Source organism: Globicephala melas, chromosome 5 (genome assembly GCF_963455315.2).
Source record: "Globicephala melas chromosome 5, mGloMel1.2, whole genome shotgun sequence".
Classification (NCBI taxonomy): Eukaryota; Metazoa; Chordata; class Mammalia; order Artiodactyla; family Delphinidae; genus Globicephala; species Globicephala melas.
In genome coordinates this window covers 6,487,788-6,631,966 of record NC_083318.1, presented here as the reverse complement: position 1 = coordinate 6,631,966, position 144,179 = coordinate 6,487,788, and positions in this window count along the sequence as shown.

The window sequence follows — 144,179 nt, the reverse complement described above, 5'->3', positions numbered from 1 at the left end:
AAAAAAGTCAAGTACCACTAGGCATACAAGAGCTAGGAAACTAAATAAAATATTCAATTTACATCTAATAAAAGCTAACAATGACCTAGAACAAGTCATTAATTCATTGTTAACTGCCTCTGCATATGAAAATGAGTTTGACTCTGGCCTCTAATATCCCTTCAAAATGTTACAACACAAATTATATCATTAAATTTCAGTATCATATTGATATATTGGCAGTTTCCTGAAATGGTTTTCTTTCCTTTGGTTGAAAATTCATAGTAGGCCAGAATTTTATCACACATCCTAATATTTAATAATGGTCAGTCCCTAGTATGAGAAAAAAACATGGCATATAGAACTAGAATTCAATCTTCAAATCAGACAGATGCTTAACTCAGTGTGCAATCCTTTCTCATTTCTCAGTCTGATTTGAAGGCTTCCCTTTCTGCAGCTGATGTCATTTGGGAATTATCTGAAGAAGTGAAGAGGAAGATAAAGAAGCAAATTTGGTGTTTATTAGTTTACAACACTATGTGCTGCTAGGTGAAAATTCCCACATTATCCCTGCCTCCACCACTACTACCATTTCCCAGATATGTGGTTGAGTTTGAGTACAATAAAAGAAGTGCTTTGACTCCTTTCTTTCTTATTTAATTCTTATGAAAAAATCAGTAGTTTTTTTCTGACACTTAAGGGAAATAGGAATGCAGATTATGATAAAAATATTTCCAACACAGGGCTTTTCTGAAGGTCACAATCTTCTCTTATGTTACGTGAATATACATGAGAATTTATTTTTATATTTGTCACATGAGACTACTTTTATAGTGCTAATATATGCTACATGTATATTCAAAACATGTATCTTCAAAACTAGTTATGTAGTGATAGACTGTTAAGTAATATTTATATTTTAACCCTCATGGATACATATTTTATGTTACTTCTTAAAGTGATAAGAAAGTACTAAAAATGACTTCCATTGTTAGGATCAAAAATAAAAATTCTTATATAATTATGTTTGAATAAGTAAATGGCATGTTGTTGGAAATGGAGCATGGTGGGGAAAAGTGTGTTCCAGAAACTTTTTTAAGAAGGAGGAAGATTAAGTGTCTGAAGTCATATATGTGAGTTTTTTACAAATTTCCTATTAAGTATATACATAGTTATAAAAAATATATATTTATCCACTATAAATACTCCTTCAACGTAATTTTTTCACATATATGCACATTGGAGGGCAAGAAATATTCATTTAAATTTCTACAAAGGACTTTAAAAAAACTTAGACTGAGCTTCCCTGGTGGGGCAGTGGTTGAGAGTCTGCCTGCCGATGCAGGGGACACGGGTTCGTGCCCCGATCCGGGAAGATCCCACATGCCGCGGAACGGCTGGGCCCGTGAGCCATGGCCGTTGAGCCTGCGCGTCCGGAGCCTGTGCTCCACAACGGGAGAGGCCACAACAGTGAGAGGCCCGCCTACCGCAAAAAAAAAAAAAAAAAAAAAAAAAAAAAACTTAGACTATTCTAATGATGTAAGCTTATACCAACCTGAAAATGCAAACATTTGTAAATTTTTTAAATGGTGCTAAAGATTAAAAAGAAGTTTTGTAACTAGCAAAGTGAAATATCTAGGCTTTACAAGATCATATATAGCATTGTAACCCATCTATACTTTTAATTTTCCTTTTTTAAAATGGTGTGTAACAAATAATTTACATTATATATAACCATTATAAATAACCTTCTATACAGAGTCATGCTAAATGATGTCGTAAAAGTATAACTTGATATATTTGCTACATTTTTCTCTCCTTTGTTTTTGAAAAGATTTACAGTTATTTCTCTATTTAGCCAGCAGATGTGAAGTGATTTCAGGATGATCTGTATCCATCAGAAAGTGCCACATGTTTCTTATTTAACTCCATTTCCGTGGGAACCTGAAGATGCCTCATGCATCGTCTCTTCAGTTTCCTGAAGAAAAATAACTTTCATTATTTTGGCACAAGGCACCCTTAGAATGTCCTATATCAAGAATAATTCGAATTTTACTTTTCAGCATCTCTCCTGCAGTATATTGACTGTCTAAAGGAGCCCTGCTGTCTGGTGTCTGATAAATGTGTTCTTGAGTGTATGAACTGAAGCGAGTCTGGATCAAACCAGTTAGAGCCGTCCACGTGAAAGTATAAAGATGCACAAATGTACATATTGAGACATTCATTAATTTACTTCATGAGTATTCTACTTATTAAAATAGAGGTTACTTTGACAGACTAGCTCAAATGCTATGTCTATAGAGAATAAGAAAATATATCTAACTACATGGTTACCGTGGTGTTTGCAAATTGAGTTTTAACAGCGACTATCATTTCATGAAAAATAAAGCATCAGATTACTATTGGTTCTAAAAACTTCTGCAGACTGTAAGGGTAACAAAGGAAAGTTCATATGAAATACTGGAAGAAACAAAGACAGTAAGGGGGAGAGAGCAAATACTTTATACAAAGTGATACTCAACACACCTGACCTCACATTGCTTTTCCACAAGTACCTGCCATTTTACAAGTGATCCCTCTGCCTAAAAGGTTTGTGCCGTTTCTCCTTTCAGACAATCCCATCTTCTCTTTTCCCCTTATAGCATTTCAAAACTTCTGAAGGTTATTCTTTCATAGCATTTCCACCATACCTTAATTGTGATACTTATCAGCACTGCATGTTAATTTTATATTTATTTTCTTGCCCCATTACACTTAAGCATTTTGAATACAGTGACATCTTGTTTTTTATATACATTTAAAAGGGTTTGATATAGAGATCACCCTCAAAAAACTGCTTGATTAATGAGTGAATGACTGAAAAATGACTGAATGAAGAAAAATACAACCAACAGCACCTTTACAACACTGGATAACATGAAAGCTCTGCATTCAGTGCTAGTGTCAGAATGGATAAAGAGATTCCACTGATTCTTAAGTCAGATATGGATGGCAAATTCTTAAGAAACTCATCCCAGCTATTATTTTAACATTAGACCATATTTCTGTATAAAAACTGTTCCCCATTTTTATTATTTAATTTGTAAAATTACAGCACTTACAGATATGGCAAACAAAATGATGCTGGACTTGGCTCAGCAATATAACATAAGGATTGTGGAGCATATAAGATACAATTGATAAATCAAACTAAGGAGCCATTGGTGAGAAAAATGAATTTAATAACTGAATCTCTAAGTAAGTATTGAAAAGTGAAGGGCTTTTAAATTAAAGAGTTTAGAACTTAGAAGTAACAGGACGGAATGGAGGAAGAACATATGGAAAGCAAAGTTTGTTTAAGGAATTCTAAGATGTAGCTGTATTACAATAAGGTGAGAATAGAAAACAAAAAAGATTAGCTTTTATCAATTAGCCCAATGTAAATTATGATGACTGATGAAAACAGTACCTGCTTAAGTAGAAAAGGAAGAAGAAATTAAGATCCTTATCTGAAAAAGAAAAAGTGGAGGTTGAAACTGGTATGAACACAGCAGAAGAAAAAGAAGGTAAGTCAAAATAGCTCCAGGGTTGCTTTCAACCCATGCCACTCTGAGTAGAGACTGGAATTATGGTAGGATAATCCCAAATCAAGAATTTTCATATGATATATTTCTTAGAGAAGCTAAAAAAGTCAGTCTTGACTTGCTAATTTTGAGGAAGAATTTACAGATAAAGGTGGAGAAACCCTGATGCATTTGAAAGCTCCATCGTAAAGAGAGGGTAAGAATATTTGACACTTTTTAAATTTATGAAGTTAAACCATTATGGATTTAACCATCATTAAGAGCTGAAAGTTGCAGGCTAAAATACGTCGGGCCAGAGCCGAGGTCTAGGTGACTTCCGAAGTGCTCTATTTTTGTAAAACATGCTCTTGCTGCTAAACACCACACACACACACACACACACACACACACACACACACACACACACATTCAAATGTGAAAAAAAATACGTTGCAAGCAATGCTCCATATGGATTGAAAAAGTTCTCAAGATCATTTCTAAATGGATCTGATGCATTTTTAAGTAGCAGGTTCATTTAGAAACAAACCCCCAAAATGGTTAATTAAAACCTTGCCTTGCAAAACAGAAAAATCTGCAATAAGATCAGTAGTTCTTTAAAATGAAAAATGATGTCAGTTTTGAGAAATGATGTCCAGATTGGCAATGTGTTTCATGGTGGGCCTTCCGTGGGGACAGTTCCAGGGATGGTCTATCTCCCCCATGTGGGTGATGAGCTTCTTCATCTCACTTGTGTTAACAGCTTAAAGTACATACTTGAATATATGAATGTTATAAAGGAAAGAACTGGAAAGAATAGGAAGAAAAACAAACATAGACTCGAATTAAATATGAGGCCAATTAGTAAGGCAACAAACAGAAAAACAAGCCAGAAAAACACAAGAGGCAGAGAAAGAAGATCTAAGAATCATGAAAGTATAAACACATGTTTCCAAAGAAATATCCAAGTAGAGGAGTTAGACAACTTTCAAATGAGAAGAGGAGCTAATCCTAATAAGAACTGAGTGAGCATAGTAGGTATGTCTACGGTATCACTGATAATTAGTGCTAGAATAGACAAAATTAAACATAAAGAAAAAAAAAGAAGAGAGGAAATTGAAATTTGGTATGTGCTCAAAAGGGGCTTACTCAATATATATACTTCTTTAATTCTCACAACTTTATGGGGTAAGCATTGGTTAAGACTGAAGGCCACAATTACCCACACAATGGATCCTCTTATGTTGCTGGACATATAGAAATCAACAGGGGAAGATAGGCTCTCTGTGGCTTATCAAAATTCAATTATGAAGGATAAGAGAACTTAAGATATAAACTATCCAAAACTATCACAAGCCCAAGTGCAGTTTTTGTTCTGGACTTTTTAATTTAAGATAAAGCCAAAGTTGGTGAATACCTGAAGGCAAGTAGACATTTGGTAATACAATTCTGGGACAAGAGGGAATAACAATTTATTGTTCTCACAAAAATAGTTCTTGAAAACCTATAGTTACAGAATAAACTTTGAAAAGAAAGCTAAATGCAAAGGCTTTGCAATTTAGACAGAGAAAAATGTTTTATAGCAAGACTTTCAAAATGCTACCTCATATCTAAGCATGAGCAAGTCATATTGCTGAGGTATGTAAGAAAGCCAGCTCCAAAAAAAGGCTTCTGTTTTTATAAAAAACAAAACTGAAAACAACATAAAAATGAACAAGCAATTCCTGGTTTTTCGTGATAAAGTAGATGATTCTGAAAGTTGTTCAAAACAATACCAGCTAAGGTTAATAGGTTCACTGGAAGGTTGGAAGTTAGGAAGTTGGCCAGTTTTATAGAGGTATACCATTAATGATATACCAGCAAATTCTCCACAGTTATTTATGGGTTTTTGTTGTCAACAGAATGTGTACATCAGATGCCAGCTTCCTTCATATCACTGAGAACCTTCCTAGAATATTTCTTTTATAGTTTACTTTCTGATGGATAATCAAAACGATTAAACCAAATTTATTATACTGAAGTAGATGATGAGTGATAGTATTAATTATTTGCATTTTGGAGCTTTAAACATTTTGAAGAGTTAACAAACTTTTACTAAGGGTACAGGCATTAGAAATAATTTAATCATGACTTTGCCACTTAGCATCTTGAAAATTTAGTTCATTACGTGTAAAATGAACATAGTAATACCTACAGCATTAAGTGGCTCTTAGAATTGAAAGGACCTGTAAATCTACTTGAATAGAACCTGTTACACAGCAAAATTTGAAAAACAATGACACTAAGCGCTTGAAAGACAAACTGAAATGATATGTATGTCAGTAACATAAAAGCATAATCTTGAAAAAGGTAAAACCATGACTCTCATCTAAATATAATATGAACAAATTTCAAATATATAGTTTAATTCATTAATTAATGAGAGAGCTTGAAAGATGTTACATCTGGTCATGGATTATCCTAAAAGCAGATACATATATTGTATAAGCAAACAGGAATACTGAAATTAATGGTTAATAGATAAAAGAATTTGACTCGTCCACAGGGTTTGTAGAAATCAACTGCACCTCCACTCATCAAAATGCATCTGTATGTATATGAACAAGAATTATTTGCACCACTAGCAGTTATCTACAATTTACAAGGTTGTAAAAATAGCTCAAAGATAATAAAAGACAGAGGTAAGTAGGATCTGTGCACTAAACAAGACATCCAGTAACAATTTCTGCCCATTTCCACTTGTCCACTCACACTGATTTTTCTGACAGTCTTCCCACCTTATGTTCATCATAATATCAAATAAATTTTATTATTGGTCACAGACAAATAGACTGGTCTTGTTAGGTTTGATCTGGTTGTTTATGTAGATCCAGTAAGAGTTCTTATTAACCCTGTAGGCTTCCTTTAGAGTTCTTTTGCAAATCAAGTGCCATAGAATATTGAATAAACCCACAAGAACACAAAATTCATTTCCATGAAAAAGTTTGCATAAAAAAAACTCAGATCATACTTTTAAATACCTCTATTTATTTGCTATCCAGAGGATAGGAAAACAAACCCAAGAAACTGTCTCCAGCAAAGTTCAACTACAGTGCCTCTACATTTAAGTGAATTCTTCTCTTCCAGAGATGTCAAAATTTCCTAAGGCTCCTGGCCTATCAGGAATTTATCTTCCTTACCACCTAGAAGACTCAGCCCTGTAACCCAGGTATAAGGCCAGTTTTCCTAACCCAGGTATTAGCTCTGTCAATAAAGCAAGCATTGTTATTAAAAACCAGCTTGTCACACCCAATTCAATGAGCTTCACTGAATCATATGACATTCCAGGTGTGGCTGTAATTACACAATTTGTCAATTACACACCGGTAAAAAGGAGAAGAGATTCTTAAAAAACCAATGCAAGCTATTTTTATTTTTCCATAAAAAGTAGAGACTCAGATTTTAAGAATTCTGCAAGGTCAGTGAGAATCAGATATCATTTTAAATGTATTATTTCAATTATAAATGCAGAGTTACTGTATTGTTTTGAGTTGCAAATAGCTTAAGAAAAAAGAAAAAGGACTTCCATACATATCTGGAAATGGCACATTCAAACAACACCAACAATATTGAAAATAAATAGACACAATGTAATTTCTCTCCTTGGTTCACTCAATCCTATGTAATTAGTTGAGTTTTTTTAACTTGTTTGTTTGTTTTTCTGCTGGAGCCTAGGTTACCCATACGCTTGCAGGTGGCTGACTTTTTGTGGATTAAAATGAGCCTTGGAAATTCCGAGTCAGGTCACTGGTATGGTCTGACAGTTATCTGAGTGATGTCTGCTCAGAGGCTCCACCTGCGAGTCTACGCTTTCGTGTCAATAGTTTGAAGTGCCTGATGGAGTACTTTTCCACAAAGCTCTGAGACTTTCTTTCTTGAAAGCACATTTTCTGGGGACTGCCCTGGTGGCCCAGTGGTTAAGAATCCGCCTGCCAATGCAGGGGACACGGGTTCAGGCCCTGATCCGGGAAGATCCCACATGCCACGGAGCAACTAAGCCCACAAGCCACAACTACTGAGCCTGCGCTCTAGAGCCCACAAGCCAAAACTACTGAAGCCCGCATGCCTAGAGCCCGTGCTCTGCAACAAGATAAGCCACTGCAACAAGAAGCCCGCACACCGCAACAAAGAGTAGTCCCCACTCCCCGCAACTAGAGGAAGCCCGCGCAGCAAACAAGACCTAAAGAAAATTTAAAAAAAAAAAAAGAAAACACATTCTCTGGCTTATAGCTTGTAGGAGAGTCTTCAAGAAAGCCTAATAGTAAAATAAAAACTAACTGTAGATGATATTGGATTAATTTTTAGTTGTGGTTAGTTTATTTCTATAAGTAATACTATTAGGATAGGAGACTAAAATTCTCTATGGCAGCATAGTACAAAACTATCTTATAAGAACTGATCAGTACTTTCCCTGAGGGTAAATACATATTATGGAAAGCAGCTTATTGACAAATCTCCAGAATCTTCCCAAAATGCATACAGTTTCTAAAATAGTTATATTAATAATACTTTACCTCTATAAACTTAGGGAAGACTGAGCATATCTTCCGACCTGACAATTTTCTCTGCAATTCTTACAACAGCACAGCACATCAAACAAACCTAATGATTTCTAGCTTCTCCCTTTACATAAAGAGGAAAAGGAAGTATGCATGATTTTCCAGGAGCTGACTGGAAAATCTCAAGGAAAACTTTAAGTGGACTTTTTACAAGTTTTAGTGTAGATTTTGGAAAGCTGAAATCAAAATAGTTGTCAGAAATTTGGGCACTTGATTAGGATAGAACTGTGGTTGCCTGAGAAGCAGTAGTTGGTTTTATATTTAATCAAAGTGACAAGAAAACATTTTAAGGACAAATGGAAAATAACGCAGTTGTAAAGAACTACAGCTTTTCCAAAAGTGAAGAAACTTTGGTCTTTTTTCTCATTTCTTTAAGTAGTAAAGAAGATTATAAATTCAGCATAAGACACAGAAAATTAATCTGATACAACACAGAATCTCTACTACCTAGGCAGACTGCATCAAATTGAAAAATAACCTCTCTTATTGTAGCTAAAGGTGCTAATTAGAAACTTCGGAAGTTAAGTTCACCCCCAAATTGAGTGAATCCAAATGTTATCATTCATTATGCCCTTTTATGCTCTGGAACCAATGGACACTTTAGGACAGTGGTTCTCTCATGGGGTCTGCAAGGTCAAAACAATTTTGATAACAATACCAAGATGCTATTTACATTAAAATGTAATGTGCTCATTATCACTATCTTAAAATTAAATTAATCAAGTGTTAAAAATGTCAGTTTCTATTTCTAATACAGTAAATATAGAGAGTTAACACATAAACAAAAGCTCTTTGAGGTCCACAAATGTATAAAAGGTTCAGAGACTAAGATGCCTGAAAACTGCGGCATTAAGAAAACACTATACTTTTTCTTAAATTGATAAACAAAAACAGACACATAATTGTATTTCTTTCTCACCACTGCTCCTAGTATAGTTTCATAACTTTTAACAAAAGTAACTACTATTTCATAGAAAAAGCAAGGGATTGGATAAATGAGAACTGTCTTACTAGCAGCTCCATGAATGTACACAGTAAAACTTTCTAATGTCACACGTATCTCTTTTATACATTCATTACCCAAAGCTATAGCCTCTCTATAGAATATTAAAGTAAAAGGGCAAAATGATGCTTAGTAACTAGGCTTTGGTAACCTTATTTAAAAATTATTTAGTTATACAATGAATATCCATTAAGTAACTTAGGGTAATATGAGACTACAGTTTTAAATTAAAGATCTCAGAAATTTCCTTTGAACTGATGTACTACAAAACATAATTACTGTAGGAATAAAAAGTTTGACAAAATATTCAATTTAGTTGAACAAATTTAAATTTTTCTTAATGTTAAACATTAACCCATGAGTAATCATGGCCTATTGGATCAGTAAGATTATAAAAGTTTGGGAAAACAAACCCAAGTAGAATAAAATATATGTTTTTATTAAACTTAACGATAATAAATCAGCGAAAAGATCAATGAAACCAAGAACTAGTTTTTTGAAAAGATAAACAAAATTGATAAACCTCTAGCCAAGAAGGCTCACCAAAAAGAAGAGAGGACCAAATAAAAACTAAAAGAGGAGAAATAACCACCAATACCACAAAGATACAAAAAAATCATAAAAGAATACTACAAACAGTTACATACCAAAAGATTTACATATATAGAAAACAAAGTAGTGGTTACCAGTGAAGAAAGGGAAAGGGTGAGGGGCAAGATAGGGGTATAGAATTAAGAGATATAAACTACTATGTATAAAACAAACAAGCAACAAGGCCATATTATATAGTACAGGGAATAATAGCGAATATCTTACTTTTAATGGTGTATAATCAGTAAAAATACTGAATCACTATGCTGTGTACCTGAAACTAATACTATAAATCAACTATACTTCAATTAAACAATGAAAAGTAAATATGGATAAACTATAAAAAAGAATAAAATCATAACCCTCATACAGAAAATGAACACATGTCAACATTTTTATTTAACTCATTAATTAGTGACAGAACCAGTAATGTATTGCAAAACAGTTCAAGGAAGAATTAAGAGACACATATTAAGTAATCAGGAATGCTGAAATGAATTTGATCGATAGATGGAAAACTGCCTTCTTTGGGAGAGAGGAGAAGGAAATCAAATGGTACCTCTATAGAAGAAAATTTACTTTACCTGCCTATGAGAAAATTATATCCATTGCTATCAATTATCTACAACTTAGAGTGATTACACAGATCAAAGGTAGTGAAGGATGAGCCAGACAGAACACCCAATGATTTTTGTGCATTTCAAAGCCATTCACAATTATTCTTGAATTTATCATTAAGAACAATTTGCAAAATTGTTCTTATTAAATGAACTGATCTCTAATTTTAGATACAGATGAATTTAATCAACAAAATTCCTAACAGAACCAATTATAACTCAATGAAGAACTTAATGAAATTTACAAAATTAATACACTCAGTTCATTGAAAAATTGGATGTGGTAGAATGCAATCAGGGAGAAACTTTATTCTTCCTCATAACTTCCCCTTCCAGTGCATTCTGTAGATTGATTGTCTTTCCTAATTTTAAATGAAACCTCAGGAAAATCTTATAGATTTCTGGTTCCTTTCAGATAATATACATCCCTGTCTAATATCAAATCTTTAACTTCTCTTCAAATCTACAATTTCCCTCTCTTCAGCTGATAAGCAATCAAAGGAAAGGAAACGCATATTTGCTTTGTCTTGATCTCCTGCCCCAAACTTTAAGGAACCCTCCAAGTTGAAACAAGAGAAGTGGGGATAGATAAGGGTAAGAAGTCTCTGTTGCCTGGAAAGGTTGTAAATCAGCACTAGTACCATTTGGATTGCCAAAAGCTCGTTCTCTTGTGAGACCTTCTTCATAGTTGCATAGCTTCCTGGAGTCCCTAAAGTGGTTGACGGTGTTCCTTCTGCCATGTGGTTGTTTATGTCCCCATCACTCATGTCCCATCTCTCATAGGCCACACTAGACTTCCAGTCTTTCCTGTGGAGGTTACCTCACTCCTGGTTGGCAGTCCTCTTGGAAAGGGTCTTTTAGGGATGACTCACTATTGTTCAGTATTCTCTAGCACATGAAAAGACCAATATATCTGCTTTGCAGCCAGTGGAAACTCTCTCTCAAAGCAGTACTTTTGACCTGTTCCAAGGAAACTAGCTCTGGTTTCTTGCATTTAGACTTTCAGACTTGCTTGACTTGAAGTCCACTCTCACTTGGCTTGAGACAAGGAGGAGATACTGCCTCATCATAGGAGGTTAGAGGAAACCCACAGTATACCAGCAGTTCCTTCTCTCTAAAGAAGACCTCCATTACAAATTATAAATTCAGCTTTATATTGCATGTTCTCCCCTGCTCTTTTATAGCCCACAGGTATAATATACAGGCTTATACTGGCCGATGTTTTTTCACAGTATCTTAGAATTTGCATAAATAGAAACTCCATTGATAATTTCCTACTATACCATTTGCCTTCATAACTTTCTGCTAAAACTTAGAAAAAACCATTCAAGATCACATTTAACATGTTACATGTATTTAATTTTCACATGTCATGATTTATATTGAATTAATTTTTTGTAAAGTCCTTGAGTTATTTACCTTGTTTATAAAAAAATTCAGGCAGCTTGAATTATTTAAGCAAATTTCTTTGGAATAACACACATTACAAACATTTATTCATATGTCACCTTTTCAGTGTGGCCTACATTCAAATTCTTATTTGAAACTGGAGCCACATCCACTTCTAGAACATACCTACTGCCCTTCCTTAATTTTTCCCCACAGCACTTGTCATGACATAACAAATCTAACTATGCTATATATTGTACTTATTCCTCTTATTTATCCTATAGCTACATAGAAAACAGTAAGATTGTATCCCAGTGGAGATAATGATTGTAGAAGTGGAGAAAAGTCATCAGACTTAGTATATACTTCAAACATAGAGGTGACAGGACTTATTGATGTACTGATGTAAAAGTGAGGGAAAGAAATCAAATATGTGTTCTATATACTTTTGAGCCAGAACAATCGGGTGTTTTTGTTGTAGCTGGGTTTTTGTTACTGTTGCACAAAAATTTACTGAAAAATTGAAAGAATTAAAAATCTGTGAACTTTGGTGAGGACATCAAGAGTTCCCGAGAAACTAGAACATTTGAAAAAAGCTTTGAAGGATGAGGCAAGGAGACTAAGAAGGACCAGTCAGAAGGCTAGGGGGAAACAAAGAAAGTTGGGACACTGATGTCATTGGTGAGATATCGAAAATAGAGGAAGTAGCCAATTCTGTCAAATGCCACTAAAGTAGCACAAGAAAAAGCTGGGAAAATATCCATTGTATTTACAGATATGAAGATTATGGAATTCTCACATGGATTTGAAGGGAAAGATTAGGGCCAAATCCAGAATGAAGAAGTGAGTGTGAGGTGGGGCATAAGGAAATCAAGCACAGTAATTCTTTCGAGAACCTGAGATGGTGCCAGTCCAGAGAGGTAGAAGGCGACAATTGGAGGGCAATGCAGGTTAGGAGAAGGGATCTATATTTGAGGAGTATTGTATTGTTATCATTAAAGAAATCTGGTCATGTTTATACACACATGGAAATGGATCAGTGTAATTGTAGAATATACAAGACAGAAATAACACTTTTAAGCGTCAGTATTCTGAGCAGAAATACAATCTATGTGCTTTATAGGATAGAGCTACTGTCTATAAACAGGGAAAAGGTGTATCTTTATTACAAATCATACATGTATGATGATGACGATAATCATAATAATAGAAATCATACTGAGTACTAACTCTGTGTAGGAAGGAACAGTAAACATTTTACCTTTCTTATCTTAATTACTCATATCATTAAAATGTGTTAATCAATTATGGTTATTATTTCCATTTATAGTTGGAGAAACTGACATTTAGAGTTTAAAAGATTTGGCTAATCCTGTCACCCAGGAAATGCTTCGATGGAGGATTTAAATATAAGTTCTTGACTGCAAAACACAAACTCTTAAATCCTTGAAGTATAACATTAAGAAAAGCTAAGGGAAAAAAAGGAAGGGAGACTTTTCATCTTCATAACCAAGTCTAGCTGATAATGATATTTGACATGTGGGGAGAATTATTGGGGATTATGAAGTTTTATTTTCTTTTATAATTATATTAGAAAGCTAAGTATCACTTGGTGGATCATAATTACTCTAATTCAGATAATTTCTGGAACTTTATGAAAATGTGTGCCTTCATTTTATAACAATTACTCTTCCAAAATGACTCTCTTGCTTCAATAAAGTTATTGAGTTTCCATAAATAGAAACAACATTTACATTGACAAATGTATTATGCATGCATATATATGATAATGCATCTTACCTCTTGTTTTTTGATCATGTATAGGAATATAAGAACAGAGCGACAATCACTGAGCATATTTCTACAATCTAGTTTACTAGTTTAATAAAAACAAGCCCATGGAAAGCATACATTGAAACATTTCACCTATGAAAGTGCACAGAACTGAAGCAGTGTCTAAAGGCCATTCTACAAGCAACAAAAATTATCATACATACATGTTAATATGCATGGCATTGATAAAGTGAGCCAGATTTGCAGTCCATACATAAAACTGTTAACTCACATTTCCATGATAAATTATGAAAAGAATAAAGGGGTATTCAGGCACAGGTGCACTGCATATTTTCTGGGCTGGCAAAGACTTTATCTCGGTGTGTCTGATTCATTTGTTGGGCTAATTTTCAGAATACCTGACATTTTACCAGAAAGTTAATATGACAGGTATACTTTGAAACTGTCATTGTGAAAAATATGGCATGTTTTCACAAATTACAGAATATAGGCAACAAAGTGTAAATTTTTTTAAATTCTTATTTCCTAACACATTACAGAATTGGTAAAATCTTTATCAAAGAATCAGAAATTAAAGAAAAATATTTACTCTAGCTCTCAAAGTATTAACTTGACTACCTTAGGACAGAACACAAACTTCTCTTATTATCTAATAATACCATTATATGAAGTAAGAAGAAAACATAATGCTGTTTTTATTTTTGTATAGCTAGTTCCTACATAATAAAGAACTAGGTGTAAACAACACTTAGCAAAAGAATGTGCACCTACTCACATATTTATAGAATGTCTAATAAACATCAACATCTCCTAAACTAAATTCCTTAGAGTCTCCTCCAAATCTGTCCATTGCAAATTTCCCTGGAATATCTCCACTTACTACTTTTACAGATACTCTGTGATCTGAGATAATGTCATCCCTCTTCTGCAAAATCCTCTTAGTCTCCCTGCTCTATCCCTGGCACTGCTAATATCTATTCTCACCACAATAATTACACTGAGATCCTTTTTTCCACATTTTTACTGGAGTATAAATGCTTTACAATGTTGTGTTAGTTTCTACTGTACAAAAACGTTAATCAGCTATATGTATACATATACCCCCATATCCCCTCCCTCTTGAGCCTCCTTCCCACCCTCCCTATCCCATCCCTCTAGGTCATCACAAAGCACCAAGCTGATCTCCCTGTGCTATGCAGAAGCTTCCCACTAGACATCCATTTTACATTTGGTAGTGTATATATATCAATGCTACTCTCTCACTTAATCCCAGCTTCCCCTTCCCCCCGTGCCCTCAAGTCTGTTCTCTAGGTCTGCATCTTTATTCTTGCCCTGCCACTAGGTTCATCAGTACCGCTTTTTAAAATTCCATATATATGCATTAGCATACGGTATGTGTTTTTCTCTTTCTGACTTACTTCATTCTGCATGACAGATTCCAGGTCCATCCACGTCACTGCAAATAACTCAATTTCGTTCCTTTTTATGGCTGAGTAATATTCCATTGTATATATATATGCCACATCTTCTTTATCCATTCATCTGTCGATGGGCATTTAGGTTGCTTCCATGTCCTGGCTATTGTAAATAGTGCTGCAATGAACATTGTGGTATATGACTCTTTTTGAATTATGCTTTTCTCAGGGTATAGGTCCAGTAGTGGGATTGCTGGGTCATATGGTAGTTCTGTTTTTGTTTTTTAAGGAACCTCCTTACTGTTCTCCATAGTGGCTGTATCAATTTACATTCCCACCAACAGTGCATGAGGGTTCCCTTTTCTCCATACCCTCTCCAGCATTTATTGTTTGCAGATTTTTGATGATGGCCATTCTGACCAGTGTGAGGTGATACCTCATTGTAGTTTCGATTTGCATTTCTCTAATGATTAGTGATGTTGAGCATCTTTTCATGTATTTGTTGGCCATCTGTACATCTTCTTTGGAGAACTGTCTATTTAGGTCTTCTGACCATTTTTGGATTGGGTTGTTCGTTTTTGTGACATTGAGCTGCATGAGCTGCTTGTAAATTTTGGAGATTAATCCTTTGTCAGTCGCTTCATTTGCAAATATTTTCTCCCATTCTGAGGGTTGTCTTTTCATCTTGTTTATGGTTTCCTTTGCTGTGCAAAAGCTTTTAATTTTCATTAGGCCCTATTTGTTTATTTTTGTTTTTATTTCCCTTACTCTAGGAGGTGGTTCAAAAAGAATCTTGCTGTGATTTATGTCATAGACTCTCCTGCCTATGTTTTCCTCTAAGAGTTTTACAGTGTCTGGCCTTACATTTAGGTCTTTAATCCATTTTGACTTTCTTTTTGGGTATGGTGTTAGGGTGTGTTCTAATTTCATTCTTTTACATGAAGCTGTCCATTTTTCCCAGCACCACTTATTGAAGAGGCTGTCTTTTCTCTATTGTATATTCTTGCCTCCTTTATCAAAGATAAATGTGACCACATGTGCATGGGTTTATCTCTGGCCTTCTATCCTGTTCAACTGGTCTGTATTTCTGTTTTTGTGCCAGTACCATACTGTCTTGAGTACTGTAGCTTTGTAGTATACTCTAAAGTCAGGGAGCCTGATTCCTCCATCTCTGTTTTTCTTTCTCAAGACTGCTTTGTTATTTGGGGTTTTTGTGTTTCCATACAAATTGTAAAATTCCTTGTTCTAGTTCTGTGAAAAAAGGCCATTGGTAATGTGATAGGGATTGTATTGAACCTGTAGATTGCTTTGGGTAGTAGAGTCATTTTCACAATACTGATTCTCCCAAACCAGGAGTATGGTATATCTCTCCATCTGTTTATGTTATCTTTGATTTCTTTCATCAGTGTTTTATATTTTTCTCAGTACAGGTCTTTTGCCTCCTTAGGTAGGTTTATTCCTAGGTATTTTATACTTTTTGTTGCAATGGTGAATGGGATTGTTTCCTTAATTTCTCTTCCTGATTTTCGTTGTTAGTGTATAGGAATGCAAGAGATTTCTGTGCATTAATTTTGTATCCTGCAACCTTACCAAATTCATTAATTAGTTCTAGTAATTTTCTGGTGGCGTCTTTAGGATTTTCTATGTATAGTATCATGTCATCTGCAAATACTGACAATTTTACTTCTTCTCTTTTCCAATTTTCTTTCTTTTTCTTCTCTGATTGCTGTGGCTAGGCCTTCCAATACTAAGTTAAATAACAGTGGCGAGAGTGGATGTCCTTGTCTTGTTCCTGATCTTAGAGGAAGCGCTTTCAGTTTTTCACCATTGAGAATGAGGTTTGCTGTGGGTTTGTCATATATGGCTTTTATTATGTTGAGGTAGGTTCCTTCTGTGCCCACTTTCTGGAGAGTTTTTACCATAAATGGGTGTTGAATTTTGTCAAAAGCTTTTTCTGCATCTGTTGAGATTATCATATGGTTTTTATTCTTTAACTTGTTAATATGGTGTATCACATTGATTGTTTTGTGTATACTGAAGAATCCTTGCATTCCTGGGATAAACCCCACTTGATCATAGTGTATGATCCTTTTAATGTGTTGTTGGATTCTGTTTGCTAGTATTTTGTTGAGGATTTTTGCATCTATATTCATCAGTGATACTGGTCTATATGGTTCTTTTCTGTGATATCTTTGTCTGGTTTGGGTATCAGGGTGATGGTGGCCTCAAAGAACGAGTTTGGGAGTGTTCTTCCCTCTGCAAGTTTTTGTAAGAGTTTGAGGATAGGTGCCAGCTCTTCTCTAAATGTTTGATAGAATTTGTCTGTGAAGCCATCTAGTCCTGGGCTTTTGTTTGTTGGAAGATTTTGTTTTGTTTTGTTTTGTTTTGTTTTTTGCGGTACGCGGGTCTCTCACTGTTGTGGCCTCTCCTGTTGTGGAGCACAGGCTCCGGACGCTCAGGCTCAGCAGCCATGGCTCACGGGCCCAGCTGCCCCGCGGCATGTGGGATCTTCCCGGACCGGGGCATGAACCCATGTCCCCTGCATCGGCAGGAGGACTCTCAACCACTGCGCCACCAGGGAAACCCTGTTGGAAGATTTTTAATCATAGTTTCAATTTCAGTGCTTGTGATTAGTCTGTTTATATTTTCTAATTCTTCCTGGTTCAATCTTGGAAGGTTGTACTTTTCCAAGAATTTGTCCATTTCTTCCAGGTTGTCCATTTTACTGGCATATAGTTGCTTGTAGTAGTCTCTTATGATCTTTTGCATTTCTGCGGTGTCAGCTGTAATCTCGTTTTTCATTTCTAATTTGATTGATTTGAGTCCTCTCCCTTTTTTTCTTGATGAATCTGGCTAAATGTTTATCAACTTTGTTTATCTTCTCAAAGAACCAGCTTTTAGTTTTATTGATCTTTGTTATTGTTTTCTTTGTTTCTATTTCATTTATTTCTGCTCTGATCTTTATGATTTCTTTCCTTCTACTAACTTTGGGTTTTCTTTGTTCTTCTTTTTCTAGTTGCTTTAGGTGTCAGGTTAGATTGTTTATTTGAGATTTTCCTTGTTTCTTGAGATGAGCTTGAATTGCTATGAACTTCCCTCTTAGAACTGCTGTTGCTGTATCCCATAGGTTTTGGATCATCGTGTTTTCATTGTCATTTGTTTCTAGGTATTTTTTGATTTGCTCTTTGATTTCCTCATTGATCTCTTGATTATTTAGCAGCACACTGTTGTGCCACCATGTATTTGTGTTTTTTACTGTTTTTTTCCTGTAACTGATTTCTAACCTCATAGCGTTATGGTCAGAAAAGATGCTTGATATGATTTCAATTTTCTTAAATTTTCCAAGACTTGATTTGTGACCTAAGATGTGATCTTTTCTGGAGAACATTCCATGTGCACTTGAGAAGAAAGTGTATTCTTTTGCTTTAGGAGATCCTTTCAAAGCAGTCAGATCATGTCACTCATCGGCTAAAATTCCTGCAATGTCTGCATATTTCACCTAAGTAAAAGGCAAAATCTTTTAAAGGGCTTATAAAGTCCCTAACAATCTAGCCCCTCATTATCATCCTGACATTACTTCCTACCTCACCCCAATCTTCCAAACAGGTCCCCTTCCAGTTATACTGGCCTCTATAATTCAGATTTGTCTTCCATGATCCTGCATTAGGACCTTTGTACTGGCTGTTTCCCCTGCCTGGAGCACTCCAAGTTCCCCCAACCCCAGGGAAGGATATGGCTAACTCCCTAATCACCAATCTAGTCTTCACAAAAATGTCATCTTCTCAGTGTGGCCTACCCCGATCACCTTATTTTACTTTGCAACACCAACTTCCTGTTGCTTCCATTTCTCTTATATTGTTTTACTTTTGCTTATTCCAATCATATTTATTTTCTAACATTCTGTTTAATTAGTGTATTTATTATATTTGCCTGCATCAATTAGAATATAATTTCCACCCAGCAAAGCATCTTGCCTCTTTTCGTCAAGGATGCAATTCGAAAACCTAAAATAGGACCCTAGAAGGTATTCAACAGATATTTTGAAGAGAATAAATTATTTTAATTTAATTCTAGTGATAAAGCATACACATACAAATTTAATTCTAAGAAGAGAAAGATAAGCAAGACAAGAAACATATAAAATATTGTTGGTCTGAAAGGAAAAAGAATATATTGACTTGGATGGAAAGAAAAAATAAGTGATTTACAAAACATTGTATTTGAGATAAGCCTTTAAAGCTTGGCATAATTTTGCTAAGTAGATAATCAAGGTGTGGGAACTATAAGAATTAATTAAAAGAGGAATTAAGAATAAAATTAAGTATCATTTGCTTTGTATGTTTTATCACTCTACTTAACAATGGGAAAACAAATATGAATAACCTGATCACTGACTTCAAATCACTTGCTGCTAGTGAACTTTGTGTGTGTTTTAATTCTAATAATCAATCAATAGTAAAATAATGTGCTAAAATAAAGAACATTTAGATGACACCTCTGAGAAGAAGTCTTCTCAGAGGAAGCTGCAAAAGAACAAAATCAAAAAATCAATTTTTCTCCATAGTCAATGAATAGACTTTATTTATATGGAATATTTATTTGATAATACTGCCAAGGAAATAAAATGGCATAGTGTCTAGAAAGGATCTCAGTTCATGCTCAGATGGATGCTCAGTGGCAGCTGATTTTATAAAGCTTATTTACCTAATGTTCAGTTTGGACATAATGTTGACACCATTGCAGATTCCAAATCTATTTTTAACCCAAACAATAAGGACTGGCATCCAGGAAGATGAATAAAAGGGAAGCTTCAAACAACTCCATGACTTTGATTCCTGGACATAAAATTTCTCCTATCTTCTCTCCATTTGTCCTAGTCTAATAAAAGTGGTTGAGCAACTTAGAAAAAGACAAAAGAACCCCTAGCATTACTCACAGCTAAATTCCAGGCCAATCCTAAGCTTTCCCTCTTCTAAGTAAGTCTCATTTCATCAGAATCTTCTAATATTCTAAAACAAATTACTTCCCAAAGATTTTCCAAAGATGAAAGAAAAAAAATGGAGAAATGAGAATGACTTACATAATGCCTCAAGACCCCACAAACAGCAAACCCACTGTATCACACACTCAAAATTCTGCAATCAATCCCCAAAACTGCATAGAAAAAAACATTCTGCCTCTTTTGCCTGCAGTAGTTCTGAGTTTCATTTTGATTCATTTGTTCTTTCTACCAAAGCTAGATCTTTATATGTGTTTTCAACTCCCAGAAGTATTAAAGGAAATGAAAATAGAGCAACAGCTTCCCTTTCATTTTTTGTTGTCGTTAACCTATTTTCTCTCAATATGCATTCAATAAATTCTGAAAGAATAAATAAAATCACTGTAAAAGAAAGAAGATGCTTCCCTTCAACTTGCATACTCAAAGTGACCAAATTCTCTTTTAAAGAGCAGCCACTACATTTTATCTGTACAAGTTTTATTATTGATAACATGGATATAATGAACTTATAGGTTTTTTTAAGTTGAAGTATTTATAAATACCTTAAATAAATAATTATGATCCTTGTAATAATTCTATAATATGAATGAGTTGGTACATAATTACTAAGGTGAATATCAACAAAATATTTCAGTGAGGGCATTTTCCCTTGGCTTCCCTCCCTTTTGGTATCAACTGAAAGAAACCATTTTCTTCTGATAGCCATCTGTTCTACTACCTTTGGGCTATTTTTTGCAGAACAAAAACTAAAATATACATGCAAACTGGCCAAGTATTTTTAAACCATGTTTAAACTTAGATGAATTAACTAATATTGGAGACAGAAGGAAAATAAAACTCTTGTTTTACCATCTTATTTTCCACTGAAGAAGCTGAAGACTAGAACTACTAAATTACATCCAAAAGAATCAGGATTAGAACCTTTGTTTCCTACACTTGTTCTGTATACTCTTTCCATTCTATCACATTCCACAGTGCCTCCCTATATTTTATGAATTAAAAAAAATCATCAAAATAGAATACTCCATAAAATTATAACTGCTCTTAAATTTTTACACATCAATATAATCTTTTAAAAAATTTTTTGTTTAATCTGTAGCCCACCCTTTTAGCTATTTTAGACAGTGGAGGTACTATGTAAGATCTTTAATTATGCAATACTGAACATTTTACATAGAAGAATAACATATTTCCGGAGCTTTCAGGGGAAAAAAAAAGAAAAATTCATTTAAGACAGAACTGAAAAATTAAATAGAAAAGCTCTCTTCAAGAGGAACATAATATTTTAGACTACAACTCTAAGTATCATAAGGCCCAAAATTTCATGCACTGCTGCCTTGACATTTTGAACGGTACAAGGCCCCTTGCTCTCACCAGGTATGCTTCCACACAGGGAGAAAAGTTCCCACCTGGCCAGATCGTCTATCAGCTGGACCAGCTGGACCCCACCTGATCTTCCTCAACCTAATGAGTTTCACTTGCTTGTAAGTCCTTGAAACTGTTCAAATAAGCCAATCATACCCTCCCACAGGTACCCCACCCTCCTTTTACTATAAACCGTACCTCCTAAGGCCCCTTTTTATTCACTGTATTCTTGAGTACAACCCTGTATCCTTGTGTGGCATGCCAAGTCCTCCTCTGGGATGAGTATATTTGATTAATAAGACTTCTGTTGGATTGTTGGGTGGCATGTATTTGGCCATGAAACTGTGGGTGAAATCCAGTTCACCTGACTTCACTAATCAACGTCATTTTTAAGAATTCCTTGTCCTCCAAGCGGCAAACAGCCTAAACAATGAGATGTTTGCTCAAGCTATTTTCCAGGAACTTGGAGTCAACTGCATCTAATTCAAACTGAGCTGGTTAAGACAGACAGGACCACCAACCATTCAACTGGGCATTTACAAGTGTCCTCAGTGACTTTTGACATCAGAGGGCAGAAAACCACCCTCAGAACATGCAGAGGCCTGCAGTCCAGTTATGTCTGCAATAGGATGATTACCACACTTTCACCAATCACTTTTCCCCACACTCTCCATGCCTCAGACTACCACGTTTCTTTATTCTTTATCCCATAAGTTCCCAGTGCCCCTTGCCTTTAGGGAGGTGAAGCTGAGATTTGTTATCCTGTCTCCTCGCTTGGCTGCCTTGCGAATAAACCCTCTTTTTGCAGCAAACCTCAGTGTCTCAGCATTTTGGCATGTGTACATAGGGCAAACAAACCTGATTCAGTATCAGCCATTTCATACTATTTAGAGCAGAGAATCCCTTACTCACCAGCAGCGTTAATAGGAGGTGATCAAAACACCCTATAATATGATACAAAGAAATGACAAAACAAAATAATTTCTCTAAATCTACTTTGGGGCAACAACTGCTATACTTTAAGCTCCAAGTATCAGATTTTAATACCTTTTTCATCATCTAAGTTTGCATTACCTAAACTTAAAAATGATTCCAACTACAAAAAAAAAAAAAAAAAGAAACCTGAATTGCATAGAATAGGGGAGTAATAGACAAGAACAACAGAAAATTCAGACCTTTCCAGATCTGCCCTAAACTCCTACAACAGATACACAAGTCCAGCTTGAAGATTTCCATATTCATCTAATGCCTTGTAAACACTGGTGCTCCATACAAATGATATTATAAAAATTAAGAAAACACAAAAGAGCAAAAGAAATTTGGTTTCTGTCCATTTTAGTTGTTCCCTGATTCACTGTATTATAATAAAAAAAAGTTAGCTTGATTTAGATTAAGGAGCTGAATTTATGATAACAATGAAATACATGTTACAGAAGTGTGGCCAAAAAAAAAAAATGCAACTCGTTATGACAGAGAGCATGAAAATGCCTGATTTTGATATGAATAAATTTTTCATATAATACTAGTTATTTAGAAGAATATAAACCAAGTTAAATTGAAGCTAATGATTTAAAAACTTTTAAAAGTCAATAGACAACATTTTATATTATAAACTTCACATTCATTTTAAAAATATTCAACAACTCAAGATCCTAAAACGTTTGTGGAAGAGTCATTTGTTTTATTCATTTAATTTATACTGTTCAATTGCATTGTAAGTTTTCACTGTGTTTAATAGCACAATCTCACTTCACAAAGCATACATTTTAAACTTGAAATTATGGAGTAAGCCTTTTTATTTAAAAAATGAAAAGTTTTTCACAATTCTTAAAATATTATTCATTTTATATCAAACTGTATAATTTATCAAAAGCAAATGGCTTATATCTATAAATTTCCTTTCTCAGTAAGCACAACCAAGAGCATACAGATTTGTTTCTTCTCACAAACTACACATCTTTATGAGGGATGTCTCCACATGTTATCATACCTCCTTAAATTTTTTTTCTTACTTCATCCTTGTAGATTAACTTTATGAGTTTTATTTTGACCTATCACATTTATAATATATGATACTTTGAGAAAGGATGCAAATGCATTTCCATCTTGACCCTGCACCTGGACAAGCATATTTTCTTGACACTGCAGCCTCTGTTAGGACTGAACTGGTAGAGATGTCTTAGAAAATCTATTCAGAATTTCAGATGTTACCAATGTACATTACTTCAGTTCTAATTTGGGATGCATTACAATCTAGCTTAGTGAACTTAACCAAGGCATTAAGCCTTCTAAACCTCAACATTATTTTTTTCTCCAGTGAAGTGAGGAGTCTGAAACTATTTCAGCAGCAAAAAAACGTTATGAATATATAATTTTGACTCACTGACTTTTAAATATTTATTTCTTCACACATTTACACAGTTCAAAAATCCAAAAGACAAAATTGTAAACAATGAGAAGTCTGACTCACCCAATCAAGATCAACCTAAGTTACCTCACCTCATTCCATCAGAGGCAACCACTGTTGTTACTTTTGGGTACACCACTCTGGGGGTGCTTTGTGCAAATACAAATATATACTTATTTTCCCTTTTTATTAAAAAAAAGGTAAACTTGATACAGACAATAACCTGAAAATTGCTTTTTTACTTGGTGATGTAGCTTGAGTTCTGTAATATCAGTATATTGAAAGTTTCCTTATTTTCTTTTCCTGCTTTACCAGAGTGGTATATTACTAGTTCCCTAATGATGAACACTGGGTTGTTTCCACTCTTCTGGTGTTACAGACAATATTTTAGTGAATTACTTTATAGCTATGTCATCCCATCTATGCAGAAATGTATATCAGATAAATTCTGGGAAGTGAGATTAGTTGGTCATAAGATAAAGGTAAATATTTTGATATATTATTATAACTCTTTTTATTGGCATTATACCACTTGTCGTCCCACCAGCAATGTATGAAAATAACTGTGTCCCCTTAGCCTGGCTAACAGAATATTTTCTTATTTTCTCATCCTTTGGATTATTGCTAATCTGAGAAGTGAAAAATGTTATCTTGGTATTTTTTTAATTTGCATTTCTCTTTTGAGTGAGGTTGATATTTTTTTAAATTACTCTTTAAAGTATATTTAAATTTGTTCTCTTGTGTTCCGTTCCTTCTTTCATCTTTTCATATATATCTGTGAGATATTTACATAATTAATAAGATTAGACCTGCTTCTGATAGATGAGTTGAAAATAATTTTTCCTAGTTCGTCACTTGTTTCTACAGTTCACTTAGAGTGTTTTTTTCCTTTATTTTGCCATGCAGAAGTATTTGACCTTGGCATAGTCAAATTTATCAATATTTCCCTTTATGGATTCTGAATATTGAATCGTATTTGAAAAAAGCTTCCATACTCTAAGCTTGTAAAAGAATTTGCACATATTTTATCCTAGTATACTTACTATTTTATTTTTTATACTGAATTCTTGCTCTCTTCTAGTACATTTACTATTGCATTAGCTAGTACTTCTAGTACAATTTTGAAAAGGAATCGTGAGAGAAAACATCCTTGCTTTATAACTGATCTTAGTGAAAAAGATCAGAAAAGATTTTGCCAGGTTATTATTTATTGATTCAGTTTAATAGATATACACATATTCAGATTGTCTATTCTTATATAAGTTTTGGCAAATTATGTCTTTCGATGAATTGGTCCATTTCATCTAAGTTATCAAATTTGTAGGCACAGACTTATTCATAGTAAATCCTTTATTATACTTTCCATGTCTTTGGGATCTGTAGTGCTGTCACCTCTTTCTCACTTCTCAGATTAGTAATTTGCGTCTTTTTTTTTTCCATAGTTAGCCTGGCTAGAGCTTATCAATGTTACTGATTGGAGTTGGATATTTCTTTCCCCCCCAGATCACTTAGGCTCTGATAATACACCAGCAAGTTAGGCTCAGGTTACTAGCTTCCCCTGAAGGTAGGCATTGGTAACAAGAACAGAGTACTCTGGACTATTTTTAAATGGGTTCCTCTTCCCCTTTCTCCGTGCCAAAAGCTTGAGGATATTTTTCTCTGAGAAGTAATGTGGGAGGCTGGTAGAGCTCCTGGAGGTAAATCCCAAAATACTGGAGGGGCCTCCGTATGAGAAAGAAACTCCCTGGCTTTCTCTGGAGTTGTTAATTCTCAGATTTGTCCATACTGGGTCTCCAACAATTTGTCATTCACAGTTCAGGTCTTCCTTCCCCACCACTGGATCCTATAGTGGATTCTGCTTGTATGCCTCTGCTCTGGTAAGCCATTACTCCCTGTATTCACCTGTCTTTTCTCTCCAACCGTGGGGACAGCAATTTGATCTGTGATCTCCCCTCTCTTTTGGATACAAAAAGAGCTGTTGATTTTTCAGTCCGTTTAGATTTTTACTTTTTCTTAGAACAGAGTGGTGACTTCCAAACTCCTTACTTACTCCTTACAGAAACTGCTCCAATCCTTACTCAGATTTTTTACTATCCGCTTCACTTGCTGCTCTTGGCCAACAGTACTGATGTCAGAGCTCCTAACAGTTTAATATTTTGATAACTATCTTAAATAACTTTCTTTCCAATATAGTAATTTTTTTTGTTAAAAATTTTTTTCCATATAACTTTACCTTCTACATACATTATACCTACAAAATGAAGAAATAAAAGTAGTTGGGAGGGAGGGGACAGTGGTTGGGCACCAACATCCATATCCTTGCCAAATGCTTTCACTTCCTAAGAAAGTTTGGTAAAAACCATGGTTAGAAAAACACCTCAAGAGGATGAGAAAAGAAAAAAAGTTATTTTCCCAAGGACCTTGGGATTGGAGAAGCTGGGCATATTTCCAGACTCTCCCACTTATCTCTTTTGGCTCCAGTGCAGCAAAATATCTTCCCCTAAACACAACCATGCTTGAAGGACAGAAGTTATTTAACTCTTTGATCACCATATATTTAGACCAATTTAGTACTACACATCATTTAGTATACATCATGAATCACTCTGGTAATAGTGAAACTGCTTTAACATGTTAGGCAAATAGACACTCTCAGAATCTCCCTAACTGGCCATGTAGCATGCATTCACTTATATCATTCAAAGAGAAAGGTGGGGGTAAAATATAATATATTATATAATGTATACATTATATAATATATATTATATACATTTTAGCAATGAAAATGCTATGTCACCTAAGTACTTCTAACTCTGCACTGGAAGAGACATGGTCCAAATACGAAATCATTTCTGACATCCTGTATTCTGAAGATAATTTTTAAAAAGTAAAAAACGTGTAGTGTGTATGCATGTGTGCATCTATGTCTGTAGTAATTAGCTTCTTAAGTCATAAAGCTCCATATGTGCACGTCATTCCAAAACAGCCTGTAACAGCAGGTTAACTACTCAGCCCATACTTGAAATTTTCTTTTCCTGACTCTGTAGTCTGGTTCTCTCTTTGTTTTCCCTTTTTCAGAGAGCTTCAACTTGGTTAAAGTCAAAGAACTTCTCAGCTCTTGTATGTTTTTACTTATGATAAACTTCTATTTCAGAGAGGATGGGGTTGAAGGAGTCCTCTGAACACCAACATTTCTAACATTAACACCCCAAATATTTAGTCACAAAAACATAAGGATCCACAGTTTTAGTTCTTGTTTTACATACCTATAGATTTCTGATTTAGGGCTTCTTAGTTTCAGTCTCTGTTGGAAATTCTCAGGCATCTCTACTCCTTTGGTTAAAGCCAATGAACCGCAGAATCTAAAGGAATAATATACACTTTATCATTCTGAACTATAATTTATTTTTAATCCAGCATGATAAACTTTCTCAAATCTTGGGATATAATGGTCATATCCTACTGAAACAATCCTTTATCACTGATAAATATATATAGGGTATTTGCTCAGAATGGTCTGGGTGCAACCCTAGCCTTCTAGTATCATTTTCTTGCCCAAAGATTTTTTTGTTGTTTTTCCTAATTCCTCCAAATCAACCTAATATTTAGGTTCTAGGTCTTTGTGCTAATCCATATTCGGACACCAACCTTTGAGGGTGATGAAAAGATCGATGGAAAAATGTCAACTGACAAAGATAAACTTTCTTAAATGAAAAAATAAGTGAAAAACTACTAAGACAACCATACAAATTGGGAAATCCAGCATCTTCAGGCTTTCTAAGTCCCCAGTTCCCAAGAGAGTCTATTATTTCGGCAGAAGACTCTTCCAGTTGTAAAAAACCTGCTTTACCATTATGAAGAGGAATTTGTTCTGGTGACTCTTCTGGAAAACTTGGCTGCGATGATGGTATAAATAACTAATGTAAATAATCTCAATCCATTTAAAAAGTTTTCTTGGACACTGAATGAATCTGAATAATCAGTCTTCAAGACAGTCCAAGGCTTTATACTTGCTTGAAATAAATAACTTGGCTGGGGATCCACAGATGAAGCCAAACCTGGATTCAAAACTAGGTCACTATCCTTTACACACTCTGCTTTCCTGCCTGTGCACTGTATTGTCACTAACTTTTACAGAACTGATTTCACCTCATTAAGCTTTGAAATTTCACCTCAAATTATACTGACAGAAGAATAGGCACAGATGTAGAGCTTGCTATGCATTTATTAAAAGTCCATGAAAGAAATTCCTTTAAAATATAGGTATTTAAAATTTTTGTCTCTACTTAGCACATATCATTTTCTCATGGACACAGAAAATTATGTTAATAGTCATACTTTCTTATTTTGTTTTGGCTATCGAGAGAGTCAGATTTGGGAACACATTTTGCAATGCATAGGAGATTCTGGCCTCAATCCAGTTATACTTTCCTTGAAGTTGCCAATTTAACAATTTTTTTTAACAATGTTTCATAAGACCAAAAACATCCATAACTTTTATGTGCATAATAATAATTTAATAACTAACAATAACTGGTTTTATTCTGTTACACATAAATTATCTTATTTAATTCTCACATTATCCTTAGGAGGTATAGACCATTAATTTTCCAGTCAGTAGAAATAAAGAGACTCAAGGGCAACCTTCTTTAAGGCTGCCTGCATGCAACTGGACTCAATGTATCCTTATAAGGATAGACTAGGGATGCAGATTGCAGACCAGTGGCAATCTATTTGTATAACTAAAAGTAAAGAAGAAATAATGGACTATGAGGGATGGAAGAATCCATCAGACCTTTTTATAACAAATGAGAATAAATAAAAAAGCACCTAAATTGATATTTATTTAAATATGAAGTAATCTGGCCTGAATTACCCAGTTAGACTATTTACATTGCCCACATAAACCAGTAAATTTTTCCATTTCCCTCAAGTTATTTCTATATATAAGATTAAATTATGCCCTATCAATCTTTATTCTAAAATATGCAATAATATAACAACAATGATTTAAAATTGCTTGAACATACTACAAGTTGTTTGAAGAATATCCTATACTTAATTTGAAAATGCCCACATCTCCACCCAGGCTTTTACTACAATTTTAGCTTCCTTTCCTATAAAAAATGCAGACATGCCATTTACTGATTAATATTTTATACTGAATATGATTTATAACATTCTCTTTTATTGGGGGCATGTCAAGCACATCAGATTTTAATGCAATGGCTATCTTGCACCATGGCACATAATTTATTTTTACTCCACCAGTCATAAATTTGACTATAAATTTGTGTCATGAAGCTGTTTTTAATAACTACACTGAAATTAATTTGTATTGACCTCAATATATAAGAGGATTTCTGAAATATGTTATAACTGTAGATCAATAACTAATAAAATTCAAAATCACTCTGTTTGTACAAGTTTTTCCTTACTGGTAGATCCTATCAAATCAAATATTTATTGGGTACTGGGGGTGATATCTTTTTTATGTCTTAGTATTCTCTTAACTTCTAGGTGGTTATAAAAACAGCAGGAACCATGGCCTCCTTCCAGAGATACTTAGAGACTGAAGGCTCCTAGGAAGTTAGACCAACTTAACCAGAGATGTCCTGGCCAGTTTGACCGTGTCTCAGTATGGGGATGGGGTACTTTTCAAAAGGAAAACAGGAAGACCTTCAAGATGGGGGAGGAGTAAGATGTGGAGATCACCTTCCACCCCACAACTACATCAGAAATACACCTACATGTGGAACAACTCCTACTGAACGCTGGCAGAAGACCTCAGACCTCCCAAAAGGCAAGAAACTCCCCACGTACCTGGGTAGGGCAAAAGAAAAAAAGAGTAAACAGAGACAAAAGAATAGGGACGGGACCTGCACCAGTGGGAGGGAGCTGTGAAGGGGGAGAGGTTTCCACACACTAGGAAGCCCCTTCACGGGCGGAGACTGCAGGTGGCGGAAGGGGGGAAGCTTTGGGGCCACAGAGGAGAGCACAGCAACAGGGGTGCGGAGGGCAAAGCGGAGAGATTCCCGCACAGAAGATCAGTGCCGACCGGCACTCACCAGCCCGAGAGGCTTGTCTGCTCACCCGCCGGGGCGGGCGGGGACTGGCAGGTGAGGCTCGGGCTTTGGTCGGACCGCAGGGAGAGGACTGGGGTTGGCGGCGTGAACACAGCCTGCAGGGTGTTAGTGTGCCACGGCTAGCAGGGAGGGAGTCTGGGGAAAAGTCTGGACCTGACTAAGAGGCAAGAAACCATTGTTTCAGGGCGTGCGAGGAGAGGGGATCCAGAGCACCGCTTAAAGGAGCTCCAGAGACGGGCGCGAGCCGCGGCTAAGAGCGCAGACGCCAGAGACAGTCATGAGACACTAAGGCTGTTGCTGCCGCCAACAAGAAGCCTGTGTGCGAGCACAGGTCACTCTCCACACCTTCCCTCCTGGGAGCCTGTGCAGCCCGCCACTGCCAGGGTCCCGTAATCCAGGGACAACTTCCCCAGGAGAACACACGGTGCGCCTCAGGTTGTTGCAGTGTCACGCTGGCCTCTGGTGCCGCAGGCTCAACCCGCATTCCATACCCCTCCCTCCCCCCAGCGTGAGTGAGCCAGAGCCCCCTAATCAGCTGCTACTATATCCCCGTCCTGTCTGAGTGAAGAACAGATACCCTAAGGCAACCGACATGAAGAGGCAGGGCCAAATCCAAAGCTGAGCCCCAGGAGCTGTGCGAACAAAGAAGAGAAAGGGAAATCTCTCCCAGCAGCCTCAGGAGCAGCGGATTAAATCTCCACAATCAACTTGATGTACCCTGCATCTGTGGAATACCTGAATAGACAATGAATTATCCCAAACTTGAAGTGGTGGACTTTGTGTGATTTTTGTCTGTATAGCTTTGATTTTACCATTTATCCTAGGGTTCGGTCTGTCCGTTTTTTGGGGGGTGTTTTTAGTATAGTTTTTAGCACTTGTTATCATTGGTCGATTTGTTTTATGGTTTGGTTCCTCTCTTCTTTCTTTTTTTTATTACATTTTAATTTTTTTTTTACTTTTAATAACTTTTTTTATTTTAATAACTTTATTCTTTCTTTTTTTTTTTTTCTCCCTTTTCTTCTGAGCCGTGTGGCTGACAGGGTCTTGGTGCTCCAGCCGGGGGTCAGGCCAGTGCCTCTAGAGGTGGGAGGGCTGGGTTCAGGACATTGGTCCACCAGAGACCTCCCGGCTCCAGGTAATATCAAAGAGCGAAGGCTCTCCCAGAGATCTCCATCTCAACGCTAAAACCCAGCTCCACTCAATGAACAGCAAGCTACAGTGCTGGACACCCTAACAAACAACTAGCAAGACAGGAGTTGCAACCCCACCCATTAGCAGAGAGGCTGCCTAAAACCATAAGGTCACAGACACCCCAAAACACACCACCGGAACAGTCCCGCCCACCAGAAAGACAAGATCCAGCCTCATCCACCAGAACACAGGCACCAGTCGCCTCCACCAGGAAGCCTACACAAACCACTGAACCAACCTTAGCAACTGGGGGCAGACACCAAAAACAACGGGGAATACAAACTTCCAGCCTGCGAAAAGGAGACTCCAAACACAGTAAGTTAAGCAAAATGTGAAGACAGGGAAACACAAAGCAGATGAAGAAGCAAGGTAAAAACCCACCAGACGAAACAAATGAAGAGGAAATAGGCAGTCTACATGAAAAAGAACTCAGAGTAATGATAGTAAAGATGATTAAAAATCTTGGAAATAGAATGGAGAAAACACAAGAAACGTTTAAAAAGGACATAGAAGAACTAAACAGCAAACAATGATGAACAATAAAGTTAATGAAATTAAAAATTCTCTACAAGGAATCAATAGCAGACTAACTGAGGCAGAAGAACAAATAAGTGACCTGGAAGATAAAATAGTGGAAAAAACTACTGTAGAGCAGAATAAAGAAAAAAGAATGAGAAGAATTGAGGACAGTCTCAGGGACCTCTGGGACAACATTAAATGCACTGACATTTGACTTATAGAGGTCCCAGAAGAAGAAGAGAAAAAGAAAGAGACTGAGAAAATATTTGAAGAGATTATAGTTGAAAAATTCCCTAATATGCTAAAGGAAATAGTCAATCAAGTCCAGGAAGCCCAGAGGGTCCCATACAGGATAAATCTAAGGAGAAACACACCAAGACACATATTAGTCAAACTATCAAAAATTAAACACAAAGAAAAAATATTAAAAGCAGCAAGGAAAAAACAACAATTAATATATAAGGGAATCCCCTTAAGTTTCACAGCTGATCTTTCAACAGAAACTCTGCAAGACAGAAGGGAGCGGCAGGACATATTTAAAGTGATGAAAGGGAAAAAACTACAACCAGTATTACTCTACACAGCAAGTATTTCATGCAGATATGAAGGAGAAATTAAAATCTTTACACACAAGCAAAAGCTAAGAGAATTCAGCACCACCAAACCAGCTTTACTACAAATGCTAAAGGAAATTCTCTAGGCAGGAAACACAGGAGAAGGAAAAGACCTACCATAACAAACCCAAAACAATTAAGAAAACGGTAATAGGAACATACAAATAGATAACTACTTTAAATGCAAATGGATTAAACGCTCCAACCAAAAGACATAGACTGGCTGAAAGGATACAAAAACAAGAACCGTATATGTGCTGTCTACAAGAGAGCCACTTCAGACCTAGAGACACATACAGACTGAAAGTAAGGGGATGGAAAAAGATATTCCATGCAAATGGAAACCAAAAGAAAGCTGGAGTAGCAATTCTCATATCAGACAAAATAGACTTTAAAATAAAGACTATTACAAGAGACAAAGAAAGACACTACATAACGATCAAGGGATCAATCCAAGAAGAAGATATAACAATTGTAAATATTTATGCACCCAACAAAAGAGCACCTCAATACATAAGGCAAATGGTAACAACCATAAAAGGGGAAATTGACAGCAAAATAATCATAGTAGGGGACTTTAACACCTCACTTTCGCCAATGGACAGATCACCCAAAATGAAAATAAATAAGGAAACACAAGCTTTAAATGATACATTAAACAAGATGGACTTAATTGATATTCATAGGACATTCCATCCAAAAACAACAGAATATACTTTCTTTTCAAGTGCTCATGGAACATTCTCCAGGATAGATCATATCTTGGGTCACAAATCAAGCCTTGGTAAATTTAAGAAAATTGAAATCGTATCACGTATCTTTTCTGACCACAACGCCATGAGACTAGATATCAATTCCAGGAAAAGATCTGTAAAAAATACAAACACATGGAGGCTAAACAATACACTACTTAATAATGAAGTGATCACTGAAGAAATTAAAGAGGAAATCAAAAAATACCTAGAAACAAATGATAATGGAGACACAACGACCCAAAACCTGTGGGATGCAGCAAAAGCAGTTCTAAGGGGGAAGTTTATAGCAATACAAGCCCACCTTAAGAAGCAGAAAACATCTCGAATAAACAACCTAACCTTGCACATCAAGCAATTAGAGAAAGAAGAACAAAAAAACCCCAAAGTTAGCAGAAGGAAAGAAATCATAAAGATCAGATCAGAAATAAATGAAAAATAAATGAAGGAAACAATAGCAAAGATCAATAAAACTAAAAGCTGGTTCTTTGAGAAGATAAACAAAATTGATAAACCATTAGCCAGACTCATCAAGAAAAAAAGGGAGAAGACTGAAATCAATAGAATTAGAAAGGAAAAAGGAGAAGTAACAACTGACACTGAAGAAATACAAAGGATCATGAGAGATTACTCCAAGCAACTATATGCCAGTAAAAAGGACAACCTGGAAGAAATGGACAAATTCTTAGAAAACACAACCCTCTGAGACTGAACCAGTAAGAAATAGAAAATATAAACAGACCAATCACAAGCACTGAACTTGAGACTGTGATTAAAAATCTTCCAACAAACAAAAGCCCAGGACCAGATGGCTTCACAGGCAAATTCCATCAAACATTTAGAGAAGAGCTAACACCTATCCTTCTCAAACTCTTCCAAAATATAGCAGAGGGAGGAGCACTCCCAAACTCATTCAACAAGGCCACCATCACCCTGATACCAAAACCAGACAAAGATGTCACAAAGAAAGAAAACTAAAGGCCAATATCACTGATGAACATAGAGGCAAAAATCCTCAACAAAATACTAGCAAACAGAATCCAACAGCACATTAAAAGGATCATACACCATGATCAAGTGGGGTTTATTCCAGGAATGCAAGGATTCTTCAATATATGCAAATCAATCAATGTGATAAACCATATTAACAAATTGAAAGAGAAAAACCATATGATCAACTCAAAAGATGCAGAAAAACCTTTTGACAAAATTCAATACCCATTTATGATAAAAACCCTCCAGAAAGTAGGCATAGAGGGAAATTACCTCAACACAATAAAGGCCATATATGACAAACCCACAGCCAACATCGTTCTCAATGGTGCAAAACTGAAACCATTTCCTCTAAGACCAGGAATAAGACAAGGTTGTCCACTATCACCACTATTATTCAACATAGATTTGGAAGTTCTAGCCATAGCAATCAGAAAAGAAAAAGAAATAAAAGGAAGCCAAATTGGAAAAGAAGAAGTAAAGCTGTCACTGTTTGCAGATGACATAACTATACATAGAGAATCCTAAAGATACTACGAGAAAACTACTAGAGCTAATCAATAAATTTGGTAAAGTAGCAGGATACAAAATTAAGGCACAGAAATCTCTTGCATTGCACCAGCGGGAGGGAGCTGTGAAGGAGGAAAAGTGTCCACACACTAGGAAGCCCCTTTACGGGCGGAGACTGCGGGTGGCAGAGGCGGGGAGCTTCAGAGCCGCGGAGGAGAGCTCAGCAACAGGGGTGCGGAGGGTAAAGCCGAGAGATTCTAACACAGAGGATCAGGGCCGACGGCCACTCACCAGCCGAGAGGCTTGTCTGCTCACCCGCAGGGGCGGGCGGGGCTGGGAGCTGAGGCTCCGGCTTCAGTAGGAGCTCCGGGAGAGGACTGGGTTTGGCGGCGTGAACACAGCCTGCAGGGCGTTAGTGCACCACGGCTAGCCGGGAGGGAGTCCAGGGAAAAGTCTGGACCTGCCAAAGAGGCAAGAGACTTTTTCTTCCCTCTTTATTTCCTGGTGCTCGAGGAGAGGGGATTAAGAACGCTGCTTAAAGGAGCTCCAGAGACGGGCACGAGCCGCGGCTAAAAGTGCGGACCCCAGAGACAGACATGAGACGCTAAGGCCGCTGCTGCCACCACCAAGAAGCCTGTGTGCGAACACAGGTCACTATCCACACCCCCCTTCCAGGGAGCCTGTGCAGCCCGCCACTGCCAGGGTCCCGGGATCCAGGGACAACTCCCCCGGGAGAACGCATGACGCACCTCAGGCTGGCGCAACGTCACTCCGGCCTCTGCCGCCGCAGGCCCACCCCGCACGCAGTGCCCCTCCCTCCCCAGGCCTGAGTGAGCCAGAGCCCCCGAATCAGCTGCTCCTTTAACCCCGTCCTGTCTGAGCAAAGAACAGACGCCCTCCAGCGACCTACACGCACAGGCGGGGCCAAATCCAAAGCTAAGCCCCTGGGAGCTGTGAGAACAAAGAAGAGAAAGGGAAATCTCTCCCAGCAGCCTCAGAAGCAGCTGATTAAAGCTCCACAATCAACTTGATGTACCCTGCATCTGTGGAATACCTGAATAGGCAACGAATCATCCCAAATTAAGGAGCCATGTGGATGAAAGGCTCTTGGTGCTGCAGCCAGGAGTTAGTGCTGTGCCTCTGAGGTGGGAGAGCCAACTTCAGGACACTGGTCCACAAGAGGCCTCCCAGCTGCACATAATAGCAAACGGCGAAAATCTCCCAGAGATCTCCATCTCAACGCCAGTACCCAGCTTCACTCAACGACCAGCAAGCTACAGTGCTGGACAACCTATGCCAAACAACTAGCAAGACAGGAACACAACCCCACCCATTAGCAGAGAGGCTGCCCAAAATCATAATAAGTCTACAGACACCCCAAAACACACCACCAGACGTGGACCTGCCCACCAGAAAGACAAGATCCAGCCTCACCCACCAGAACACAGGCACTAATATCCTCCACCAGGAAGCGTACACAACCCACTGAACCAACCTTAGCCACTGGGGACAGACACTAAAAACAACAGGAACTACAAACCTGCAGCCTGCAAAAAGGAGACCGCAAACACAGTAAGATAAGCAAAACGAAAAGACAGAAAAACACACAGCAGATGAAGGAGCAAGATAAAAACCCACCAGACCTAACAAATGAAGAGGAAATAAGCAGTCTACCTGAAAAAGAATTCAGAATAATGATAGTAAAGATGATCCAAAATCTTGGAAATAGAATGGACAAAATGCAAGAAACATTTCACAAGGACCTAGAAGAACTAAAGATGAAACAATCAATGATGAACAACACAATAAATGAAATGAAAAATACCCTAGATGGGAGCAATAGCAGAATAACTGAGGCAGAAGAATGGATACGTGACCTGGAAGATAAAATAGTGGAAATAACTAATGCAGAGCAGAATAAAGAAAAAAGAATGAAAAGAACTGAGGACAGTCTCAGAGACTTCTGGGACAACATTAAACACACCAACATTCGAATTATACGGGTTCCAGAAGAAGAAGAGAAAAAGAAAGGGACTGAGAAAATATTTGAAGAGATTATAGTTGAAAACTTCCCTAATATGGGAAAGGAAATAGTTAATCAAGTCCAGGAAGCACAGAGAGTCCCATACAGGATAAATACAAGGAGAAATACGCCAAGACACATATTAATCAAACTGTCAAAAATTAAATACAAAGAAAGCATATTAAAAGCAGCAAGGGAAAAACAACAAATAACACACAAGGGAATCCCCATAAGGTTAACAGCTGATCTTTCAGCAGAAACTCTGCAAGCCAGAAGGGAGTGGCAGGACATACTGAAAGTGATGAAGGAGAAAAACCTGCAACCAAGATTACTCTACCCAGCAAGGATCTCATTCAGATTTTATGGAGAAATTAAAACCTTTACAGACAGGCAAAAGCTGAGGGAGTTCAGCACCACCAAACTAGCTCTACGACAACTGCTAAATGAACTTCTCTAGGCAAGAAACACAAGAAAAGGAAAAGACCTACAATAACGAACCCAAAACAATTAAGAAAATGGGAATGGGAACATACATATCAATAATTACCTTAAATGTAAATGGACTAAATGCTCCCACCAAAAGACACATATTGGCTGAATGGATACAAAAACAAGACGCATATATTTGCTGTCTACAAGAGATCCACTTCAGACCTAGAGACACATACAGACTGAAAGTAAGGGGATGGAAAAAGATATTCCATGCAAATGGAAACCAAAAGAAAGCTGGAGTAGCAATTCTCATATCAGACAAAATAGACTTTAAAATAAAGACTATTACAAGAGACAAAGAAGGACACTACATAATGATCAAGGGATCAATCCAAGAAGAAGATATAACAATTGTAAATATTTATGCACCCAACATAGGAGCACCTCAATACATAAGGCAAATACTAACAGCCATAAAAGGGGAAATCAACAGTAACACATTCATAGTAGGGGACTTTAACACCCCACTTTCACCAATGGACCGATCATCCAAAATGAAAATAAATAAGGAAACACAAGCTTTAAATGATACATTAAACAAGATGGACTTAATTGATATTTATAGGACATTCCATCCAAAAACAACAGAATACACATTTTTCTCAAGTGCTCATGGAACATTCTCCAGGATAGATCATATCTTGGGTCACAAATCAAGCCTTGGTAAATTTAAGAAAATTGAAATCGTATCACGTATCTTTTCTGACCACAACGCCATGAGACTAGATATCAATTACAGGAAAAGATCTCTAAAAAATACAAACACATGGAGGCTAAACAATACACTACTTAATAATGAAGTGATCACTGAAGAAATCAAAGAGGAAATCAAAAAATACCTAGAAAAAAATGACAATGGAGACACGACGACTCAAAAGCTATGGGATGCAGCAAAAGCAGTTCTAAGAGGGAAGTTTATAGCAATACAATCCTACCATAAGAAACAGGAAACATCTCGAATAAACAACCTAACCTTGCACCTAAAGCAACTAGAGAAAGAAGAACAAAAAAACCCCAAAGTTAGCAGAAGGAAAGAAATCATAAAAATCAGATCAGAAATAAATGAAAAAGAAATGAAGGAAACGATAGCAAAGATCAATAAAACTAAAAGCTGGTTCTTTGACAGGATAAACAAAATTGATAAACCATTAGCCAGACTCATCAAGAAAAAAAGGGAGAAGACTGAAATCAATAGAATTAGAAATGAAAAAGGAGAAGTAACAACTGACACTGCAGAAATACAAAAAATCATGAGAGATTACTACAAGCAACTCTATGCCAATAAAATGGACAACTTGGAAGAAATGGACAAATTCTTAGAAAGGCACAACCTGCCAAGACTGAACCAGTAAGAAATAGAAAATATGAACAGACCAATCACAAGCACTGAACTTGAGACTGTGATTAAAAATCTTCCAACAAACTAAAGCCCAGGACCAGATGGCTTCACAGGCAAATTCCATCAAACATTTAGAGAAGAGCTAACACCTATCCTTCTCAAACTCTTCCAAAATATAGCAGAGGGAGGAGCACTCCCAAACTCATTCAACAAGGCCACCATCACCCTGATACCAAAACCAGACAAAGATGTCACAAAGAAAGAAAACTAAAGGCCAATATCACTGATGAACATAGAGGCAAAAATCCTCAACAAAATACTAGCAAACAGAATCCAACAGCACATTAAACGGATCATACACCATGATTAAGTGGGGTTTATTCCAGGAATGTAAGGATTCTTCAATATACGCAAATCAATCAACGTGATACACCATATTAACAAATTGAAGGAGAAAAAACATATGATCATCTCAATAGATGCAGAGAAAGCTTTTGACAAAATTCAACATCCATTTATGATAAAAACCCTGCAGAAAGTAGGTATAGAGGGAACCTTCCTCAACATAATAAAGGCCATATATGACAAACCCACAGCCAACATCGTCCTCAATGGTGAAAAACTGAAAGCATTTCCACTAAGATCAGGAACAAGACAAGGTTGCCCACTCTCACCACTCTTATTCAACATAGTTTTGGAAGTTTTAGCCACAGCAATCAGAGAAGAAAAGGAAATAAAAGGAATCCAAATCAGAAAAGAAGAAGTAAAGCTGTCACTATTTGCAGATGACATGATACTATATATAGAGAATCCTAAAGATGCTACGAGAAAACTACTAGAGCTAATCAATGAATTTGGTAAAGTAACAGGATACAAAATTAATGCACAGAAATCTCTGGCATTCCTATACACTAAGGATGAAAAATCTGAAAGTGAAATCAAGAAAACACTCCCATTTACCATTGCAACAAAAAGAATAAAATATCTAGGAATAAACCTACCTAAGGAGACAAAAGACCTGTATGCAGAAAATTATAAGACAATGATGAAAGAAATTAAAGATGATACAAATAGATGGAGAGATATACCATGTTCTTTGATTGGGAGAATCAACATTGTGAAAATGACTCTACTACCCAAAGCAATCTACAGATTCAATGCAATCCCTATCAAACTACCACTGGCATTTTTCAGAGAACTACAACAAAAAATTTCACAATTTGTATGGAAACACAAAAGACCCCGAATAGCCAAAGCAGTCTTGAGAACGAAAAACGGAGCTGGAGGAATCAGGCTTCCTGACTTCAGACTATACTACAAAGCTACAGTAATCAAGACAGTATGGTACTGGCACAAAAAGATAAATATAGATCAATGGAACAGGATACAAAGCCCAGAGATAAACCCACGCATACATGGTCACCTTATCTTGATAAAGGAGGCAGGAATGTACAGTGGAGAAAGGACAGCCTCTTCAATAAGTGGTGCTGGGAAAACTGGACAGCTACATGTAAAAGTATGAGATTAGATCACTCCCTAACACCAAACACAAAAATAAGCTCAAAATGGATTAAAGACCTAAATGTAAGGCTAGAAACTATCAAACTCTTAGAGGAAAACATAGGCAGGAAACTCTGTGACATAAATCACAGCAAGGTCCTTTTTGACCCACCTCCTAGAGAAATGGAAATAAAAACAAAAATAAACAAATGGGACCTCATGAAAATTAAAAGCTTTTGCACAGCAAAGGAAACCATAAACAACACCAAAAGACAACCCTCAGAATGGGAGAAAATATTTGCAAATGAAGCAACTGACAAAGGATTAATCTCCAAAATTTATAAGCAGCTCATGCAGCTTAATAACAAAAAAACAAAGAACCCAATCCAAAAATGGGCAGAAGACCTAAAGAGACATTTCTCCAAAGAAGATATACAGACTGCCAACAAACACATGAAAGAATGCTCAACATCACTAATCATTAGAGATATGCAAATCAAAACCACAATGAGGTATCACCTCACACCAGTCAGAATGGCCATCATCAAAAAATCTAGAAACAATAAATGCTGGAGAGGGTGCGGAGAAAAGGGAACCCTTATGCACTGTTGGTGGGAATGTAAATTGATACAGCCACTGTGGAGAACAGTATGGAGGTTCCTTAAAAAACTACAAATAGAACTACCATATGACCCAGCAATCCCACTACTGGGCATATACCCTGAGAAAACCATAATTCAAAAAGAGTCATGTACCACAATGTTCATTGCAGCTCTATTTACAATAGCCGGGACATGGAAGCAACCTAAATGCCCATCGACAGAGGTATGGATAAAGAAGATGTGGCACATATATACAATGGAATATTACTCAGCCATAAAAAGGAATGAAATTGAGTTATCTGTAGTGAGGTGGATGGACCTAGAGACTATCATACAGAGTGAAATAAGTCAGAAAGAGAAAAACAATAGTATGCTAACACATATATATGGAATCTAAAAACAAAACCAAAAAAAACGGTTCTGAAGAACCTAGGGGCAGGACAGGAGTAAAGACGCAGACATAAAGAATGGACTTGAGGACTCGGGGAGTGAGAAGGGTAAGCTGGGATGAATTGAGAGAGTGGCATGGACTTATATACACTACCCAATATAAAATAGATAGCTAGTGGGAAGCAGCCGCATAGCACAGGGAGATCAGCTTGGTGCTTTGTGATCACCTAGAGGGGTGGGATAGGGAGCGTGGGAGGGAGACGCAAAAGGGAGGAAATATGGGGATACATGTATACATATAGCTGATTCACTTTGTTATACAGCAGAAACTAACACAACATTGTAAAGCAATTATACTCCAATAAAGATGTTTTAAAAATAATAATAAAAATAAAAGAGATTTTTAAAGATAAAAAAAAACAAAAGGAAAACAAATTGCTTAGCCTTGTTTATGGAATTATATGGATGTTGTATACTTTACAGAAAAAAAATACTGATGGTTTTTCTTTTCTAATGTAATAGTGCATTTGAAAATGAAATCATCTGTTTATATCTTTGTCTCATCCCCTCTCTGTAGCTGGAAATCTAGAGTCTTGTGAAAAGAACTATGTCAGGAATGACTGAGGACCTCCAGGTTTGCTGCTTATGCTGGACTTTTGCTGAGCACTCTAAATTAAAAATGCTGAATAGTTGCTGAGTTGCCAAAAGGAAAGAATAATGCTGAGAACTGAAGTTTTCCTGCACTAAAGAAAACATACTTTTCCGTAGCAACGAATGAGATGCAGTCCATAACCCAATCATAGGTACAGAACAATTTTACCCTCCAATCCGAATTCTTGGTAAACAACTTAGGTAAGCCTGCATTAACTTCCCACTTTTTCCCATAAAAACCCCTACCTGTTTTCCTCTGGTAGGACACTACTATGGGTTCCTCCTGAATCTTAGCTCCCCGAATTGCAATTCAAAGACTCCCAATAAACTGCCTTTTTGCCTCCTTATAGTTCGTGGTCCTTTCCGTTGACAGTCTTAGCACCGATTGAACTCAATTTTCTATTTTGTAAATGAGTAAACAAAACTTCAAGAATATTGAATTACTGAATTGGAAATTGCAATAATTAATGAAGAATATGTCTGTGTATTAATGTAACAGTATTTACTGAATACCACTATACCAGATCCTCGAGCAAGTGTGGAGATAATGTGTGAAACGGAGCAGATACGTTCCCTGCCCTTGTGAAGCTGCGGGATGTAGTGAGGAAGAGGGACGCGTCAAGGAAATACCTTGCCATGTGATTACAAAGTATTATTAGTGCTCTGGAAAAAAGAAACAGGGAGAACTACAGGACATAAAGAGGTGACTTCATCAATCTCATAAAACCACGCAAAGAGTCTGTGAGACAATGGCCTTTTACCTAAGATACGAAGGAGGAAGAGATGTTTAGTCACTTTTGATTCTATGCTGCACTTTTTTCCTCTCAGGTTTTAAAATTTCTGAATTTAGGATATAACTTACAGTCAATGGCGCATCTTTAATTGACAGTCTCTCTCTCTGTCTCTCTCTCTCTCTCTCTCTCTCTGGCACGCCGTCTCCCGCCAGCACATTCACGCTTTCTCACGAAAGTGCGACCTCCTCACTGGTTCTCGCCGGCGCAGGCGCGTTTTCTCGCGAGAAAACGTCGGGCTCTCGTGACGTCGGGCTCTCTCGCTCTCACCACACTCTCTTGCGCGCGCTTATTTCTCGCAGTCCTTGGATCTTCGCTTCTCAGCGGCACAAAAAGTTTTATTATAAAACAGAAATAAAATATCACTATGCATCTATCACAATGGCTTAAAATGCTGGCAAGGATACAGAGGAACCTGTACGTTGCTGGTGGGAGTGGAATGTAAAATGGTAAGACACTGTAGAAAATGTTTAGCCGGCTTCTTATAAAACAGAACATGCACTAACCCTGTGACGCAAGAATTGCACTTTGGGGCATTTAATCCAGAGAAAATGAATGTTCCCTAGCAACTTTATAAGTAGCCAGAAACTGGAAACAGCCCAGATGTCCTTCAGCCCCTGAATGATTAAACAATGATAGGTCTATACTATGAAATACTACTCGTTAATGAAATGGAACAAACTACTATTGAAACGTGTATATGCTGAGGACACCTAGCACTCAGATATTTGTTTTTAATGCCATTATCTGATATGAGGAGCCAGGGATGCTTCGATAAATGGCTGATTCTAGAGCTGATGAAGTAAATGTAAAAGATGAGCCTGGAACCTCTTGTGTTGTCAGCAAGTGAGGGACTTAACAACAGTAAGGAAGCGAACAAAACAGTGAGAGGGGTGTATGTGAAAGGGACCCAAGAGCCAATTAGATGAGCGCCCAAAGCTGGAACAATTTAAACAACGAAATAAATAGTATTGGAAGAGAATCGAAAGTACAGAATAAGTACCCGTGAGTCTATAATGATTAAGTAAATGATCGAATAAATAAATGTGGGAGAAGAAACAAATCTCCTGCAGAAGAATTCCATGTAATTTATGCAGACACCTCACCCTCAAGGAAGTGGTGCATAACTCCCACTTCATAAGTATGGACTATGGCTTAGTGACTTCCTTCCTAAAATTACCATTTTGGAAAGGGAGAAATAAGACTTTGCACTGGAGAAACCTGACAAATACTACCTCAGGTGATCAAGGTTAATATCAACAGTGATAAGTCGTATCGATAACCTGTGCTATCCCTGATAATGAAAATGAAAATGACACTTTACCTCTGTGGTCTCCTTCCCAAAACCCATAACCCCACCCTGGTCATGAGAAAAAAAACATGAGACAAATCCAGTTGAAGGACATTCATCAAAATACCTTAACAGCACTCCTCAAAACTGTCAAGGTTATCAAAAACAGAAAAATTCTGAGAAACTGTCACAGTCACGGGAAACCAAAGGAGATATGATAACTAAACGTAATGTGGTATTCTGGATGGGGTGGTGGTATAGAAAAGATGACATTTAGGTAAGTACTAAGAAATATGAATAAAGGATCTACTTTAATGATAATGTATCGTATTTTTCATTAATTGTAACAATTATCCTGTATCAATGTAAGGTGTTAATAGTGGGAAATTGGGTGTGGGGCATGTCAGAACTCTCTGAACCATCTTCATAATCTTCCTGTTAAGCTAAAGGTGTCCAAAAATTGTAAAATATATTACCAAAAAAAGTAAAAAAGAGAAAAAATTTAAAAGCTTACATGCATTCCATTTGTACAATATTCTTGAAATTACAGTACTGTAGAGATGGAGAGCGATTAGTAGTTGCCAGGAGGAAGGGAGGTGGCTGTGGCTATGAAAGAGTATAGCAAGGGATCATTGTGATGGAATTGTTCTGTATGTTGACTATGACAGTAGTCACATGACTCTACACATGATAAAATTGTGTGAAAATACACACACACAAGTGAGTGCATATAAAACTGGTGAAAATGGAATAATGGTGGGTATAATAAACACTGAATAATATTTGTATAAATGTTAATTTCCTGGTTGTGTTACTGTACTGTAATCCTGCACAGTGTTAATTGGCAGGAACTAGGTGAAAGGTTTACAGGAATATCTCTGTATTATTTCTTAGAACTGTATGGAATCTACAGTTATCAATAAAGAGTTTAATTAAAATATTATTGTGCCTTACAATCATGGCAATAGATTTCATGGTGTACAATATGAAAAGTAGGATAGGGACACAAGGTTGTGAAGATCTTTCCGGAGAGAAAGAATATCACATGCAAAAAGAAGTGACCTAGAAGAGATTATGTTGCATTTATTGAACAAACATGAAAAAGAGCCCATGTTTGAGTCTAGGAGATACCGGTTCAGTATGAGATTGATGGGAAATGAATGGTGACCATCTTGTTGAGCCTTTTAGGGCACATCAAAATTTTGTTCTTAGTTTTAAGTGCCTTTGTCAGCCAGGAAAGTGGAAAAGGTTGTTTAGCATTAACTTTTCAGTCAATGCAGCCAGGGATAAATTTATATTTTAGAAATGCTCTGATACTTAGAAATTCTTATTCTCGTAAATTGATTATATGTGCTTCTTGGCCAGGTTTTTCTATATTTGTACGACAGATCCATATCCTTATTGGATATTTGACCTTGAGCTAATTACTCAACCCTTTTAAACCTCAGCTTTTCACATTATATTTACACAGACTTGCCTACCTAGTGATCACCAAACCCTCATGAGTACGTGACCAGGACCAAACAAAATAACCCATATGCAGCACTTAGCATAGTGTTTGGCACCTATTAAGCTTTACATGATAGCCATTAATTTCTGTTTCTCATAGACTTTGAAGGATTATACAACTATTATAGATTAATTATATAAAATGTCAGAAAATAAGGATGAAATCAAATGAAATACTTGTTCTGACACCTGCATCCGTATCACCCTTAAATGGCCATGTACTAAACTCAATTATAATGAAAAAGGAGGATCGTGGGGGACATCTAGGAGTCTGCCACATCAGTCTTCCTCACTAACTGGAAGGGCCCAAAACAACACTTTTTACTGCTATATATCCAAAATGGAGAGGCGTACAAAAAATATTTGCTAAATGGATGGGTAAATTAAAGTTGATATATAATGGCCTTCATTTTCCCTGTGAAGTAAGGTAAGGTTTTCAACAAAGAAAGGAGTGAGGGAGAGAGAGGATTTGAGTGGTGAATCTTTGAGATAACAGCTACAGAAACGTAAAATATAGCAGACACAAAAAAAGATTAATGCTAAAAAGTGCTGAAGTTCCAGCTGAACGTGAAGCCCATACACGTGCAGTATTGCATATTAACTAGTTTTCTGTAATATTCTCTCCAGTTAGAGCCTAGGATTAAAATCAGAGAAATGTGTAGTCAAATTGAGCCAGTAGTAAGAGCAGGCAGAACAAGAATGGTGAGAGTAGAAGAAACCAGACATATGGGTATTGATTAAGGAGTGTATTCCACATAAAAAGAGGGTGGAGTTGAGGTGGGGTAGACTGTAGATGCTTAAAAGAAAATATAGGAACAGTATTGATGTATACACAGAGTCATTATAATAGGACTAAGTGAAAGAATAGAACGTCAGAATGCTGAAAATGGTATATTCAAATTGTTCTATGCCTCATCTTTCAAGAGGACGATGATAAGGTTCAGGTAAGGTCTCAGATGCATTTTGTTCACTTTATTATCTCCATTTATTGTCGATTATGTGCCTTGTCTCACATTATTAATAATAATAATATTAATAATATTATTATTATTAAATAAATTATTCGTATCTTGGCCAAGTTATAAATTAGAAACAACTGGTATGAGCAGAATAATTATTTAGATGTGCATTTTTATGTTTACTTAATCAATTAAAATTTTGAGAGCATGCTTCATAATGTATAAATGTATTTGTATAGTACTATTTTATCAAATATATAAATAAGTCAATATAAGTATAATGGGAATACGAATCATGATATGTTTAAGAATTGGTTGCACGATCAAAACAGATTTGAGATTAATATCCAAGAGGATGAAAGAGCAGATGTCGGCATGTTTAATTAGGGTAAAAAAATTAAACAGAAACCTCAATTGAATAGAGTTGAGCGACCAGAAGGGGGAGCTCTCACACCCTGAGATGAAAGCAGAGTCCAACAGGAAAAAGATTCCTCTTCTTTCCTGGCAAGTACCCAGCCAGTGAAAATCCATGGACTTTTTGTTTACTACCTCTCCCAACTTTCTTTTCTTCCCTATAAAAATTATCTCTTTCCTTTGCTATGAGAGGACTTGAACGTGTCTCACCATGGTTGCATATCCCTATCTGCAATTCTTTGCTGATCCCAAATAAATCCATCTTTGCTGGAGAAATATCTAGCAGTCTTTTTGTTTCAGGTATACATTAGACATTAATAAGAAAATAAGTATTAGAGAAGAATTGGAGATATAGAATAGTTACTGGATATTAACCCTTATTTTAAATGTAACCTGTTATATTTGTTTAGGAAACACTTATGCTTTCTTTAATGATTAGAGAACATCTTTTAGAAGAATCATGAAAAGAAAAACAATTAATTTAAAAAGAGGGCCAGCCTGGGCAATATAAACAAATATAAACAAACAAATAAAAACAAAAACGCACACACCCCTAAAGAAATCATTTACCCTCTCTGAGTTTTACTTTTCTCATCTGGAAATGAAAATAATTGGTTTCTATTTCTAGTCAGAATTTTTTTTTCCAAAAGTTCTTTAAGAAAACATAGGAAATATATATGTTAAAATGTTTTTTTTTTTTTTAATTTAAGAAAAATCTGTATAAAGGGGCAAAAGAAGGAAGGCATTTAGATGAAGCCGGAAGAAATAACCCTACCTATGAGGAATATGTAGCCAAAATGAGCCTATGAGTAGGATTATTAGTATATATATATATATATTTTTTTTAATGTGAAATTTTTTGTAAGTCATTGTCTATACAAATGCAAAGAATTATTTTTGTTACCAAACATGTGAAAGAAGAAAGATCAGATGCTTTGGTATGCAGAGAACTGATGTTTCTTACATCAGCCCTAAAGTATCAGCATGACTTAAGCTTCTATTAATGCAAGAAAGAAGTGAAGGTTTTAGGAAGATGCCTTTAGTCCTTTATGTTCTCACACAGAAAAATGACACAATTCTTTAAAATGAAGTAAAGGTTACTGATGTAGCAGATCAGCTCTAGAGGAAAGGGATAGAAAGAGCAATGAGGCAATAGTGCCAAGGAGAAAGACTTAGATGGAATGGCCAGGTAAGTCACAAGTTTGAACCAAAAGAAATTTGATAGAAGAGACTGAGTCAGTCTTTTATCTTTTACGCAGCTGGTCAAAGGAATAAACCACTTCTAAAAATATAATCACTGGCTATTTTTATAGAACTCGTAAAAAGAGGAAGACTTTTCAAGTGGCTAAGATCCTTTTCAGACTTTCAATCCCATATTATCAGACATTGCTTTTTTATTCATTTACTTTAACTTTTTATTGAGATTGAACTTTGTCTCTGTATGTATTTTTTCATAGTAATGTATACATAAAACATTGTGTAGCACACAAATATAATTAAATTATATGCACTTCTTGGTGTCTTTGGAAAAGGTGCCTGTAGCCAAAAAAAGTGTAATTCTCATTACTAGCAGTTTTGGTATCATTTATTCATGTAGTTGAACAGTAAAAAAAGGAGAGCTCTTAAGACAGAGTCTATAAAGATGTGACAGTTTTAAAATTTTAAATCCAAAAATAACATTTAATAAAATGTTATTTGCATTCTTTCTTTCCCTTTTTGACTTGTAATAAATAATTTTATCCAGCTAAATACTATATTAGTTTTATAATCATTTATTTACCATTACTTTATAGTTATATTTTATATGACTTTACTATCCATTTATTATTACTTAAAAGGACATTATCAATGAGCACCACTAAAGCATTTTTCTATAGTACATATACATACCTATTTGTCTTTTTGTGAACTTGTAGTTATAATCTAATTATGAGCATTATTTGAATGAGCTAAACTCTGGAAATAATCTGATATTTTCCTGCATTTTTTTTTCTTTCTCCTGATTGTACATTGAAAAATAGGACTGACAATTCTGAAAAAATTTCCCAGAGTAGCTATTCAAATGTAGCCAGCAGATGTCTTAGACTCATCCAATCAATACATTGTGTTCCTTTCTCCTCCTTGAGTTGGCACACACCATACAATGCAACTTTGTTTGGGACATTTAGATATAATATTTCTTACCTGCTACTTGGTCCTTGAGGTACTGTCAGTATAATTTGAACAGACCTCTAAGTGTTGACATGACCTAATTTACAAAGCAAGGGGGAAAATAATAGTTCTTTTATCTTTAGAGAGGTAGCTGTGCCTGGTTCAAGAATAAAACTATTAGACATAGTAAGGCTGAATGGTTAAAAGTAATGGCAACTAAAGCAATAAAGATATAATTCACATCTGTGAAGAAATAAACAATAGGTTTATTAAGGAAAAAATATAGCAGGTGCCAACAATATATGCAGCATTGTGCAATATTTGGGTACATACAGATCTGGTATGCTCTGAATTTACTAAATTCTGATTTATCAAATAATGAAAACAATTGCAAGGATTAAAATTATATCTGTATTCAATTGTATGTACGTATAATATGGTGATTAGAATTTAAAGGCATGTTCAACTTTTTTCTATTTGTAGGTAGTTTATTTATTTTTCAATTTTTTAAATTTTTATACAATTTTTAAAGGTTACTTTCCACTTAACAATTATTACAAAATATTGACTCTGTGCCCCCGTGTTGTACAGTACATCCTTGAGCCTATCTTATACCCAATAGTTTATACTTCACCCCCCCCATATTGCCCCCCCACCCTCCCCACTGATAACTACTAGTTTGTTCTCTGTATCTGTGTGTCTGCTTCTTTTTTTTTATTATTCACTAGTTTGTTGTATTTTTTAGATTCCACATGTAAGTGATATACAGTATTTGTCTTTCTCTGTCTGACTTATTTCACTTAGCATAATACCATCCAAGTCCACAAGTCCATCCATGTTGCTGCAAATGGCAAAAGTTCATTTTTTATGGCTGAGTAGTGTTCCATTGTGTGTGTGTGTGTGTGTGTGTGTGTATGATATATATATATATATATATATCTTCTTTATCCATTCATCTATTGATGGACACTTAGGGTGCTTCCATACCTTGGCAATTGTAAATAATGCTGCTATGAACATTGGGGTGTATGTATCTTTTCAAATTACTGTTTTTATTTTTTTCAGATATACACCCAGGAGTGGAATTGCTGAGTCATATGGTAATTCTATTTTTAGTTTTTGAGAAGCCTCCATACTGTTTTCCACAGTGGCTGCACCAATTTACATTCCCACCAACAGTGTACAAGTAAGTGTTCCCTTTCCTACACATCCTCGCCAACATTTGTTATTTGTGTTCTTTTTGATGAAAGCCATTCTGACAGGTGTGGGGTGATACCTCATTGGGTTTTGATATGCATTTCCCTGATGATTAGCAATGGTGAGCATCTTCTTATGTGCCTGTTGGCCATCTGCATTTCCTCTAGAAAAATGTCTATTCAGTTCTTCTGCCCATTTTTGAATTGGGTTGTTTTTGGTTTTTGATGTTGAGTTGTATGAGCTGTTTATGTATATTGGATATTAATCCCTTATTGGTCATATCATTTGCAAGTATTTTCTCCCATTCAGTAGGTTCTCTTTTCATTTTGTCAGTGGTTTCCTTTGCTGTGCAAAAGCTTTTAAGTTTAATTAGGTCCCATTTGTTTATTTTTCTTTTTAGTTCCATTATTCTAGGAGACAGATCCAAAAAATATTGCTGCAATTTATGTCAAAGAACATTCTGCGCATGTTTTCCTCTAGGAGTTTTATAGTATCTGGTCTTACATGTAGGTCTTTAATCCATTTTGAGTTTATTTTTGTATATGGTGTTAGAGAATGTTCTAATTTAATTCTTTTTCATGTAGCTGTCCAGTTTCCCCAGCACTACTTATTGAAGAGACTGTCTTTTCTCCATTGTATATTCTTAAAGGCATGTTCAATTCTTGATGTTCAATTTCTTCCCTCTGTAGATGTCTCCACTACTTTATTATAAGCAAAGTAATTTAGTCCATATGCTCCCTTTGCACTTATATCATGTTATGAACTGTAATCAAAATTAATAAATGAGGATTCATATTTATAAAATTATTGAAACTATAAGAGTCAGTTGTTGAAGTTTCACAACCTTCTATGTATCATTTTTTTAAGGTTTATCCATTTTTTTGTTTTTATTATTGGTTATAAATCCCTCCAATTAGCTTTTGAAAAACCTGACAGCCAGATATGCATGTACTTTTCCAGAAGTGGAAAATAGCAGCTTTTTTTTTTTTTTTTACAAATACTATAGTTATGTTAAAATTGGCACTGATCTTTAGATCTGAGTTGGCTCATTCTATATGTTCGTTTTAGCAGTCATTTTTAATCATTTTCACAAACAGAGCTTATTGTCTCCTATAACTCCTGTGCTTGTCATTAAAATTTTGTTTGTTTTACAGCTAAAATTTATTTCATCCAGCCCTGTCATTTTACAATCAAAATATTTATAAATATACTTGTAATATGATGCTATATAAGTCCAATAGGTACTATATACTTACGGAAAATGTTAAATAACATTGGCTTATTTATTGATTGGCTTCCCTCCCATTGCTATCTGCCATTTCTCCAGTTTCTTTATCCATAGGCAGGGTTTGTTATTTTTTGCTTTATGAAGGTATTGGATACATTTTAAGCATATTTAACCTTTTGAATAAAAATGATGGAATACCACATTGTAGGAAAATTAAAACTAACAATCACACAAAGACCTGGTTAAATCCAAATCTTCACTTTTTCTACGCATACAGCTGAGCACCTGGAACATGGCTGGGGAGAAACATACAATCATACTCATTGCTCTCACTTTACCAAACTCAACCGAGCCCTTAATTGTACTTGGCAGACATACATCTCTCCTTAGTCCAGTCACTTTCTCAATCCCCAAGGTGACTATTTCATCCTTGCTTCTGCTCCATAAATTTCCAAAATCATCTCCTTCACTCTCAGCTGATGACTTTGTTTTCTGTTTCACTGAAAAAACAGAAATAACGAGAAGAGAATTTTCCACCTTTAACAGCCACATCTACACCTGCCTCAGGTACTCTGTCTTCTTTACTATTATTCTAGATGAGTTCCCTGCACTCCTAGCAAATATTTATTACACATTTGTGTAGTACATAGCATCCGCTCTTGTCTACATGTCTACATGATGTCTACATGGACTAGAATCTGGTAAATCTTCTCTTTTTCTACTATGTTACTAATTGTTCCCTTTCTTTTGGATTATTTTCATGATATTATTTCTGTTATTTAAAATGATTATATAAGCAACCAACCTCTCTTGATCCAGGTTCCTGTTTAACCGTTGCCTCATTTGTCTCCTTCACTTACAATGAAGTTATTTGTCACCAAGTTTATCCTCCTCTTCTGTCTTGAATCTAATTATATATGGTAAATATAATTATATTTCTTATATATTATTAACTAATATATGTTTAGATTCAGTGGAGATTGGAAAAGAAGATATTTCTAGCATCAGGTTGATTTGCTATGTTAATCATGTTATTTAGGTATTTTATATCCCTAATTATTATTTTGTGTTTATTTGATATTTCTGTAGTAAAGAGGTAAAATGATGCCTATTATTATTCTTCTTGTATTTTCTGAAGGCTTTGCTTCATGGTGTTTGATGCTGGGTTCTTTTCTCAGAGTTATTATAAATGATGCTCATAATTATCTGTCATACTGTATTAGTTGCTAGCATCACCATAATAAAGTAGCACAAATGGTGAGTTAAACAGAAGAAATTTATTTTCCCACAGTTCTGGAGGCTAGAACTTTGAGATTAGGTGCCAACAGAGTTCATTTCTTCTGAGGCCTCTCTCCTTGGTTTGCAGAAGGCCACCTTCTCCTTCTGTCTTCATATGGTCTTCCTTTTTACCTGTCTGTGTCCTTATCTCCTCTTCTTAAAAGGAAACCAGTCATATTGGATTAGGGCCCACTCTGCTGACCTCAATTAACCTGAAATACCTCTTTAAAAGTTGTATCTAAGGGATAGTTTGGGATTAACATATACACACTACTATATATAAAATAGATAACCAACAAGGACCTACTGTATAGCACAGGGAACTATATTCAATATTTTGTAATAAGCTATAAGGGAAAAGAATCTTTAAAATATATATATATATACATGTATGTATGTATATATATATATAACTGAATCACTTTGCTATACACCTGAAACTAACACAATGTTGTAAATCAACTATTCTTCAATAAAAAAATTTTTTTTTAATTCAAAAAAAGCCCTATCTACAAATAACAGTCACATTCTGAGGTACTGGGTGGTGGGGGTTAGGATATCAATATATGAATCTGGGGGGAACATGATTCAGTCCATTACATATACTTTTCATAATTAAAATCTTCCCTCTTTGCCTATTTAATTTAATCATAAAATTCACTTTGTTCATGTTAAGATTTCATATTCTTCTGCATTCTAGAGGCTTTTTTTAAGCTATTTTTAAGCTAAATGTTGGCTGTTATTATTTTTCCTGATTATAAGATCTATAAGGCCATATTATAGAGAACTGGGAAATATAGAAAATTAAAATTATGATGACAATATTATCCATAATTCCAGAAGCATGTTAGTGTTAATCAGACACTTTCTTTCACATAAACTCACATGTGCATGTATAGGGCTTCCGTGGTGGCGCAGTGGTTGAGAGTCCGCCTGCTGATGCAGGGGACACGGGTTCGTGACCCAGTCTGGGAAGATCCCACATGCCGCCGAGCGGCTGGGCCCGTGAGCCATGGCCGCTGAGCCTGCGCGTCCGGAGCCTGTGCTCCGCAACGGGAGACGCTACAACAGTGAGAGGCCCACGTACCGCAAAAAAAAAAAAAAAAAAAAAGTGAATGTATACACACAGATACAAATTGAAATCATAGTGAAAATTCAGTCTTGTTTCATACTCTTGTTCAGTTAGATGCTAGCAATCAGCCCTATGATTGCTTTTTTTAAAAAAATCACAGTGTTAATACATGAATACTATTCTTCTATATGACTGTAATTTTGCTGATAAGTTAGATTTTCTATTTGTACATTGAATAAACGTGACTTGTGGAATATATCTTTACATTTGTTTTCCTGTCACTGAATACATATTGAGCAGGATTTTGGCTCTTCTCGAACTCTCAGTAAAAAAAATACCCACAGTAATGTATCCTTGTAAAATACTGCCCTGTCTTGATAATTATTATGTCCAGTGCCATGTAATATCAAAACTCTGAAATGGTTTAAATATTAACTGAGGGGCTTCCTCAGGAAGTAGTAGAAATATAACCATTTTTTTTCCTTCTACCTTTTCCAACCTAAACATCTACCTCTCATTTTTCATTATGATAATCGTGGTTTCTGACCAGCTCGTGGGAGAGTGAGTGGAATGGGACTCCTTACCACGGCTGGCCTCTCCCTGTGGTTTCCTTTGGTTAGGTGAATGCATTCTATTAAGTCACCTACTCCCTCCTCAGATGCTAGGAATCCAGCATTTCACTTCCAGTTCCTCCTTGGCTGAAGCCTGTTGCTCCTCTTGATGGTTTATAGGACAAAATCAGAAAGGCAGTAACCTCCCGCAAATTTTCTTTCGATGTAGTTCATGGATAACTTTGAGATTCTTTGTGTGGACACACTGTGAGAGTGGAGGCTGATCCCAAAGCGTCACTGAATCTGACCCCAAAGTATCTGGCCAGTATGTCATCTTTTGCTCTGGATTTCCACAAGTGCAAAAAGACCCACAAATCAAACTGCCACCTCCAAATAATCTTGAGGAAGCTCTGCTCTTTTGAGTTAAGATTAGAGGAAGTCACAACCCACCCTTCCTGGTAGGTGGGCTGGAATTTCAGAATACCAGCATCTCTCTCAAAAAACCCCAAAAAACCCAAAAACGTTCTTCTCATGAGTTAAATCCTGTCTCATCTATGTTTATGATCTTTTTGATTAGTGTGGTAGCAGTGATTGTTGGCATAGTGATAGATAGGAAAAAATGATAGGGAATAAAATAAACTTTAGCTGTGTATGTAATATTTAAGTATTTAATGAAAACACAGAAATTAAATGCGATAAAATGTTAACAGCTGTTAATATTGGAGGATGGATGATATGCATTCATGATTTAGTCTTTGTTCTTGAGTGCATTTTAAAATTTTCTCGATAAGATAGAAATAAAAGGTTGTTAGTTCAGGTCAGCATTTCTCTTGCCAACCTCTATATTACTTAAAAATAGTTTAAGAAAACTGTCTTTATCCCCACCCTAAGCTCACTATCTTAGTAACATAAAGTAGAGTTTGCAATGGTAAATATTGTTATTAAAAATTTATAGAGGATTTTTTAATGTTTTCTTTATTATTTCTCTTCTTCTCAAAACTTCAACTGAAAGAAGAGAGGACAACATGGGCCCTACACCTTCTACTCCTTACCCTGTACAGTATTCCAAGGCACTGAAGATGCCATGTAAACTCTTTTGACATGTCATTCTTTATCACTTTAATTCATAAGACTGAAATTAAATCAGCACCTTTCTAAAATACTGGCAAGTTTTTCAACACACCCTGGGATAAACTGTCCTATTCTATGTTATATTACACCACACTATTCTAATATTTCATTTATCAATCAAAAATTATAATTGAGCACCAAACTGTACCTAATACGATTCTATGTATGAGAATACAGCAGTAAAACCAATATAAATTAAATTAACTACAGTTAGAAATCGTACAGTCTAACAGGTAATATGAGGTACTCCTTACAGCTGGGTCATCAGATCCAGAGATACTTGACATTAATATTAAGACTTAGCTGCAATAATTGTATTTCAGGGGCACTGTTTCAATTCCTGGGAGAAGTGACCCTTGACAGAACCTTATTTCTGGATAAAATAATGCACTTAAAGACGATAAGAACTCAGGTATCAGGAACACCCCTGGGCTGTGTTATAGATATAACTTGTGAGAGAGAATGAGAAAGAGAAACAGAGAGAGAGAGAGAGAGAGAGACAGAGTGTGTGTGTGTGTGTGTGTGTGCGCGCGCGCGCACATGCTGGATGGGTTCCAAGGAATGGAATGCAAGGACTCATGAAGCAGGACTAACAACCTTATTGATTCAATGCTGGGAAGATGACCTGTTTTCCCATTTCAGTGATGCAAAATTTATTTCTTAATATGGCTTTGTCAAGCACACACAAGATAAAACCAGTCCAAGTCCAGTCCAAGTCCTGGCTGATTTTATTAGTAAAGCTACAAGGAGTCGCTTTTAGATTCAGAGACTTTATAGAGAAACAAAAATTAGCAAAAGGTGCCAGCTTCCCATGGTCTTTGTCCCAACACCAAAAAGGATGACACTGAAACAAAAGGGGCCAAATGACTCCAGCATGAGTAGTGGGATATTATATTGCTGAGGAGCTGATTCTTGACCGCTGCTGAGCAGTTTTATGTTTTGAAGCTTTATTCTGAGTGTGGAGTTCCAGAAGCCTCCTATCTCATCAGTACCCAGGAGGTGACGAGAAACTGTCTCATGATAACCTCCCAGGGGAGATGGAGGGGAGTGAGAGATGGCCTTGTCAAAGCTCTTTCTTTATATGTCTTCTATCCTCTTGTGTTCTGGGAGTATCACCAGGCAGCTTCCAAGACTCAGATTAGCTGTGGATATGTGCAAATTTGCCAAGGTGCCATGTGGCATGACCAAAAATTTTGGAAGACATCGAAAATGCATAATGTGTTGCTTTTTCATTTTTGTCCCTATAGATAGTTCTAACATGCTATATAAGAGAAATTGGATCAACCATCACATCACGTGTGCTGTCAGTTTTTGTTTTTGTTTTTGTTTTGCGGTACACGGGCCTCTCACTGTCGTGGCCTCTCCCATCGCAGAGCACACGCTCTGGACGCGCAGGCTCAGCGGTCATGGCTCACGGGCCCAGCCACTCGGCGGCATGTGGGATCTTCCCAGACCGGGGCACGAACCCGTGTCCCCTGCATCGGCAGGCGGACTCTCAACCACTGCGCCACCAAGGAAGCCCTATGTCAGTTTTAAACATCTTTCAGATAATCTAAAAGGTCATGTATAAAATAACATTATTACTAGGACTCCACTTTAGTAAATGTCATTGGTTATAGACCACACTCACCCACTATTCAGAGGATCTGTTTTACCTAAATGTAACTGAATATTAAGCTCCACTTCAGGATCACCTTTTCAGCTTTTCCAACTGAGTAACAGATATCTCTTGCCCACCATGTTATTTGTGTTGCCATTACTATGCCTCAAACATAAGTCCTAAAAATGGCTAGTGCAACCCCCAACAAGTAGTTTTTCTCTGTATGAATGATGTTTAGCTAGTCTAATTAGCCAATACTTTATTTTTTGCCTCCTTTTAAAGAATAAATAGCTTCACAGTGTTTAAAGTGTAATGCAAAACTGGTTATTCATCATAGATTTTAGTGCCTAGTAGTCTAGTATTTACCGCTACACTTTTTAAAAAGCTTTAAGCTTAAATAAAATTGAATCACGCAATTATGCACAATGCATACTGTAAGGACAGTTAATGGACTCTATCATTTCGGTGCTAACAACTGTTTTCTCCTCATAAATTCTATTCTTAGACTCCATCCACACTACCAACCAAAATAAAAGCAGGAAGTTAGAGGAGAGAAATAGAGCAATATAAACATTTTCTTAGTCTTTCAAAATCAAGACCACTGTCTACTGACCAATGAAAAACAACCAAATAATTCAGGTATATTTGAAAAAACGTCTCTTTTCCTGTAGAGAGAGAGAAAGAGAGAGAGAAGAAGGAGAAAGAGGAGGAGGAAAAGGAGAAAGAGAAGGAGGAGAAGTGGGGGGGGGAGGGGGAATATGCCTGGTACATTAGGAATAAGAACTCATATGTAATGAAGTAGACATTTTGCCATATGCAATTCCAATATTTGTTAAAGTACTTAGATATTATAAGAGAAGCTGAAGTCTCTTAAGTATCTTTACAATCCCATTTCTCAACTTTACTCCACTAAAGTGAACATTTTTTGTTTTGTGATGTTCCTACTCCTGCTAGAATAAGTTTACCATGTAAGTATCAATAAATTTTCTTTTGTGTACTACTAATATTTATGTTTTTGTAATCTTACAAATACCTTCATTACAATAAGTGTTGATAGCTTTGTGACCGCCTGGAGGGGTGGGATAGGGAAAGTGGGAGGGAGGGAGATGCAAGCGGGAAGAGATATGGGAACATATGTATATGTATAACTGAGTCACTTTGTTATACAGCAGAAACTAACACACCATTGTAAAGCAATTATACTCCAATAAAGATGTTTAAATATATATATATAAGTGTTGATAAAGCTCCCCTTTACTTTTCTTCTTTACCAATGTTTTTGCTAATCTTGGCTTTTTTTTCATTTTTGCATACATTTTAGTAAGCGTTTGATCAAATTCTATGAAATACAATGGATGAATAGAATTGCTTGGCCAGAACTGGCATGTTGGCAATGCTGAGGTGTGCCACCCACAAACACAATATATATCTTCAATTATTTAGCATTCTTTTTTTTTCAAAAGCTTTATAAGCGTTTTCCATAAATATATTACACTTCCTGTGTTAGATTTATTCCTTTATAAGTAGTATTCTTACTACAGTTATTGACTTTTTTTATTAAATATCTTCTCTTTTAATTTTTGCTTTATTTTCTCACAATTTTACATATAGTAAACTTGAGTATTTTAAAATAATCCCCAAACTCCTTCTAAAAACCAAATAAGTCAACACGACAGGAAAAAGAAAAAGAGACACTCATTACGCCTTTTAAAAATGAGGCAATGAGAATGCCCACAAATCTCAAAATAAGAATGAGGTTGACTGAACCACCAAAGCAGCAGCAATAGAACAGCAGCTGGTGGTAGGAATGGCAGAGTGAAAATAAAATACAAAAATAACCTTAAATCATGTAAACAACTCTCCCCCTCCAAAAAAGTAGCCAAAAAATTATTACCACTTAGTGCGGTGTATTCCAGCCTGCGTGGAAACATGAAGAGATGCAATGAGAATGACCAGTGAAACTGGGAAAATTCCTCACAGAGGTTGAATAATTGCAATGCGAAAGTATGTGAGCAGATACAGAAGATTAAATATTGCTATTACAGCATATCCTACTGAGAATTCAGATATATCAAGCTAATACTCTCTTACAAAGGAAAATGGCTCACACAGAAATCAAATACTAATTACAGAATTGAAACTGAGCAGGACAAAACCACTGGAGCTTCAGGTAGCAAATGCTTGAAAAAGCCATAAGTTTGAAAATGGGCCCCAGCTATTTTCCCTGGAAAACCCTCATCATTTAAACATAGGATACTACAAAAATCAGTAAATAAAACAAAATCTAACCCCATGCAAGTGTATTCCAAGAAAAAAATAAACCAGATGTTTCAATAAATAATGGGAAAACACCAGAAATAAACAGCAACAAAGATAAAAACAATAATATATATAGGTGGGGAAAAAGAATTTTTTAAAAATTGTGCAGGCATTGGAAGATCAGCTAAAATTAGATATATAATAGCTCAGAAATATATATCTAGGAATCCAGAAGGTATAAAACAAGAACTCTCAGATATCAGGAAAAAGATACAGGGTAGGGATTAGTGGGAAGAAACAAAGCAGAAGAAATAGAGAAAAAAAGAGTAAGGGAGAAACCAAAGATGGAAAAGAGAAATATATAACAATATTAGAGTAATGAGAAAAACAGAGAGCAGAGAGGAGAGACACATTTTATAACAATCAAACAAAAATGAAAAGTAAATATATTTGAAAATGATAGCTAATAAAACACAAGCTCTGGCCAAAATATAATAACAGGTAACAGATCTGTAATCCCATTTGTAACAACCGAAGAGCACAGACCAAAAAAAAAAGAAACAATGGTGGAATTTTTGCATATTTAAAAATGTATTTTCCAAGTTTCTTTGCAGAAACATTTGTGTTAAATTATATTTTTTACCAGTAGTATGTGAGAAAGTCCCTGCCCATTTTAAAGTCTTATCTGATGGGAAAAACTTATTGTTTTAATTTGCACTTCTTGATTAATAAAGTTGAAAATCATTTATGTAGTTATCATTCATTTTCCTCCTTTTGTCTTTTTTACTTACCTTTCAGATAGTGTGTCTTTTTTAATTAAGATTTTATTTTTTAGAGCATTTTTATATTCACGACAAAATTGAGAGGAAGGTACAGAGATTTCTTATATATCCCTTGACTCCACAGATGAATAGCCTCCCCTGTTATTCACATCCCCCACCAGAGTGATATATTAGTTACAATTGATGAACTTACATTGACACATCTTAAGCACCTAAAGTGCATAGTTCACATTAGGATTCACTCTTTGTGTTGTTCATTCTATGGGTTTGGACAAATGTTTTTGCTATCATGCAGAGTGTTCTCACTGCCCTAAAAAATAATTTTCAAGACACTGAACACCAGACAACAAAAAGCAAAGGAAAGATGGAAAGCAAGCCAGAAGAGCCTTGCATTTATCCCAGTTTATTGCCTTGAGGAAGGTTCTAAGCATGGTGCAGAATCCTGGACACTCCCTGAGTTTAGGAAGCTGAGAAGAGCCCCTAGGGAGAGCTAAGTGGCTATAATTTACAAAAGAAAGTACTGGAGAGGAGAAAAATGCATAGGGAGAAAATTCTGGATATCTGCAGAGTCTCCTCTGAGTATTCAATAAAGTACAGGGCAGCACGTGCCTGTAAGGGGAATACCTGAGGATGTGGGGGAAGAACATTCGACAAGATTAGAGAGGACAGTGCCTGGTTCTTACACGGGGCAGTGAATAGTACCTGTTCCCATCAGCCAGACTGAAAAATCTCAAGATTTATAAAGCACTGAATGGAATACTCAGGAAGGTTTTGCCTCAGCAATGGGGAACGATTAGACCAGAACTCAGCACTGTTCGGGAAACACCTTAAAAAAATCATAAAAGCAAGACCAAAATGAATCCAGCTGTTTTTAGGTAACTAAATGAGGCAGTTCAGTTTTGCCTCCTAGAACAAAGATCAAAAATATTTTAGGAATCAAACAATATGGCACCATTTAAATGTAAAAATCAAAATGTTTAGCATCCAATCATAGAGCTAGGAATGATAGGAAAAAGGAATATATGACTTCTAAGGAGGGGAAAAATAATTATTGGAAACTGACAGATAACTGACAAATGTTAGAAGTTGTGAAAAACAACGTTAAAGCCATTATTGTAGCTGGATTTCATATGTTCAAAAAAATCAAAATTCTAGAGACAAAAACTGCAATATCTGAGGTGAAATTATACACTGGATGAGATTAACATAAGATTATACATTGCACTAGAAAAGGTATGTGGATTTGAAGACAAAACAATAGAAACTGCAAAGTAAAACACAAAGATTACCTGCAAAAAAACATAGCATTATCCTTAATATTAAAGATTGTAAGCTTTTACCCTAAGATTGGGGCCTAGGCAAGTATATCTGCTTTCACTCTGTCTATTCAATGTTGAATTCATAGTTCTAGCTAGTACAATAAAGAAGGAAAAAGTAAGAAAAACTAGATTGGAAAGGAACAGATAACATTTTTCTTATGCATAGACTTCACAACAGGTTTAGTTTTGAATATTTATGTTGTATCCAGCAATCTCGGTGAAGTCTAATTTTAAGGATTTGGTTTTTCCAAATGGCCTTTGATATTGGTAAGTTTTATGAGAATTCTATTTATTTCTTTTCAAAGTTAATGCCCCATATTTCCTTTTCTTTCTACACTGGCTAGAACCCTGAGAAGCTTAAAGAAAAAATCTTATTTTGTTCCTGTTTTCCAAAGAGATAGGCCTTAGTCATTATTAAGTATGATATTTTAAAATAAAATTTGTTACAGTATTTTATCAAATCTAATGTCCTTTGTATTCAAAGAGGTAAATTTGTATTTAGGCTGTTTCAATCATTTTATTTTGTGTTTTGTCTATCTACTCATCATGTTCATTTTCCTGGTGTTCATTCCATTTTTGACTTCCCTAAAACTGATAGAACGTTTTATACTACCTTTCCCCTTTACAATTTCAGATGTTACATATCCCATATTTTGTGTACTTATACCTAACGTTTTTTACCTCTTTATAGAAGTAGATCACTCTTAATTTTACAACTCTGTGAATTTTCACAAAGTGAACATGGCATTCTTAATTATTCTCCAGGATAAGAAGGAGAAGGTCACAAACATCCCAGAAGATCTCTGATGCTCCCTGCTAGTCAGTATCACTAGCTGCATAAGCTTCCTCTGTGGCATGTTAGGTGATTTCCTTAGATCCTTCTCCCAGTTCGCCAATTCTCTATTTAGCTCTGTATAATCTTCTTTAGTCTTTCAATTGAGTTTCAGTTCAATTATTATACATATATTACTTACAAGTCCTATTTTTTTTCAAATTTGTTCTTTCTTTGTTAGCTCTTGAAGAATTTTGAGCATATGTTTAGTAGTTTCCTTCTTATTATTCTTATTATTTTTAGTTTCTAATGTCACTTTCTGTTTCTTGTATCTACTAACACTCTCATGGAAGGCTCACTTCTCAGGTTTTATAATTGAGTTTTTTTTGGTTTTTTTTTTTGCGATACGCGGGCCTCTCGCTGTTGTGGCCTCTCCCATTGCGGCCAGACGCGCAGGCTCAGCGGCCATGGCTCACGGGCCCAGCCGCTCCACGGCATGTGGAATCTTCCCGGACTGGGGCACGAACCCATGTCCCCTGCATCGGCAGGTAGACTCTCAACCACTGCGCCACCAGGGAAGCCCTATAATTGAGTTTTAAGAGGTAATTTTCATCAAATATTTTTTTCACATGATTATATTCTTTCAGTTTCCTTATTTCTGACAAAGTTATATAGCTTTCAATGCTCTTGGAAAAATTGTAGGTAAATATTATAAATTTGAAAGCTAGGCATAAATTTTTTTGCTGCAAGTCTTTAATTTTTCCCAGCTACCTTTCCTACCTTTAAACTGAAGACTAGACAGAACAGAAATTTTATGTCCACATCTTTGTGTGTAGTTTTTCTAGTTCACTTTTAATGGATGGAGAATCTCTGTGAAAGGATTTTCAAGTAGTATTTTATGCAAGGCTAGAAAGTAGAGCTTAATTACCTTCAACAACCTGTGGCCATCTCCTCTGTCCTCCTGTCTGGGGATTAGAAGCCTAGGCTTCAGCCTTTAAAGCCTAAGAGGAGGATAGAAATCACTGTGGATTACAGGGCCATCAGCTCACACCATATTGATTTTTATTATTCTTTATGCTCCTTGAATGTTTCCTTTTATTTCTTTGTGTTTGATTAGACATTATTTTTGGAGTTTCATTTTATCTATGATCTCATGTTTGTAGCAGAAGAAAACTATCTGAGTCAGCTTAGGTCATTGTGCTTTTAATAAAAGAAAGAAGTATAAACAGTCAACTAAGTTGTCTGATTAAAGACAATAAGCAGCTGGACTCCACATCTGTGTCTCCTTTACTGTAGTTCTCTCATCCTCAATCCTCATGTCCCCTCTTCTCTTTTCCACATTCCTCTCCTACCCTGTCTCTCCCAAAACAACCGGAGACCTAATCTCATCATTTATTTGTGGCACTTCTACTATTTCACTCAGTTTTCTCCAAACACCAGAATTCTTTCTTGATCTTTTATTTAGTTAAATACAATTCCTAGAAATAAGTTCTGTAATTATAGGTTTGGGGAAATTAACTTATAGCTCTACTTTTTGTTTTTTTAGCTCTACTTTTAAAAATTATTTTTTAGATGTTGATTTTCAGCAGCCTGGTCTAGAAGAGATACTTGCTGTTGAAGAAAACCGAAAAACAAAAGATAAAACCGACAAAAATCTATGATTTATAATTCAAAGATAAGAAAAAAACTTGGAAAATCATGCACACACAACTGTAAGGAGACATAAAGCTATCGTGAAAACCACGGCTTTGCCACAACCCTTGATTAGCCGGAGTAGCACTTTATTAGTTATCTTAGACCATATTAAAAACAAAGATGGGAATCCTTCTAATACCCATTTCAGGTTTCTGTTTCTCTTTCCTTTTGCTTGTTTCTTCTCCAGAGTCAAATATTTTCCCTATCTAGTTTCTTCACACTCTTTGTTTTGATGTTTCAAAGCAATGCTTATTAAAAGTGAAGCACAACATTGTGAATGTACTAAATGCCACTGAATTGTACACTTTAAAATGCTTAATTTTATGTACTGTGAATTTCACTACAATAAAAAAAAAAGTGGGACTTTTCTCACCACCAATATTGATAGAGCAAAACCAATTAATTTCTAAGTACGCACTGCGTTTGCTCCTCAGTCCTTGCTTACATTCAACAGTGGAAATATGACATTTGAGAGATTTCACCTGGCATCCCACAATTTTTGCACCCAGTTTCCAATCAATTTGTACATTCTGTTGAGCTGGAGGAGAATGCCTATCTTAAAGTTGCTCTTTCCACCAGCTTACCTCCTATTCACTTTTTAACCCTCTACAATCAGGCTTTCACCAGTGAAGTTCCAGGAGCTGTCTCATGACAGTTTCCTGCTGTTTAACAAATCCAATGGGTAATTTTTACCATAAGTTTTCTGCAATATTGAAGATGGAGATAACAGTCTTCATTTTGAATATCTCTTGTAATTTGGGTTTTGGTTTTTTTTTTTTTTTTTTGCAATATGCAGGCCTCTCACTGTTGTGGCCTCTCTTGTTGCGGAGCACAGGCTCCAGAGGCGCAGGCTCAGTAGTTGTGGCTCACGGGTCCAGCTGCTCCACGGCATGTGGGATCCTCCCGGAGCGGGGAACGAACCCGTGTCCCCTGCATTGGCAGGCAGACTCTCAACCACTGCGCCACCAGGGAAGCCCGAGGTTGTTTTTTTTTTTTTTTTTTTTTTTAATAGCCATGTCTGATTCTCCACCTTTCTCATTCCTTAGTATAATTCACTCATTCTAATTTTTCTACCTGTCCTTTTAATGTGGAAATTTCACATTATTTAGTTAACAGACCTCTTATAGTTCTATGTACATCCTTTATGCAATTTAAGGTCACATATCACTTCTAAGAACACCTATTGTTCTGTTAAACCTCAAAATAATGTAGTACATTATGTGCAGTCTCTACTGCTTTTGACAGACTGCTGAATGCCTCTAGATAAAATTAGTCTATTTTGAAGGGTGCCAGTGACATCTCTTCCAATCTCAGCTGTGCTCTCAATTATTCCTTTTTATGTCTTCCATCAACTGTCTACCTCATTTTCCAGAGCAAACATTCTGAACCTCAAACACTCTTCAAGAAATTTCAATTAATGTAAATTTCATGAGAAAAAAGCCATATTAGCCATTCCATAAATATATTTACTTAGTGAATTAATGAATGACAGTCTGCATTTTACTTACATAATTGGCATCTATATTTTTATTCAGTACATCAAAAATATTGTCTTCCCTAGATTTCTTACATAATAATAAGACACTCAATATGTATTTGTTAAATGATTCATTTATGCAGTAGGTACATGTTGTATTACAAGATGGTCTGTTCATTCTTCCTTGCATCTGTCAGTAAGCCTTAACTGAGATGCAGCCTAATTACTGCTGACAATTACTTCTTAGATGCATGAAAGCTCCCTTCAGACCAATGTCAATGTTTTTACTCTAACGTTACTTTTTCAAAGGAAAATTACTGCTATCAAACTTATACTTAAGGAAGGAAGAAATGCTGTAATCATTTCTGGACATTGAATTAAGCAGTGAGTAATAATACTGTTCATTTGAAAGAAAATAATTTGTACCTGCATGTTTTCATTTGGCTATATAAAGATATCTTTTAAAAAATTATACAATGATTACGTTTAGTATCTTAATAAAATATCTCAATAGGTGTAAAAGAGTATAATAAGATCTTTTTTTAATTCAGCTACAGTTAAAACCAAATGTTTTAGACAATGTCATAACTTAGAAGATTTTTCCCAACTTATGAGCTTATGTGATAGTAAAGTCATAGTTCTATTCTGTCAGTCTTTTCCGCCTAACTTTAAATTAACATCAGTTTGTTTTGCCTTATCATTTTTTATTGCAAAATGTTACCTTTATCATCAACTTATTTTAAAAGATTTTTCTGCTTCTTAGCCATTACTGGAACACACTACATTTTTTATTGTATTAACATCATTGTCATTTTACTTCTGCTGGTTTTATGTTGCTTCTAAGCTGATTCAAATATTCTGACTTTCAAGCCATTCTATTTTCTCCACTACTTTTCTGAATAAATTATTTGTACCTGCATGTCTCTTCTCCTTTTTCTTCTTCTCTTAGGTCACTGAAATTGATTAAAAGAAATACAGACATGCTTTTAAATGTTCTCTCTTTAAGCAGTCTAGAGGGTGTCTGGAGGCTGAAAATTTGGTTCAGAGCTTCTGCAAAACAGAAGATGAGCCCAGGCAACACAGCGACCCCAGGAGAGAAGCTTCCCCTCAGGAAGCTTTGCTCTTCATAGCGTCAACTGCCTTGACCAAACCAAGTCTTCTGAGAAACTCTTTATTATTGACAAGTAAAGTAGTGAATTCAGGATGACAATCAGTTAGAAGAATACAAATCAAATATTATTTCACAATTTGGAACAAGAAGAGGAAATACATGATACAAAGAAAAACATATTACAAATCAATATTAATCTCTCTATTTTATGGAGTCTTTATTTCCTCTTATTTCACAGACATTTAGAAAAAATTACTGTCACTTAGCTATTTCACCCTGGATTTGCTACTCACTTATAATTCCATAAAATGCCACATTTTTTCTTGATCATTTTTGCATATAATTAAACATGCTACGTCTGATTTTACAAATTGTCTACCTCACGGCCCCCACGTTTTAACAGCGTTTACTTTCTAAGCCAACTTTGGTAAAATTCCATCTTGGCAGATTCATTCCAACTAAGTTATTTTATCAACCAGAAAAGTTTGTTTAGCCATATAAATGGTCCTGAAAACGCTAATATAAACTTACATTAATGTACATTAAAAGAATTAAAAGAATAAGCATGAGTTCAAATTCTAGCCTCAGCATTTAGTACTTGCATAAGTTTACCAAATTATTTGAATTCTCTAAACCTAAGATTCCACAAACTTCATGGGATACTATCAGTTGTGCAGCCTTGGAAGTAATGTTGGGCAGCCCAAGAAATTTTTTTTTTTTTATCAATTGAATGTGAATGGTAATACAGACTTTGTTATTGTGTCTTTTTTTTGGTGGGGGGAGGAAGGTTAAATTATATAATCTATGTAAGGTATTTAGAAGAGTGTCTTGAACACAGCACTTTCCCAATGATTAAGGGATATTAGTGTTAATAGTTTTTATCCCTCATCTACCTTTGTTGCACAACTACTTATCAAGTATTTTAAACTATAGTATCCTATATTTCACAAACTCCATCTAATCCATTATCTGCTCTGCCATTCATTTTAACTACTCTGTGTCAGAAGTAGCATTAAAATGTGTCCTGTAATCTATTATAATGTTACAATTAAAAATTCAGAAAACTACTCATTAAGCAGTAGTTTGTAAAAAATATTTCATTATCATATAAGGAATAATTAACCATACTGTAATTTCTGTGGATCTATGAATCTATGATCACTTATTTTAACTTCATCTGACAATATCTTTTTCCAGTAACACTTTATAGCTTCAAAACCCTTTGAAAAAGAATAAAGACACAACAGAAATCTGCTAAACACTACTTCATTACTCTAAAATAATTCATCATAATTAACACATAATTTCAATATTTAACTTACCCTTGTTCTGCCTCAGTCTCTTCTTGAGTATTTTATGTTGGAGATGAAATTATATGCTCCATAGAGAAAACTTTTTACTGAAGACAAATTTAATTTGAGATCAAGAGAAGAAAGACAAAAGAAAGTCACAATGTAACCATTAGTGTGGAATTGTCCAATGTCCTTTGTGCTCCTTAGTTGTCTTTCAAAAGTAAAGGATTGGGCTTCCCTGGTGGTGCAGTGGTTGAAGCCCGCTTGCCAATGCAGGGGACACGGGTTCGTGCCCCGGCCCGGGAAGATCTCACATGCCACGGAGCGGCTGGTCCCGTGAGCCACGGCCACTGAGCAACGGGAGAGGCCACAGCAGTGAGAGGCCCGCGTACCGCAAAAAACAAAAAAAATATATAGGATTGACAGGAGGTTTGGGGATTGCCTCCGATTTGTAGTATTTGTTCTGAATTGTCTGGAATTCTATTTGTTTTCTAGCCCAGTGCTGACATGGGGTTGATGGCTGTAGGGTTCTCATCATTGTCCCCACAGGATCCTTTTCCTTATCTGCTCTTGGCAGATTGTGACCATCTAAGGAAAGACTTCTTTACTGGTTTATCAAGCTTATTTTCATAGCTTCTTATTTCCCAGTGTCAAAAAGTATTATGTACATAAAAAAAAAATGTTCACTCATCCATGCCAGGCACTGTAAGTAGAATTGTATTTTAAGTGATACAACAAACAAAACTGACCTTGGTAAGCCTCACGGCTTGTCAGAAATATGACCATTTCTTCGAGTTATATTTACAGAATGCAAGAGCTAAGCTTAAGGAAAGTGGACTGTTTTATGAAGAGAAGAGCAAAACTGTTTCTTAAATACTGTGCCATTGTGCCCTGTTCAGTAAATGACAGCCTGGTATTTTATTTGTACACAATGACTAAAGTCATGTATTCTGTCCTGTTCTACAGAGGTGATTTCCATAGTGTGGCCCCCTGACCAGCTGCAGCAGCATCGCCAGGGAACTTATTAGAAGTTCAGATTCTCAGGCCCCACCTCCCAGAATATAGAGTCAGAAACTGGGGTGGCACCCAGAGTCCAGTTGGCTTTAAACAGCCCTCATGATTCTGAAGCTCAGTCAAGTTTGAGAACCACTAGACTAAGCAAGCCGTAAGCCATAATTACAAGTGAAATAAGTTCATGTTTTTTAATTGCCATTTATTTCTACAACTTCCCTGGTTATGAAATTCATCATGTGAAAAATTAATTAATTAATTGTCACTAAAAGCAGTTCTTGGGAGAAAACTAGAAAATGAAAGCTTACAAATTTGTAGCCCATCAATTCGCACTAATAAAAAACCACCGAGGGTGGGGGAAGGGTTACCTAGGTGAAAAAATGCATATACTAAACAGCAAAACAAAACTGTAGAAGGAGAACAGCAAAGTCAGAAAGGAAAGAACCCCAGTCCAAAATCTTGCAATAATCCTCTTGAGTCACTGATAGTCACAAACAATTCCAATGATCTGTTACCAAACAAGGCAAGCATTCCAGACACACATGTTGACATGTTGGGGATTTACTCTATGAAAACAGTGAACCCATTTGCTGCCATTAAAAAAAAAAAAAAAGTTGTGTACTATCCAGAAATTTCTTGAGAAAATATTGCTAGATAGGGTAATAGCTTTATAAATAAGACTGGAAAGTAGAGGGCTCTATGGAACTTAATAGTCAAGACCAAATGCAAAATGCATTTTGTCTTCAGTCATTCACATAACAGCAGTTTTATTTTAAAAGGTTTCATGCTGAAACTAGAAAAGCTCTGAAAAGAGAAACAGTGAGAGTCTCCATTTTGAAATGAGCTGAGTAGGAGTGAAAATATTGCCAAGTGGGCTGGCTGCATCTCAGGATCGTTGTAAAAATAAGTTATGGTGAACTCAGGCCTGAGTCAAAGGCTATAGCCACAGAGGGCAGGATAATGGCTGAGTGCTGAGGGTTACATTCCATTCCCATCGCTATGAAAATAGAAAGCAAATATGAAGAATGAAGCTTTGGTGTTCACAGAGAATGGCAGGCAGTTTAGTCACAGAATAGAAGGTTTGCTCTTTTCTCACCAAGAAAGGATACATAAAACAGTGTATATTTTTCTTCAAATTCCTAAAATGTGAATGCTACTAATAACATCATGATAATATCCTTGCCCTGTGCAATCGTTTTTTATGGAAATGAATACAAACACAGTGAATTACAATATTAAAAACGTTACTTCCTTATAATATGTATTTTACAAGGCAGAAGTTCCTTTAATCTTGAATGGCCAAATTTTGAAAATAAGTTTTAATTTGGCGATCAAATGTAATGCAACTTCCAAACAATAATCTTTAATGCATATTGTAGCTTTTCAAATCTTCAAACTTCACATAACACTTTTTTTCTAAATGTAGTTCATAACCAGTTGACTATCTCAAAATAGTTTAATGTTTACATAATGTTAAAGCCTGTAATTTGCTATTGGCCACTGCATTTCCTATTTATTGGTAATTTTCTACATCAGTCTTTGAGGTTAACTTTCATTGTTTTATGAAGGCAATTTAGCTGAGAATCTAAATAAAACAAAACATGTATAGACCTCAGTACTTGAATGTAAGCCATCAATTACTAATTTTCTACTTTGAATCAAATCATTATAAATAATGTAACCACTGGAGAATTATTCTCTGGAGAATAATTTTCAACACAGAGAATCTTTAGAATGATAATATTTTAGGACCATAAAGAAATCTTACTGAAATATTGTCTAGTGTAATGCCCATGCATAGATAAGGAAACTGAACTTCAAATTACAGTAATTTGCCCAGATCACATAGTGACAGAACTAAGAGCCAAGTGGATTTCTAGCAGGTTATAAATTCTTTGAGGGAAGGGCACTTTTTTTTACCCTTTAAAGTATGCAGAGCACATAGTACAGAGCCTTGCACATATAACCACAAGGTAATATTTAATGAATGAAATATACTTTAGAGCTTTCTTCAAGTTGAAAACTGGGGATGACCTATGTATGTCTACAAAGTCAAGACTGAACATTTCATCTCACCAAAATTTAAACTTCTCAAGTATATAGATAGAGGTAATATCACATTTACTGTATGTGTCTCAGAACAAAGCACAGTACCTAGTGCATAGTAAGTGTTTAATAAAAAAGAGTTAGTGAATATAAAATATAATATTTTATATATTGGTTGTATTAATACTGATTAATTACTATTAATATCAATAATTAGTTGAATTAATGAATATAAACATATATTATACCTAATATATCTCACTTTAAATGAAAGCAAACTATAAAAACAGATAACCAGATGTTACGGTTAGTTTTATGTATCAACTTGGCAAGACTGTAGTTTCCAATTATTTAATCATATACTAATCTAGGTGTTGCCATGAGATATTTTGTAGAGGTAGCTCACACCTACAATCAGTGATTTTAAGTAAAAGAAATTACCCTGGATAATATGAATGAACCTCTTCCCATCAGTTGAAGACATTAAGAGCAAAAATTGAGGTTTCTTGAAGAAGGAATTCTGCCTCAAGACTGAACCATGGAAACCCTGTCTGAGTTTCCAGCCTGTCAGCCTGCCCTATAGATTTCAGATTTGCCAGCCCTCACAGCCACATGAGCCTAGTACTTAATATGATAATAAACACACACACAGGCACACACACACAGACACACACACACACAGACACACACACACACACACACACACACAGAGGGAGAGAGAGTATCTAGAATATCTATATATCTATATCTATATATTATTGGTTCAGTTTCTCTGGAGAATTCCAACTGATACACTAGAATTATCAATTCAACTTGGAAAATATTTAGCACCTCCTGTTACCAGTTTTGTTAGAAAATTACTGTCATTCTTAATATAAGAGTATTTAAACTGTTTACCAATACACGATCAAAATCCAGAAAATAATTTAATATTTTGCTGATTAGCAGGCCAAAACTGTGTATCTCATTTATTTATTTTCTCTTTCCTGAACAAAGCATTCAGACTGTCAGCCAGGGCTTTCTGTGAGGTCATGATTTTCACAAAGATATTAGGATCTTCTATAAACAAATGCAATTTAAATATTCCTACTTTGTGACCTGCTTTGTATTCAATTCCTTGAATGTAATCACCTACTTCTCTATTGTTTGGCTAAAACATGTCACATTATAAAAGAATGTTTTATGTTATGTTGCACCCAAATATTGAAATATCTTAAATTAACTGATTTACAGTTTTAAAAAAATAACAAATTTATAAAAACCAGACACCTGAACTGGTTGGTGTACCCTGGCTGAGTGTTTTGAGAAAAGTTTAACTGAAACCATTTGTTGATGATTCATTCACTGTTGAATCATCTAAAACATTTTTTTTTTACCAGTTTGTACCAATGTCCAACAAAATGCCTTCCAAACTCTGAATTACCATTTTCCACTAAGAAAAGAAAGTCAACCAAAGAAGTAAGTAAAGAAATAAATGAATTAGTGAAGCTTTTCCTGCATTTGATATGATCATGAGAATTCCTTCATTAGTCTGTTTTTCCCTCTGTGGAGTTTTATTTTTTTATTTTTTCTAGCTGTATTGAGATACAACTGACACATAATCTTGTGTAAGTTTAAGGTATACAAAGTGTTGATTTGATACAGTTATAAATTGCAATATGATTACCACCATAGTATTAGCTACCACTTCCATCCAATCAGATAGTTACCATTTCTTTTTTGTAATGAGAACATTAATGATCTATTCTTCTAGCAACATTCAAATCTATGATACAGTATTATTAGCTATAATCATCATGCTGTACACTAGATTTCCCAAACTTATTAATCTTATAACTAGAAATTTGTACCCTTTGACCAGTATCTCCCCATTTCCCCCACCCCTAGCCCCTGGTAACCATCACTCTACTCTCTGTTTCTCTGAGTTTGTCATTTTTAGATTCCACATATAGGTGATAACATACAGTACTTGTCTTTCTCTGTCTGACTTATTTCACTTAGCCCAATGCCCTCAAGGTCCATCCAAATTGTCACAATGGCAAGATTTCCTTCTTTATCATGGCTGAATAATATTTCACTCATATATATATCTTCTTTATTCATTCATCTATTGATAGACAATTAGCTTATTTCCACAGCTTGGCTATTGTGAGTAAGGCTGCAATGAACATGAGAAAGTTCTACCAGATCCTTATTTCAATTCTTTCGGATATATACCCAGAAGGGGGCTTGCTGGATCATATGGTAGTTCTATTTTAATTTTTTAGAAACTTCCATACTGTTTTTGTAGTAATTGTACCAATTTACATGCCCATCAACATTGCACTGGGGCTTCCTTTTCTCCACTTTCAGTCAGCACTTGATATCTCTTGCCTGTTTGATGATAGCCATTCTAACAGGTATAAGGGGATATCTCATTGTGGTTATGATTTGCATTTCCTTGATTCTTAGTAATGTTGAGAGATAATTAGTTATGTTGAGCAACTTTTCATATACCTGTTGGCCGTTTATATGTCTTCTTTGGAAACTGTCTATTCAGTTCCTCTGCCCATTTCTTGTCTTTTAGGTTTTTTGCTATTAAGTTGTATGTGTTCTATATATTTTCATGGTGTTATTGCTGCTGCTAGCAGCTTCCTGTGACCATGGAGCAACCAGAGCTGGAAGCAGCACTGGAAGGATATTGAGGCCTCATGGGACGGGGGGAAAAATTGAAGCTTCAGGGACAGAGGGAAGGAAATAGAAGCCTCAGGAAACCGCAATCATGAGGTGGCAACAAAAATAACAGATTTCAAAACTAAGGCCAGGAGCAGAGTTTTAGTAAAGTATTTGGTCAATAATTTGAAGTAGAGGACATTCCTTTCTCTGTAAGAGGTAGAACTAATAGAAATCAACAAGGATATAGAAGAATAAACAACACCATCAACCAACTGGAACTAATTAATATCTAGAGAACACTACACTCTACAGCAGGATATACAGACTTTTCAAGTGCAGGTGGAACATTCACCAACGTAGACCATTTGGGGAGTTATAAAAACCACTTCAACAAATGGAAAAGAAATGAAATAATACCAAGTATGTCATTTAAATATAATGGAATTAAAGTAGACTAATAACAAAAAGATAACAGAAAAATCTTCCAACATCTGAAAATTAAACAGTACATTTCTAAATAATTCATGGGTCAAAAAGGAAGTCTCAAGAAAAAAATAGAAAATACTGAGAACTGAATGAAAGCAATAATATATCAAAATTTGTGACCACAGCAGTTCTTAGAGAGAAAGCACTAAAGCAATGCTAAGGCAATGGAACAGCTAAAGCAATGCTAAGGGTGAAGTTTATAAATGCTCATATTAGAGCAGAAGAAGTCTCAAGTTAATAGTTTAAATTTCCGGGCTTCCCTGGTGGCGCAGTGGTTGAGAGTCCGCCTGCCGATGCAGGGGACGCGAGTTCATGCCCCGGTCCGGGAGGATCCCACATGCCGCAGAGCAGCTGGGCCCGTGAGCTATGGCCGCTGAGCCTGCGCGTCTGGAGCCTGTGCTCTGCAACGGGAGAGGCCACAACAGTGAGAGGCCCACGTACTGCAAAAAAAAAAAAAAAAAAATAGTTTAAATTTCCACCTTAAGAAAGTAAAATTTAAAAATCTAAATAAACCTAAACCAAGCAGAAGGAAAGAACTAACAAAGAGCCGAAATCAATGAAATTGAAAACAGACCTTTAGCAGACACCTACATTTAGAAATGGGGTAAATCAGTGAAGGACTAAGGAGTTATGAGATCGGAAAGAAAAGACAAAGAGAGAGAGATAACTTTCTTTGGATTTTAGGGAGAATTTTCAAGAGAAATATGCTGGTCAGGGATGTTAATACTGCAAATATCCAGCAGAAAAATCAAAAGCAGTGGATTAAGTGTGACAGTTAGGGAGTCACTCTTGATTTTTAATACAATGATAAAGTCAAGGTGGTGTAGAAGTGAGACTTCAATTATCCGAATGGTGAGTAAAAGATAAAGATATGGAAATAACTTTGTTGACTCTCTTGAGGAGTGAGTGGGAGCTTGATCGGGTGCAGGATGAAAGGTGTTTTAGTATATTTTACAAGTGACCATGATTGAAGGTCTTAGCAAAGAGCCACAGGGAAGGAGTAAATAGAAGACGAATAATTAGAAGATGAAAGAATAGAAGAGGAAATGATCAACAGAACAAGATTAAGGAAATGTAGGTGTGATGGGTCACCAGAATAGGCTGGAGGTGTCATGGTTGGGGACGGCAGGAAGAGGTTAATCTGGAAAAGGGGAATGGCAATTCATCCTTTAAAAAGAGAAATGATTAGCAAATCATGGAAAATGTAAAGAGATTTTTACAGAGATGGATAGCAACCTTAAGTTCATATTAGAGTGTTGTTATTTGTAAATTAAGAGGCGAAGTTAACTCACTGTTTTAGTGGGAGGGTCAGAATGGCCTTAGGGCCTTCAGAGTTGGTGAAAATGCTGCAGTACCTGTAATTAAGACATGTATAAGGATTTATTTATGTATGAATAAAAAGAACACTGTTTAGCACAGAAGACCCAACTGAAGTTAGATGCAATGACTTTTAATGAAACAAGGAAGCATGACTAAATAATTTCTCCAAAATCTAGTGGCAAAACGTCTCCACCACTTTTATGGTATAAGAGGAAAAGGATTGGAATCTGACAAGGAGATGGACTTTGGATATCAATTAATGGGTACCTGAAATTTACAACCTTTCTATGACAATAATTGAGTTATGAAAGTAATAGGAGACATTTACTATTTCTGAAAATGTAACGTAATGCAATATACTTTTAATATTTTCACTTGTATAATCTGACATCTTACCTGTTATTTTCAATTATTTTTATTTCTCTCCTGTATTTTCCTGGACTTCTTTATTTCTTTTTCTCTCCCATAGTTTTACCTGTCTCTTTATTCCACCACTTTCCTTTCTTGTTATTATAGATTTATAATAAAATTATAAATTTTATTTATAATTCTCTCTCTCCTCATTCCTCCATCTAACTCTCCTAGAAATCTATATTTTAGCTTATTTAAACGTCGGTATTTTCTCCACACTTTAAAAAGTTGAACTCTCTAAGAAAAGAAATACTTATAAAGCTATGATTTAAAAAATTAAGGAAAACTCTTTAATATTATAGCAATCTAATTATACCATATTAATTTTTAACCCATACTCAGATTTTCTGTAAAATCTAATTAAAAAAACTGAAATCATGAGAGCAGGACAAGTTTATCAAAATAATCAATAGTAATAAGTATCCTTTTCTCCATATTTGATTATTACTTGACATATCATTTTTATCATTTTTATCCACATCCATTAAATCATAGAACTTTTCAAGGAAAAGAGGAAAGCACTTTACTTGAAGTTTTTTTGTTTTTTTTTTTTACTTTACTTGAAGTTTTAATTTTTAATCATAAATATTGGTAGCAATGCAGTTAACAAAAAAGACAAAGAAATTCAGCCTTGCATATGAGCAGAGAGAATTTCTTGTGCCACAAAGTTCTACTAGATTTTCAGAATTTTACTATTGTCTAAGGCGTGATGAATCTGATGGTAATAAGAATCTGCATCAGAACAATGTTAATACTTTGATTCACATTTTCAATTTAATTAAAATTCTTCCCTGTCTTTAGATTGTTTTCCTTTATATCTGAAGCAAAATCCCTTTGTATCCTCTGCCTGTGAGCCCAAACTGATTTATGTAGCTCCACTGGTAGACAGTTCAAAAACATGCTTAGAATAGTTTATTCCATTTTCGCTGTTTTGATTTAAATACATGCTTCAAACATCAAGGGCAATCACTTCCTGAGGCCTATAGGAAAATTGTACAAAGTTTCTTTCTAGTTTCCTCAGTAATTGTGGTAGTACTAAATCCACTAGCATGCCTAAGCTGTTATGGAACAATTATAACTAGAAATGACATCAAACAAAGCTGAAAAGCATAGCCTGTGAGACATATTTTTCACAGAAATGAGGGCTCAGGCTTATAAAACCTTGTTGAAACTCTTGGACTTGCACTCAAGTTCAACTGAAATGAAGGTGCAAATATAACATTTTAATTTATAAATTGTATAGCCAATTCTGTTAGTAGCAGAGAAGATTACAAAAATGTCATCTCCAATTAAAAGGCAAAGAATCTGAAGGGCACACAAGAAAATGGTAATAAATATCATTCTCTTCTTAATTCTATGTTGTGAAGAAGACATTTATTACTCAAAGTCAAATCATAATCTTTGGAATCAAGTATTCCTCCATGTTCAAAATATATAATAAGAAATGTACAAAGCTTGATAAATTGTTTAATGTGGAAAATCTGATGTGTTCATTTTGGCTGCCATGGAAGATAACACTTTTATATAAAACTATATTTCTCAGTGGCCAATAATACTGCAGTTAATTATGGACTCTTTAACACAAACACAGAACAAATGAGTAGTTTTAGAGAAGTACCCTACAAATTATATAGTGAATTCCCCAACATCAACTTCTTTATTTACTTATTAAACCCTTATCTGGTTTGCATTTTCCAAGCACTCTTTTAAGCACTTTCTGAATACAGACAGACCTCAGGGATATTGCCTGTTCAATTCCAGACCACCACAATAAACCAAATATTGCAATAAAGTGAGTCACACGAATTTTTTAGTTTCCCAGTGAATATAAAATTTATGTTTACACTACACTGTAGTCTATTAAGTGTGCTATAGCATTATGTCTGAAAAAAAATGTATATACCTTAATTAAAAAATACTTTATTGCTAAAAATTGCTAACCATCATCTGACAATGCAGGGCTGCCACAAACCTTCAATTTTTAAAAAACATAATATCAGCAAGATGCTATAAAGTGCAATAAAATGAGGTATGCCTGTACAAACTTATTTACTGTTCATAAAAATCCTAAAGTTATACACTGTTAGTGCCACAATTTTACATATAAGGAAACTGAAGCACAAAGGGGTGAGTAAATTGCTCAAGGTACTAAGTGTCAGAGCCAGATTGTAAACAGCTTCTAAGATGGGATTCAAATCCATGTACTCTATGTATTTCCTTTAGCTGTGGCTATGTCAGCTACTGCTTAAAAGAAAGCAAATTTAGGGCCACAGTTCTCTGCATATTATCCACATTTATCCATCTTGGATAATTAAACATTCTCATCAAGGTGCCCATCATCTGCTTTTCTTCCTTCCTCCCTCTTCCACTCATCACCTTTTTCTCTTCCTTATCCTTTCAATGCTGAATGAGCATCAGGCATTTTGCCAAGGCTCTGAGGATACAAAAACAACAAGCTCTCAAAATGTTTAAAACAAATACAATACACAGACAGGCACATAGACTAGTGTGATCTGTACATAGGTGCTCACATCATATTAAGAGGCACACAAGATGAAAAACCTTACTGCCCTGGATGTAGGACCTTCCTAGATTTCCTGAAAGTGAAAACTAAAGGGGGCTTTGTAAAAAAGTGGTGATAAAATAAACAGCAGGGGGCTGAATAGCAAAGAGCAAATGATACCAAGATGAGAGAACATGAACCGTTCTAGGAACTGCAAGTATTATATTATAGAATCAGAAAGTTAAGCAGGAATTAGAGCATTAAGACACAAGTTGAGAAGGTAAGATTTTAGTCTCCAGATTGCACAAGATATTGAAGAATTTCAATTAGGGAAGTATCTAAATTCCGTGTAGTAATAAGATCATCCTAGAAAATTCACCAGTTAAACATGAGGATACATTTAATCATTCACATGTGAAATTCCTAATGCAGACAACTTGACCAGAGCAGGAAAATGAAGAGGAGCCATGCGCAGGAAACACCAAAAAATTGGTGACAAGTATAGTTTAGGATGTTTATTTTTTGAGGTAACTATCGGCCATTCAGGCAGTGATGTAGAGTGATATTAAAATAGCAATTAAAGAAAGCCCTAGACTCAAGGTAGACCTCTTGGAGTCTCCAGCTTATGGAGGAGAGTTGAAGTCACTAGAAATGGTAAGAATTCTCAGAAAAATTGCACATAATGGAAAGAAAAAAGGGCTAAAGATCGAACTGCAGAATGCACTAATATTTAAAAAGTGGGCTTCAGGTGAGAAACTCAGGAAGAAACTTGAGAAAGATTGGGTAGGTAAGAGGGAAATCAGAACAGACAGGGCCAGGGAAACCAAGATGACAGAGATTGTCTGAAGTATGGAGAGCTAAAAGCTTTCAGATGATACAGCAATAATAAGAATGCACTAAGTAAATTTGGCAACAAAGATGTAATCAGCAACAGAAGCAAAAACAGTTTTGGTGACTGGTTGGAGTGAAAGATATTGTAGCGATGTGAATACTGAATAAGTAAAGAAGAGTAGAAAAAAGCAAGTATATCATACTTTTCCAAAAAGCCTTAGCCCCACGCTTCCTCGGCTTCCTCACTCCAATAAAGCTTCTCCTCCCTTCACATTCATTCTTTCCCAAAGTATTCCAGCCACAGCTGAAACTTACCATTAAGGGAAGTTTCTTCACCCCCAACCACAGTGTACTATCCACAAGCTCTCTCACACACTAGTGTGATGCTGTGGCATAAAAAGAAATATATATATGTGGCCTTCATCCACTATTCCTGGCACAGAGCTCCTAAAACCTGTGAAAATAAGTTAAGGAAACCTCACTTAACACGGAGTCAGGAAGTCCTGAAGGGGGAGCTCTCACCCACATGACTCTCACCGCAGCTTACAGACCCCAGCAGGACAGATCTTCTGATCCAACAACAATAGGCTGCCTGCCTTCTGCAGCCAGTGAAGAACCACCACAGTCCTTCCTAACTTCCTCCTTTCCTCTAGAAGAGCAAGCCCTTCTCCTCTATTCTCTGGACTTGGCTATTTGCTTGTCCTGAATCACAATTCTCTGCCATTACCAAATAAACTTATTTTGCTGGTAAAATGACGGGCTCTTTTGTTTTTTTAGAGGTCAGCAAACCCTTGGAGTTTTCAAAGTGAGGAGAAGGAGAGCAATAAAGATATCTTCTGTTATGTTAATGAGGTGACTTTTGGAAAGACCCTAAGGACAGAGCATGGTTACCGGGAGAACCAACCCTGTGATTAGAGAGTTGGAACTTGCAGTCCCACCCTCTGGCCTCCAAGGAGGACAGAGGTGCTGGAGGTTGAATTCAATCATTAATGGCCAATAATTTTATCAGTCCTGCCTATGTAAGGAAGCCTGCATTAAAAACCCAAAAGGACAGGCTTTGGAGAGCCCCTGGGTTGGCAAACACATGGAGATTCAGAGAAACTGGTGTGTTCAGACAGGGCATGGAAGTCCCATGCCCTTTCCCCATGCCTTGCCCTATGCATCTCTTCAATCTGGCTTTTCCTTAGTTATATCCTATTATTATAAGCCAATAGTCTAGTAAGTAAAATATTTCTCTGAGTTCTGTGAGCCACTCTAGCAAATTAGTCAAACCTGAGGAGAGGGTTATTAGAACCTCCAATCTATGGCCAGTCAGTCAAAAACACACACCTGTGCTTGTGATTGAGTCTGAAGCTGGGGGTTGGGGGGTGGTACAGTTTTGTAGGACTGAACCCTTAACCTGTGATCTGATGCTGTCTCCCAGTAGATGGTGTCAAGAGTGGAATTAAGTTGTAGGACACCAATCTGGTGTTGCAGAGAATTGCTTGGTGGTGTGGGGAAAAACCTCCACACACAGCGGAATTGTGATCAGAATTGTAGCTTGCAGTTCAGGTGGGTCGGGGACTTTTTATTATGATTCTAATGGGCCCACTAGCCTATCCTTAAAGTTAGCGAATAGGATCAATCCCTGTAATGCACGTGGGATGAGAATGGGGAAAAGTGGCGTTTGAAGGAAAGAGAAACTTTAAAAAAAAGATGGAGGGATACCACCTGGAAAATAAAGCTAATGTCCACAGCAAAACACTAACCGTACCTTCCTACTTGCCTTTTCAATACCTAAAACTGATTTCTTCATTTCTCCAATATAGTATATTGGGAAACTCACAGGTTTGAATCAGGTATACCCAGCGAAGATTAACTTGACAACCTGAGTTCTGTCAGACAGTCTGTCATAAAACGTTTTAGCCTTATGTAAATCTCCATGGAAACCCACTAGGTCCTAGTGCTTAAGGCAGTCGTTCGCCCCAAATCCACGATCATGCCCGGGGAGATGCTGGCCTATGAGGCATTCTGTCACTACCTTGCCACATCATAAAGCTGCAATTACAAGACTTGGAATAAACTCCCTAATCACACCAAGGAAGGAGCTGATTCTGTCACACACGATTCATAACCACAAATCCTGAATGGGCAGGAGAGGGCTGGAGAAAAGGTTCTGTCAAGGCCTGTTGCTCCTGTACCTGCCTGGTGATCAAGCCATGGGAGGAGCCAGTGTTTTTCAATCATGCAGTTTACAAAATCCAGAACCCATGGTCATGTTTCCTCTCCCAGAGTCTGAGCCTGAATCAGCTGGACCTCTGTCACAGGCCTAGAATGGACAACAGGCAGTGAAGGACCCACACTCCAGTTTCTAAACTCCATGCTGTCTTCCTTGAGAAACTATGCGCCTGCAAACCTGCTATGTGTGTGGTCCTGCACTTGACATTGTCCAATGGCAGAATATCTATTTCACATCAAAGTCATTGTTTTTCTTTAGAACAATTACTTACCCAAATGTATCCTTGATTATGGAGCAAAAGAATATTTTATAAAGCTTAATCATTCACTTCTTTGTGTATTCTAAAATTTCCTAAATGTACTCACATTTGGCTTATTTTCCAAGATCTTAGATGTAGAAATCTCCTTTTTGCTTTCCATGCTTAAATCTCACATCTACGTTCTTTTTTTTTTCCGCTGTACGCGGGCCTCTCACTGCTGTGGCCACTCCCGTTGTGGAGCACAGGCTCCAGACGCGCAGGCCCAGCAGCCATGGCTCACGGACCCAGCCGTTCCGCGGCATGTGGGATCTTCCCGGACCGGGGCGCGAACCCACGTCCCCTGCATCGGCAGGCAGACTCTCAACCACTGCGCCACCAGGGAAGCCCACATCTACGTTCTTGACCACATATTTGCTACAACATAAAAAACTTTCTACAAATTTAATTTTTTGGTTTATGTTTACAACATATATTATTATTATTATAACACTCAGAAAAAAGGCACAAAATTTAAACAATGCTATGAATTAGCCAGTGTAAAAACCCAAATAACTAAAACCAAGGTCAAAAAATATAACATTGCCATAAATCTAAAAACACCCCCAATTCCTTTCCCCAGTCATTGGACTGTCCCACCACTCCACACTGGAAGACTTCCTCCCTTTTACAGTAATCATTTCCTTGTTTATTTGTATGTTTCTTTGTTAAGAATAAATAATAACAATAAAATAGCTGAAAATTAAACATAGTGTTTAGGTCTGTTATTATTTGGATGATGTTGCTGTTCTTACAAAAACTCAGTGGTAAAATATTTCTTTGGGGGTTTGTCATTTTTTTCTCAACATCTTCTCTTATTTTTTTATTTAAAATTTTTTAATTAATTTTTTTCTTTTTATTTCTTTATTGAAATATAGTTTAATACAATATTATGTCAGTTTCAGGTGTACGACATAGTGATTATACATTTATATACACTGTGAATTTATCACCATGATAAGTCTAATAACCATCTGTCACCCTACGAACTTATTGCAATATTATTGACTATATTCCCCATGCTTTATATTATGTACCTGGGACTTACTATTTATTTTATAACTTCAAGTTTGTACCTAATAATCGCCTTCACCTATTTATCTTTCTCTGTTTTGACTTCTTTCACTTAGCATAATACCCTCTAGGTCCATCCATGTTCCAGATATATATAGATATATATATATATACATACACACACATATATATCTACATCTTCTTAATCCAGGCATCTATCAATGGACAGTTAGGTTGCTTCCATATCTCAGCTATTGTAAGTGCTGCTATGAACATTAGGATGCATATATCTTTTCAAATTACTGTTTTCATTTTCTCCAGGTAAATATCCAGAAACGGAACGGCTGGGTTGTATGGTCATTCCGTGTGTAATTTTTGAGGAACCCTTACACTGTTATCCATAGTGGCTGCATCAACTTACATTCCCACCAGAAGTGTACTAGGGTTCCCTTTACTCCACACCCTCTCCAGCATTTGTTATTTGTAGACTTTTTAATGATAGACATTCTGACCAGAGTGAGGTGGTACCTCATTGTAGTTTTGATTCGCATTTCTCTAATAATTAGCAATGTTGAGCATCTTTTCACGTTCCTGTTGGCCATCTGAATATCTTCTTCTCTTCAGGTTCTCTGCCCATCTTGTAAGATTATTTTTTTCATATTGAGTTCTGTGGGTTCTTTATATATTTTGGATATTAACCCCTTATCAGACATATCATTTGCAAATATCTTTTCCCATTCAGTAGGTTGCCTTTTTATTTTGTTGATAATTTTCTTTCACTGTGCAAATGTTTTCAGTTTGATATAGTCCCACTTGTTTATTTTTGCTTGTTGCCTTTGTCTGAGGAGACAGATCCAAAAAAAAGAACGTTAAGAGCAGTGTCAAGGAGCATACTGCTTAGGTTTTCTTCTAGGAGTTTGACGGTTTCAGGTCTTACGTATAAGTCTTTAATCCATTTTTGAGTTAACTTTTCATACAGTGTGTGAAAGTAGTCCACTTTCATTCTTTTGCATGTAGCTGTCCACTTTTCCCAACACCATTTATTTAAGAGACTGTCTCTTCCCTACTGTATATTCTTGGCTTGTTTGTCGTAGATTAATTGCCCATATAAGCCTGGGTTTATTTCTGGGCTCTCTATTCTGTTTGATTAATCTGTATGTCTCTTTCTGTGGCAGTAACACACTGTGTGATGGCTGTAGCTTTGTAGTATAGTTTGAAATCAGGGAGCATGATACCTCTTTCTTTTTCTCCCTTAAGATTGCTTTGTCTATTTGGGGTTTTTTGAGTTTCTATACAAATTTTAGGATTATCTGTCCTAGTTCCATGTAAAATGCCATTGGTATTTTGATAGGGATCGCATTGAGTCTGTAGATTACTTTGGACACTATTGATGGACATTCTATCAATATTAATTTTTTAACACATGAGCATGTTGTATCTTTCCATTTATTTGTGTCATCTTTAATTTCTTTAACAATGTCTTATTTTTCAAAGTACAGGTCTATCCCTCCTTGGTTAAATTTATTACTGGTATTTTATTCTTTTTGATGCATTGTAATTGGGATTCTTTTCCTTATTTTTCTTTCCAATAGTTTGTTATTAACGTATAAAAAAGAAATATATTTCTGTACATTGACCTTCTATCCTGCAAATTTAGTGAATTCATTTATTAGTTCTAATAGTTTTTTGGTGGATTCTTTAGGGTTTTCTACAGATAGTAGCAGGTAATCTGCAAATAGTGACAGTTTTACTTCTTCCTTTCCAATTAGGATGCATTTTATCTCTTTTTCTTGTATGATTGCCATGGCTAGGACTTCCAATACTATGTTGAATGAAAGTGGTGAGAGTGGGCATCCTTGTCTTATTCCTGATCTTAGAGGAACAGCTTTCAGCTGTTTACAATTGAGTATGGTATTGGCTGTGGGCTTATATATGGCCTTTATTATGTTGAGATATGTTCCCTCTACCCACCTTGGTGAGAATTTTTATTATGAATGGATGTTGAAATTTGTCAAATGCTTTTTCTGCATTTATTCAGGTGATTATATGATGTTTATTCTTTATTTTGTTAAAACGACATATCACATTTATTGATTTGCAGATGTTGAACCATCTTTGCATCCCTGGAATAAATCCCACTTGATGATGGTATATGATCCTTTTAATGTATTGTTGAATTGGGTTTGCTAATATTTTGTTGAAGATTTTTGCATCTATGTTTATCAAAGATACCGGCCTGAATTTTTTTTTGTGTGTGTGATATCTTTATCTTGTTTTGGTATTAGGGTAATACCGGCCTTACAGAATGAGTTCAGAAATGTTCCTTCTCCTTTAAAGGTTTGAAATAGCTTGAGAAAGGTAGGTATTAGCTCTTCTTTAAATGTTTGGTAGAATTCACTTGTGAAGCCCTCTGGTCCTGGACTTTTGTTTGTTGGGTGTTTTGTTTTGTTATTTTTTTAAATTTATTTATTCATTTTTGGCTGTGTTGTGTCTTCGTTGCTATGCACAGGCTTTCTCTAGTTGTGGCAAGAACACTCTTGAGTGTTTTGTTGTAACAGGGAAAAAAAGACTTTTAGATCCCTTTTTGGAGGTAACAGTTACTTTTTGATGGATTCTAAGCTATAAATGACTTTCTCATATTTTCTGCATTACATCCTCCCAGAAAGAGAAAGGAATAGTCTAAGTACCATTATTATTTAATCATTCCATGCACAGTGTTATATAGATCTATAATTTCCAAATCTGATTGATTTTTGGAATAGTTTTTTAAGAATACTGAACCCCATGATGCAACCTAGGCCTACTGAAAGAGAACTCCTGAGGACAGAACCTGACAACTTCTTGTTATAATTTTGTTTTGTTTGGGTCAAAACCCTCCTTTGATAACTGTGATAATCAGCCAGGATTGGGATCTGCTGCATTAGACTGCTTATACCTCTCAAATCAAACCTCCTAGCCAAAGACTTAACACTTCAGTCTTCACTTATCTCCCGCCACATCCTGGTATGTCTCTACTTAAAACCATATTTTTGCTAATTATTTTACCATTCCTAGCCACCTAGGACTGTAATAACAAGCCTGTCATTGACTTTTGTTTCTCTCCTGCTTTTGCCTCTCCAATTTTCATCCAGTGTCCAAGACATATTGATTTTATTTCCACAATATTTCTCTCATCTGTTTTCTCGTTTACATTTCCAGTGTAACTACTCTAATTCAACTCCCATTTCTCTTTCTAAGACTTTTTAGAGAGCCTATTCTTCCTGACTCCAAGATCAATGCCACATAATCCATCCTGCACCCTAGTCTCAAAGACCATAGCTTGACCTTGATGTGACTTTTTCAAACATTTTTCATAGCTCTTCATTTTCTACAATGTAAAGTGAGTATTCACAGGCTAGCATTCAATACCTACTATTACCTGGTCACTATATATACGATTTTACTTTGTTTCTCTTTTTCCCCTTTATGCAGCTACTTGTTTGTCTCTTTCTCCCAAACCTGCTCTATACTTTTCAGCTTTACCTGTTTGCTTTTACCTGGTTTAGTAACCCATTCATCTGATTTGTCCTTCCTCCTTCCCTATCTGTTCAAATATAATTTATATATCAAGCTAAAGTTCAAATGCCATCTTCTTCTTCAAATCTTACTTGATTTCACATGATTGCAGTGATCCATTTATCTTCACAATCTTATTTCCTTATGTTACCATATTTTGCATGTAGGTTTTCTGCCTTCATTGTTTGTAAGCTCACTGAAAGTTGAAACTGTAAATTATTCAACTTTCTCTGCTCTAGAATGCCTGGCACAATGCCATGCCCACAATTAGGGCTCAGTAATTTATGGAATAAAGTAGTGGGTGCATGAATAAATGGCTATACTGAGAATCACAAAATAGCAGTAAAATGACTATCCAGGCATCACTAAAATCTGCTTACAAGATTCTAATGGGAGAAATTGAGAGTAATAGAGCAATGAACATTAATATTTTCTAAGAATTATTTCCCTTTAATGAGATGAATAAGTGATTATCTCTGCCTGAACGTATGGTGACAGAGTATGTAGAAAGCTCTACTTAGTGATTATTTAAAATGAACTTATTTCCATCATAATATTTAGGTAAATGAATTTGAGGTATAAGATATTACATAGACTCAGGCAAGATATTTTTCGTTTCTATTTTTAAACAATTCTTATCTGGAAAAAATAACTATTTTTAAGATTAGGTAGTAAATATTTATAAACATTTCTGAAAGAAAATTACCCAATACATTTGTGTCAGTTTCAGGCAAAAATAAGTACTTATCTCTGCATTTATTATATTAGACCACTAGTAACTTGCTCTTCAAAGTAGTTGTCATTTATTGAGGAAAAACTTGCCTCTTATGGAGTTTGTTTTTACCTATCTTAGACTATGATACTAAAGACATTTTGTTCTTTAGAGGTAGTAATATATACATGCTATTTAAATACAAACAATTTGGTCTGCATATTGTCAAGAGTTTATGTTTATCAGCAGTGAATAACAATTATTATACAAGTGCTCTGCAACAGACCTTCAGATAACAGGAAATCTATTCTAAAAAATGCAATTCATTGTTCATGGTTTAGATTTTAAGGAAATATTTTTGAATATTAGTTTAAATAAATAAATGACCTCTGAGGGTCTTCATAGAATTCATGTTAAGGTAACTTGAGGCAAATGATTACAATCTTAGATTTTCCCTTATGTTTCATTCCTTTCTGTTCATGCTCTCTTAATAATAACTCCGGTTACTATCATTCCTCCCCAGGCTGCCAGAAACTGCTAATGGACTATGCTCATTCTTTTTTGATCCCTAGATGTTGTTCCCTTGGTGTTATTAGTTTATTTGTTTGGCTTTGAAGACATTATAATATCCCTTAAAAAAAACAACTATTGATTGCTGTGAAAGGTCTGGCTTCTTTATCATGCTACTAAAGTTAGTCCCCTCCATGTCACAAAATAAACTCATTCTGTGGTGCTTCTTTTCCCTCCATTTAAAAATGTTCTTTATTACAGAAACTGTAAGTTATTCAACTTTCTCTGTTCTAGAATGCCTGGCACAATGCCGTGCCCACAATTAGGGCTCAGTAATTTATGGAATAAAGTACATACCGCAGCATACTGAGGGAGATACAAGTACTTCTATACCACTGGAGTGTGATAACAACAGGTTAGGGAAGTTACTGCAATTGAGTATTTGCCAAATACTTTAGTACAATTTACTAAATTATTAGTAAATAATTTAAATACATCAGTAATAAAGACATCAGTCCTTAGTAAAAAAATAAAGTGTTATGCTTTTATTTGGTTTTTTTTCTGACATTCTACCTATTTGATGTGCAATTACCTAGCATGAACTACATGACTATATAGGGTGATAGTTTTCATGTGCCTAGGAGCAAGCAAGAATTTAATCCACTGAAACTGGAAAGACAGGTAATTTTATTCATTTTTTGTAGGCATCAAGTTAGCTGAGATCCTTTTGTTTACAACAAAAATCTATCTCAAAATAGATTAAAGACCATAAAAGGAAGTTATCAGATTATATAGCTACACTCTAGGATAGACATGGCTTTAATCTGGGCTGGATTCCAGGACATAAAGGATGCCATTAGGATGCCAGGTCCTTTCATTTTCTCTTTCCTATGACTAAATTTCCTTCAGAAATGTAGTTGTAGCTCACACTCTCTTTATGATTTGTGATCCTAGAAAACATAGTGGTATTTTCTGATAGCCCCAGTGACCCAGGTACAGCTCTGGTTCAGCAAAATGTTGACAGCATGGACAGCATGATTGGTAGATTTACCAAGTGGGAGGGGAAGTTTCCAAGAATAACATCATGCAGGGATGACAACAAGCATCTAATATTGACGATAGGTAGGTGTCAGTCAGCAACTCTAAAGGTGCAAGAATAGGTAAACATCTGAGGAAAGAGTCACCAAAAATGGACCACCTGCTAAAATACTCTAAATACTCTAAAATAGGACCAAGTCTTATTGGAAAGACTAGAGACATTGAGAATTAGATTTTGCCAATAAGTGCTAATTTCTTTTCTTCTCTGAGATGAAACATCAACTTCCTTGCATAATGTCTTTCTGACCAGGATATAGTTCATATTCTTTTCTTCTAATACTCCCTTCTCTCTTGAGAAATAACCCTCTTCACATGTGCTTACACTTGTATCTACAGTAATAGCTAACTGGAGAGGTTTCTGTATCTTTTCCACCTACCTCTCTTTACTGAACTAATCTATCACCATCTTATCTTTTAAATGTGTCTTGAGTACATTATCATCACTCTATCTGTCATGACACTAATTAAGGCTGCCATCATAGAGAACCTCCACTATTGAAATTATCTCTAAAGTATTCTCAATGCCTTCATGTTTCCCCTTCTTACATATGGTCACAGGGTGAGGGTGCTAAAAAGCATATCTAAAGCATATATCTAACCAAGTGACTGGCCTACCTTAAGTCTGTAGATGGATAGGTGGTTCCCATCAACTACATTCATGATTTGGCAAATACTCAATTGCAGTAACTTCCCTAACCTGTTGTTATCACACTCCAGTGGTATAGAAGTACTTGTATTTCCCTCATTATGCTGTGGTATTAGGTAGCTCCATGTAGTGATTGCTCCAATGCAAACATAGTTAATACCTCTCGCTTCAGTTCCACTTTCCTACATATATTTCTATCATTGCATTTACACAGAGTGACATCTGTCTACATGCCTCACTTTCATTACCCATATTAGGCTCTGTTTCTTGTAGGTATAATCTATGACCTTGCTATTCAAAGTGGTATTCTATGGACCAGGAATATTGGGTTCAACCCAGGAGCTGTTTAGAAATGAAGAATTTTGTGCCTCATCCTAAGCTTATTGAATCAGAATATGAATTTTAACAAAACGTTCAAGCAATTCAAGTGTACTTTAAATTTTGAGGAACACTGATTTATGACATATTCCTTGAATGTTAATACCAAGCATCTACCATTGGTACTTATACTTGGTGTATAGTAAATTATTTATATATTTTGGATTTAATTGAAATAAGTTTATTTACATCATGATTTTTTTTTTTTGAGCCTCAGTAAAAAATCCTCACTCTTCCTGGGGTGTTTTGCCTCCTAAGAAAATAAAGATCCTGTGATTATGTCATATTCTCAGACAACAGATTTAATATTTGGCTACATCTCTTCCTTCAAACCCCAGAAAAATTTTCCCTATTTCCTCTAAGCTCACCAGTTAACCCTGAAATAGAAAGCAGTGGTAAGGAAATATATTAGTAAGAGTCCAAGCTGAGGTGCCGCCCGTTGCAGGAGATTAACTGCATTTTCGGCCTTCAGTTTTATAGCATTTGGTCATGCCCTCCCATACGGACTCTGAGCTTGAGCACGTGATTGCTTTAGCTACTGGAACAAGGACACGTTTGATGTGAGCAGAGCTTGTGCACTTCCAGTTCCTTCTTGCTCTTTGCCTTCATTATTAGAACAAGGAACAGAGCCCAGTAGGCATAGTTGTAACAGTCGAGGCCTAGACATGACAGAAGGCTTAGCCAAGATCAGAAAAGCCAACTTGTAGCTGATGAACAGCTGACTAAAGACAGGAGTGAACCCCATGATCCCAGGTTAGGTCAGCGGGACTGTCCAGCTGACACACAGAACCATGAGCAAAAATAGTTATTACAATATTGTTGCATGTCACAGAGATTTTGTGGTTGCTTTTTTGCAACATTATTGGGATCATAGATAACTGCTACAGCAGTCGGAAGTACAAATGTTCAAGTACACTCAGTTTCCTTTGAGGTTCATTCATAACTTGAATAATTTTTATAGTGCTTAAACTTGAAAACACAAAAAGTGTTCTCTATACTTAAAATCTTAGTTATAAATCTCAATAATAGGAATAAAAAGAGAATTAGTTTACAGATATGATAAAACTGTTCTCAAAAGTCTTTGAATCTCTGTAGGAACTGGGGTAAGCATTCTTTATTTTCTTCTACTTAGAGGATCCCTACCTCTGGGTTCAGAAGGTCAGATAAGATTGCTGACCTAGCTATCGGGTAAGAGTTGCTGAAAATTACAGATATATAACATAGATACAGCAAGAAATTTATTAAAATTGGAAATGAGGTAGTTGTATGACTAGATACTTCTATGAAAGGAAGGACAGAGGGAAGTTTTGCTATTTAAACACTTTTCTTGTTAGGGGTCTCATAATTCTTAATTGGGAAGTCTATTATTTAGATTGTACTTTTGCTAATTAATCTTTTATCTTTCAGATGGTTTGAATTATATTTATTAAAGAAAAAAATCAAAGATTTTTGTGAAATCTAGTGGCTGTACTTGTTTCTTAATGATACTTAAGCAACAAATGGCTGAAGTATTCACACAGCAATGACGTTACAATGAAAATTACTTTTGAATAAAATTATATGTTAATTCAGTCAAAGCATTTCATTCAGCCATTGGCCAAAGCCTGGAGATAGGAGTAGTAAGGTGGAGTAGGCAGCAGCTGGGAGTTATCTGCCAATACTCACAGCAACTGTGGAATGGGTTTATCACTAGTGAAGGCGACCTGGGCAGATCTGGGAGTTTCAATTTTCCTGATTATAAATCTGAAGTTTTTATTCCTGAATATTTTCCTACTCAGTCTCCTTTTATGCAATCAAGTATTCCTTGCTCCTGATGCTTCAGATGATTGTGACTCTCTTCCCCAGATGTAAACCAAAATATCATTATTTCCCATCCAGTCTGCCTAGGTGAGGTGCCGTAAGAACAAACAAAATGACTCTGATTTTCAGGCAAAATTTTACCACAATGCCTAGGAATTATTGGTGATTTTTCTTCTCTCATATTCTTAGGCTGTTCTGTAACATGCATTGTATGGTATGCATTTATCAGTTTCAGCTTGGCCTGAGTCTACTATTTACTCCAAATTTTTCCAAAATTAGATTATAGCAATTGTAATCTAATCAGTGAAAAGTAAAGTACAGTTTTCTTCCTTAAACTAATGAAAGTTAAGTAAATTTTATTACTGTGGCTTATATATTTTTAATTATAGAACTACAAAATAGGTTTCATTTATCTTTTAGATATTTTTAATAACCACTTTTATAAAATAGAATAATTATGTTTTAGCTGTTCTTCTTTAATTGGATCTTCTAGTACATCTGTGTAAATAAATCAAGGAAGAAATGTGAGAGTACTTTTTACGTTTTTTGTTTCCTCTACATCCCTATAAGCTAAATATCTATGCTGCAAGAAGCTTGCTAATATTTCAGAGGAACAATGTAAAGTGGGGGTTGATTTACTTTTTCCTTTAAATGTGATAACTATTTACTAAAGACTATGTGTCTTATGTGTAGGAGATGAGAGGTCTCAAGATTGCACTAAGCAAAATCTAAAAGAAACATAGTATTGATACTTAACAAAATGACGACACCAGTCATGGAATATTACCTGTTACAACTCTATCAAGTCATTACTTATAGATTAATCCATTTTCATTCTAAAATATGTAGGCAGGGACTTCCCTGGTGCACAGTGGTTAAGAATCCGCCTACCAATGCAGGGGACTTGGGTTCGAGCCCTGGTCCGGGAAGATCCCACATGCTTCAGGGCAGCTAAGCCCGTGCACCACAACTACTGAGCCTGCACTCTAGAGCCCGCGAGCCACAACTACCGAGCCTGCCTGCCACAACTACAGAAGCCTGCGCACCCCCAGAGCCTGTGCTCCACAACAAGAGAAGCCACCTCAATGAGAAGCCTGCGCAGTGCAACAAGAGTAGCCCCTGCTTGGCACAACTAGAGAAAGCCCGTGTGCAGCAACGAAGACCCAGCACAGCCAAAAATAAATTAATTTAAAAAATTATGTAGGCATATTAGTAAAAGAAAAGATGTATTCTGAAAATCGTATAGAATTAAGTATTTCAGAAATGTTGTTTTGTGTCAATACAATGGTTGACTTCTATTGTCCAATTTCAGTTTTGAGAAAATTTCTAAAAGAATCAATATTTCGTTTGCTATTTTTAGGAGTTTAATATCTTTGACTACTTTATCACTTCATATCCACTTATGTAATGTTCATCCAGTGTTCAGATGAGTGGAATATCCCTAATATTCTTCCTACTTTAATAGCTGAGGAAAACCATTAAATTTCTTAGCCTATCTACAGAAGTTACACAGAGTCTTAGGCAGACCAGTAGTCTAAGAACATGAAAGTGACAGAATTCTCATCCAATCAATTGCTCTGCCTCTACTCAAGAATTGACCTATTTCATTACAAATTGTAAAATGCTATACCAGCCAGGTGAGTTGGATAATACAACAATTATCTTCTGATATAAAGAAAACTGGCCATCTGGAGAAATTAGGCACAAAAGCCAACCATACAACCAAAACAAACACAAAAACAAAAAATAAAACACACGCAAAAAATTAGCCTAAGTATTACACTTTCTTACCTGTAGTATTTGTTTCATTGAAAGCATCAATTTTCATATAGGTATTATTGTATTTTCCTGTATATCTCTACTTAACATGCTGATAACATAATAGTTGTGTTCATATAACAAAAAAAGGACAAATTGTATATGATTCCTGTTTTTCCCTTGAAATCTTTATGCAACTATGGAAACTAAACAATACATTTTAAATATATTGTTAATCTTGGTCCCAAATAAGTAACAGCTAAATATAGAAAGTATCAACACAATCACTTAAGATGTCATTAATAAAAATTTATTGAATATTTTATGCTAGCCATCGTTTTCACAGAATTTGCTTCATCTTGCATCTTTGTGTTTCATAATTTCAGAGATCACTAAGATAAATCTACAAAATAAAATTTTACCTTTTGATAGAAATTAAATGCTTGACTCCCCCAAATAAAGGTGTTTTGAAAGAAATGGCAAAAAAAGTGCTAGTATGCTGAGGATATACTAAGACTCAAAATAATCTGTTCATAGTTTTAAAAAAAGTTGTTCCTGGAATTTTCTTCATAACAAGATGAACAGAACATAAAGTCCAGTGGGGCCTCTTAGTCATAAAAAAAAGTGCATCAAGAGGTGAAAAATGAAGCTATTCTCACACCATTATTTCTGGCATACTACATAATGCATATGCATTAGTGACAAAAATTGTTATGCTTCTTTCACAGATGAATAAAAATACAAATAATCTATCCAAATAAATTCGGTCAAAAGGAGAATGGCAAAAATATTATCTTATGCCTGAAAGATAAACAATCAAGGGATTGGTTAAACAGGAAAATAAAAAGCTTTTAAAGGCCAACCACAGAACTCTCCCTGCCAATAATCCTCTATTATCCAAGCTCAGGATCATGAGTTAGAATTGTCCCGCCAGTACAAAGATAAATTGTAGTCCAAAATGTCTGTGCCAAGAAATATCCAGAGCTGGAATCGGAAATATCCCAGGAGGTTAAAAGAAGAACACTTTCAAAGGCTTTTTAGCAGAGCAGCTGGTGTCATCACATGGTCAGAGAAATCTTAGGCGGCATGGTTGCTACAACTTTATTGTTGGGTTCACCTGCTTCATTCAGGGTTGATGGAATCTCTATCCTTAATGCTCCTTGTCTAGACTTCAATATTTTCAAAAGTATTCTAACAATTCCAGTCAAAATCTTAGGTCTTTAAAAGAGATATACTAAAATATTTTACCAGTTGGTCAAACGTCATTTTGCCATCATCTCACAGAAAGCAAATGTTCCAGTTATTCAATTCCTTTATTTTGGAATTTTCTTTATCCTTCACGTTTATGTTTTTCAAAGAGAAAATCGACAACTTAGGAGTTTAGATTCGCAGTTGACTAAATTGCTGTATTGCAGGGTCCTGCAGCTTATGCCATTCCACATCGGGTAGTAGATTTAGATAGTGAACTGCAAAGCTGCCACCTGTGATCTGATAAGTAGAGTAAATAATAACCACCTATCTAATCTAGAATGAGTAAGTATAAATTTATAAGGTGTATCCTTATATATCATTACAAAAACAGGATAATGCTGACACGGAAATGAATTCTATTGGAAGCACAGGTAGATGGATGTCAAAATGGAGACCGTTTATTCTAGTGGGTAAGAACTCTTAATCCTGGTTTTACACCCAGTTCCACAGTTAGCATCAACCATGAAACCATGGACAAGTTAATATCTCTAAGCTTTAAATTCCTCATATTTAAAATTAGGTTAATTTAAAATATTTTAAAATTTTAAATAATTTTAAGTATCCTCTGCCTCAGAGGATTGTTGAGAATATTAAATAAGTTCCTGTGAGTTTAACATGCAGCACAATGCCTGGTGTATTATAGTATCATGACAAAAAATAGACTATGCTCTATATCTATTATATTTTATCATTTAGTGAGTACCTAATATATTCCAGACAAACTATTTTGTTCTTGAATTATTCCAAATCATTACGACAGTCCTATAGTTTGATATAATTAGCCTCATTATATAGATGTGGATCTGGAGGTCCAGAAAGGGTTTTACTGCACAAATTTATATGATTATTAAGTAGTTTCATGACAATCGGACCTATATCGGTCCAATTATTTTTTTGTTTCACAGGTGTAATTGGAAGCAAGAGTTCTGATAGTAAAATACATCTCATTTGTATGTGACCTGAATAGAATGTGACCTTTTCAGACCTAGTTGGAACGTAGTTGTGGATCTGGTACCTCCTAAAGGTACTACATGTGGAAAGGACATCTGCCTCTCGCTTCCAAATATTATTCCTATTTACAAAACACACTAAATTTTGTATCAGAAAATGTGATTCCTCTAAGTTAAACATGTGTCCTACAAATGGGTTTCTCTTTTAAAAAACAAATATTCCCAAGGAGAGATAAGAGCTATAAGAAATTAAGAAATCTTAGTCTCCGTATTTTTCATTTGTTTGTTTAAGAATTTTTTTCCTTGTTTTCATAATTTCCAGAGAAGACTTACAGCAATGGAAACCATACTGGGTGCCTAAAACAGTGAAAATGAAAACAACTTAGATCACCAAAGATAAATTTCTAGTTTTAAAATGATATTCAATATCTGGCTTGTCTTTTAAAGCAATTCTGTATTATTCCAAATCCCTGTTGAGTCTCTGCTTCCTGAACATGAACCATTTAAAAATTTGTCTAGGGGGTAGGGGAGGGATAAATTGGGATTTGGGGATTTGCATATACAAACTACTATACATAAAATAGATAAGCAACAAGGTCCTACTGTATAGCACAGAGAATTATATTCAATATCTTGTAGTAAACCATAATGGAAAAGAATGTGAAAAAGTTTATATATATATATATATATATAGACACACACACACACATATATATATATAGAACTGAATCACTTTGCTCTATACCAAAAACTAACACAACATTGTAAATCAACTATACTTCAGATACAGAAAATTTTTTTTGTCATGAAGGCAGCCAGAAAACTCTTAGACTCAAACTGCTGCAGCAACCTTGAAGCCGATCAATACTCTACACCTCAAAACAACTCTCTATGCAACTCTCTTTATAAAAGAATACAAAGGATGCTTTTAAAGAATGTTCTGGTAAACACCAGATTTATCATCTCAAGTAGCTATGTCCCAAAGGATCATCTTATCTATCATAATGTATATTTAAATTTGTGGTGATGTAGATAAAAGCCCAGACTTTTAAACAGAGAGTATAGATACATCAAGAGATTTTCTGAAAAGGTTATGACAGTAATAGCATTTAACCATTTCAAAATGGTTACCAGATAACCAAAGTATAAATTCAAAAGTGAGATATTCACAATCAGATATTTTACTAAAATTTTTAATCTTTTTCTAATAATATGTAATTATTAAAGATAATTCCATATTTTTCCCTTGGAAGTCATTAAAATCATAATTTTTCAAATAAAAATGCAGTTTTTAATAATATTCAGATGAAATCATAGTAAAATAAATAAACCAGGAAGTTTGCATCACTAAGGAATGGAAGCAGATTTTCAGAACTCTAGAAACTTTCAGTGACAAGGCTAGGATTTTGACTAGTTTAGCTGTTGAGAAACTTGTTTCCTTCTTTACATCTTCTTGTCATCTTATTGAAAATGAGGCAGAAAAAACTTTAAGTCTCAACACATCGTACAAGTTAAGATTTTTATGACTCCTGTTGGGACCATACAAACCATCAAGTCATTATAGTACGTTCTCCACAGATCAAGTAATGAGGTGAGAAGCAGCTTCATTTCTGCTTCCTCCAAGTTGGAAAACATAGAACAAAAATTGGACAGACACAAAGTGAGCCATGAGCCACATGCCGTTGTCTGAACTCTGAGAAAAAGAAGCATTACACTCGCGCACATCTGCGTAAGACCATATGCTTCCCAGATTCCTGCTAAAGAAGAAACTAATTCTTTACGATTCAGGGGAACACAGCCGATCCCTAAGTACAACTACAGAGTGCGAACCATAGAGAAGGACCTGCAGAGAATAAAGTCACAAAGAATTGCTAATAGCAATTGCACATTTCAAACGTGAAAATTCTTTTTAATATATTTGCTTTGTTTGAGAACAATCACTCTTTCTACCCCCCTGTATTTTTATTTCAGGTAGTATAATCCTTTCTTGAGCTTCATAATTGTAAACCACAGGGCCAAATGCCATGTGGTCTTAATAAAAATTAATCTGACCTTAAGCAGAAAAACCAGAGAAGACTGTTTGCTTTTAAATTCCTTTCCAATATCTTTCTCTCCTAAATATTTATAGTTATAAGTATCTGTTGCTTAAAATATATAATATTATGTTAATAATATTATATATATTATATAAATAGAGCTCTTAGCTAGCCATTTAAAATTCTTAAATACTGTCTCCTCTGAAAACTTCATACATGCTCAAAACTAACCTGCCTGCTGGCTGTAGTCAACAAAACACCTCGCTCACAGACCGGTGTAACAAGTGAGGACCGGATCTTCCAACATCCAGATGCCAAGATGAATTTACACCCTCAATTTCTTTCCTCCTGAAACAATGCAACTTGAAACTGATGAATATTTTTACAAATCATACAACTGGTTTCTCAAAAAAAAGTCACCAAGGAATTACCAAAAAGACAGAGCAGCACAGAATCGCTTGGAGTAACTTCCTTTGGACATCAGAAGATTTTTAGAGCAGCACTAATTTTTTTTTAAATTTAATTTATTTTTTTACTTTTGGCTGCCTTGGGTCTTTGTTGCTGCGCACGGGCTTTCTCTAGTTGCGGCGAGCGGGAGCTACCCTTCGTTGTGGTGCTCAGGCCTCTCATTGCGGTGGCTTCTCTTGCTGCAGAGCGTGGGCTCTAGGCCCGCGGGCTTCAGTAGTTGTGGCACGTGGGCTCAGTAGTTGTGGCTCATAGGCTCTAGAGCACAGGCTCAGTAGTTGTGGTGCACGGGCTTAGTTGCTCCGCAGCATGTAGGATCTTCCTGGACCACGGCTCGAACCCGTGTCCCCTGCATTGGCAGGCGGATTCTTAACCAATGAGCCACCAGGGAAGTCCCAAGCAGCACTAATTTTATCTATTTAAATGCAAAGCTTTGCAGCAAGATTTTTTTTAAATACAGGGATATATATATTTCTTAAATTTTGGAAAATCCTGAGACATAAAAAACAACAAACACAGTCAGAGGACATTAAATGACTTGCCGAAGTCAAACAATGTATTAATGATAGATCTAAAATTACAACTCTACCCCACTGTCATGTGGACCACTCACATGTATCCATTTTTCTGACTTTTATCTACATTTTAAACATCCAAATAAAAAGATATAGCCTTATAGAATAATATTTTAGAGTTTAAATATATCTTGTTCTTAAAATTTAAATATTTCAATTTAACAAATTGTTCAGAGATACGACTGTCTTTTCAAATATATTTCCTCTATTAATTTGTTTTTTTTAGCACTCTTGTCACATCTTTACAGCATGACGAAATGTCATTTCAAAACCCATCCTTTAGATACATTCTAACTAGGCATTTAAAGCAATTCAAAAGAGTGCTATAACTGCCTCAGTTGAGAAGCTTAAAGTAGAAGAACTAAAATAAAGTGATTTACAGACAAGAATTATTTGCAAAGTTTTAGAGTAAGATAAACTTCTAGAAAGCTGATGGCCCATACATATTTTAAAGTTCTGAAGTATTTTGTCCAATTAAAACTAAAGTACACTGGCAAACTGGACAATTTACTTAAGCTTGAAAATTCCATGTCATTCAAATTGGATACAGTAGTTAAGTAAAACAATGGGCCTTCTATTTTCTGCCACATGTTATTTTTTTAAAAAACATATACAAGAGCTGTCATATGAGCAGCCTGTTTGCCTGCTCAGTGCAAGGTTTTATGTTTCTGAAAGGCCTCTACCCCCATCTCTTAATGCCGAAAATAAATCAATTTCATCTGTTGGTTGTTTTATTTCTAGGGTTTTTTTTTTTCCTGCTTCCTTTTAGGCCAGTTTCCACAAAGCCATATGGCAGCTGAGAGAAGGAAAGCAATGAGCTGTATTTTCAGACCTGAACAAAGGATCTGTGGTGTCAGAGCGACCCATGAATGCATGAGACACAGCCGTGAAAGGCCTCCAGCCCTGTCAGTGAGCACTAAAGGAAAGGCTGATGGAGCTGCCACTGCTTAAACAGAGAAATAGTGAGTGCTTTCGTTGCTCATGTCATCTGCCCGCACCTTTACCACATCCCTTCCCAGTCAGTCTGGTGCCAAAATCCCATTAGCTATATTAATGACATATGGTTGGGGGAAGAAGTGTGTGGCTGGACAAGAAAGGCACAAGTTGAACATTCTTTCTATTTATTTCTTATATTTGTATCACAAGATGCAAGAATCCCGACAAAGACTGTACCCATCAAGTATGTAAGAGCTCAGAATGCACTACAGAAAAGAGCCCGTAAAGCACTGACTTGTCTCTCATCTACTCCAGCTGAACTCTTCTGTTCTCTCGTGATAGAGAAGATTAGGCAGACCTCTAAACATTGAAATAATATAACATGTTTTGAGGCTTAAAGCCATAAGTTTTGATATAGGATATTAGAAATTCCTGATCTCACTGAGTACCTACACACATACACTCACTCACTCACTTGCTTACTCATACATCTATTCTTTTGTAGTTTTAGACTATATATTTGTGTGTACATATATTACATATGTAAATATGAAAGCTACAGACTTTTTAAACAGTTAGCTTCAAACCTTTTTAGACAATTTCATTGGTTACCATTTAGAATAACACGTCATTATGCACATAAGACAATGAACGAACATTTTCAAAGGAGTAAATAAATATGTATGTTGTTCCCTCTCACATCAATCCCTTATACAGAACTTTACATTCACATCAGCAGGTGGTTTATAAGACAGAGAAAAGTTGGGTATGCATAATACTTATCCTTTCTAAAGTGAGAACATTGAAAGAGAGGAAAGGAAGAGATGAAGAATAGCTTCTACCCATGGGTAGTATTCCTTTTATTTCTGTCATTTTATTTTTTTGTTTTTAATTTTTTTATTGAAGTACAGTTAACTTACTATTTTTTTTTTCCTATTTTTTTGGCCACACTGCTCAGCATGTGGGATCTTAGTTCCCTGACCAGGGATCAAACCCACACCCCCTGCAGTGGAAGGGCAGCGTCTTAACCACTGGACCACCAGGGAAGTCCTCATTTCTGTCATTTTAAGACCACAACCAGACAAATTGGAACGTACAACTGCAACTGCTTCTAATTCTGCCCAGCCTCTCTGAATTCTTTACTCAGTAATTGGATATTAGAATTATTATTTAAAGAAGTAATACTCATTGAGATATTTAGGTCATAAAAAATTAGACATATGAAGGGAGAGGTTAATGGATAATTAATTATCTACCACTAGAAAATATATGATGGCTGAGGGCAGGGAAAACTACCAGTCCTGGAACTTGAGCAATGATAATGTAAATAAAATGGCTCAGGATAAGTGCTTCAAAGTGATACTCCACCTTAGATAGTTTAGGACAGGTGGACAAGTATATTGTGCTGCACCAAATACACAAGTGAGATTATGAAATCATCCTAAAATACACAAGTGAGATTATGAAATCATCCTAAAATACACAAGTGAGATTATGAAATCATCCTAAAATACACAAGTGAGATTATGAAATCATCCTAAAATCATACCTAAAACATAGGTAACAATGCTAGTATAACTTGAAAAGAAATGGAAATTAGAGTGATGAAGAATGTATTGGGGGCTTCTGATACTGACAGTGTGAAGAGGGCTGGCAATTCCACCTAAAGGTAATAATTATAAAAACTTCACCAAATCATTGCAAACAAGCAAAATCACGCAACAAGTTGAGAAAACTTTTATTGAAAAAATACTACCCTATTGGGTAAGAGATGTGAGCATGTGGCTTTTAGCCAGGGTTCATTTTCCAGCTCCAGTTCTGGTGAAGGAAAGCCACTGCTTTGCCAGTTCAAGGTGACAGATAAATTCAGGGAAGGCAAAGAAAAGCCATAGAATGGCTAAAATCAAAAATTGAATATAAACTATTTTCACATCTCTGGCTGACTAATGACTACACAGGCATGTGGTAAGTCCTTGACAGCATGAGGTACAAGCCTGTAGAAACTAGGGAGAGTTCAACCCTTGAAAGACATACTTGCTCCCGGTGAGATTTCAGAGTTTGCTGCAACGTTGAGCATGTTCCTTACCTGAACACAGCATAGACATCAGCAAGCTAAAGCCTTTCTGGCTTGAGGTTAAGAAGCTGAACTCTGGGATGACTGAGTAACCAGGAATTTAAAGGGGAACTACAGAAGAAAGAGAATCACAGGAAGAGTAATCCTCAAAATCTGAGTATAAATTCTACCCAAATCCATGCCTGATCTCTAAACTATGCAAGCAGAGGGATGCCACCAGGTAGCCAGGCTAAAAATTAAGATGCAAAAATCTAAGAGAAAGTGGGCAGAGGTATCATTACGGACCACTGTGGGTAAACACATTTCACATTTTAAATTCAGTCATCTGGGATTTCCCTGGTTATTCAGTGGTTAAGAATCCATCTGCCAATGCAGGGGACATGGGTTGGAGCCTTTGTCCGGGAAGATCCCACATGCTGCAGGGCAACTAAGCCCGTGAGCCACAACTACTGAGCCTGCTCTCTGGGGCCCGTGAGCCACAACTACTGAAGCCTGCATACCGCAACTACTGAAGCCCGCGTGCCTACAGCCCGTGCTCCACAACAAGAGAAGCCACCACAATGAGAAGCCTGCGCACCGCAGCGAAGAGTGGCCCCTGCTTGCCACAACTAAAGAAAGCCCGCGTGCATCAACGAAAACCCAACAAAGCCAAAAATAAAAAGATTAATTAATTAATTAAAAATAAATAAATACATAAATTCCATCATCTGCCTACTAGAATAAAAGTTAAACAGTCTCAGAAGTAAAAGTGAAAATCCACAGTCAAAAAACATATGATGTAAAATGTCCAATTTTCAACAAAAAACTAATAGACATGTAAAGGAACAGACAAATATAACTCATACTTTAGGGAGGAAAAAAGCGGTTAATAGAAACTGACTCCAATTGGGTTAGATATTACATTTAGTCAACAGGACTTCAAATTAGTAAAAATATGCCCCCAAATTGTAGAAAATCACATTAAAAAAAATTATAGAACAGTGTGAGATCAATGAGTGAACAGAAACTCAACAACAACAAAAAAAAGCTGTTAAAAAATAGAAAAATCCAGGGGCTTCCCTGGTGGCGCAGTGGTTAAGAGTCTGCCTGCTAATGCAGGGGACACGGGTTAGAGCCCTGGTCTGGGAGGATCCCACATGCCGCGGAGCAACTAGGTCCGTGAGCCACAACTACTGAGCCTGTGCGTCCGGAGCCTGTGCTCCACAACAAGAGAGGCCGCGACAGTGAGAGGCCCGTGCACCGCGATGAAGAGTGGCCCCCCGCTTGCCACAACTAGAGAAAGCCCTCACACAGAAACGAAGACCCAACACAGCAAAAATAAATTAATTAATTAATAAAATCCTACCCCCAACATCTAAAAAAAAAAAAAGAAAAAAGAAAAATCCAGAGCTTAAAATTGAATAACTGAAAAATTTACTAGAGGATTCAGCAGAATATTTAATATGACAGAAGAATACACTGAAGAAAGGCAAATAAAAATACATAAAGCTTAAAAAAATGAAAAATAGTGAAAATAAACTGCATCTAAGACACACTTAAAACAGAAAGTGTAACAGATATAATGGAAGAAAATTGTGAATACATGAATATATGTAAAAGAAAAATGTGTATGTATACACATAATTGCTTAAATGACAAAGTTTATTGTTGCTTTGGTCTTCAAAGTTCATTATGATTCTCCCCAATGTGTTTTCCCCAGTATGACCCCCAAATATCCTATCAACAAATTGTGCCACAAATACATACAGTACATTCTGTCCTACTTGAAACGTCGTAGGTCCTCAGTCTGGGTTCAGAATCCCTAGTACATGCTCACATGGGATTTTACAGGTTTTCTTCAGGACGCTGATAACAGTTGCCTGCTCAGCGTCCCTTTTTCTCTTTTATTACTAAGTCTCCGATACTCTTTAATATGGAATTTCACCCGTTTAAAAATATGTGATTCAGTTTTGGCAAAGGGGAGGTGAGAGGAACTCTACAAATTAGGGCTTTCATAAAAAAGCTTTCATATTGTTTTTCTGATCAGAAGAATAGATTCATCAGGCATACACTTTTTTTCTTCTTCTTTTAAATAAACACTTTTATAGTATTCATGTTTCTGGCATGATTCCAAATGCTTTGTCCTTATTAATATATTTCATACCTATAAGAACTCTATGAGGTAGCTACTATCATTAACCTCATTTAACTAATTTTGAAACTGAAACAAGACAGTCTAAATAACTCATGCAACATTTGCCCTTGCCTTTATCCTCCCTCCTGTGTAGAGCGGGATGCATTCTAGAAATACAACAGCCAGCTTATGAATATGAGCATAAAATCAACATGCTTAAAGTGGCAAAGCAGAAAGACAAGCAGCTCTAGAGAGTTAAGTGTTTTTTGTTTGTTTGTTTTTGGTTTTGGTTTTGGTTATCTATGCCAGGTACAGTCCTCTGGATTTGATATTTGGTCGAAAATCATGTCTTAATGTTAGCATCCTTTTTTCTGTCTAATCAGGCAGGAAATGAGAAACGACTACATTTTTTGAACTCAGCAAGTCCTGGCTCACTTTTATCTAATGGTTCTTTCTTTAGCCTAAAATTTTACTTCCTCATTTTATTATAGGCAGCTTGAAGGAGGTAGGTAGCATCTTCAACATTTTGCCTGGCTAAGTGCATTCAACAAATATGCTATTTTTCATGTTACTGTAAGTGACAGAATATCTAAACTTTCTACTACTACATAACAAGTGGTAGTAGAAAGTTTCCCCCTTTCCTCCCACTTACAATGATATTTTTCTTACTTTCCTTAAAGTTCCCACTGACAGCCTTTTAAGGGCCATGAGGCTTCTATTAATAGTCCCCCCCTTTTTGGCTTTTATTAACTCTCACTTCAAGATTTTTCAAGCTTCCTTTCGTCCACTTTCCACTAATTCCCAAAGATATATAAATACGTGTGTGTGTGTATATATAAATGTATACATATATATGTATACATTTATATATATAAATTTTGCTAACTCCCCACTTAAAGGTATCAAAGTCTGTTCAAACAATTCCCAAACTTAGTGGTTTACACAATATTAATTCTAATTTCACTGACAAATCTGTAGTTTGGCCAGGGTCTGCCAGGGATGGCTCATCTCTGATCCATTCAGTGTCAGCTGGAGAGTTTGAAGACAGTATTGGAATCATGTGAAGACTCACTCAAATACCAGATGTTGACACCTACTGTTGACTGAGACTTCAGCTGGACCTGGGGCTGGGGCTGGGACTGGGATGCCTACACATGGTTCTACATAGCCTGGTAGCTGTTTTACAAAAGCCAGTGTAACCATAGGATGAGGCAAAAGTTTTATTTCCTTTTAAAATTTAGTCATGGAAGTCCCATGGTGTCATATTTACCATAGTAGAACCCTACCAAATTCAAAAGGAGAAAATATAAGATCTACCTCTAAATTGTAGGAAGAGCACTGAAGGTAGAATATATCGGTGTGACCTTCTTTGAAAATTACAACCTGTCACAACAGAACTTCCTTAATGTGAGACAATACATCCCTATTAGATTAAGCTGTTAAAGTCAAATTCTTGTAACATTCATACATTGTTATGGATGCATATTGTATATGTTTTTGTTCCAGGTTTAATATGTTTCTCCTACTAGGCTATAAATTCCAGAAGAGCAGAGATTATTTCTATTGTGTTCCCTGTTCTGTTCACACTGGCTGTTAATTTTAATAATCATTTGTTGAGATGAATAAATGGATTACACTGAGGCAATGAAGAGAAGGCTGAGAGCTTTGGGAGTTAAATGTTTTTCACTGAGGTTGAGTATGAAGTTCTATGTTGTGCTACACTCTGACTCACAGTGGCTCCAGGACGAAGCCTCATGGACCCTGTCTACGCTTGAGCCTTGAGGGTGAGCTTTGCTCTTAGAATGTTCAGGAATTCCAAGTAATGTGTGTGTGTGTGTGTGTGTAAGCAAAGACCCTGAAAACAAACAACAGAAAAATGAACAGAGTTCCTTGGCAATACCTTTCTAAGGACATTTTATTGGCAAGCAAGGTCTGCTCTAAAATTTTCTAATAGAAGCAATTTTTAAGTAACCTTGAACTTATACAGTACAACAAATTGGAAGAGGTGAGAATGTTTTTAATTCAAGAAGTATGGCATGAAAATGTTTGAATTTTACACGAGAGAGCATAAGAAACAATGTCAACGTGGAAACCTCTGAAATAATATACACAGAAAGCATGAAAAGAAATAGTAGCAGTAAGGTCATTAGTCATTCTACGTTCACTAGAAATAAGACACTGTTACCACAATTATTAAATGTACTGTTTAAAGTAGTTTTGTACGATTTCATGCATTGGTCTGCATATTATTTATATTCACGCTTCTTCCAAAGCTTAAATTCAATGATTGGGGAAAAAAGGGTCTCACAGAAAAAATGGAAACTTCTTTTCTTCCCCTATGACATATGTGATTACCTCACGCTCTAAGGAATGTATGTTGTAAATACTGGATTTATAGCAACACCTCAGGTAGTTACACAGTTTTGAGCAAAGAAAGAATTGCTGACTGTCCAGACAATATCCTCTTTTATTCAGTATGAGCCTCAGAAGACTGTGACGGTATAGGTTAACTATGTTTATGTTGTCCTTAAGGACAAAAAAGTTTATATTATTTTAGTGGGCAATATTCTTTTAACAAGCTAAGCCATCCCATAGGAAAGAAAGAAAGCCATATAAGAATTGCAATAAATGTCTTCAAACCAATATGTTATTTGAAACACTATTTTACATGGTATGTTCATTTTTGTCTCACCCTCACATAACTCTGCAAATAGCTATTGAATTCAAGCTGTCTCAAGGGTACAAGCATAAAGCTGAATGTTTCTGTTGGATTTAGTTGAGCTCAGAGAGCGTCTGGATTTGTTGGTCATGGCATTCCCTCTTAAACCCTTAAGTGTCTGTTCGAGCCCAGTTATACTAGAACAATTCAACCAGTCAGGGTTTCCTTTTCTGTGTGAAACCATCTATTTACCTGGTTTATATGTGAATGAATATAAGCATGTTATCATTTACTGAAAAAAATGACAAGATGGTATACAGCTTTTGTACCTAGTAATAGCTATTCAAGTCATGCTTCAATACTTTCATAAATTGCAGGATGTGGTCTAACTCTCTTTGCTTTGAACTATTTCTAGTAGTAAATAGTTAACCAGAAGACATAGATTCAAAACCAATCTTTATGAAAACATTTAAAAAACACACACTATTTGTTCTTTCTATTTATCATTAACATAAAATGTAAAGGAAAATACCTTATCAGAAACATTAGCATTGTTACATCCACTTGTGTATAGATCTACATAAAATTCAAATGGATAGAGAAAACAGATCATAAGATACTAGCTTACTAGGTAGGTATATTTCTCTTTACTCAAAGGTTGTGCAACAATAACCATATATATATAAACAGAAGAATGGAGTGTCAACTAATAGAGTAGGTTAAAAAAAACAGGGAGATGTAGTTGATTTCTTTTCTGTTTCCTCGATATCTACCACTCCTCCTACTTTGCAAATTCAGAGTTTGACCTTTCCAAAGTTGATGGATATAAAAGAAAGGAAGCAGGAAAGAACTGGAAAGTACTTACTTCATTTATACTGCTATGGTGTTAGAGCATTAGCAATATCTCGTTTTCAAAGGTATCTACACCAAAAAAAAAAAAAAAATTAGCAAAACAACATCACTGCATTCTTCAGGTAGAGATACTTTGTGCAATCTGAATGCAAAAATAAACTTTCTTAAACTAATAATGTATACTAGAGAGATGAATTCCTCTTCACTTGAGAGCACTACACACAGCATGTCTATATAAACTGAAGAATGTTACAAGATGAAGCAATTCTGCTTCTGGACAGTTTTTGTGTGTTCTTTGGAAACTCTCTAACTCTGGGGATATCTGGCCTACAATTCCCTTGTTAAGGGTGCAAGAAATTTCATGGCTGGTCATTTGCAACACCCTGGTAATCCCTTGGGCATCTTTTAGTGCAACCAGTTCTTTGGCCCAAGGTATTTGCACCCTTTCAGTTGACTGTGATAGAACCAAAGATGATCCTTTGATGGTTATCTTTCATGAGTGAACCCATTTGGAGCATGAGGACCCACACATTTTTTTTCCTCTGCTGACACTGTAGTGCATGCTTACCTCCCAGCAGCCATCACTTCCTCCCTACTATTGTGAGGTCTCCATTCTGCTTTTGAGTGAATCCCAGGGGACATACGTCAAGCTCTCTTCCTGGTCACTTTGAAGACTTCCTCTCTTTCCTTGAAGTGAGGGGCAAGGGCTTGCCTGTCCCAGCCCCTAATGCAGGAGTGGGGACAGGGCAGGGGAGCTCAGGACACAAAGAGTTCCTCATGTAAAATCTCTTTCTCACATTTAGCAAGACTTCTTTCTGCCTCATAATCTCTTCTATAAGCTGTTAAAGATAAAAGCCACTTTATTCAATTTAGTATAATCTAGACACTTCAGCTGGAACTGAAAGTAAAAAATTATGTTTATAGGGCTTCCCTGATGGCGCAGTGGTTGAGAGTCCGCCTGCCGATGCAGGGGACACAGGTTCGTGCCCCGGTCCGGGAAGATCCCACATGCTGGGGAGCGGCTGGGCCCGTGAGCCATGGCCGCTGAGCCTGCGCGTCCGGAGCCTGTGCTCTGCAACGGGAGAGGCCGCAACAGTGAGAGGCCCGTGAACCGCAAAAAAAAAAAAAAAATTATAACCTTGTCGCATAATTATAAACATTTATAATCTTGTCACATAATTACGAAGACCCTATTTATGCTCTGATATAAATTAGGAGTTCTAGATAATCCACTGAGTGAAAGTGACTTGTCCAAAATAACAGAACATGAGATTATATTGCTACACTGACAATAGAGGAATTTTGCTGAGTCTTGAGTACACACCTGTTTTTATCTGTATGTGGAAGGCAGATTAACATTCGTTGGACAGGGAAAGTAATATTTCTTGAGTATGTAATATATGGCAAATCCTGTGACAGGCACATTAGCACAGACAATTTAATTGTATTCAATTACATCCTAATACCAATACAGGAGATAGTTAATATTTTTCTTATTTTACAAAGAAGTAAATTGACACATGGAAAGTTGATTTTTTTTTTTTTAAGAAGATGTTGGGGGTAGGAGTTTATTAATTTATTTTATTTATTTTTGCTGTGTTGGGTCTTCGTTTCTGTGTGAGGGCTTTCTCTAGTTGTGGCAAGCGGGGGCCCCTCTTCATCGTGGTGCGCAGGCCTCTCACTGTCACGGCCTCTCTTGTTGCGGAGCACAGGCTCCAGACGCGCAGGCTCAGTAGTTGTGGCTCACGGGCCTAGTTGCTCTGCGGCATGTGGGATCCTCCCAGACCAGGGCTCAAACCCGTGTCCCCTGCATTAGCAGGCAGGTTCTCAACCACTGTGCCACCAGGGAAGCCCGAAAGCTGATTTTTATTCCCAGAATGAGTTATTAAGTAACAGGGCAAAAGTGTTTTATCCAAAGCTTATTGTTTCAGGGGACAGCTTGCTGCCTGTTCATGAAGTAGGACGTTTTTATTTCCCACTACTATTTACTATGGTTTTAGAAATTCAGCATTGAGTCCTTTGGTACAAAAATGTGTGCCCCACTGAACACTGTATTCTTCCACTAAAGCGTGTATTACGTATCTACTTTGGCTATGATCTTGCTAATACGCATATAATTTAGAATTTTCAGCAATAAATGCTAAAAGCAATTTTGGAAATCACGTAGCTAGGAACTCAGGGAAAATAAAACAGATAAAGAAGGAAAAAACCTGGAGTACAGTATTTCTAAATTATGTATTTTTGGTTAATCTAAAATAATTGTGCCAAAAATGTTCCAGTTAGGGGCTGGAGAAACAATCAGTTTCCAATATAATAATAGGGCATGTTAAACAGTGGTCACAATGGAAAGGGTGGGAATGAAGAGACAAGTTTCCTACATCACAGGCCTGGTGATCAACTTTGGATCCTCAGCAATCTTTTGTTGTTTGAAAAACCTCCAATTTTAGAAATTACTAATTGCTTCTTATGATTTGATTTTGCTTAGTTGACATCTTTAGTAGCAAGCAGCAAAGACAGAATTTAGTGAGATGATTAGACTGAGTTTACACTTGAAATCTACAAAAAAATTATATTATTTTGTGGTTCATTTTGTCCCACTACTATCACTATGGTCTGATGTGTCCCTTCAAATGTGTACATTGAAATGCCCAATATGATGTTAATAAGACATGGGGCCTTTGGTAGATGGTTAGGCCATGAAGGTAGAGCCCTCATGAATGGGATTAATACCCTTATAAGAGACACTACAGAACTTCCTAGCCCCTTCCACCATGTGAGGTTACAGTGAGAAGTCTGCAGGATGGAAGAGGGCCCTCACTTGACTACTCTGGCATTCTGATCTCAGACTTCCAGTCTCCAGAACTTTGAGAAGTAAATTTCTGTTGTTTATAAGCTACCTGGTCTGTAGTATTTTGTTATAGCAGCCTGAATGGACTAATACAGTTATAAATGTGAAAACAAATTGTGCACTTTTTAATATGAAACTGTGAACATGAACTTCAACTTCTCATTATTTTCCCTAACGTTTTTTTGTTGGCTTTAGTGTGTAAATGACACACTTCCTCATTTACAGTCAAATGCTACCTTTGGTTCTCCAAATTTTTCTTGCCTACAGCAGTTTCACCTGAATATATAACTTAAACTAGAACTGATTTAGTTTAAAAATAAATTCCTAAATTATAAGTGATCTAGAGTGACCTTTAAGTTGGTGATCGGTCTCAGTCAGTTATTCAATTTAGTGTTTTTAACCAAAGATAAATTTTTAAATTTAGTTCCTCAGGATAAAGATTTCATCAAGAAAATAGTCCATGTGTCTGTCTTCCTTTCATCATTTGGATTAGCTAGGGAAGGGGAAGGTATTACTGTGAAGTGACGTGCAAGTGAAGTTCATTGCCATGGTTAAAAATTACTATTTTCTGAAAAAAAGAGATGGTACAATTCACAGGGGTATAAGTTTCTGTTAAAAAATAATAAAACTTTCTTTCAATGTATTTCCCTTCTCCTATGTCCTAATTTCATAGACCATAATCAAAACTGCAAGTTTGGCATCTTAAGTCTCTGTGGCTGTAACAATTTTTCCCAGCTAGTAACAGATTCATTTCTGCTAAAATTCTATTACTCTAAGCAATTTCTCCCAAGGATCATAACAATTCTTCTGAAAACACATCAGCAGCTTTCAGTATAACCTTACTTCATCTAACTGGAACAAGGTCCACTTCTGGTAAACCCTGCAACTGGATGTGACAGGAATAGAAAAGTCTATTTCAGTACCTTGCAGAGTGTGGTGAAAGGCATTTGGAAGGTGGTTTGGATTGTTTTTTGTTTTGTGTTGTTCTCAATTCTTCTCTTAGAATTATCTTTTGTTCTACTTTATTTTCAGTAATGCTTTAAAATGACAGCTTTTGTATTTTAAGAGAAATAAAGGGATAAGGTAGGGCTCTCTTTCAACTGTTCACTGAGCATATAAAACAATGTAAACAAAGACTTTTTGGAAATATTTTGAAATTATTACATTATTACTTTAAAATAGGTTCAGAAATAAACTGCTGAATTCTACACTCAGTTATACTCATTCATAAATAATTATACATACTCAAAGGCTGGTACTGAAGATACTGAAATTGCAAAGAAACAGAAACCAACTTTACTGAATGCATATTTGAGAAAGTAGAGGAAAGAGAGGGGAGAACATAAAGAAAACAAAAAGGGAGAAAGAAAGAGAGCAGCGGAGAGGGGAGAAAGAAAGAAATTGTGGAACTAAAATCATTTGAATTGTACTTTAACAATCTACAATAGCTTGATGAAAATATTTAAAGCTTAATTTGGTCAAGGAAGTTAATTTAAAGAAAGTTTAAGTGAAAGCTTAATTTAAATGAAAAAAACCTCGTGAAGAACATCTAAACCTTAAGATAGTTAAATTGGAGAGAGGTATTAATTATCACTTTATAAAGAATCTAAATGATCTGCCCAAGGCTATAGAGCCAGAAAGGGATACAACCATGTCTGTGGCAAATTTAAAAAAAGAAAGAAAGAAAGAAAAGAAACCCTATACTATATAATAGTCTAACATCTAAAGTTTCTGTTGATTGAAATGATAGCAATTTTCTCAAATTCTTTAACATGTTTAACAATTCCTGAAAAAAAAAAAAACCCTTTCTGGATGTGTTCAAAATAACTCACTATAGCATTCATAATCATCTTCGTAAGGATTGCAGAGCAGTGAATATCCAGGCCTCCGGAGGCTTTCTGTGCCTTTCTCCTATTTCCTTTTTCCTCTTCCCTTTTCCCTTTGCCCCTTTTGCTGCGTCCATCTTCTCTTCCTCTTCAAAACAGCTAAATAAAAACCATTTATTTAGTACTTAGCAGCCTTACAAATGTTCTTCTCCAGTACTGAGTACTTACACATGCTATCTGGTCTCATCTCCAAAGCTATTCTATACTGTAATTTGTATTACTCACATTTATAAACAAGGACATTGGGGCTGAGTTTGGAGAGCTAACTTCATTGCTGTGCTCTTTATGCCACATATTGTATTACAATATTTCACAACTGGAGTGAATGATTGCACAGAGGTCAATACATGTAGTGTGCCAGAATAAACTAATGTTGATTTTTGTTTTAACTCTGAATATTAGAGCTTGAGTTTGATGGTACACATGGCTAGGGTTTTACAAGGTAACAGGAGAAAAAAGTATAGGGTATTCCCTACACTACTCTAGCATCTGAGGAGGCAAATGTTACTTTGACTCTACAGATGGCTTCAAAATTGTGTTTTAATCATTTCCACTGACATAGTAAGAGGATAGATGAAGACCATGGTGGTTTGAAAGACTAATCAAAAGTGCTCTCTTTGCTTAGAATAATTGTGCTATATTAATCAGCAATATTTTATATGAATTAGTGCCACCCTGCATGAAGTTAAAATAAAAATGAACAATATGGGGATATTTAGAAAATCAATCTGAATAATTCCTGTCTCCAAACTGGGAGTTTTGAAAAATACATGTTAGGACATTAACTTTTATTTTATTTTTTTAGTCCTCAGAACAATATCTATAAAGAAGGAGTTTTTTTTTAATTTCTTTTAATTGAAGTATAGTTGATTTGCAATATTGTGTTAGGTTCTGGTATACAGGAAAGTGATTCAGATATACATATATATTATTTTTCATATTCTTTTCCATTACGGTTTTTTATAGGAGATTGAATATAGTTCCCTTTGCTATACAGTAGGACCTCACTGTTTATCTATTTTATATATAGTTTTGTGTATCTGCTAATCACAAACTCCTAACTCATCCCTCCTCAACCACCTTTCCCCTTTGGTAACTGCAAGTTTGTTTTCTAGAACATTAAACATTTTTATGCTCTATAAAAATTAAAGTGGGGGGCTTCCCTGGTGGCGCAGTGGTGGAGAGCCCGCCTGCTGATGCAGGGGACACGGGTTCGTGCCCCGGTCCGGGAAGATCCCACATGCCGCGGAGCAGCTGGGCCCGTGAGCCATGGCCACTGAGCCTGCGCGTCCGGAGCCTGTGCTCCGCAATGGGAGAGGCCACAGCAGTGAGAGGCCCGCGTACCGCAAAAAAAAAAAAAAAAAAAAAAATTAAAGGTGGAGTTTAAAATTATTTATTTTTATATATATATATATACATATATGTATTTTTAGTTTCTGTTCAAACCTTTTATATTAGCTGCAAAAATATTTTAACTCTCCAAAAGTTTAATGGCTATAAAAATAACCAATTAGCAACGTGTAGCAAAAATATTTAAAGATACAATATATGGCCAATTAAACAAAATAGTCATAAATTAATAACCCAGGAATGGAAGAAATCACTGGAGCTATGAAAGTCATCTGCTTTGTGTTGTTTGTTAAAGGACAGATCAGCCTGGGAGTGGGATATCGGAAGGTACTCCAGAGAGAAAAATGGCTTTGTTAAAGTGAGGTCTTGTGTAATGAAAGGCTGTGCAAAGAGTTGGAAATCAGAACCAGGAACAGAAAATAACAAAGGGATCCCTATTAAAACTATGGACCAGGGCTTCCCTGGTGGCGCAGTGGTTGAGAGTCCGTCTGCCAATGCATGCGACACGGGTTCGTGCCCCAGTCTGGGAAGATCCCACATGCCACGGAGCGGCTGGGCCCGTGAGCCATGGCCGCTGAGCCTGTGCGTCTGGAGCCTGTGCTCCACAACGGGAGAGGCCACAACAGTGAGAGGTCCACGTACGGGGAAAAAAAAAAAAAAAAAAAAAAACATGTACCAGGCACATGGAAGATAGTCCAGAACCAAGGGGTCATAAAATAAGAGAGCACAGAAGTAGAGGATTCAAAATTTCCAGATATGAAACCAATATCAGTATTTCAGAGAAGACATGATGTAAGGAACCAGGGAGAACATTAACACCTAATTTAGGCAAGGAAAAGGGACAACAGCCAACAGGCAAGACTCAAGTAATAAACAGAAATTTTCAATTAAGTCAAGATAAAGTGCTTTAAGAACCAGGCAAATGCACGGTATTCAGAAATACACAAGTAGCAGTGTTGAAGTAGGGTAGGAAAAAAGAGCAATCTAATAAGCAATTAGGGTAGGACACCAAAGCACTGGGCAGAATTAGACTTTGAATGTTAGATAAGCTCCATCTCAAAGATATGATTCCTGCTGGTACAAGAGACAATCTCTGGGTGAAGATAGGTCACTGTTTTTTATTATTTATTTATTAGGTCATTGTTTTTTAGATCAGAAAAACATATTGTAGAGATTAGTAAGTGGGCACCACTGGGGGCAGTGAAAAATATGGGTCAGAACTTGTTAGATGTCAGCAAAAGCACGTAACTGCAAATACAAAAGAGAATTGCAGGCAGGCCGAGAAGAAGCATCACCTAAAATAAATGAACTTCTATGACAAACAGACTCTAAAATGTAGATTGCTTGACGCAGCAGAAGTTTCTTTCTCACATAATGGCAGTGGGAGATCCCATCCTCCACGCACTCACTCAGGAACTTAGGCTGACAGAGATTCTGCCATTTTCAACACGTGCCTTCCAAAGGGTTTATCTTCCTTCCAAAGAGGAGAAAAGCATTTTGGACTCTAGCAGTCAAGAAAATGCTCCTCCCCAGTCTCTGACTACAGGGAGTGAAACTGACAGATGGTCCCAGCTGCTGTGCTCTGCAACCCAACACTGCCATTTGTGCCCAAGTCACACTTCCCGTAGCCAGGGACTGAGTGTAGCTAAAATACTAAGGCAGGCCTGTTCCTGGGAGACAAGCAGTCTTCCAATGTGCTTGGCTTGAAGTCTCCCCATCTGCCTTGAGGCAACTTTCTTAGAACTGCACTACAGTCTAAGACTTTTCCTACACAATTCTGTTTGCTTTCTCCTTTCCTTCATAGGAGTCAGACCTACATCAAGGTCTGAGCACTCTACCGACGTCTTCTGACTCCTCATTTTCCTCAAGGATGACTTTCCACAAAAAAATGACTTGCATTTGTAAATCTGTGTAACATCTGTTTCTCAGAGAACCCAAACTAATGCAAGGGGTGCCAGAAAGCAGGCAGTAAAATGGGATCAGGGACTAGGTCACTCACTGACTGGCAGGCAAAGAGGATGCTATTTTGACGAATGAAGGGCACCGGTAATCCCTGGCACATGGTATACTCTAATCACTAATGATTTCACCAGACGTGGCCTGGGAAACTATCCCGGTGGAGAGAAATTCCTTTATAGATTTAACAGTTCAGGCATTTGAAAAATATCAGGGCAACAATGCTTAGAAGGCATTGGAGCTTATCACTGCAAAGTCGAATTACTGCCCTGCAGAAGCATAATGTGAAGTTCAGGACTTAAAGACTGAGTTTGAGAGCCAGAGGGCCTCTATGGAAGTTTACAGATAGCCCCTCATCCTGCAGTGGAAGAGGGGACACAGCTAAGCATCCAACTCCAATAATTAGAGCTGCAGAGTTACAGACATGTTTAAATGCTCCATGAAGGTGGGTATGCCATGCAAAAAATCAGGGCCTGGATTGGGACCCTAAAACCTGGAATGAGGACTTCTGAATGGACTCCTGTGAAGGAACTGTCTCTACAGACATTTGTGTGCCAAACCGTTACAGTTCACACAGCTGACTACTTCTTCCTAGTAAGAGCTAGCTGTCTTGCTGGAAGATGCCCAAGAGGCCCAACCCCTGCAAGATTACAGGGGTCCTCTCCGGAGTTGCCCTCAACTCCCTCTCTTGGCTACTAAGCCAATTACAAGGGTTAAATCCCAGGAGAGCTAGGCTGGGGAAATGCTCAGCTGAGAAGGAAGGAAAGAAATTATACCCAGAAGGAAACATACAATCACTTACATGCCAGTAACATGAGCCAGAACACTGCCCTTAGGATTGGATTTTGAGGGAACTTGATCAAACAGACTAATATATATGACTGGATAAGCAATATTTCTTTGACCTCAGGGAACATTCTAGGATCGCAGGGATTTATCAGCCTAGCAAGGCTAGGAATGGGACACTCTACTAGAGTGTCTCTAGTGTCACCACTAGAGTGACTATGACAGGCCTAAAAAACGGGCTCTGACCAATGCTGAACAAAGTGGAAAGGCTTAAGCTGCTGTGAATGACGGCATTGGAAGGAATAAAGGGACCAGGTAAAGAGGGTGTGCTGGAATGGACAGATTAAGTGAGGCCAAAAAAATCACCAGGTTATGCTCTATGCGAAGCTCCAAAAATATGGTTTCAAGGCCATCAGGGACGTGCCGGCGAGAGGGGAACCAGTGCCACACAAAAAGTTCAGTCCAGGCCCTCCTCTGCGGTCACAGAGCTGCCTCTTTACCATTCATAATAATGATGTGTCATGAAGTAATGGAGGTCAGATGGCGGTATTTCACTGCTGGACATCAAGAGGCCCAAAGTACCGCATAAACATCAAGATTGGAGGAGAAGACAAGTTAACTGGCAGGGCGCCTGGAGATAGCTCATAGACAACGGCATCCCTAGCGGCCAATAGACTAGTGGCTAATAAGGGTGTTGGTGAAATTTTACAATCCGAAAAAGGCAAAAATGGAGGGAAAGGAGGCTGAGAGCAGTTGCCCACTGGGAAGTCATAATTACTCGCTCCGTTCTCAAACTTTAACCAATGTTCAGATCCAGAACTTACTAACTGAAGAAGTGGCCAGGTGTCTGAAAGGGAGTCCTCTGCTATACTCTGGCAATGACTGTCCCAGTCCTTCCCCAGAAGGACCTATAGCCATTTATTCTGATGAGTACACAGGGAAAAGTGGAATAGCCAAACATTTCCAGGATCACCGAGCACCGGTCTGAGTTGACAGTGATACCCAGTGACCTAAAATACAGCCTATGCATTAAATTAGAGATCTTGAGGTGGTGCTCTATCTTCAATGGGAAGAATACATGGGTCCAGGAACTAAGTAGTAAAAACAGGCACAGCCCAATTACCATCTGTGCTGGTTAATTTCACGTGTCAACTTGGCTGCACCACAGTGTCCAGATATTTTCTCGAACATTATTCAGGATATCTCTGCAAAGGTGTTTTTCTTTTTCTTTTTTTTTTTTTCTCGGTACGCGGGCCTCCCACTGCCGTGGCCTCTCCTGTTGCGGAGCACAGGCTCCGGACGCGCAGGCTCAGCGGTCACGGCTCACGGGCCCAGCCGCTCCGCGGCATGCGGGATCCTCACGGACCGGGGCACGAACCCGCGTCCCCTGCACCGGCAGGCGGACTCCCAACCACTGCGCCACCAGGGAAGGCCTTTTCTTTTTAAATTAATTCTGTAACCGTTCCTACCGTCCGTCTGGTCCCTCAGGAACTTGCACTCGTCCTGGACCACAACTTGCAGGGGTGCAGCGGCGCGCAGGGCCCCTCGCAGCCCGCCTTCCGGCCCCGGTGCGCGCGGCTGCGCAGGAGGCAGAGCCGGGCGGCCTGCACCGCGCGCTGGCTCGTCGGCCTCCCACCCGGCCTCCCACCGCGAAGCCTCCGCTCTCCTGCGGCGGCGCAGCCAGCACGTCCCCGCAGAAGCCTGCCCGCAGGTGGCGCCGCAGCTCCTGCAGCTGCAGGGCGCCCCGGGCCTTGCACAGCGCCGGGCTCACTTCGCGGAAGAGCGCGGCCGGCGCCATGGCCCTCAGGCCGGGGACTGCAGGAACGCCGCCCGCTCCCGCGGGGTCTGTAGGTGAGATTAACCTTTACATTCATGGACTTCAAATCGATTATCCTCCATTACCCTCCATGATGGGGATGGGCCTCATTCCATCAGTTGAAGGCCTTAAAAACAAAAGAGTTCCCCCGAGGAAGAAGGAATTCTGCAGCAAACTCCATTTGGACGCAAAAAGCAGCTCTTCCCAGGGTCTGTCTCCAGCCTGCTAGCCTACCTCGTCAGATTGTGCACTCGCCGAGGCTCCAGAATCAGGTGAGCCAGGTCCTTAAAATCAATCTCTCTGTTTGTGTGCTCACACCCTATTGGTTCTGTATTCCTGAGGAGCCCTGACACATCCGCCATCTTTCCCAAAGACCCACGGAGGGGCTCAGCTTCCACTCTACACAGCTCTGGCCTTTGCAGGGTTAGAGGGTTTAGTCCCCAAAGAGGCTGCCCTAAAGGCAAACAATAAAGGTTCTGTTGAAGTATGAACTATAGAGCATTCTACATCCTTACATCAAGGGACCAACAGGCAACAGACGGTGTCACCATACTCTGTACTGTAGGCTTAGAGGGGAATTTGTAACGCAGGTGATCCATTTTGGTGCTCCTGGGGAATTTCATGTCGCATTGTAACTGGCTCAGCTAGCTGTATTCCACAGCATGTGTTATAGTTTGTTGCTACAAACTTCTGCAAGTATTTAATTTTTAAAAATTCTCTCATTTGCTGACCATTTGTGCTATGCGCGAGGGCGGGAACATTGTTGTTTTGTTTAATAAATTATCCACGGCACAGTAATCACCGCATAACAAATATTCAATAAGTGTCAGTTTAATCTATGATCAAATTTGCTTTTTGACAGTTTCTAATGAAACAGATTTTTGCATGCTTTCTTAAATTTTTAATCTATTTAAGAAATGTCATTTATATGTGGAAACGTGTTTTAAATTAATTTGTGTGAGGTCTTTCTTTAGTAGGGAAATTGGCTTGTTGAGATATTCAGTACGAAATATTTTCTTATGACGTGTTATTTCATGTTGTAAAGTATTGTTTAAGGAGATTGTTCAGTTGGCCAGATATGTGAAGAAATTTGGTTAATAGGTAATATATTTGACATCACAATGTAGGGATGTTATGTACATGAGTGTGACATTGTATCGTCTTCCAAAAGTGTAAATGGTCAAACGAAGAAGCTCAATGGTAGTAAATGTCACTGGGAATGGAGTTGGTTTTGAATAAAACACATTAGACAGTGAATAATCATGACAGGGGAGTAACCACAGGGTAAAGTTAAACAGATACATTGTAAATAAAGGTATAGAAAAGAATAGGCAAGCCTAGTGATGTGTTAAATGATGGGCAAAAAATTTACTTCCTCTCAAGAAACAAATAAATCAGGCAACCCTATGTTGGCAATGTTATCTTATGCTCCTTTGCTTTATCTGTTTGAAGCTTACATCGTTTGAAGGAGGGTGAATTTCATAGGCTGTAGACTAGTGTCATTGTTCTTCTGCTAAAAGTAGTTTTGAGTCTTTGTATAATATTGTGTGGAAGTAATGTTTTTAAACCTATAACTAAGGCAATACTTTCTTGTTTTATCCACATATTAAAAATTCCTCAGTTGCCCAGAGTAGATATTTCCTGGGTTAATTTTATCTGTATCGTTCTTCAAAGCTTGGAGAAATCTGATTGGTTGAAGAAAAAAATCAAATCAACTTAATAGGAATTGTTTATTTATACATCTCTTTTCATCAACCAACCAAGTACCACCTGGAGTGTTCCTGGCATTAAGCTTCTGTTTGTGTGGCATGTGTCAGTTTAAAAGGTGAACTAGTCTCAGTCTTTGCTCTCAAAAGTTAAGATTTAATAAGGATGGGGAAGGAAATACATTTTCATTTTTAACTTTGCTAAATGAGCACACTAAGCCTTGTATGTGCTTAGTGCCATTAGCAAGACATGAGCAAAATGCTGGAGGATCAATTAGAGCAAAATGCACCTCTAAGGTTTGTGAGTATCAAAAAAACAGACTCCAGGTGGTGGAGTATTTTGAGTACCACCTTCAGTGATGGGTGGAATTTCAAGACTTTTATAGGAAAAGAAAAGAAATATGTTCCAAAAGAAGGAATAACATGATCAAAAGTTCAGATATAAAAAACAGAAGGCATGTGCATTGAAAGAGGGAGTTACTCGCTGGAATCTACTGGAGATGGAGGAGATACATGGGAGGACAAACGGTTGCCCTAATTCTCTGAAGGGCAGCTGAGAGCTCTCGCTCAATTGTGAATCGGGGACTATGTTGATATGAGCTGTACTGAATCTAGTCTCACAATGATGTAGGATGTGTCTGAGTTGAGAGAAGTATGAAGGAAGAAAAAGATTTATTAAAATAGACTTGGATTAGTCTGAAATGAGGAGTCAACATTGAAAAGAAATTTCTAACTGTGCAAAGCACTTTTCAAGTTAAATGTAGAATTTAGCAAAATATTGCTTAACTGGACATTGTGTAGAAAGAGTAACACAAAAAAAGACAAAGTTGACCCAAAAGTTTGTAACCAAGTGAACCAGTGACATCCAGAGAAGTGGAGGAGGAAAGAGAAGGAGCTGATTGGTCCTTAAATAATTTTATTCATGTTTTAATAATGAATAACCGAATCTACTGTGTGTCAGCTACTAGTTTATGTCAGCTACCCTGGATCCTGGAATGCTGTAGATTAAAAATGAAAATATAAAAAGTACAAGCTTTGGTTTATAATCACATTGAATTTTAATTGTATGTCACGCCCTGGTAGAGATGTCCAGATGGCAGGTGGAAATAAAACCTTGAAACTGGAAATAACACACTGAATATTTGTGTCCATGCAAAATTCATACATTGAAGCCCTAACCCCCCAATGTAATCAAATCAGGAGGTGGGGGCCTTTGGGAGGTAATTAGGTTTATATGAGTTCACGAGGGTAGAACCCCCATGATGGGATTAGTGGCCTTACAAGTAGGTGAAGAGACACCAGAGCTTCTTCTCTCTGTCATAAGAGATATAGCTAGAAGGCAGCCATCTGCAAGCCAGGAAGAGGGCCCTCACCAAGAACTGAATCCACTGGCACTAGAACATAGGACTTCCCAGCCTCTAGAAATGTGAGAGATAAATGTCTATTGTTTAAGCATCCAATATATGGTATTTTGTTATAGCTGCCCAAGTGGACTAAAACACTGGGTTTGAGAAGGCTAGGCATCAGCAACAGCTAAAAATCCATGGATGTGACAAAGAATAAAATTTTAGGGGATACCCACATTGAAGGGATCACCGAACAAAAGGAGGAAAATGATAAACTTACTGGATAAACAGTTATACCAGAAAGTATGGACTCAATAGTGTCATATCCTATTTCAGAGGTAAAGTACAAAGAAGCCTGAGAAAACTAAATAAACTTAGAAAAATGTTTGTCTTAAAAGAAAGTGGGAGAGGTAAAGTGATTCCATAAGATATCAAACGTTTTTATTTAATTCAACAGGCGTTAACACAACTATCTTTAAGATGTTCTGCAAATCACTACAGATTCAGAAACAGTGGAACAAGGTAGACACCATCTTCCCTTGTACAGGAGAAAATCAAAATAGTAAAATAATTTTAAAAATATAAATTGTAAAAGAAACACACAAGCTTTGTGGTGGATAATAACAGAGCATCTACATTGTGTTCAGGAAAGAATATTTAAACTGAACTTTGAAGTATAAGTAGAAATCAACCATGAGAAGATTGGAGGGATGAGCACCCCAGGCAGAGAAAAACACCATGTGCAAGGGCCCTCTGTGGGAATTTATTCAATTCCAGGAACTGAAAGAAAGCCAGTAAGACTGGAGCATAAAGAATAAGGAAGAGAGTAGATGGATGTGAGACGGGAGATGTAGGAAGGGGAAAGATCATGCAGTGCTTATTTAGCAACTATAAGGAGTTTAAGATTTCTTTTCCTTTAAACAAATAATGTTTAATAGCCAAGGAGGCTCTCAGTTAAAAATGAATGGATATAACAACATTTGTGCCATGTACTATATTGTGACATTAATCTCCAATCATTCTTAAAGAGCCTCAAATTTACCATATATAAAATATAAGTGTTGTAAGTCAAGGTGCCTGGGAAAAAGATTCTGAATCTTTGAGTTAATGAGGAAAGACTCAGAATCAACAATTGTGGCAGAGGAAAGGAAGCAGGATTGAGCATTTATATAGGATTGAAACCAATTTAGAGCAACAAAAGTAATTTTCAAAACAAGAACAGATTTGGAGAATGTACATTATCTGATTTCAAGACATGAAACTACAGTAATCAAAAGGATGATATTAGTGAAAGCATAAGCATATAGATCAATGGAATAGAATAGAGTCAGAAAATATACATCTATCCTCCTTGCTTTTAAATAAAAATTCTAAGCAATTCAGTGAGGGAGAAAAAGTTCCAACATACAGTGCTGGAACAACTAAATATCTATATTTGTATAAGAGGAAAGTAAACATCAACACATATCTCACACAATACACAAAAATCAAATTAGAATGGATCATGGATCTAAATGTGAAAGTTAATAATGTAAAACTTCTAGAAGAAAACTTCATAGAAAATGTGTAACATTTTGGAGTAGAGAAAGATTTCTGAAACAGGACACCAAAAGCATGAGCCTGTATAAAATGAACAGAATTTTCTCAAAATTAAAAGCTTTACCTCTTTAAAGAGCACCATTATGAAAACTAAAAAAAAAAAAAAATCAAGTTACAGAATGCAAATTAATATTTGCAATGTATATTTCTTATAAAAGACTTGTGTTCAGATTATATAAAGAACATTCATACCTCAATAATACGAAACCAACAGTGCTACAGGCAAAGAGTTCAACAGTCACTTCACCAAAGAAGGATGCTAATGATCAGTAAGTGCATGAGAAGATGTACTATATCACTACCTACCAGGGAAATCCAGAGTTCAGACGCAATAAGATACCACTTCACACAAACTGTAAGGGGGAAAATTAAAAAGACTTGAGTTGCCAAGTGTTGAAAAGGATTTTAAATGACTGTAATGCCAAAATGGTGTTTCTACGTCTCTGGGTGACATAGACCAAAGTTCAGTGAACAGAGGAGTCTAAGGTTCCTCTCCAGCTATAGCAAAGGAACTTATTTCAGATCAGCTCTCCCTCTGAGATCTAAGAACCCCAAAGATGCACACCCTGGAAGTAGGGCTAACAGGAAATAAAATTCCTTCAGGTACTGAATCTCAGTTTTAAAGCATCTTAGTCATTTATTAGATTAAATTAATTAAGCTACCTGCCACAAATGAAACCACATGTCCTCAGGAGGAGTATAAATTATACTGAGCGTCAAATTAAGTCTTAAATTGTTTTATTTACACCATCTGGCATTTGAGCAAAATTAACCTAGCATAAAAGTATGCAATAGCTGACAATAATCAAGATAAAAATTAGACAATAGAAACAGAGGCACAAGAGAGCCATATATTGGAGTTGTTTGAAGGAGGCTTTAAAATAATTGTGATGAAAATGTTCAAATTATTAAATGAAAACCAGGAAATTTCATCATAGAACTAGAATTTATAAATATACAGAAATTCTAGAACTGAAGAATCACATACTAAAAGTGGAATTAATAATTCAACAGATAGCACACAGACTAAAGAATAGAGACTGAAGGGCGGCATATATGAAAAAAACATCAAAAACACACAGTAAAAGATATGTGTATTTACTAACAAGTATAATACTGATAGAAGAAATTTTCATATATTGAGCTATGGAGAAGACATTCTGGCTTATACATGATTTAACTAAAACTTTAGGCTAACCAAAACAGCCTCTTTATGGTCTATTAAACATGCCTTCTACATCGGCTTTAACCATTAAAGAAAAGAATGCATTTTAAAAGTCAAAATGGAGTGACTGTGGTTTAGGCATTCAAATGGAGTTGGTTGGCCATTGTGAACCTGGTTTCAGGTATGTTCCTGGATCACTGAGAACTTGAATTTTCTGAACTGTGTCACACTCAAGGACACCACCAGCCTTTCTCAAAACAATATCTGCTAGCTGCCGGCTGCAGCCTTGTAGTCTCAAGGTCTCCCCTTGTAACTATGCAGTCATTTCAGACCGCAACCCATCCTTGCTTAAAAAGCACCCTTAATTCTTGCCAGCTCCAGTTATAATCCTTAACAAACAATTTACATAACTTTGTGTTTTTTGCCTTTATGAGCCTCCCCCATTTTGTAGTCAGGCAGAATTCAAACGCTTCTTGAATCTGTGTCTCCCAGGCTAAAGTCCTCATTTGGGGCAAAATAAGACGCTTTTCTGTTCATATTATAGATTGGTTTATTGCTTATTTCTGTTAACACTGCACATTTAATTTGCAGTCCTGGAAGGATGTGAGAAACTTGATTGTACAGAATCAATATTTGAAGTGTTAAGAGAATTCTCTAATATCAGTGGAATTTAAGTAACAGATGTAAGAAACACTGTGAACCCCAAGTTTTGAGAGTGGTATTTCATGATAATGAAAGAGATGGTCCACCAAGAATATATAACAATTCTAAATTTGTGTGTACCTAGTAACCTAGCCTCAAAATATATAAAGCAGAAATTTATAGAACTAGTAGGAGAAATAGACATTTCTAAAATCAAAGTGGGAAATTTTACCATACCTCTATGAGACATGCAGACAAAATATTAATTAGAATACAGGAGATTTAATATTATTCTTACAAGTTTGATCTGATTGATCTAATTTGATATATACATATATACATAGACCTGCACCAAACACTTGCAGAAGGGAACATTTACCAGAGCAGTCTCCTCTTCCAATTTATATAAAGCCAATTACATTTGAGAAACAAATATTTTAAGCTTGTGGTTATCTTCTTGATTCCTTATTTTTGGTTTCTGAGGCCATTTCAAACAACTACATAGTAAATAAAATATATTGTTTTAGTAAATTACAGACTTAAAACCGGAATTTTACCAGGAACAATATTTGCTTACTTGAGGGTACGTGGACACAAACTTTCATTTTTGAAATATTGGCTTTCTGATTATTTTGACTCCAGATCCGACTCATGTCTTAACTTACCTCACACTCTTTCACCTATCTTTTAAAACTTTTTTAATTTTCATAAAGAAATTTTAAAGTCAATAATCATATCAATTTCTTTTTTATCAATATTTTTATTGAAATATAGTTGACTTACAATGTTGTGTTAATTTCTGCTGTATAGCAAAGTGATTCAGTTACGCATATATGTACTCTTTTTTAATATTTTTTCATTATGATTTATCATAGGGTATTGAATATAATTCTCTGTACTATACAGTAGGATCTTGTTGTTTATCCATTCTGTATATAAAAGCTTACATCTGCTAACCCCAACCTCCTACTTCATCCCTCCCCCAACCCCCTCCCTCTTGGCAACCACCAGTCTCTTCCCTATGTCCAGGATTCTGTTTCTGTTTCATAGATAGGTTCATTTGTGTCGTATTTTAGATTCCACGTATAAGTGAAATCACATGATATTTGTTTTTGTCTTTCTGACTTTCTCTGTCTGACTTCCTTCACTTAGTATGATAATCTCTAGTTGCATCCATGTTGCTGCAAATGGCATTATTTTGTTCCTGTTTTGTCTGAGTAGTAGTCCATTGTATTCCACACACTCTCACCATACACAAAAATAAACTCAAAGTGGCTTAAAGACTTAAACATAAGACATGACCCCATAAAACTCCTAGAGGAGATCATAGGCAAAACATTCTCTGACATAAATTGTACCAATGTTTTCTTAGTCACTTTCCTGAGGCAATAGAAATAAAAACAAAAATAAACAAACGGGACCTAATCAAACTCACAAGCTTTTGCACAGCAAAGGAAACCATAAACAAAATGAAAAGACAACCCACAGAATGGGAGAAAATATTTGCCAACAATTTGACCGACAAGGGCTTAATTTCCAAAATATACAAACAGCTCGTACAACTCAACAACAAAAAGACAAACAACCCAATCAAAACATGGGCAGAAGACCTAAATAGACATTTCTCCACAGAAGACATACAGATGGCCAATAAGGCACATGAAAAGATGCTCAACATCACTAATCATTAGAGAAATGCAAATCAAAACTACAATGAGGTATCACCTCACACCAGTCAGAATGGCCATCATTAAAACGTCTACAGATAACAAATGCTGGAGGGGGTGTGGAGAAAAGGGAACCCTTCTACACTGTAGGTGGGATTGTAAGTTGGTGCAGCCACTGGAAAACAGTGTGGAGGTTCCTCAGAAAACTAAAAACAGAATTACCATATGATCCAGCAATCCTACTCCTAGGCACATGTCTAGACAAAACCCTAATTTAAAAAGATACATGTACCCCTATGTTCATAGCAGCGCTCTTCAAAATAGCCAGGACATGGAAACAATCTAAATGTCCATCAACAGATGAATGGATAAAGAAGATGTGGTACATATAAATAACCGTATCAATTTCTGTGCTCCCAATAATACTGAACAGTTGTATGTATCAGGGATTAGCAAACTACAGTGGGTATCCTGTTTTTATAAGTAAAGTTTTATTAAGACATAGCCATACCTCTTTATTTACATAGTGACTATAGTGGCTTTCACACTGCAAAGGAAGATAGAAGTAGATATGAACAAGACCTTAATGCCCACGAGCCTGAAAAATTTACTTTCTGGCCCTTTAAGAAAAAAAGTATACCAATTCCTGATCCCTGATTTACATGTTTGAACAAGCAGAGGGTAATTTGAAGAAATTAAAACCATATGGCTATCCTAAGTCTATTACTTATTTATGTTTAAATATTTGCAAAAAGGTCAATTGTTGCATTGTTCTGATTGTTCAAGTATGAACCCTTCATGTTAGAAATTGCTGTATGTCTATATGTAGGGCCCTGTGAACCTATACTGGGAACTTTAATAATTGAGAACTAATATTACAAATATTTTAATATGGTATGAAAAATTTGTGTAAATGTATAGACTTATCACATCCTTCTTCGCAAATTGGAGTTAATTTGGGGGCAAGGGAATTTATTGAAATCTCAATACAAATATTCAGTACACTCTCAGGACCACCACACAATGAATTGGATAAATAACATTTGTAAAGCAGATAGAAAAATGACACCTTATCATCTATAACTGTCTTCCGTCTTCCTCAGCATGTGCTTTTTTGTTGCTGTTCAATTTCTTTAGGAATATCATATGCATCCCAGACCCACTCCACCATATAGTTGTAACAAAAGAAAGGGGGGGAGAAAGACAGAGGAAATGAAATCACATCTCTACCCTTCTGGAAACAATCATGCTGTGTGAGTCAGACAGAGAGTCCATGCTGTTTTGCCAGAATACCATGGTGTAACTCTACTGAAAAGCCAAACCAACACAAGAAGTAGTAAAAAGGAAAAACAAAAGGATAAGCAGTCAAAATCTGTGCAGCCTCTATAGTTTGATGCTGTGTGGATGGTCTTCATTTATGGCCAGGTATTGGAAGACCTGTTATGAAGAGTAGTGATTATACCTTGAAAATAAAAGACTGGCAGCAATTCCAGGACAGATATTATAACAGCTCTGTGATTTAAAGGGAATCTTTAAAACTTTAAGGCCACCTAGTGCCTGTCCTTCAAGATGTGGAACCATAGATTGTTTTTCAGTTTAATCACACCTATATTTTGTGCTCCAAGTATCCTGTAATAATTATAAAGAATACTGTCCTAGGGATGCATATTGCTAAATTTTACATCCAATATATCTATTTTAATTCCACTATGCATTTTGTTAGTTTTTTTGTTTAACCATTAGACAAACATACTGATCAGGATAGAAGAGATCTGAAAAACATGAGGTTATGGGTACATTTCTGGATATAAGCAATTTCTTTTATTTTATTGCTTCTCAGTTTTGTCTAGTGGTGATAATATATCCTTGTTATATATGTATGTATGTTTATACATAATTATTTATAATTATTTTATAAAAAAATGTAAGCAATGTGTCAAGCATTGTTGGAACATGTTTCTTTTTCTCTATGAAACCAGTGAGAAAAAAGTAACAAGTTAACGAAAAATATTGACAATTTGATATCTCATGTCAGATTAAGTTGTTTAGAGTTTCTGTAGTCTTCTTTAAGTCCATATGAAGAAAAATTGTATAGTTATGGCTATAAGTGCTATCAAAATGAATAGGGTAGATGGATAGAGAGAGAGAGAGAGAGATAGATAGGTGATAGATGATAGGTAGATGATAGATAGATACTTCATACATATATATTACCACACACACACACACACAAACATGCACATATATATACACAATTGCACAACTTGAGACCACTTGGAATTTATGGTGATGGTCAGTAATGGATGTTTGCACAAGGCCTCTGAAAATTCTATTTTATTAATTTGATATTGTTCAACAAAATTGAGAATGACTTAAGTACTCAGTAAAGACATTAACATTTTTCCTTTTAATAACACAGCAATTTCTATTATCTTTCAAATCAAAGAAAATCAAAGTTTAGTCTGACCAAATGACTAAACTAAGTTTTAGCAGCATGCCATTTTATCTCTGTAAAGTCTGCAATATGATTAATTATATAGCCCCCATATTTCTTCGTCACCCCAAAGACTATTGATTATATATTATATCCAATGTATATAATTATATATTATATTTGCACATATATTGATATCATTAACAATATATTGAAAAATTTATTCAGTTAAAAGAAATTAACACATGTATAAATAAAATACCAAAGAATTGTGGAAGAACCATACCAATTCCATTGTAATTTTGTTTATAAATGAAAGTAAAACATTTAATAATAATTCTTTTTTGTTTTGAGAATTAATAGATTAGTTAAGACAAACATCAACTAAATATTTTTTGACAAAATTATTTCTGTTATTTGAAATTTATTCTTTAATTTTTCAATAATAGCACAAAGTAATACTGACAGGTGTCTATTGATGAAACTGATAAAAGGAGTTCATTCATTTATCAAATTTTCATTGTCTCCATATTAAGTTTCAAACAGTCTGTTAAATACTTAGAACACGTAAATGAATGAAGCATTATCCCTACCTTAGCAGACTCCAGTCTAATGGGAAATGGTGACTTGCAAATATTCAACATTATGCATTAAGTGCTAAAAATAAAGACATATCCAAAGAGCCCCATAACCCATAAAAATTTGTTTTCTCATACAGTTTCTCCATTTACAAGTGTAAGGAATGTTTTAATGTTTCTTCTTTAGTATTACAAAGTCTTTGTCTACCTGTCCTTAACTGTTGCTTTCTTTTGCAATGTCTCCAGTAAGTGCATTCTTATATCAGCTGTCTCTTTGCTTTGTTTATGTCTAGAACAAGACAACCAAAATGAAATACTAAAGGTATTAGTCAGATTATTTACACTAAATTTATTTTACCAAATGAAGTGTTCTGAAAATTGAAGATTTCTATTTTTTGTTTTTCTAGTATGACTTAACATGATTTTAGATACTCTGAAGAATAAATTCTAAAGCTTTGAATTTAACTACTATATGAAAATATCAATACTTAATTCAAAATTTGAGCTAAAATTTGCTTTATCTTTATGTCATTTACCAGTGTTATAATAAAATAGTGGTAAGGGAACTAGGTTTGTCGTGTAAGCCCAGATAGTTTATTATCATGTTAGTATGGACATTTTCTAACTTTCAATATGTACTTTAAAAAAAAGCATTAATCCTTCAAGAACAAGATAAAATCTATTGAAAAAGCTGTTAATGTGGAAATCATTTTGTTCTAGGAGCAAATGTGAAAAACGATGTAATCTTCAGACAATGAAACTGTGGTTGTTTTGAGGTCAAAATGATCAGTATTATTTTCTCTTGAGCAACACAGGAAGTAAAGGAACTTTTTTGTTCATTCCATCTGGCTCACAGATGTCATTTATTGTGAAAATTGGTCATGTATGAAAACCTTATGGCAAATCTGTTTTGAAACACATTCATTTTTATGGTGAGATAAAAGGCCTAGTACATATTGTAGACATGTTTAAAGAGAATATACTTACATATTAAAATCTAAAAAAATTATAAGTTACTAAATGGTAATGTTTTTTAACTCACGATTCTCATCAAAAATAATATTCAACATTTTTTTTTACCAGTCCAAAGGATGACTTTTGAACAAAATATTTTTAAAGAAGTTTACTTCTATTACTAAAGGATATATGGATATATGTGGTAAATATATTAGGGGAAAACTCTTATTCTTTTAATAATGTTCTTGGTAAGTTTTGGCTTATGAATCATTTCTTTGAAAATTCTGCTGCATTCTTTGTTTCCATTTAAATTTGATTTCTAAGAAAACAGTTAATTTATAGTTATCTTTTAGAATGTATATACAATATAACATTTTAAAGATTTGGTTATAAAAATACAGACACAGGCCTTTAAAATGATGTCCATAGTCGTAGCACTAAATCTGTGAAAATATATATACATAAATGGTTTTTATTCTATATCCAGCTTTCTCACTAGGACTGTCTTATGCATTAAAAACAATCTGGCTGATAACATGGTGTGTAAGTGAACTTTAATGTGGTAGCTGATATTCTTCTGATACAGTCAGTTATCATCCTGTGCCTGAATTACTGAATCTTACTTCCCTACTGTTCTTCCCACCGGGGCATAAATTCTCAAATGTGTCCAGAGCCCATGCAATTATAAAGTCATACTCCCTCCTATGGGTCAGCTAAGAGGGAAGGGTTACAAGTTCAGAAAATAACTGCTGAACCAAGCAGCTTATGCATTCACCTATAAGCTTATAGGCACACAAATATATTTTCTCAATATCACATAGAAAGACCTGAACCATTGCCTGTAGTTCTGGGTCACACGTCTGTGCTGAGATGATAACACTAAAGCCCAGTGAACACAGCATTACTGTGATATACAGGTTTCTTTTTAAACCAACAGCAAGATTATACTTAATTATGGCCTCATTGAAGCTAAGTTAGATGTGCAATAGGCAAAAATAGAAGTGGGAAGGAAGAGTTAGAGGAGATGAAGGCATGATAAAGAAAATGCTTATCTGTGCCTTTCCTGTGCCTTTACGACATGTGAAAACAACGTGAAATTTTGATTCTGTGAATACATCCTACATTCTTTTCATTTCTTTGACCAACATGTACTATATTTCCTAGACAAGGCGCATATTGCTAAAATGTCATCAGGAATTTCATTATTGGGTTTAGATTGGAGTAATTTAAATATGATGTCATAAAACTAAATGATAATTCGATGCAACCAGGATAACTTAATAGCTTCTCTGAGCATTTTGGTGCACACTTTAGGCAACAGCAGTCTCTTTTCCCACATATGGACACGGCTTTTGGGGAAAAATGGATGGAAAGTAAGCAAACAGAATAATAACCAAATGTATCCAAATTGCCTACCAAATCCATTCAGCTGAGGTCTAGAAGACCTTTGAAGTTACAGGCAAGCTTTAAAGCTGTTCACATTACTACTTACCCAGTGAGGCACTCTAAAAGCTAACAGTGCAAATGACTGCAACACTCAGTACAACTTTCTGACATAATTACTTGGGGTTTCAGGCTCACGAGAATTTTAAGCTTCTGAAACTAACAACTATGCAATCAACTTAAAATCAATAACAGTATTTGATTTTAGAATTCTGATAGGTACCATAATTTTGTAGTATTGATCAATATGCTATGCTCCCTATCGGTATAAAAAACACAAACATCAATTTCAGTTACTTGGAAAAGTTTGTGAGAACTCATGAAAGCATTTCATCCATTTTAACATTCTCCACTACAGGAGTTAGCAAATCTCACCTTTCTTTATGAGCACGTGGCTTTGCCTAGGAAGATCAGGTAATCAGGTACTATTCAAGGAAAATCACCCCGTTAGAAAAATGCCTGTTTAAGGGTTTTGTCGTTGTTGGTTTGTTTTCCAGTTTCTTGGCTGATCAGGGTATATTTATAATGGAAAATCTTTTGAATAAAATATGATTTGTTATTCAAGATGTGGATCTGGAGCAGATTTATCAGCTGTTTTTCAGGGTACACCTGCAAGGTGCAATGGAATTACAGGTTTTAAAAAGAATACAACATCAATTTTCTTCCATGCAGTGCGGGTCCTCACTTTTCCTGGTGTGTGTGTTCAGCTGGTTCTCCAGACCTTGGTCACAGTCTTGCTGACCTTGGTTGCCTAGTTACAAAATCCTCTTTGTGATTTGTGAGATTCTTGTCTTAATGGAGAGCAATGGATTTTTTTTTTCCTAAAGTAAACTTAAGAGAGTTTCTATTTCAGAGTAGAACATATTAAAACCAGTATATCTTTCAAATTTAAAACTTGTACTTCTGAGGGACTAAAATTATGAACTGGAATTTTTCATGTCCAAATTCTATTTAATATTGCCAACATTTATTCCTGGTTCTAGAGAATAGCATCTCAGACAGCTAGAGTGGCAATGTAAGCTCCTTAAAAAAATGAGGCAACTTTATAAAACATGAAGTATAAATATAAGAATATGTTACAAAATGTCATTGTATGTTTTCGGAAGACAAATGTTTTAAATGAATCAATAATGTAGTAGTATTGATCAATATGCTATGCTCCATATCAATATAAAAAACACTTAGTTTTTCCATCCTTTCTGTAAGTGAACTTGAGAAGAACTGTATTTCTAATAATCTTCAATGCAAAAAAAAATAATCTGTGATGTACATTTCATTATGTTCATTATCATAGTATTTTTCTCTTTATAAAATTCCATATCCCTATGCTAGTGTCAAAATATAGTATGACTTATCAGACAAATACTTCTTCAAACTTTTATATCCAGTTTTCTGGGGTTTTTCTCCAGAAAATAAGATCGACTGGTGTGTATATACAATCAGACAGTAATTTTATGAGCTTATAAAAAGCACACGAGGGCTTCCCTGGTGGCGCAGTGGTTGAGAGTCCGCCTGCCGATGCAGGGGACACGGGTTCGTGTCCCGGTCCGGGAAGATCCCACGTGCTGCGGAGCGGCTGGGCCCGTGAGCCATGGCCCCTGAGCCTGCGCGTCCGGAGCCTGTGCTCCGCTCCGCAACGGGAGAGGCCACGACAGTGAGAGGCCCGCGTACCGCAAAAAAAAAAAAAAAAGCACACAAAAATAATAACGCTTGTTGTGAGAGTGTAGGTGTATAATTCTGGAGATTACTTTTAATAGAAGGCAGTGGGCAAACAGCACCAGCACCATGGTCAAGTTAGGAAATAAGAAATCCATTATATCATAGATCCAGTTTGCTAGTTGGACACTTGAGTGTGAGGTCCCACTAAAGTTAGGATAATTGGTACCAGCTGTTTAACTGTTGCTTTTTTTGGTTTTGTTTTGGACACGAGCCAACTTGACTTGAAAGCAATGCCACTAAAAAGAAGAGACTAAAGACTGATGCCAGTGTATATGTATTTATTTCTTTCAAGACATTTTCCTCAAGCAGTTCACCTCGAGGCCATGATGACTCAAACACAATAATGGTGATAATGGGTTGCTTGACTGCTAAAAGGCAGCTGGACGGATTGAAGGCAAGATGAGTGGGGAAACAATATTTCCCTTTTAAACTTTTTCCTTAGGAAAGAATAATTTCCCCTCAACAATGTGGCAGAAGATTTATTTTCATCCTCGGAATGTTTTCTGTTACATGATCTCCTATAAGACTTATTTGTAGCTAAGGTAACAAGTGGGCCCTGAATCTCCAAATTTTAGTTTCTTCATAATTATTTTCCTTCATGAAAGTATTGAGCAAAAAGTATTTTTTGCTAGAATCCAACTATCAGATAATATTCTTTCTTCCCTCTAAATGACAGTGACATAAATCACTGTCTAAATGAGACATCTCTCAGATATACTCTAAGAGATTTGTCAGTATTCACACTATTTAATGTTAAAACCTGGGTAATCACTTAAAGTCTCTTAATTCCTAGCTAATGACAGTTCTGCTCTATGACATACTAACCTTCTTCCCTATTTTGCCAAATAGTGATTTTTTAAAATATGTAATACTTTAAATAAAATGTAGAATTCCAAGCTAATTAGTGAAATCAAATTGATGAAACAACATTTGTAAAACTAAAAAGGTGAAAGTTTCCTTTTAGACAACAGAGCACTTTTAGGTGTGCTGAAAGTAGTAAAAAGTACACAGAGAGGCATGTTTACAAGGAGTAATTTGGCAGCAAGGGGGTCAAACGAATGTTAATGTTAAAGACATGAGAAACAATCAGGAAACCAAGTCAAGGATGAGTGTGTCTTCCTCAGAGTCACATTCAGAAGAGAAAGGAAGAAAAGAACGTGAGAAAAACTATGAAGAAAGAAAAGCCTGGGCTTGAAAACAATGGGATAAAAGAAAGGAGGGGTATTAATGCATTAAGGGAGAGTTCATGTTTTGGATGATAAACCAATTTATTCATCTGACCAACCGGTTACTGAGCACCTGCTACCTGCCAAACACTCTTCTCTTTACTGTAATTAATGAAAGGATAGTCTGTCCCTGGTAGAAGCGGGCAAGACTGTAGTTACCCTCTTTACCATTGCTCACCATCTTTGCCCTGAAACATATTTGTTTAGATGACCTTTTCACATTTCTTTTTTTTCTTTTTTTTTTGCGGTACGCGGGCCTCTCACTGTTGTGGCCTCTCCCACTGTGGAGCACAGGCTCCGGACGCGCAGGCTCAGCGGCCATGGCTCATGGGCCCAGCCGCTCCGCGGCATGTGGGATCTTCCTGGACCGGGGCACGAACCCGTGTCCCCCGCATCGGCAGATGGACTCTCAACCACTGCACCACCAGGGAAGCCCTCACATTTCTTATCTCTCTGGAAGAACATGGAGAGGAGTAAGTACCTAGTGTATAGAGTAATAACTAGTAATAACTAGAATACCTCGTATTATAACACAGCGCTGTGCAAATAAGTAATGTGACACAACTGAAGGTAAAAATGAATGGCCCTTCATAGTTTATGAATTACTCTCTCTCCACTCTTCCCAGACTTCCTATAGCCACCTTCTACTTTCTCCACTATTGAGGATCTTAACGTCTTCTCCCCTCATTCTGAAGGAACCCTGGGTCAACATTTGATTTATGGGTGGAGAGAACATTATGACTTGGTCACCTGAATACACTCCCATGAGTTAACTGAGCATTCTTGCCAAAACACTGTTAAAATAGAGATAAGTTAGCTTCACAAAAAAGATGTATTTGCATTTGCTCATGTATCCCACGTCTAACTTCTCCCCCCTATTACTAAATTACTATTTTTAAGGCCAGGTGAGAGTTGGCTAGTGCTGGATATAATTAGGCTTTTCTTGGACCATAATTTTATCGGTAGGTGGGACCTCAACCTCAACCTCAACTCTTCTTTTTTTTTTTTTTTGCGTTGCGCGGGCCTCTCACTGTCATGGCCTCTCCCATTGCGGAGCACAGGCTCCGGACGCGCAGGCTCAGCGGCCATGGCTCACAGGCCTAGCCGCTCCGCGGCACGTGGGATCTTCCCAGACCGGGGCATGAACCTGTGTCTCCTGCATCGGCAGGCGGACTCTCAACCACTGCGCCATCAGGGAAGCCCAACCTCAACTCTTTGTCAGCAGGGAGAATACAATGGATCAGCTCAAAGTTCCACTCCCTTGGCACTATTGACATTTGGGGCCAGATGATTTTTTGTTGTGAGGGACTGTCTTATGCACAATAGGATATTTAGCAGCGTCCCTGGTCTCTACTCACTAGATACCAGTAGCATGCCCCTTCTCCCCTCAAACTATGACAATCACATGGCTCCAGACATTTCCAGTGTCCCCTGGAGGGAGCAAAACTCACCCCCAGTTGAGAGTCACTGGTCTAGCTGGACCACAGTCCATCATGCAAATACTCAGGAACAGTTCAGTTTATAGGGGTCATACCAAGTGACCTGTGCTCTCAGAACTCATATAGTGCCCGCCTCCATCTGTGGATCAAAAGCATGCCTTAAGGTCTTATATCAGAAATAAGTTCTTTCTTCTCTGTGGCTCAAATACTTTTAAGTCTATTCATTGGAAGCAGGGGCTGTATTCTTATTGGTTCTTACTTAATGAGATGAGGTTTATTAACACTAGAAACCAAAATACTTTCATAGTCTGTATGTGTCTGCCAGTAAGATGATTTTACTCCTTCTCTGTGATACCATTGTATAAATTTTATAAAACAAACACAGGCTTGCTCTTTTATTCTCATAGTCCAAATCCAGATACTCACAAAGAGAACTTTAAATCAGTTGATCAGATTTACTTTGAAGGCTCAGAGTTATCAACCTGCTGACCCACACTTCTCACATATGCCCGTATCAATTTGGGGTTCTGCTTTGAACAACTCAGACTTTAATATTACGACGATCTCTGTATGTGAGCTTTATTAAATAATTGCTTGTGCATTTCACACAGTAGGTAAACATATTAAGCGTAACTTTTAATTCTTTGGCCACAAGAGATAATATTTATGTTTTTCCATAAACGTGTAAAGTATCCATTTAACGAAAAGAATCCCATATATCATGTCTGCACATCCTCAGTCACCATTTAACAGGAACATGCATTCTCATCTGATCTTTATGTATGCTTAGATTTAATCAGGAAGAGAGCAAATTAAACCAAGTACTTAGGATAATTGGGACTATAAACAGAAGCAAAAACATTTGCCTGTTTTTTTTTCCGTAAGCACTGAATAAACAGACATAAATCTTCTATTCTTTAATATGTTTCAGTGCTCTAATGCTTATCAAAGTCATTTTAATGCCATGACAACTCTGAAATTATTCTTTTGTAACAGTGATTGGGTTTTAATCTATAAAATAACTCATTGCCTATGCTATCAAGGGCCAAATTTGAATCATCTGTATTGTTTGTTTTTTTTCTTCCTTAACCTTTCTTCACTCAATTAGTCAATAACATGCACTGAATTTGCAGAGTAAAGCCTACAACTGATCAGTTTCTAATTGGAATTCATCCTTTGAAAATAATGTTGTAATAGCTAATGTTTAGAACAGAAAGAAAAGTTTTAAAGGCTTTTCAGTTTATAGTATTCTCTCGTTTACTTGATATCTTATAAATGCTCTAATGATCCTGTTTGAAATTTATATCAATATTTTCACATAGTTTTGGAAGCCTGTATTGCCAAAAAGAACCTAACAGACTCCATGTATATGTCTTTTTCACCAACTATAAATATTGTAATATTCGAGGTCATGAACTGTCTCTTTGTATCCTGTATGGGACCTTGTGCACAGTAGGTGCTCAATTAATATTTGTTGATGGGTTCCGTGATTCATACATGTGACGGTTTTAAGACTCTAGCATTTGATTTTATGCTTCTCTAACACTGAATGACAGAAAAATGGAGAATTTACAGTAGTGAGCTCAAGAGGTTTTATACTGTAGATGACCTAACTGCACCCATAGTTTCTAGGTACAAGGTATTCTTATATATTAATGTTAAATTTTAAGTGTGATGTATGTTACACAGTAGGTAAACTGAAATCTCAAATGTGTTTAAGATCCAACTTGGCATATGTTGAGCTTATTTATCCTATTTAATTAAGAAGTATATCAGGAAATATAAACATTTAATTCAGGAAATATAACCATTTCAAAATTTGGAAAACACACAAGAAGGAAATAGTTTTGCTTATGTTTTTGGCAATTGAAAATGAATTACATACCAATAATTTCCTCTACTTAGTTGATTTTAATATTTTAAGAAAATTGCCTGGAGTATTTCATACTTTTACAAGATAGTTTGACTTCCAATTTAAAGCTATGTTTGAGGACGAAGAAAATGTATTATTTTATTTTCTCTGAAGATGATCTTAAATTTTTCATTGCTATAATTCTGCTCTATGTGACTCCTTGCCCATTTCCACATAACACCATCCCTTTTTAACTCCTTTGGTGAGACTTTGGTGTTTCATCTAAAATATTAGTAGAAGATTATTATCAGTGTCAGAAGTGACTCCTTATAAAGACCATATTGAAATTTGTGTAGGTAGGTCCAACGTATTGTCAGAGACCCTGACACAAGCCCCAGTTAAGACCCCTTTAGTCATCCTGTGTCTGTGCTTCTGATTAATCATATGGGCACAATGAAGAGTCAGGCATTTGTTTATTGACTCCTGTTCAGAACTATAAGCATTTCAAATATAGATGCATAGTCACAAATTAAAATTATTTCTAAGGGTACATTATTATTTATGTCAGATTATGTATTTTAACAGAAGAAGAAAGTTAGGAATCCTATCATTTACTGTACACTCATAATTTATAAAGTGCAATTAAAAAATAAGTATGAATGGTCTTCCCTGGTGGCGCAGTCGTTGAGAGTCTGCCTGCCGATGCAGGGGACGCGGGTTTGTGCCCCAGTCCGGGAGGATCCCACGTGCCGCGGAGCGGCTAAGCCCGTGAGCCATGGCCGCTGAGCCTGCGCGTCCGGAGCCTGTGCTCCACAGCGGGAGAGGCCGCAGCAGTGAGAGGCCCGCGTACCGCAAAAAATAAATAAATAAATAAAAAATAAAAATAGGTATGAATGATTTTAAGTCTGTATCCTAGTAGTCACTTGGGAGTTTACAGTCCCAATCCAGTGATAGTCCCATCTTTTTAGGCATTCTGGAAAACCTCTTTAGGAAGTAGCTTTATGGTTTGTGGTATATTTTATTGACTCATCTGGTAGTGCTGGACTTTTATACTTTAAATTAGGATTTCATGTGAGAAAAAAGATGGAGCTTATTTGGAACCAAAACTCATGAAAAATGTAAGTGATGGAATCGGGCCATGCCATTTTTAGCCCCCAATAGTCTGTGTTTTTCATAGCTCTAAGATTGATTTTTGTTTCTGCATGACTGACATATTTGCAAGAAAATACAGTAAAAGAGGTTTTCCAAATTTTTTGGTGATGGAACAAATAGACCCTCTCCCAAGATATCCATTTTAAAGAGCAGCTCTCCTTTGATGGAGTAAATTTAGGCATGTTTATTAAAAAAGCAATTATTGATAGTTACATTTTATATTTTCACATAGGAAAAATAAGAGGGTTTCAGATTGGGCTGGGGCATAATCTGGCTTCGAGGATTCCCCAGGGCTTGTCAGAGTTCTGCAAGACAACCAGAGGTGCTACCACAAAATTGTTATCAATAGCTTTATTTATTTATTTTTTTTGGAAGCTATCTCTTGTGTTTTATTTCTTTATTATTTATTTTTATTGGAGTATAGTTGCTTTACAATGTTGTGTTAGTTTCTGCTGTACAAAGAAGTGAATCAGCTGTATGTATACATATATCCCCTCCTTCTTGGACCTCCCTCCCCTCATCCCCCATCCCACCCATCTAGGTCATCACAGAGCACGGAGCTGAGCTCCCTGTGCTATACAGCAGGTCCCCACTAGCTATGTATTTTACACATGGTAGTATATTTATGTCAGTCCTACTCTCCCTATTCATCCCACGCTCCCCAACCCCCTGTGTCCACATGTCTGTTTGTACTTCTGCGTCTCGTTCAGCTGTACCAAACCCTCTTACACTGTTGGTGGGAATGTAAATTGATACAGCCACTATGGAGAACAGTATGGACATTCATTAAAAAACTAAATATAGAACTTCCATATCCATAGCTTTTAAAAAAATTTTTTGAGAGACAAAGTGCCTTTTCCTGTGATCTTCTAACTTGGTTCTTACCCTTATTAAATGAACTTTTACATTGTTACTTGGATTTTTGAGCCTGGGTATTATTTAGGCTTAAACAATCAACATAAGCTAATAATTCCCTGTTTCCCTTACTATTTTAGTAGGCAAGAACTGGGCATTTGTCCAACAAAGAAAATGCTGATTATAAATCAAAAAACTGAAGAACTATGTCCCAATTTTTCAGTTGCTGCCTTAAATTGGGAGGCGGAACAACAAAAGTGACATCTTAAAATGGAGTCTAAATGTTTGTAGAACAAAAAGTGAGTTCCTTCTAGAGAGCCTGTGAAACCAGCTATAACTGGATAGCTATAATTTTGTGGAGTTTATTTCCATGGAAAGTTGGAACTTCTCTCGAAACCCTTTTTAATTACATATCTTCAGGAAGGGCTTCTTTGTCTCTTGGGGCTGGGCCCATATAGACTTGAACTTGGAAATTTCGAGTCATAGTTCCTTTTTAAGTGTTATTTAAGGTAGTTATTGATCCCCGTGTTTCTTTTTCTTTCTAAACTAATGTTTTAGTATAATAATTGAGGCTTCATGTAATGCATATATTGTTAAAATCCTTAATAAATAAAATCAAATGAGGCATCATTTCCAAATTCATACATTTGTTTAATATATATTTATTTAGTGTCTTTTTGGTTTGGACACAATGCTAAAAGTTAGAGCTATAACTGTAAAACAACAATGAACAGATTTCATGCCCTGGTAGATCTCATAGTTTATCAAAGTCAAGAAATTATTTCAGAGAATTATGATCCTAGTGTAAGACATACATCTCAGGTTTATCTAAATTGTCATATATAGATAAAGAAAGCCAATGGTGTTATCATCAATATTACCGTCTTTGACATAGACATTTATAATAATAAAGCATACATGTAAATATTAATTTTGAAGAATGATTTTCATTATTATTGTATATTATGATTGGATAACACTGTATGTAGTTTCGATAGGAGCCAGCTCTATGACTTAATTATCATTTCAGAAATTTAATTCATACCCATAATTTTTGCTTCTTTAAGCAAAAGAAAAAATACCTACAGTATCGCCCATTTGTTTGTTTTGTTTCTCCCAATAGAAACAGGAAACACTTTATTTTTACAAAATTGAAGCCAGCATTTTATACTTAATTAATTGCTTCTTTGATAATCAATATTCTAATTAATTACTTTTATTAACGTTGTGTGTGCATAGATACTACTTTTATTCCCTACTGATATGCTGTATACTTCAGGCAAATATATTTTTCTTAACCATGTCTCTTGAAAAATAAGGATCCAGAAACCTCTGAAGCAAATCCAATTTTTAAGCACCATAAACATTAAGGATTAGGGAAGGTATCTAGTGAAACTGACTTGACCACTTTATTTATTTTAGATTTTATTTTATTATTGATTGATTTTATTTATTTTTGGCTGTGTTGGGTCTTTAGTTGTGGCACGTGGGATCTTCGCTGAGGCACATGGGATCTTTCATTGCAGTGCACGGTCTCTTCGTTTCCGCATGCGGGCTTCTCTCTAGTTGTGGTGTGAGGTTTTTTTCTCTTCTCTAGTTGTGGCACGCAGGCTCCAGGGTGCGTGGGCTCTGCGGTTGTGGCGCGGGTTCCAGAGCATGTGGGCTCTGTAGTTTGCAGCACTCAGGCTCTCTTGTTGAGGTGTGTGAGCTCAGTAGTTGTGGCGTGTGGGCTTAGTTGCCCTGCGGCATGTGGGATCTTAGTTCCCCGACTAGGGATCAAACTCATGTCCCCTGCATTGTAAGGCGGATTCTTTACCACTGGACCCCCAGGGAAGTCCCTTGACCATTTTAAACAGTAAATTAATATAAAATGATTGTTAATAAAACCAGTTAGAACCTCATGTGAATTCCTTGTTTAACCAATGAAAAATATTTAACTGATAAAGAATATTTTTCTCATTGCACTTCCAATTTCATACAGACATAAAATTATAGTTTTTTTCCACATATTTTGTGTTTTAATCTGAATACATTATGAGTTGTTTTTAGAAAGGAGCAAAGTTTTGTAAAAATAAATCTTTTATCTTTTATACTTAAATCAGGGATTAGAGTTGATTTCAATATATAATGTTAGATATATTAAAGTTTGTGAAGTTAGCAGTATATATAACATTTGTTAAATGAAAACATTTTTTGTTTGGCTTAATAAACAAAAAACATTTTTGTTTAGTTATTAGAACCACATTTAAACCACATTTAACCACATTTTAAATAAGATTTTTCGATTTAAAATAAATACTCCCTTATTTAATAATGTTATCTATGTATAGAGTTTCTTTCTTCAGTATCTATGAAAGCACTTTACTAATAATCTTTACATGCCAGAAAAATATCTAAAATTAAGATAGAGATCAGAAAAATATCATGATGAATGCCACGGAGCAACTAAGCCCGTGCACCACAACTTCTGAGCCTGCACTCTACAGCCCGCGAGCCACAACTACTGAGCCTGCGTGCCACAACTACTGAGGCCTGCATGCCTAGAGCCTGTGCTCTGCAGCAAGAGAAGCCACCGCCATGAGAAGCCCGCGCACTGCAACAGAGAGTAGCCCCCACTCGCCACAACTAGAGAAGGCCCGCGTGCAGCGGCAAAGACTCAATGCAGCCAAAAATAAATAAATAAATAAATTTATTAAATAAAAAATCATGATGAATATTTTATGGAGTATAGACTTGAGAAGCAGTATGTCACATCCAAATTTGTTTGACTTTATATATATAGTTAGAAGTAGCATGACATTGACCATCAATACAAGAAGTATTGTGTGCTATTAGGTTCTTTAAGTGAAAATGCAATTTTTTTAGTTTTTATGAATGGCAGTGTAAGGGCTGATAAATACGAAACATGCTGATAATCATAAGCTCATGATGAAGGAATTATATGTTATGTATAGAAAATAAATATAGGAAATAAATGGTAATTCTAGATATGGCATTGTAGAAATAAATAGAAAAATAGATTATTTCCCCTGAAAAATTTGACTGATAAAAAAATAGATATGCTTTATCTCAAAATTATTTGATTATATAAATGGGGTGACTGCTTTTCATGAAAAGAAACAAGCACAACAAACCCATGTAAATATTGAATGGCAGTTAAAATGTATGTCTTTTTTTCCCTTGAGTATATGATTCTAGAATAGTCAAAGGTATTTTCAGTGGTGATCTTGTGGATATAATTAGCATGTTGATAACTGACAAAATCCATCATCAAATCTACATTTTAGTTTTCATTGGTTACTATAATTAATAAATAGGGCTTCCCTGGTGGCGCAGTGGTTGAGAGTCCGCCTGCGGATGAAGGGGACACGGGTTCGTGCCCCAGTCCGGGAAGATCCCACATGCCGCGGAGCGGCTGGGCCCGTGAGCCATGGCCACTGAGCCTGCGCGTCCGGAGCCTATGCTCCGCAACGGGAGAGGAAAAAATAAATGTATTTGCTAGGTTTTATGTAACTTCTTCTGTCAAGACATTTCCGAGGTGCCAACCTGGTATGATAGCAGTCATTGGATTAATACTTATGTCTGATTAAAAATGATTTGGGCCTGGATTCTGATTTACACAGTTGATATCTGGAAACAGATTAGGGTAAAACTGAAAAACATCATGAGAAAAATAAGATACTAGAAGATTTAAAGGAGAAAATTCGTTGTTATGGCTTGCTAATAAAAGTTATGATTCGGGGTATAGTATTTGCTTTGTCTTTGAAGAATAAAAAAGTATGCAATTGAAAATATGAAGCTAGAAATACGCTTTTGAGAGTTGTCTTCATTGAAGGCATAGTTAAAATCCCATGATTAGGAAAAAATGGACCAAGATAGGATAAAGGCGACTCTATCCAGGGTATGCAGCTTGCCTCCTGTATACAAGGCATGAAACTTGCATTATTCCATTTCATTTTATCAGCTTGACTGTGATGCAGGTTTTATTTCCACTTATTATAGATGAATAACCTGAGGCTCACGCAGGCTATGTAAAGTGTCAGAAATTCCAAAAGTTTATGGTAGAGTGCAGATCAAGGAATTGATCCGATGGGACTGATTTGAAAGTCCATACTCTTAGGAAGAAGAGAAAACATGTATGTGGAAGATATAATAACAAGCAGGGCAAAAGCAGGGCCAAAGAAGATGCAGAAGATGCTACATATCTGCTCTGTTTTGAACTTAATTATTTCCTTTTCTTGAGTAAATCTCATTTGCTACCAAGGAAATATTTATTACAGGGACAAATATGACAGCCTAAAATTGAATCGTTTTCTTGAAGAGTAAGATCATTGCCCTTAGATTATATAGCGTGAGTTAATCCTGTAGTATTGATAAATAGGAGCACCCACCTTGTTATTTACTATGAATGATACCCTCAGTGAGTCACTCCTAACTCATTTCATGTTCTCCTTGCCCTTCAGACACCTCAGGTGAAACGTATCAGCCGTGTTTGTAGCATTGCCATGTCTGTGTTTGCAGGTAGGAGAAAACATGCTCCCTTGTAAGATAAAGGCACAGGAAGATCTCCAGGGAGAACTTTATCCTGAAGGGCAGAGTAGATGGTGATTAAGTCATGAGGCTTTGTACTACAGGTTCAAATCTTTGTCAGCACTTACCGGAGAAGTGACTTGGGAAATGGCTAACAGTTACATAATGATACCTACCACTTACTGAGTTCCTACTACGTGCTGAGCAATCCAACGCGTACTGTACTCTGATTTTCTCGAATCCATACAACAACCCTTTAAAGTAGCTATTACACCTTTCATTTTGCAGTGAGGGAAACATATTAACGGAAGTTTAAAGTAGGTCTGTTCAACTCCAAATTACTTACTGTTACTCACCGTTGTCTATCTTTTCTCCAAACTACGGCAAATTTGTTTCTTGACCCTTCTCATTCACTTACATTCCTTCCATCTTCATGAGAACCTGGCTCAATGGAATATCTGTCCCACCACTCGTGTGACCTCAGCATCTCCTTTTGGTTCCTTCCCATCAACATCTAAGACTCAAGTCTATCTAAGATGTTTCCTTTCATTCTTAGGCAAACTTTGTCGCTGGTAGATTCCCTCAAAACTTGTTTACTCCTCAGACCTCAGTTGAATACAATCTGCTGTCTGCCCCCATCACTCCAGGGAAATAAGCAGCTTATGCAAATTTCAAACAATGAGTTTTTACTAAATCATATAAACCCTAGAGTTTATTTCACTTGAGTATTCTTCTTAGCAGCATGTCACACTTTTGACCATGCTCTTCTTATCAATCTACACAAAACACTGGTTTACAGATGGGCATTGAATTTAGTTTACATGTGTTTGAA